Here is a 121,896-nt window from a genome sequence, read left to right on the forward strand (position 1 = left end):
TAGCACGGCCAATGCACCTAACCAGCATGTCTTTCAGACTGTGGGAGGAAACCAGAGCACCTGGAGGAAACCCATGGAGACACGGGGAGAACATACAGACTCTGCACAGGCAGAGACCTGAGCTGGGAATCGAAGCCGGTGCCCTGGTGCTGTGTGGCAGCAGCACTAAGCACTACCACCGTGCCAGATGGACTAGATGGGATAAATGTGTGGGGTTACAGAATAGGGCAGAGGGTGGAGCTGGGTTAGATGCTCTGTCAGAGAGTCGGTGCAGACTCGAAGGGCCGAATGACCTCCTTCTGTACCGTAGAGATTCTATGAAAATTAAGAAGGGATCAGCCATGAGGGACGGCACGGTGGCACAGTGGTTAGCACTGCAGCCTCACACCACCAGGGACCCAAGTTCGATTCCCGGCTTGGGTCACTATTTGTGTGGAGTTGGCACGTTCCCCCCGTGTCTGCGTGGGTTTCCTCTGGGTGCTCCGGTTTCCTCCCACAATCCAAAGATGTGCGGGTTAGGTGGATTGGCCATGTTAAATTGACCCGAGTGTCAGGGGGATTAGCAGGGTAAATGTGTGGGGTTACGGGAATAGGGCCTGGATGGAACATGGTCAGTGCAGGCAGAATGGGCCGAATGGCCTCCTTCTGTACTGTAGGGATTCTATGATTGGATTGAATGGGGTCGAACTGCCGAATCCTGCTCCTCGTTCTAAAGTTCTAATGTTCTTCTGAACAGAGGGTGCTGTTTATTCAGCGGAGTGCAGAGGAGAAGCAATTTAAGATGGATAGGGCAGAAGAAAGGCACCTGGTTGATGATATCTAGCCCCGGGTTCTGCTGCTGCAGTTGAGTTGGTGTCAATTGAAATATTGATTTATGTAAAGTGCGGCTGTAATGACGGTGAACAGTGAAACAAATTTCAATCACAAAGTGACGCAACTCCCAACACTAAGTTAATTTGCTGAAATTTAAACAGTAAATCGGGGTCAGCCAGTGCCTCGATCCACAACACTTCCAGGCCATCTCGGATTTATATTCTAAATCTCCCAGTCTTGCATACGGGTTTTCAATATAAATGCTAAGAAGCGGCGCTACAAATCAATAAGGCAGCTCCTTCCTTTGCTGCTTTCCACTTCATAAACTCTGCCACGGTTTCCTGGGGAAGTTTTCAGCCGGAATGAACATGAGAATCAGATTAGCAATGGTTGACGAAATTCCCGTGCTTCCCGTGAAAGTATCACTGACAGTCTTCAAGATAATTGTAACATCGCAAATAAAATACTATCCCATTCATTCGTGCACCTGATATCAACCCAAGGTCTCAACAAAGATTGCAAATCAATTGTTCTCCAGGCAGAACAGATGAAGTTGGGGACTGACTGGCGGCTCAATCCCTCTCTGTGTAAGATTCTGCTCACACGCGTTGGCATGGTGCTGGTGTGCCAGATTACAAAATGGGCTGCCAACTCACTATCATTGTTATGCACCATCGTACAAAATCACAATCTACCCCTCCGTGTGTTAGCATTAAGAGACGTCACTACTGTTTGTCAACATTCATAGAATCACAGAATCACACAGCGCAGAAGAGGCCCTTTGGCCCATCGAGCCTGCACCGACATATCAGAAACGCTTGAACTCCCACCTAGTCCCATCTGCCAACACTGGGCCCATCGCCCTGAATGTTACGACGTGCCAAGTACTCATCCAGATACTTTTTAAAGGATGTGAGGCAACCCGCCTCCGCCACCCTCCCAGGCAGCGCATTCCAGACCGTCACCACCCTCTGGGTAAAAAAGCTTTTTCCTCACATCCCCCCCCTACCCCTCACCTTGAACCTATGTCGCCTCGCGACTGACCCTTCAACTAAGGGGAACAGCTGCTCCTTATCCACTCTGTCCCTCATAATCTTGTACACCTCGATAATGTCGCCCCTCAGTCTTCTCCACGCCAACAAAAACAACCCAAGCCTATCCAACCGCTCACATTCTGAAAGTACTCTTGGGAGTAAACAGATTTAACACACTCATGCATAGAGCCTCTTTTCAGTTTAGTTTAAGGTTTATTTGTTAGTGCCACAAGTAGGCTTACATTAACACTGCAATGAAGTTACTGTGAAAATCCCCGAGTTGCCATATTCCAGGAGAATTTAGCATGGCCAATGCACCTTAACCAGCACGTCTTTCGGACTATGGAAGGAAACTGGAGCACCTGGAGGAAACCCACGCAGACACGGGGAGAATGTGCAAACTCCACACAGACAGTGACCCAAGCCGGGAATCGAACCCCGGTTCCCTGGTGCTGCTGTTCCCTGCCCCCATTGTCTTCTCCCCCTCTTGCTGTCTTTCCCTCGCCGCTGCCTCCCCCCTTGCCGTTGTTGCCTCCCCCACCCCGCCACTGATTTCCCCCCCCCCCCGCTGTCTACCTCTCTGCTGTTTTGCCCCCCCCCCCCACCCAGCCCCTGCTGTTAAAGAGATTGTTTTGTGCCTTGCGCAGTTTTTGGTGAGCTATGGAACAACTGCTCAGGGCGGCACTGATGCCTCACAGCGCCAGGGACCTGGGTTCAATTCCTGGCTCGGGTCACTGTCTGTGTGGAGTCTGCACGTTCTCCCCGTGTCTGCATGGGTTTCCTCTGGGTGCTCCGGTTTCCTCCCACAATCTGAAAGATGTGCGGGTTAGGGGCATTGGCCATGACAAAATGTCCCTTAGCGTCCCAAGATGTGCAGGTTAGGGGGGGGGGGGGGATGGGGGGGTGGGGGGATGCGGGGGGGGGGATGCCCTGAAGGGAAATAACAAATTAAAGAAGAATACTAGTGTGAACTGGTCTTGTATACTTTAAAATGGAACACCATTAAAACGGGGAAATACGAGTATTCGTCCAAACTGTTTTTTCCCTTCTGGGAGTGAGCCAATGTTGGTCAGTGAGCACAGGGACAATCAGAGAACAGGACAGAGTTCCTGCAAGTTAACACATGGGCTGGTGAGGCCACACCTGGAGTACTGTGGACAGTTTTGGTCTCCTTACTTGAGAAAGGATATACTGGCACTGGAGGGGGTGCAGAGGAGATTCACTAGGTTCATTCCGGAGTTGAGAGGGTTGGCTTATGAGGAGAGACTGAGTAGACTGGGGCTATACTCATTGGAATTCAGAAGAATGAGGGGAGAGCTTATAGAAACATATAAGATTATGAAGGGAATAGATAAGATGAAGTTGTCTCCACTGGCGGGTGAGACCAGAACTAGGGGGCATGGCCTCAAAATAAGGGGAAGCAGATTTAGGACTGAGTTGAGGAGGAAATTCTTCACCCAAAGGTTGTGAATCTGTGGAATTCCCTGCCCAGTGAAGCAGTTGAGGCTACCTCATTGAATGTTTTTAAGGCAAAGATAGATAGATTTTTGAACAGTAAAGGAGTTAATGGTTATGGTGAGTGGACGGGAAAGTGGAGCTGAGTCCATGAAAAGATCAGCCATGATCTTATTGAATGGCGGAGCAGGTTCGAGAGGCCAGATGGCCTACTCCTGCTCCTAGTTCTTGTGCAACAGAGTTCTGGATGACCTCAAGATACCCTCAAGAAGGTAAAATGTGGGAGTTGGCACGAGTATGCAGGAAGAGTTTAGTCATTTGATTTGAATTGATTTGATTTATTATTGTCACCTGTATTGGGATACAGTGAAAAGTATTGTTTGTTGCGCACTATACAGACAAAACATACCGTTCATAGAGTACATTGGGGAGAAGGAAAGGAGCGGGTGCAGAATGTAGTGTTACAGTCATAGCTGGGGAGTCGAGAAAGATCAGCTTAATATACGGGGAACAAAAGCATAGGTGAGGGTTTTAGCAGCTGATACAGGGGCAAAGTCGAGCAATGTTAAGGGGAGGGCGGGGAAATAGACATTAGGAAATAGCGATTATCTTTTGTAGTTTGCAGTGCTTAACCTTATGATGGCAGTAGAGGTTTTTATTCAGTCATAGTGACGAAAGTAATCGTAACTAATTTACCTCTGATATGTGACTTGCTTATTTTGCCAGTATGTGGAGATGCCGGCGTTGGACTGGGGTAAACACAGTAAGAAGTTTAACAACACCAGGTTAAAGTCCAACAGGTTTATTTGGTAGCAAAAGCCACAACAGAATTCCCACTCACCTGAAGAAGGGGCTCAGAGCCTCGAAAGCTTGTGTGGCTTTTGCTACCAAATAAACCTGTTGGACTTTAACCTGGTGTTGTTAAACTTCTTACTGTATTTTGCCAGTGTCAGGGAGGTGTTGTTAACACAACCCACTTGGGTTTCTCCTCTTAATTTCCTGCTGTTGGCTCAGGACGTCTTGTCTTATTGAATTGTTTATTGTCTCGTATGGATAAGTTTGCCCTTACGCAATGTAGGTGTTCATCGTGCATTTCTTCCCTCTTCACGGTCGATAGATTCTCGAGAGCGCTGGGACTTCTTTCCCGAGCTTGTGCTAAAAGCCTTATTTTTCACGATTATGAAATGTGCGCTGAACCTTCCCCTCACTTTGTTATGCATTTTACTGTCAGCCTGTGTCAGGTTGAGCGATGCACACCTATTATGTGCTTTATCACGCGTGCAGTGAGCCAGGCGGGTCGTCTTTCACTGCCTTTGCCTGGTACTAAGCGGGCTGCAATGGGCGCAAAAAGGGGACTAGAGGCTTTCATAGAATCCCTACAGTGCAGAAGGTGGCCATTCAGCTCATAAAGCCTGCACCACAATCCCACCCAGGCCCTATCCCCATATCCACCCCGTTAATCCCTCTAACCTACGCATCCCAGGACACTAAGGGGAAGTTTAGCATGGCCAATCCACCTAACCTGCACATCTTTGGACTGTGGGAGGAAACCAGAGCATCCAGAGGAAACCCACGCAGACATGGGGAGAATGTGTAGACTCCGCATAGACACTGACCCAAGCCAGGAATTGAACCCGGGTCCCTGGCGCTGTGAGGCAGCAGTGCTAACCGTTGTGCCACCGCGCCATCTTTCACTTAACAGTGGGAGATCCTGACTGGATCAGGCACCATTCTGGTGTCCCACCCTACCCCATTTTATTCTCACTGCGGTCGGCGGAGAATGAAATTAAAATGAAATACTGCAGATGCTGGACATCTCAAATCAAAACAGAAAGTTCTGGAAAGATCCAACAGGTCTGGCAGTGTCTGTGGAGAAAGAAATGGAGTCAACTGGTGAGGATTTCCAGCCTCGTCCACCCCGGGACTGGAAATACATGCCTGAGGTCAACAGACCTTTTGCCTGTCCATCCCATTGTCCATCCCATTGTCCATCCCATTGTCCATCCTGCCCGTGACGATTCCCACGGCAGGCAGTGCCGTAAGATTTAGGCCAACGTTTTGAGTCCAAGATGACTCTTCCTCGGAACAGTTTGAGGGAGAGACTGACTCGAAATGCTCAACCTGTTTTTCTCTCTGTAGATGCTGCCAGACCTGCTCATTGGAGAGTGATATTGGGGTGATGTTACACATTTACCCAATCCCCCTCCCCTCACCACCACACGGAAGGTGCCAGGCTTATGCACAGTAAAGGGAGTAGATCCCAAATGGGTAAAGCTCATGAATTACGATGAGTTAACTGGCACAAATCCCCGGCACAAGAGGATAATTTGATCACCTCCCTGGAGTGAGACGGTGTCGGCAAGAGCTGGAGGGGAACTCTCGACTGTAGGATTGGAAACACGGGGGCCCATCCGTAACATGCTCATCCTTCAGCAACAGGATTCAGTCATAGAATAGAATCATAGAATCCATACAGTGCAGAAGGAGGCCATTCAGCCCATCAAGCCTGCTACAACACTTCGACAGAGCAGCTAACCCAGGCCCCTTTCCCTCCCTATCCCCGTAACCACACATATTTATCCCGCTAATTCCCCTAACCTACACATCTTGGGATATTAAGGGGCAATTTAGCACGGCCAATCCACCTAACCTACACATCTTTGGACTGTGGGAGGAAACCAGAGCACCCGGAGGAAACCCATGCAGACACGGGAAAATAACAGCAGGTTAAAGTCCAACAGGTTTATTTGGAATCACGAGCTTTCAGAGCACTGCTGCTTCAGACTCACTGAAGCGCTATCAATTAGGCAAAAGACTACTTGTGTGCCAATACAACTTTAGGCTTTTATTCATTACAGAACTAGGAGCATATCCTAACAGATAACCGACCCGAACTGAACAAGGGGGAGGAAACAGCCACCTTTATACTAGGTGGCAAGGGGAGGAGCCGGCAGGGGATGTGTCCAGGCATGACAAACACAACAACGGTGGTCCAGACAGGACAAAGGCGCAACTGTAGTCCACCACACTCACCTCAAGAAGGAGCAGAGCTCTGAAAGCTGTGATTCCAAATAAACCTGTTGGACTTTAACCTGGCGTTGTGAGACTTCTTATTGTGCCCACCCCAGTCCAATGCTGGCACCTACACCTCAAGTGTAAATTCCACCAAGTTGAGAATTGAACCCGGGTCCCTGGCGCTGCGAGACAGCAGTGCGAACCACTGTGCCATAGTGCTGCTCAGAGTCGATTGGAGTGATTGGGTGGGATTTTATGGTCTCGCTTGAGCGGGACCAGAAATTCCTGCCCGAGGTCAACAAAGGTTTCCAATGTCAGACCCTCGCGCGCTCCGATTCCGTAGAGGGTGAGGTGGTAGAATTCCGGCCACTGAGTCAACGAATCCGGCTCCTTTACTTCATGCTGTAATCTTTGCCACTATCCACCATGAGCTGTTGTGGATTATTTACATACGTTCAGGCGATCACCCACTGGCTAGTTGACACCATTTGTGTGTGTTAAGAAAATGGGATCATTGGACTCGGAGCGGAGAAACAGAGATGTGGTAGAAGTGTTCAAAATGATGAGGGGTTTTGTTAAGAGTAGCTGGGGAGGAAATGTTTCCACTGATAGGAAGAAGGGTCAGTCGCCAGGAGACACAGCTTCGAGATAATTGGCAAAAGCAAAAACCCTGAGTTGACATGAGGTGAATTTTGATTTGTTGTGATCTGGAATGAGCTGGCTAAATAGGTGGTGGAAGCAGATTCAGTAGCAACTTTCAAAAGATAATTGGATTAGTGTTTGAAGAGGAAAGGTTTTTGCAGGGATAGTGGGGCAGAGGGACTAATTGGATAGCTCCATGATGTGCTGTTTGATTCTCAAACTCTAAAAATGCCTTAATAAGTGGGTTCAGCAGTAACCTCCCCACCACAATATGTGCCTTGTGACATTACCCTTTCAAAGGAGTGCCAACTGCAAAGGTTAAATTCTCTTCTAAACAAGGGCACCTAAAAATGAAACATTCAAATTCTTAGCAATGGTACTATCTCTAGATTTTGTTTTAATTTACTCATGTGGGTATCACTGGCTGGGCCAGCATTTATTACCCATCCTATAAGTTTAAAGTTTATTTTATTAGTTCACAAGTAGGCTTGCATTAACACTGCAATGAAGTTACTGTGAAAATCCCCGAGTTGCCATATTCCAGGAGAATTTAGCATGGCCAATGCACCCTAACCAGCACAACGTTCAGACTATGGAAGGAAACCGGAGCACCCGGAGGAAACCCACGCAAACACAGGGAGAACGTGCAAACTCCACACAGACAGTGACCCAAGCCGGGAATCGAACCCCGGTTCCCTGGTGCTGTTTCAATTTGATCACCTTTTAATCTTCCATACTCAAGAGAATATACACCTAGTCTATACAACCCGGACCCATAACATAACTATTTTCGCCTTGGTAACATAGAAGAAAAGAGCTGTGTTTAAAAGTTTAAAGTTTATTTATTAGTGTCACAAGTACGCTTATATTAACACTGCAATGAAGTTACTGTGAAAATCCCCTAGTCGCCACACTCCGGCGCCTGTTCGGGTACACTGAGGGAGAATTTAGCACCGCCAATGCACCTAACCAGCATATATATCGGACTGTGGGAGGAAACTGTAGCACCCGGAGGATTTGATTTTGGTTTGATTTGATTTATTATTGTCACATGAATTAGTATGCAGTGAAAAGTATGTTTTCTTGCACGCTATCCAAGGCATACCGTACATAGAGAAGGAAAGGAGAGAGTGCAGAATGTAGTATTACAGTCATAGCTAGAGTGTAGAGAAAGATCAACTTAATGTGAGATAAGTCCATTCAAAAGTCTGATGGCAGCAGGGAAGAAAGTGTTCTTGAGTCGGTTGGTACATGACCTCAGACTTTTGTATCTTTTTTCCGATGGAAGAGCGTGGAAGTGAGAATGTCCAGGGTGTGTGGGGTCCGTAATTATGCTGGATGCTTTCCGAGGCAGCAGGATGTGTAGACAGTGTCAATGAAGAACATGCGGACTCACCGGGAATCAAACCCTGGTCCCTGGCGCTATGAGGTAGCAGTGCTAACCACTGTGCCGCCCTTGAACTGGGTGGCTTGCTAGGCAACCACATTGCTGTGAATAAGTAGACCAGGTCAAACCAAGTAAGGACAACAGGTTTCCCTTCCTAAAGGGACATTGGTGCATCAGATTTTTACAGCAATCCTCTCATGGTCATCATTGGACTTTTAATTCCAGATTTTTATTGAATTTAAATTTCATGCCGTGATGGGATTCGATCCCAGGTCCCTCAAGCATTATCCTGGTCGTCTAGATTACTAGTCCAGCGACAATACCACTATACCACCACCTCCCCATGAAAGCACTGAAGAACTTAACAATTAAAATGACAATACTTGCTGGAAGACATGGGCTGAATAATCAGTGAAGGAACAGACTGGTTGATGCAAATTAATCATGGTGCCCTTAAGAAGCCAAGGATGTTCAAAAAGTTTTTCTGATTAATACAAAGCCCTGACTCTGAAAAGTTAATGTTATTTAATTTATTGATGGAATGCATTCCTTGTCTGATTCCAAACCCAAATAAGATTGAGTAATACTGGGGGCTTGTTGAGTGAATACTATATGATGAACGGTCACGATTGCTTGATTCGTTTTTGTTCGCACGGCTGCATTAAAATTCAGACTTTTTTTTTAGAAGCATGTGGTGTAGGTCCTGTTTCACAATGGCTAGGGCTATTTGTGGCCTAGCTAATCGTCTAGCAACGAGCCAATTATAGAGTCATAGAGGTTTACAGCCTGGAAACAGGCCCTTCGGCCCAACTTGTCCATGCCGCCCCTTTTTTTAAACCACTAAGCTAGTCCCAATTGCCCGCGTTTGGCCCATATCCCTCTACACCCATCTTATCCATGTAACTGTCTAAACGCTTTTTAAAAGACAACATTGTACCCGCCTCTACTACTACCTCTGGCAGCTCCGTGTGAAAAAATTGCCCCTCTAGACCCTTTTGTATCTCTCCCCCCTCACCTTAAACCTATGCCCTCTAGTTTTAGACTCCCCTACCTTTGGGAAAAGATGTTGACTATCTAGCTGACCTATGCCCCTCATTATTTTATAGACCTCAGTTGAATAAAATGTTCACCTGTTGGTCCCTTGGGTAAGTGGCAATGATGCAATGAGTGGTGATTAGAATGAAGGGTTACGTCTGAATGTTTAAATAACATAGGTTTAAGGTTTTGGGAAAGAAATGCCAGCGAAAGCAGGGAGGAAGAACCTTTCTTTAGGCAGCGGTGGTAATGGCCTGGAACTCAAGGCCTACGAGGTTGGTGGAAGTGGAGGCAACAAATGATTTCAAAAGGAAAATCCGGATAAATGTGAGGAGGTGCATTTTGGAGGGTCAAATTTAGGTGTGAATTAAACTGTAAATGGCAGAATCCTTAGGAACATTAACATACAGAGAGATCTGGGCATGCAGGTCCACAATTCCCTAAAGGTGGCAACACTTAAGAAACACGGCATGCTTGCCTTCATCGGCCGGGGTATTGAGTACAAGAGTTAGCAAAACATGTTGCAGCTATATAAAACCTTGGTTAGACCGCATTTGGAATATTGCATGTAGTTCTGGTCACCACACTACCAGAAGGACGTGGAAGCTTTGGAGAGGGTGCAAAGAATGTTCACCAGGATGTTGCCTGGTCTCGAGGGTGTTGACTATGAGGAGAGGTTGAATAAACTAGGATTGTTTTCACTGGAAAGATGGAGGCTGAGGGGAGACCTGATAGAGGTCCACAAAATTATGAGAGGAATAGACAGGGTGGTTAGTCAAAGGCTTTATCCTAGGGTGGAAGTGTCAATTACAAGGGGGCACAGGGTCAAGGTGAGAGGGGGCGTGAATGACCGAAGAATTCCTGCCAAAATGTCTGCATCACGCTTATCCCAGCTCAGCATCTTGTAACTTCGGTGGTGTCTGTTTATGTAACTCTGAGTCCACACCTTATCGGTCAAGAACAGTGAACATAGATCAATTTACCAGACTCACATAATGGGGAATTAGGCCAGATAGGCACTGGACAAGTATGAATTGTACTGGTCAAGCATCCTTTAGTATTTACAGTGCTATATTACAGAAAGGTACCGGCCAACACTAACTAGGAAAGGCTCATCAGCTCCATCAACAGGAATGTGGCGATGGTACAACGCTTGTTACACTGTATAGAATTACTTTGAATTCACGTCAATTTGCAATCTAATAAAGAACAAAGAACTGTACAGCACAGGAACAGGCCCTTCGGCCCTCCAAGCCTGCGCCAATCATGTTGTCCTATCCAGACCAACCGCTTATATCCCTCTATTCCCCGTTTGTTCATGTCTATCAAGATAAGTCTTAAATGTGGCTAATGTAACTTCCTCAACCACCTCACTTGGCAGCGCATTCAAGGCCCCCACCACCCTCTGTGCGAAAAACTTCCCCCCCCACATCTACACTGAACATTATTGCAATGGAGAGGGATAGGGCCATACGGCAGGGCAAGGTTTATAACTGGGGGAGTGGTAATTATGATGCGATTAGGCAAGAATTAGGGAGCATAAGATGGGACTGGAAACTGTCAGGGAAAGGCACAAATGAAAAGTGGAGCTTGTTCAAGGACCAAATACTGCGTGTCCTTGATAGGTATGTCCCTGTCAAGCAGGGAGGAAATGGCCGAGTGAGGGAACCATGGTTCACAAAAGAGGTTGAATGTCTTGTCAAGAGGAAAAAGGAAGCGTATGTAAGGAGAAAACAAGGTTCAGTTGGGTCGTTTGAGGGTTACAAAGTAGCAAGGAATGAGCTGAAAAAAGGGCTTAGGAGAGCTAGGAGGGGGCATGAGAAGTCCTTGGCGGGTTGGATCAAGGAAAACCCCAAGGCTTTTTACTCTTATGTGAGAAATAAAAGAATGACCAGGGTGAGATTAGGGCCGGTCAAGGATAGTAGTGGGAACTTGTGCATGGAGTCAGAAGAGATAGGCGAGGCGATGAATGAATACTTTTCTTCAGTGTTCACGAAGGAGAGGGGCCATGTTTTTGAGGATGAGAGTGTGATACAGACTGATAGGCTGGATGAGGTAGATGTTCTGAGGGAAGATGTACTAGCAATTTTGAAAACCTGAGGGTCAATAAGTCCCCTGGGCCAGCTGGGATTTATCCTAGGATTCTTTGGGAGGCAAGGGATGAGATTGCAGAGCCTTTGGCTTTGATCTTTCGGTCCTCACTGTCCACGGGGATAGTGCCAGAGGACTGGAGAGTGGCGAATGTTGTTCCTCTGTTCAAGATAGGAAATAGGAATGACCCTGGTAATTATAGGCCGGTTAGTCTTACTTCGGTGGTTGGTAAGGTAATGGAAAAGGTCCTGAGGGATAGGATTTAATGACCATTTGGAAAGATGCAGCTTAATCCGGGATAGTCAACACGGATTCGTGAAGGGTAAGTCTTGCCTCACAAATTTGATTGAATTCTTTGAGGAGGTAACTAAGTGTGTAGATGAAGGTAGAGCACTTGATGTTGTATACATGGATTTTAGTAAGGCGTTTGATAAGGTTCCCCATGGTCGGCTCATGAAGAAAGTAAGGAGGTGTGGGATAGAGGGAAATTTGGCCAATTGGATAAGTAATTGGCTATCTCATAGAAAGAAGTCTAACAACACCAGGTTAAAGTCCAACAGGTTTATTTGGTAGAAAAAGCCACGGGCTTTCGGAACAGGCTGTCCCTTCATCAGGTGGGTGGGAGTTCTGATTACAAACAAGACACAAAGACACAAACTCAATTTACATGAATAATGATTGGAATGTGAACCTTTACAGCTAATCAAGTCTTAAAGGTACAGACAATGTGAGTGGAGGGAGCATTAAGCACAGGTTAAAGAGATGTGTATTGTCTCCAGACAGGACAGCTAGTGAGATTGAGATTTTGCACATCCAGGCAGGTTGTGGGGGTTACAGATAGTGTGACATGAACCCAATATCCGGGTTGAGGCCGTCCTCATGTGTGCGGAACCTGGCTATCAGTTAGACTTCTAACTGGCTAAAAGTTAGACTGTTAGACTTCTCCCTGTGTTTACCCCAGTCCAACGCTGGCATCTCCACATCATATCTCATAGAAGACAGAGGGTGGTGGTGGATGGAAAATTTTCAGACTGGAGACCAGTTACCAGCGGTGTACCACAGGGATCAGTGCTGGGTCCTCTGCTATTTGTGATTTTTATCAATGACTTGGAGGAGGGGGCTGAAGGCTGGGTCAGTAACTTTGCTGATGACACCAAGATTGGTGGAGTAGTGGATGAGGTGAAGGGCTGTTGTAGGCTGCAAAGAGACATTGATAGGATGCAGAGCTGGGCCAAAAAATGGCAGATGGAGTTTAACCCTGATAAGTGCGAGGTGATTCATTTTGGTAGGACAAATTTGAATGCGGATTACAGGGTCAACGGCAGGATTCTGAGGAATGTGGAGGAACAGAGAGATCTTGGGGTTCATATCCACAGATCTATGAAGGTTGCCACTCAAGTGGATGGAGCCGTGAAGATGACCTATAGTGTGTTAACGTTTATTAACAGGGGGTTTGAGTTTAAGAGCCATGGGGTTATGCTGCAACTGTACAGGACGTTGATGAGACCACATTTGGAATATTGGGTGCAGTTCTGGTCACCTCACTATAAGAAGGATGTGGAAGCATTGGAGAGAGTGCAGAGGAGATTTACCAGAATGCTACCTGGTTTGGAGGGTAGGTCTTATGAGGAAAGGTTGAGGGAGCTAAGGCTTTTCTCTTTAGAGCAGAGGAGAATGAGAGGTGACTTAATAGAGGTTTATAAGATGATGAGGGGGATAGATAGAGTGGACATTCAGAGACTATTTCCTCGGGTGGATGTAGCTGTTACTAGGGGGCATAACTATGAGGTTCATGGTGGGAGATATAGGAGGGATGTCCGAGGTAGGTTCTTTACTCAGAGAATGGTTGGAATGTGGAATTGACTGCCTGCTGTGATAGTGGAGTCGGACACTTTAGGAACTTTCAAGCGGTTATTGGATAGACACATGGAGCACTCCAGAATGATAGGGAGTGGGATAGCTTGATCTTGGTTTCGGACAAAGCTCGGCACAACCTCGAGGACTGTGCTGTACTGTTCTATGTTGAACCTTCCCCCCTTATCTTGAACTTGTGCCCCTTTGTAATTGTCATTTGTGCTCTGGAAAAAAGCTTCCAACTGTTCCGCTTATCTATACTTCTCATAATTTTATAAATTTCTATCAGGTCGCCCCTCAGCCTCCGTCTTTCCAGGGAGAACAATCCCATTTATTCAATCTCTCCTCATAGCTAATATCCTCCATACCAGGCAACATCCTGGTGAACCTTTTCTGTACACTCTCCAAAGCCTCCACGTCCTTCTGGTAGTGTGGAGTCTGAAATACAATAGTTGAAAAATAGAACAGGGAACAATTTGCAAAAGTACTTACTGCAGGAAATAGAAAAGGAAGTCGGTAAGTAAGGACATAGCTTCCTACAAATCATTTATCTCACCTTTCACTTTCTACAATCGCTCACTTTACAGCCAGCGTAACTGAATATTAAGAAGTGTAACATAACCATTGCAGATTAGTAAAGGAATCATTAACCAAGATTGCTTGCAGAATCAGTGGAGATTAGTTGCAAACATGACCAGTATATCATTACACAGAGGCTTGTAGATGTCTTGGATGGATTACAAAGCATTAAGCGGATCAAAGGGGCTCAAATATCATCAACCGCGACCACAACATCCAGAAGATTATTCACTTGGTGTTTGAAATTGTCTTGAAATACTCAAAGACTGTATGTTTGTGATGTGATGTCCAAGAATGATCTCATTCGCTTATTGAGTTTATATTTTGCCAAAATCTGATGTCAGACAGAACACTCGGTATTCTTAATGTACTGAAGGATTAGCACCATTATGTAATCACTTCAACTCTTCTGGGAGATATTAAACAGCTAATAGTTTGAAAATAACAGAGCTGGTATATGTTAGAACTGACACAAAACAATAACAAATGTATACTTGTGCTAAATGATGGAGAAATGTTTCAAACTGCACTGTTTAACAACACAGTAAGAAGTTTAACAACACCAGGTTAAAGTCCAACAGGTTTATTTGGTAGCAAAAGCCAAGTTCCGCACACACGAGGACGGCCTCAACCGGGATATTGGGTTCATGTCACACTATTTGTAACCCCCACAGTTGCCTAGACCTGCAGAGTTTCACTGGCTGTCTTGTCTGGAGACAATACACATCTTTTTAGCCTGTCTTGATGCTCTCTCCACTCACATTGTTTTGTTTCTTAAAGACTTGATTAGTTGTAAGTATTCGCATTCCAACCATTATTCATGTAAATTGAGTTTGTGTCTTTATATGCTCTGTTTGTGAACAGAATTCCCACTCACCTGAAGAAGGGGCTTAGAGCTCCGAAAGCTTGTGTGGCTTTTGCTACCAAATAAACCTGTTGGACTTTAACCTGGTGTTGTTAAACTTCTTACTGTGTTTACCCCAGTCCAACGCCGGCATCTCCACATCTTGTTTAACAACCTCAGGCCAAGTCTAGAAGTGATGCTTTGCTAACTTTGATGTGCACGTTTGTCTGTGAATCTAAGCCATGAGTTTGTTACTTCTGGGCTTGACTTCTCTAACGCACTTCTGGATGGTCTCCCAAATTCAACCTTCTGTGAACTTGAGGTCATTTAAAACTCTACAGCCTGTGTCAAGTCCCGTTCATGCATCACCCCTGTGCTTGAAAATTAATTTATTAGTCACAAGTAGGCTTACATTAACACTGCAATGAAGTTACTGTGAAAACCCCTAGTCGCCACACTCCAACGCCTGTTCGGGTACACTGAGGGAGAATTTAGCACCGTCAATGCACCCAACCAGCACGTCTTTCGGACTGTGGGAGGAAACCGGAGCACCCGGAGGAAACCCACGCAGAGACGGGGAGAATGTGCAGATTCCACACCGTCACCCAAGCCGGGAATCAAACCCAGATCCCTGGCGCTGTGAGGCAGCAGTGCTAACCACTGTGCCACCTGGTCCCCATTTGTACAGGTGAGGTTAACCCTTCCGGACAACTTACCTGGGAACTTGCAAGAGGGATTCCCCAACGCATCATCGGGTACCCTCCCAAATCCAGTGCTGGGGAGCTAGGAAGTTATGGCTCATTGTGTCCAGTTCTTTAGGAAGGATGTGAAGGTATTAGAGAGGGTGTAGGCTAGATTCCATAGAACGGTTCCGAGGATAAGGAGGAACTTCAATTACACAAAAAGATTGGAAAAGTGGGGACTGTTTTCCTTGGAGAACAGATTGAGAGGGGATTTAATGGAGGATATTCAAAATGACGAGGGCTCTGAGCAGAGTAGATAGGGAGAATTTTTCCTATGGGTGGAAGGATTGAGAAGCAGAGGGCAGAGATAATTGGCAAAAAATGTAAATGTGAGCAAGAGGTAAAGCTATTTCATGCTGTTCCCATGCAGTAGCAACACGAGTGGTTTTCTCCAATAACAGGATGCTTTCTCCATGTCAAGAAGACTTTTTAAAACCTACCTCTTTGACCAGGCTTTTGGTAGTCTACCCTTGTACCTCCTCATGTGACTCAGTGTCAAATATTGTTTTCACTTTTATGTAGCATCTTCGGTCGGTATATTACATAAATATAAGTTGTTGTAACTCTATGTTACAATTGTGGTGATGATGCAGTTCCTTTTGTCATGTTTCTGTGCCGGATTTGTTTTTAATCACTAGACTGTTAATCCAGAAACTCAGCTAATGTTCTGGGGACCCGGATTCGAATCCCGCCAGGAATTAAGATGACCATCAAACCATTGTCGATTGTTGGAAAAACCCGTCTGGTTCACAACCCGCTTGGTTCTGGTTCTCTTTTGGTTTCTGGTTCACAATGTCCTTTCGGGAAGGAAATCTGCCATTCTTAGCCGGTCTGGCCTGCATATAAAGTTTATTTATTTATTAGTCACAAGTTGGTTTACATTAACACAGCAACTGCCATCTTAAATGGCCTAGCAAGCTCAGTTCAAGGGCAACTAGGGATGGGCAACAAATGCTGGCCAGCCAGCGACACCCAAGTCCCGGGAGTGAATAAGAGTCTTAAAAGTGCTCAAAACGTTGGAAAATGTGAATGTAAACCGATCACAGTAGAGAACAAACTGTAAGACCCCCACTTCCAAAGCTATAACATCTGATATTTCCCCTCTATTAACAGAAAATACAGGGAGGAACATCTTTTTTTGTAATCATTTGGCTTCTTTTTTCTGCGAAATTGAGCCTCACTGTTCCACACGATGCCTCCTTCCTGGCAGGTTAGTGCTCAAATCTGTCCCACTCTCTGCTAGTTCCACAATTAACAATGACCATTAGGAGTTGACATCCTAAACCCCGTTCTCCAATTTTTCTCCTCCCTGTTTGCGGGGAGACATCTGACCTGTGCTCAATGATGCCCTCTCAAAGACACAGCTGAGGATGTAGGTGTGGACCCCACCTTACCATCCCACAGCAGAATGGGCTTTTATTTCCGCAGTGTGATTTTGATTCCAAGGACTAAAACTCAGACTCCAAAGGAACAATTGAAGGGATTATCAGGAGAAGGTTAAACAAAAAAATCAATTCTGTAAGCCTACCCTGTTTTATTTGAGCTTATAAATGGTTGGCCTCTATATCATGTCTTAGATGTTCCAAATATAGCAATTAAATATGACGCAGTGCACACTCCCTCGGCAACAGCCATGATTGAGATAAAAAAAACCTGAGAATCTTGCACTCCCAACAAGCGGTGCTTTATTAAAATGGGAAGTAGGAAAGGCACGAGCCACTGTATAATATTATTTCAAGGCAGCAGTGAAGACATTTAGACTTGGTGTTCGGCACATCAAGGGTCGGTCAAGGAAAATATAATTTATTATTGTCACATAGAATAGAATCACTACAGTGCAGGAGGAAGCCATTCAGCCCATCGACTCTGCACCAACAACAATCCCACCCATGCCCTATCCCCGCAATCCCACATATTTAATCCTCTTGACACTAAGGGTTAATTTAATAGGGCCAATCAATCGAGCCTGCACATCTTTGGACAGTGGGAGGAAGCCAGAGTATCTGGAGGAAACCCACCAAGATACAGGGAGAATGTGCAAACTCCACACACACAGTCACCCGAAGCCGGAATTGAACCCCGGCTGTGAGTGCTAACCACTGTGCCACCATGCCAGCCAATCATGTATTGGTATTTGGTGAAAAGTATAGTTTTTCGCGTGCTACACAGACAAAGCATGCAGTTCATAGAGAAGGAAAGGAGAGGGTGCAGAATGTAGTGTTACAGTCATAGCTAGGGTGAAGAGAAAAATCAACTTAATATAGGGTAAGTAGCATTCATAGAATCCCACACTGCAGAAGCAGGCCATTCGGCCCATCAAGTCTGCACCGACCACAATCCCAGCCCTCTCCCCATAACCCTAGCTAATCCCCCTAATACTAAGGGGCAATTTAGCATGGCCAATCCACCTAACCCGCACATCTTTGGACTGTGGGAGGAAGCGGGAGCACCCGGAGGAAACCCATGCAGACACGGGGAGAATGTGCAGACTCCACACAGTGACCCAAGCCGGGAGTTGAACCCGGATGCCTGGCGCTGTGAGGCAGCAGTGCTAACCACTGTTATTGTTGGAGAGTTTAAAAGATTTAAGAGTAGAGTTTTAAAGCATAGAACAAGTGTAAAAGATAGAATTAAGTGGGCACGCTGGGGACAGCTCGCAAGAAGTCGCCACGCTCCAGCGCCATCTTGAACCCTTTTCAAGGTGACGATTCATTAGAATGATACTGAGGCTAAAAGGATTAAATAGTGAGAATGGATTACATAAACTTGATTTACATTCCCTTGAGCGTAAGCGGTTAAAGGACAATCCAATGGGGGTGTTTAAAATGATTGAGGGAGTAGGTGGGATAGATACAAATGAATTATTTCCTCTGGCAGGCGTGCCCAGATCAAGAGGCCATAATCATTAAAAACAGAATGAGCTCATTTAAAGGTGAAATTAAGAAGCACTTTTTCAATCTGGAACTTGCTCCCCCTAAAGTCTTTGGATGAAGGATCAATTGAGACTTTTGATACTGACATCAAAGCTTTTGATACTGCCATCTCAAAGTACCTAACAGCCAATGAAGTACTTCTTTGAAGAGTAGTTGCTGTAGTCATTTAGGAAACACAGCAGTAAATGTGCACACGGCAAACTCCCACACATAGCAATGTGGCAATGACTAGAAAACCTGTTTTTTTTTGTGGTGTTGAACACTGTAAGGGTGACCCCAAGCCGGGAATCAAACCTGGGTCCCTGACGCTGCGACGTAGCAGTGCCAACCACTATGCCACCCCATGGGATTGTTCTCTGCCTGGGCTTCCTCAAACCACGTTAGCAGAGCTTCTTCCATGTCAGATAGACAGCGATTCTGATCTTCTTCCTTGCTAGAGAAATGCCTGCTTGACAAACCATTCCAAGTGTGTGGTCTAACTCCATTCTAATTTGCATTTATCACTAGAATGGATTACCTGGTCTGTGGGACCTGGCTGCAGCTAAACGGGCTACTGCATTTCCCACATTACAACAGTGACTGTCCTCCAGAGATACTTGGTTGAGCGGAGTGCTGGGACATCCTAAGGTTATGAAGGTTCATGGGATTTGGGGGGGGGGGGGGGTGTGGTCAGTGGCTGGGCCAGCATTTATTGCCCATTGCTGGGGGGCATTTATTTGTCAACCACATTGCTGTGGGTCTGGAGTCACATGTAAGCCAGACCAGGTAAGAATGGCAGATTTTCTTCCCTAAAGGACATTAGGTGAACCAGATGGGTTTTTATGACAGTTGACCTTTGTCTCTATAGTACGCAAGGAACAATATTTTTCATTGTTCGTTAATACATGTTACAATAATAAATCAAATCAAATCAGATCAAATCAAGACAGTTGGGAGCCAGTGTGGCAACTAGGGGAATTTCACAGTAACTTCATTGCAGTATTAATGTAAGCCTTACTTGTGACTAATAAACAAACTTTAACTTTTATCAACGGTGCTATATGAATGCAAATTATTTTCTTTTCAGACATGATCAGTGGCATGTTTTTTTTTGAAAAAAAAGCAGATAAGCCTTGAAGTAGAGAGTTAACTCAGTTGATTAAGAGTTAATCCACTTAAAGAGGATAAATGAGGACAATGTGTGGGTCCAGCCCAGCCCAAATGAGGGGCAGCATGATGGCACAGTGGGTTAGCACTGCTGCCTCACAGCGCCAGGGACACAGGTTCAATTCCTGGCCTTGGGTCACTGTCTGTGCGGAGTTTGCACATTCTCCCCGTGTCTGCGTAGGTTTCCTCCGGGTGCTCTGGTTTCCTCCCACAGTCTGAAAGACGTGCTGGTTAGGGCGCATTGGCCGTGCTAAATTCTCCCTCAGTGTGCCCGAACAAGCGCCGGAGTGTGGCGGCTAGCGGATTTTCACGGTAACTTAATTGCAGTGTTAATCTAAGCCTACTTGTGACACGAATAAATAAACTTTAAAAAAGGAACTGCAATCCCTGAGGCTCCCGGACAATCCGGGAGGGTTGGCAACCGCTTCCCATCCTCTCCTTGTTTTAGTCGGGAGTCCATTAGGTGAACCTCCGCCCCGGGGAGGACGGGAAATTGTCGATCAGGAGCAGCCAGGGGAGTAAAACTGCACCTCCCTTCATCCCTCCCGAAGCCGCACTCCGCCCTCGACCCTCTCCGCCTGGAACCTTCCACAGAGTATTGGGGGGGAGCGGAACTAAAGTGCTGAGCCGGGGGAAGGGGTTCGCGGTGGCGCGCGCGCTTTCCGGTCCGTCGCGGTACTCGGTCCGTTCCGGTCTGGGAGCTTCCTGTCCAGAGCCAGGGTTAGTATTGGGGGGAGAGCACAAGCTTCTTTTCTAGAACCTTCCTCCATTCCCCAGACCCCCCCCCCCCCCCCCAATGGGTGAATTTAAATTCAGCTTCAGGGAACATTCTGGAAATAAGAAACTGGGATTGGTTAAAGTGACCAAGGAGATGAGGGTGAGATTATTGGATTTTCACAGTAACTTCATTGCAATGTTCATCTAAGCCTGGGTGTGACACAGATAAATAAACTTTAAAACTAATGGGCCAAGGGTTTTGAATTATTGCCTCATTTATTAGTGCACAGTGAAAAGTATTGTTCCTTGCGTGCTATGTTGACAAGACATACTGTTCATAGAGAAGGAAAGGAGAGAGTGCAGAATGTAGTGTTACAGTCATAGCTAGGGTGTAGAGAAAGATCGACTTAATATAAGGTAGGTAGCATTGTACAAGAGCTTATGAGAGAGTAGAGTTTTAAAAGCGTAGAACGAAAGCAAAGGATAGAATTAGAGGGTATGCTGGTCATAGCTTGCAAGAAGTCACGGGGGCCAACAATGGGCCAAGAGTGGGTATGAGGAGGGGGCACGCGGGGGCATCAGTAGGCCAAGGGGGGGGGGGGCATCAGTGGGTGGACAGTAATTTAGTTTATTCATTAGTGTCACATTAACACTACAATGAAGTTACTGTGAAAATCCCCTAGTCGCCACACTCCGGCGCCTGTTCGGGTACACTGAGGGAGAATTTAGCACGGCCAATGCACCCTAACCAGCACGTCTTTCGGACTGTGGAAGGAAACCGGAGCACCCGGAGGTAGGGCTCAGGGAAGGCATCAATGGGCCATGGGTGGGGGTGATGGAGAGCATCAATGGGCCAAGTGTCGCCATGGCAATCTTTCATGTTCATTCAGTCATATCTAAAACCAGGAAGTTATGTTAATGCTGCAGATGTGGAAGGGGGAGGTTCAAATCCCAGCACAGCAGCTTTATTGGAATTGAAATTCAATCAGTTATAAATAAATCTAGAATTGAAAGCTAGTCTCGGTAATGGCAACTGTAAAACCATCGTCATCGGTTTTGGTTAAAAAAAAACTAAATGTCCTTCAGGGAAGAGATTTTTTAATATATTCGTTGATGGGATGTGGGCACCCCTGGCTATTCCAGCATTTGTTACCCATTCCCAATTGAACTGAGTTGCTTGCTAGGCCAGCCCCAAGGCCATTTAAGAGCCAACCATATTATTGTGGATCTAGAGTAACGTGTAGGCAAAACCAGGTAAGGATGACAGATTTCCTTCCCTAGAGAACATTAGTGAACCAGATGTGTTTTTCCGACAATCGTTTCATGGTTATCAGACTTTAATTCCAGATATTTATCAAATTCATTTTCACTATCTGCTGTGGTGGGATTCGAACCCGGGTCCCCAGACCATTACTGTGGGTCTCTGGATTACTAGTCCAGTGATAATACCACCAAGCCATTGCAGTCCTAACCTGGTCTGACCAACATGTGATTTAGACTCTCAGCAATGTGGTTGACTCTTAACTGCCCCTCTGCTGAAATGGCCCAGCAAGCCCCCGGGGTGATTAGGGATGGGCAATAAGCTGCTGGCCTTGTCAGTGGCGCCCACATCTCATCAAAGAATTTTTAAAAATTCTACCTCGGGGGTACCTGTCCTGTATTCCAAGGGATTGTGCTGTATTTTGACTGTCACCTAAGCAATGATTTTTGTCCCCTATTTTAGGAGAGCCTGGGTGTCTCGGTTGTGTGATTGAACAGGACTGCGATTCTGAGTCAGCTGGCAGAGCAAAAGATGATAACGTTGTGATTCCATAATCTAATTTGTAAGTTAGACCACAAGACTGTAAGATATAGGAGCAGAATTAGGCCATTCGGCCCATCGAGTCTGCTCTGCCATTCAATCATGGCTGATATGATTCTCATCGTAAGAAGTTTAACAACACCAGGTTAAAGTCCAACAGGTTTATTTGGTAGCAAAAGCCACACAAGCTTTCGGAGCTGCAAGCCCCTTCTTCAGGTGAGTGGGAATTCTGTTCACAAACAGAGCATATAAAGACACAAACTCAATTTACATGAATAATGGTTGGAATGCGAATACTTACAACTAATCCAGTCTTTAAGAAACAAAACAACATGAGTGGAAAGAGCATCAAGACAGGCTAAAAAGATGTGTATTGTCTCCAGACAAGACAGCCTGTCTTGAGACAATACACATCTTTTTAGCCTGTCTTGATGCTCTCTCCACTCACGTTGTTTTGTTTCTTAAAGACTTGATTAGTTGTAAGTATTCGCATTCCAACCATTATTCATGTAAATTGAGTTTGTGTCTTTATATGCTCTGTTTGTGAACAGAATTCCCACTCACCTGAAGAAGGGGCTTGCAGCTCCGAAAGCTTGTGTGGCTTTTGCTACCAAATAAACCTGTTGGACTTTAACCTGGTGTTGTTAAACCTCTTACTGTGTTTACCCCAGTCCAACGCCGGCATCTCCACATCATGATTCTCATCCCCATTCTCCTGCCTTTTCTCCACAACCCCTGATCCCTTTATTGATCAAGAACCTATCTATCTCTGTCTTAAAGACACTCAATGACCTGGCCTCCACAGCCCTCTGTGGCAATGAGTTCCACAGATCCACCACCCCCTGGCTGGAGAAATTCCTCTTCAACTCAGTTTTAAAGGAGCGTCCCTTCATTCTGAAGTTGTGCCCTCGAGTTCGAGTCTCTCCCACTTGTGGAAACATCCTCCCCACGTCCACTCTATCCAGGCCTCTCAGTATTCTGTAAGTTTCAATTAGATCCCCCTTCATCCTTTTAAATACCGAGTATAGACCCAGACTCCTCAACCGCTTCTCATATGACAAACCCTTCAATCCTGGAATCATTCTTGTGAACCTTCTCTGGACCCCCTCCAAGGCCAGCACATCCTTCCTTAGGTATGGGGCCCAAAACTGCTGACAATACTCCAAATGGGATCTGACCAGAGCCTTATACAGCCTCAGAAGTACATCCCTGCTCTTGTATGCTTGTGGGAGGAAACCCACGCAGACACAGGGAGGATGTGTAAACTCCACACAGACAGTAACCCAAGGCCGGAATTGAACCTGGGTCCCTGGCACTGTGGCACACGCAAAAATTAAGGCTGACACTCCGGTGCAGTCCCAAGGGAGCAGTACAATGTTAAAGATGCTTTCTTTCAGGTGAGATGTTAAACCCCGGTCCCACCAGCCTGCTCAGGTGGATATAAAAGGTCCCCTGACACCATTTAGAGGAAGAGCAGGGGAGTTATCCCTGATGTCCTGGTTATTATCTATCCCTCAATCAACGTTACCTGGTCTTTGTCACATTGTTAACCGCCTCCATAAATGTTGGCGTAATATGGATGTTAGTCTGTGATGTCAACACAACCAAAGCAGGAGAAGAAGTGGGGAACTAAGCATGATTGCATTTTCAAAGAGCCAGTACAGGCGTGGATGGGCTGAATAGCCACTCTGTGCTATGAGTTTCTTTGATTCTAATTCCACAATTTGGTGCAATGTTGTGAGATCACTGACGCTCGATTCTTGATCTTCTGTTTGAGGCTTGGATCGGCGCACACATGCACACAACCATACTCTTACAACTCGCCTTGTCTGCTTTTTTAGGAATGGACCAGGATGACAGTGAAGGAGAAGCTGAGCTCAGGAAGCAGTCCATTGGCGGCTGGGGTTTACTGCAGATCGCTGGGTGCACAGGGTTAACTGCATACCTAGTATGGGCAGGAGCACTGATGCCTGGTTTCAGGAGGGTCCCTCTAAGGTTACAGGTGGGAGAAACATAACTATCTACAAAGTACTTTGTGTATACACTGTGCAGATCAGACAGCTTCATTTCAGGCGGCCATAGAGTTTTACAGCTCAAAAAGAAATCCTTCGGCCCATCTTGTCCGTACTGGCCATCAAGCATCTATTATTCAAGCATTTCTATTTATACAATTTTCCAGCAATTGGCTGCAGCCTTGCACGCTGTGGCGTTTCACAAGCTCATCTAAATGCTTCTTAAATGTTGTGACGGTTCCCGCCTCTACCACCCTTTCAGGCAGCGAGTTCCAGATTCGCACTACCTTCTGAAAATGTTTTTCTTCAAATCCCCTCTAAATCTCCTGCCCTGACCTTAAATCCGTCTTCCCTGGTTATTGACCCCTCTACTAAGGGGAAAAGTTCCTTCCCATCTACGTCCTTCGTAATTCTGCGCACCTCAATCAGGTCCCCCCTCAGCCTTCTTTACTGTAAGGAAAACTACCCCAGCCGAGCCAGCCCTAATTGGTTCTACTTTTCCTATTTATCTGCCAATGGAAGACTTTTAGGTCCCTTTTATGTTCGTATGTCAGTCTCTTTCCTTGCTCTGACTTTGTTTCTTTTATCTAGTATTTTCACTTCCCCCTCTGAACTACCTTGGCTGTATCACCCAGCTGACACCTATCATAAGCACACTTTTGTTCTTTGACACCCCAAAATTGGATTCATTATTGAATTTACAATCTGCCAGCTGCCGCGGTTGAATTTCAGTTGTTTCCCCAGGGCCTCCGCATCAAAATTAAAAATTTATCCCAGGATCTGCTATGTGACAAATGTCAGTTTAACATCGCAGTCTCCCTGTAGAATCTCCCTCTCTCGATAATCCCATATTGGACATTGTTCTACCTGTCTCCATGGTAAATTCAGCAGCTTCTCTTTTTAAAATTCCACGCCATCCACCGACTGCCTCACCTAAACCTCCGCTCTGATCGAAACCTGCTCCTTGCTGCTCCGTCCGCGTTATCTTTTCATTTGTTTTCTTGTTTCCCCCATGAATTTTTTGAGGAGGTAACTAAGTGTGTTGATGAAGGTAGGGCAGTTGATGTCATATACATGGATTTTAGTAAGGCGTTTGATAAGGTCCCCCATGGTCGGCTTATGATGAAGGTGAGGAGGTGTGGGATAGAGGGAAAGTTGGACGATTGGATAGGTAACTGGCTGTCTGATCGAAGACAGAGGGTGGTGGTGGATGGAAAATTTTCGGATTGGAGGCAGGTTGCTAGCGGAGTGCCGCAGGGATCGGTGCTCGGTCCCCTGCTCTTTGTGATTTTTATTAATGACTTAGAGGAGGGGGCTGAAGGGTGGGTCAGTAAATTTGCTGATGACACCAAGATTGGTGGAGTAGTGGATGAGGTGGAGGGCTGTTGTAGGCTGCAAAGAGACATAGATAGGATGCAAAGCTGGGCTGAAAAATGGCAAATGGAGTTTAACCCTGATAAATGTGAGGTGATTCATTTTGGTAGGACAAATTTAAATGTGGAATACAGGGTCAAAGGTAGGGTTCTGAAGACTGTGGAGGAACAGAGAGATCTTGGGGTCCATATCCACAGATCTCTAAAGGTTGCCACTCAAGTGGATAGAGCTGTGAAGAAGGCCTATCGTGTGTTAGCTTTTATGAACAGGGGGTTGGAGTTTAAGAGCCGTAGGGTTATGCTGCAGCTGTACAGGACCTTGGTGAGACCACATTTGGAATATTGTGTGCAGTTCTGGTCACCTCACTATAAGAAGGATGTGGAAGCGCTGGAAAGAGTGCAGAAGAGATTTACCAGGATGCTGCCTGGTTTGGAGGGTAGGTCTTATGAGGAAAGGTTGGGGGAGCTAGGGCTGTTCTCTCTGGAGCGGAGGAGGCTGAGGGGAGACTTAATAGAGGTTTATAAAATGTTGAAGGGGATAGATAGAGTGAACGTTCAAAGACTATTTCCTCGGGTGGATGGAGCTATTACAAGGGGGCATAACTATAGGGTTCATGGTGGGAGATATAGGAAGGATATCAGAGGTAGGTTCTTTACGCAGAGAGTGGTTGGGGTGTGGAATGGACTGCCTGCAGTGATAGTGGAGTCAGACACTTTAGGAACATTTAAGCGGTTGTTGGATGGGCACCTGGAGCACACCAGGATGATAGGGAGTGGGATAGCTTGATCTTGGTTTCAGATAAAGCTCGGCACAACATCGTGGGCCGAAGGGCCTGTTCTGTGCTGTACTGTTCTATGTTCTAACCTTCTGTGTTGCCACGGCTGCAGTAAAACAAAAGCAGAATACCCTGCAAGTGTGCAATACGTTTATCTGGTTGACCAGTGGCACAGTGGTTAGCACTGCTGCCTCACAGCGCCGGGGACCCGGATTCAATTCCGGCCTCGGGTGACTGTGCGGAGTTTGCACGTGCTCCCAGTGTCTGTGTGGATTTCCTCCCGGTGCTCCTGTTTCATCCTACAGCTCAAAGATGTGCGGGTTAGGCTAATTGGACGTGCTAAATTGCCCCTTAGCGTCAGAGGGATTAGCAGGGTAAATACGAGGGGTTATGGGGATAGGGCCTGGGTGGGATTGTTGTCGGTACAGACCCAATGGCAGAATGGCCTCCTTCTGCACTGTAGAGATTCTATGATTGAAGATATATTCATGTCAAGTGTCTCGTCCTCCCAAACACCCACACTCTTCAATTCTTTTCATTGTGTAGAATACAACATCAGTGTCATCAGACACGTGAACCTGTCCACTTTGACAGAAAGATTTGAAAAGCAGTGAACTGTTTAAACGGAGCGAGGTTACAGGACTCTGATATTCGTAGTATCTGGATGTCCTGGTACATGATTGCAAACTGTTAGTATACAGGGACAACAAGTGATCAGGAACGCAAATGTAATGCTGGTGTTTATTGCAAGGGGAATGGAATATAAAAGTAGGGAAGTTTTACTGCAGCTGTATGGGGCCTTGGTAAGACCACGTCTGGAATACTGTATACAGTTTCAATCTCATTATTTGAAATATACATGTAATGTTTGAAAGTTTATTCATGTCACAAGTAAGCTTCCATTAACACTGAAATGAAGTTACTGTGAAAATCCCCTAGTCGCCACACTCCGGCGCCTGTTCGGGTACACTGAGGGAGAATTTAGCATGGCCAACACACCCTAACCAGCACGTCTTTCAGACTGTGGGAGGAAACCGGAGCACCCGGAGGAAACCCTCACTGACAGAAATTGGGAAAGAGCAAGCGAGTGGGACTAGCTGGATCGCTCTTTGATAGATCTGACACATAATTGATGGGCCGAGTGGCCTCCGTCTATGCTGTACTGTTGTATTGCGCTTCCAATTTCCCAGGGTGATCACGAACTGGGAATGCTGTGCACAAACTGACTGAATACATGTCAGTAAGCAGGAAATTTCCAGTAATACTGAGGGAGAGTTCAAATTGCTCCTGTTCAGACGATATCAGTGATCAGGAATCACCAAGAGCCTGGCGACTGGGAGCTGTCGCACTGCACTGGTGATATCTTAACAGGATCAGAAAAATAAAAACATGTCTGGTCTTCAGAATTATTTAACGTAGGTGGTTTGCGTATGTTTCAGTTCTGAGGAAAGCCAGGCTGAGTACAATAAAGAGGTGTGATTATGCTTGAAGAAAAGTCATACAGACTCAAAATGTTCAATCTGTTTCTCTCTCCAAAGATGCCTGCTGAGGTTTATTTGAGCATTTTCTGTTTTAATTGTGATTTTCCTTTACCAGGTTCCGTACATACCTGCAAGCCGCAGACAGGTGCAGAATGTGATGGCCTTACTGGAAGGCCGGTCTGGCAAGGTGGTAGACTTGGGATCAGGTGATGGCAGAATTGTATGTAAACATTCGGACTAAAATGCAATGGATTTAATATAAAACAACTGTTACAAGCTAACTTGGATTTTAAAGTAAAGTTTTATTTATTAGTCACAAGTAAGGCTTACATTCACACTGCAATGAAGTTACTGTGAAAATACCCTGGTCGCCACACTCTGGCACCTGTTCGGGTACACTGAGGGAGAATTTAGCACGGCCAATGCATCTAACTACTACTCGGACTGTGGGAGGAAACCGGAGCACCCGGAGGAAACCCATGCAGACTCAGGGAGAACGTGCAAACTCCACAGACACAGTGACCCAAGCCGTGAATCGAATCCGGGTCCCTGGCGCTGTGAGGCAGCGGTGCTAACCACTGTGCCACCGAGCCCGCCCCACATTTCAGTGCATGTTTAATTATAAAGGTTATTTTTAGAAAACGAACCTGAATGATTGCCCTTATTTGTGGCAGCTACTTAACTGCCGAATCTGTTTAATTAAACAAAAAAATGAACTTTCTATTCTGCCTTTGGGTTTCCACAAAACGTTCCCACTCTGTAAACTGCCCACAACTTCGCTTCTGGCAATTCTGCTCTCAAAAAACCCATCCTCCAATGTCCATACTGATTGTCGGGACTTTTAAAATTTTGTTGGAGCAGTTGTATCACATTTTTCTTTGTTATGGTGAATTTTACCATTCTGCAGGCCCGCACGCTAAGAACGGCAACTCAAAAAGCGCTTTTAGCGTAATAAAATATAGTGCTGCTAGTCCTGAAAAAAATATTTAAAAAGGCAATGGAGAAATGTTCTTTGATGTAAGCCTTTTAAATAAGGATTGTGTTAGAATATTCCATTAAAATTGCTCTTCATGTTGAATGGCTCAGTCTTCACTTTTGTGGAGATATTGGTACATTTGGTTAACAATAGGTCTGATGTCTGAATGATAGTCAGATAAATGTCAATTTAAACAGTGTTGGACATCAGAAAACTCCGTTCTGCAGATTATCACTGACGTCACCGTTGGTTTAAGTATGACTGAATCACTACATTACAGTTTATGGATTACGCACAGGCTGATCATTTTTTGTTTTATTCATGGGATGTGGGCGTCGCTGGCTGGACCAGAATTTACTACCCTTGAGTGGCTTGCAAGGCCATTTCATTTCAGAGTTAAGGGGGCGGCACGGTAGCACAGTGGTTAGCACTGCTGCTTCACAGCTCCAGGGACCTGGGTTCGATTCCCGGCTCGGGTCACTGTCTGTGTGGAGTTTGCACATTCTCCTCGTGTCTGCGTGGGTTTCCTCCGGGTGCTCCGGTTTCCTCCCACAGTCCAAAGATGTGCGGGTTAGGTTGATTGGCCATGCTAAAATTGCCCTTAGTGTCCTGGGATGCGTAGGTTAGAGGGATTAGTGGGTAAATATGTAGGGATATGGGGGTAGGGCTGGGTGGGATTGTGGTCGGTGCAGACTCGATGGGCCGAATGGCCTCTTTCTGTGCTGTAGGGTTTCTAAGATTTCTTTCTAAGAGGTAACCACTTTGCTGTGGGTCAGGAGTCACATGTAGGCCAGACCCTGCAAGGATGGCAGATTTCCTTCCCCAGAGGACATTAGTGAATCAGTTTGGGTTTTTAACGACAATTGACAGTGGTTTAATGGTCATCCTTAGACATTTAATTCCAGATTTGAACCCAGGTCCGCAGGGCATTATCCTGGGGTCTCTGAATTATTAGTCAGTGACAATGCCACTACACCATTACCTCCCCTGTGTTAGAAGCTGTGGATGTGAATCTATGATGTGGAGATGCCGGCGTTGGACTGGGGTAAACACAGTAAGAAGTTTAACAACACCAGGTTAAAGTCCAACAGGTTTATTTGGTAGCAAAAGCCACACAAGCTTTCGAGGCTCTGAGCCCCTTCTTCAGGTGAGTGGGAATTCTGTTCACAAACAGAACTTATAAGACACAGACTCAATTTACATGAATAATGGTTGGAATGCGAATACTTACAACTAATCCAGTCTTTAAGAAACAAAACAATGGGAGTGGAGAGAGCATCAAGACAGGCTAAAAAGATGTGTATTGTCTCCAGACAAGACAGCCAGTGAAACTCTGCAGGTCCACGCAACTGTGGGAGTTACAAATAGTGTGACATAAATTCTGATTCTAGGATCGCATGATAAAGACTCAGGAGGAAAAAAGCAGAAATATTTATGTGAAATAGTGTGACATAAACCCAATATCCCGGTTGAGGCCGTCCTTGTGTGTGCGGAACCTGGCTATCAGTTTCTGCTCCGCGACTCTGCGCTGTCGTGTGTCGCGAAGGCCGCCTTGGAGAACGCTTACCCGAATATCAGAGGCCGAATGCCCGTGACCGCTGAAGTGCTCCCCAACAGGAAGAGAACAGTCTTGCCTGGTGATTGTCGAGCGGTGTTCATTCATCCGTTGTCGCAGCGTCTGCATAGTTTCCCCAATGTACCATGCCTCGGGACACCTCGGGATGTCCCGAGGTGTCCCGAGGCATGGTACATTGGGGAAACTATGCAGACGCTGCGACAACGGATGAATGAACACCGCTCGACAATCACCAGGCAAGACTGTTCTCTTCCTGTTGGGGAGCACTTCAGCGGTCACGGGCATTCGGCCTCTGATATTCGGGTAAGCGTTCTCCAAGGCGGCCTTCGCGACACACGACAGCGCAGAGTCGCGGAGCAGAAACTGATAGCCAGGTTCCGCACACACAAGGACGGCCTCAACCGGGATATTGGGTTTATGTCACACTATTTCACATAAATATTTCTGCTTTTTTCCTCCTGAGTCTTTATCATGCGATCCTAGAATCAGAATTTATGTCACACTATTTGTAACTCCCACAGTTGCGTGGACCTGCAGAGTTTCACTGGCTGTCTTGTCTGGAGACAATACACATCTTTTTAGCCTGTCTTGATGCTCTCTCCACTCCCATTGTTTTGTTTCTTAAAGACTGGATTAGTTGTAAGTATTCGCATTCCAACCATTATTCATGTAAATTGAGTCTGTGTCTTATAAGTTCTGTTTGTGAACAGAATTCCCACTCACCTGAAGAAGGGGCTCAGAGCCTCGAAAGCTTGTGTGGCTTTTGCTACCAAATAAACCTGTTGGACTTTAACCTGGTGTTGTTAAACTTCTTACGATGTGAATCTAGGCATGGTGGCACAGTGGTTATCACTGCTGCCTCAAAGTGCCAGGGACCCAGGTTCGATTCCTAGCGTGGGTCACTGTCTGTGTGGAGTCTGTACGTTCTCCCCGTGTCTGCGTGGGTTTCCTCCATAAGAAATAGAAGCAGGAGTAGGCCATTTAGCCCCTCGAGCCTGCCCTGCTATTCAATAAGATCATGGCTGATCTGAAGTGGATCATTTCCACTTACCCGTCTGATCCCCATAACCCCTAATTCCCTTACCGATCAGGAATCCATCTATCCGTGATTTAAACATATTCAACGAGGTAGCCTCCACCACTTCAGTGGGCAGAGAATTCCAGAAATTCACCAGCCTCAGAGAAGAAGTTCCTCCTCAGCTCTGTCCTAAACTGACCCCCCTTTATTTTGAAGGTGCTCTCGTTTTCCTCCTACAGTCTGAAAGACGTGCTGGTTAAGTGCATTGGCCGTGCTAAATTTTCCCTCCGTGTACCCAAACAGGGGCCGGAGTGTGGCGACTCGGGGATTTTCACAGTAACTTCATTGCAGTGTTAATGTAAGCCTACTTGTGACACTAATAAATAAACTTAAACTTCCCAATGCACCCGTTTAAATTTCTCTTGCTAGCTGCTCCCTGTGTGTACATGGCATAGTCTTTATGTATGATTCCGCACTCTTGAGGTCAAATCCTTGGAATGCCCTCTGAAATGTTGAGCAAGCCACTCAGTTCGAGGGCAATTAGGGATGGGCAACAAATGCTGGCCGTTCAGTGACACCCACATCCCTTGAAAGAATGAAGATATTTGCTGCACGCATGACCAGCCAGAAATTTTACCTCACTGAGGTAAAATTGACTTTTCCTTTCCCCGCTTGGCTTGATGACAGAGGGTGGTTGTAGAGGGTTGTTTTTCAAACTGGAGGCCTATGACCAGCGGTGTGCCTCAGGGATCGGTGCTGGGCCCACTGTTATTTGTCATTTATATTAATGATTTGAAATAGAATTTAGGAGGCACGGTTAGTAAGTTTGCAGATGACACCAAGATTGGTGGCATAGTGGACAGTGAAGAAGGTTATCTCCAATTGCAACGGGATCTTGATCAATTGGGTCAGTGGGCTGACGAATGGCAGATGGAGTTTAATTTATATCGAGGTGAAGTGATGTATTTTGGTAGATCATACCAGAGCAGGACTTACTCAGTTAATGGTAGGGCGTTGGGGAGACTTACAGAGCAAAGAGATCGAGGGGTACAGGTTCATAGCTCCTTGAAAGTGGAGTCACAGGTGGACAGGGTGGTGAAGAAGACATTCGGCATGCTTGGTTTCAGTGGTCAGAACATTGAATACAGGAGTTGGGACGTCTTGTTGAAGTTGTAAAAGAGATTGGTCAGGCCACAATTGTGTGCAATTCTGATCACCCTATTATAGAAAGGATATTATTAAACTAGAAAGAGTGCAGAAAAGATTTACTAGCATGCAACAGAGACTTGATTGAGTTATAAGGAGAGGCTGGATAGACTGGGACTTTTTTCCCTGGAGCGTAAAAGGCTGAGGGGTGATCTTATAGAGGTCTATAAAATAATTAGGGACATAGATAAGGTAGATAGTCAACATCTTTTCCCAAAGGTAGGGGAGTCAAAAACCAGAGGGCATAGGTTTAAGGTGAGAGGGGAGAGATACAAAAGTGTCCAGTGGGGTAATTTATTTTACACAGAGGGTGGTGAGTGCCTGGAACGAGCTGCCAGAGGTAGTAGTAGAGGTGGGTGCAATTTTGTCTTTTAAAAAGCATTTAGACAGTTACATGGGTAAGATGGGTATAGAGGGATATGAGCCAAATGCAGGCAATCGGGACAAGCTTAGTGGTAAAAACTGGGTGGCATGGACAAGTTGGGCTGAAGGGCCTGTTTCCTGCTGTAAACCTCTATGACTCTAAAGGAAATACCCCAACCTGCCACAGAGTGAGTGTTAAACCAAATGCCTAGATTTGATAGAGGTATTCAAAATCATGAGGGGGCTGGACAGAGTAGATAGGGAGAAACTATTCTTTATCATGAAAGGGTCACAAGTGAGAGAGCACAGACATAAATTAATTATCAACAGAAGTAACAACGACAGGGGACTTTTTCACAGTTAAGGTCTGAAATGCACTGCCTGAGAGTGTGATGGACTCAGATTCAGTCATTGAATTCCGACAATGCAGGAGGAAGTCATTCGGCCCATCGAGTCTGCACCGACCCTCTGAAGAGCGACCCACCCAGGCAACCCAACTCATCCACCTGGTTAATTACCTAACCTACACACTAGGGCAAATTTAGCATGGCCAATCCACCTTTACCTGCACAGCTTTGGAGTGTGGGAGGAAACCGGAGGACCCAGAGGAAATCCACACAGGCATGGGAAAAATGTGCAATCTCCACACAGACAGTGACCCGAAGCTGGAATTGAACCCTGGTCCCTCGAGCTGTGCTGCCCCAAATTGAAGCATTCGAAAGAGGATTAGATTGTTATCTGACAAAGGTGAACGTCCTAAGTTGCGGGGAGAAGAGGCGGGAAAGGCAGTAGGTAAATTGCTCATTCGGAGAGCCAGTGCAGAAGCAGTGGGCCAAATGGCCTTCTGTACAGTCACAATTCTGCAATGCACTGTAATTCTTGCCGGGCTAATTCCACAGCTTTGAAGGAAAGATGGAGAGTACATCATTCTTAAACATGTCTCGTAGCTGGTCACCTGTCAATTTTCAATCAGTTGAGGCCAGGAATAGAATAACATTGATGTGGTTGGTGATGTTTAGTCATAGGGTAATGACCACTATCACAGCACTGCAACACTCCTAACCAATAGAAACCCTTGAGTTTTAAAAATTACTTGAATGTTATAGAATCACATGATAGATTTATTCAGTATAGAAAGGAGGCCATAGAGCCCATTGTGCCTGTGTCAGCTCTGGTTTAGTTCCACTCCCCAGCTCTTTCCCCATAATCTTGCAAAGTTGTCCTCTTCGAGATATTGAAAACCCTACCAGGTAGTCTTCTCCCTGCTTGAAGTGGCATCCTAGAGATGGAATATATCATTCAGTGGCACAGTGGTTAGCACTGCTGCCTCATAGGGCCTGGGACCTGGGTTCGATTCCCGGCTTGTATCTGTGTGGAGTTTGCACATTCTACCCGTGTCTGCGTGGGTTTCCTCCCGGTGCTCTGGTTTCCTTCTACAGTCCAAAGATGTGCAGATTAGGTGGATTGACCATGCTAAATTGCCCCCTAGTGTCGGGGCACTAGCTAGGGTAAATACATGGGGTTATGGGAATAGGGCCTGGGTGGGATTGTGGTTGATGCAGACTCGATGGGCCGAATGGCTTTCTTCTGCACTGTAGGGATTCTATGATCATTAAAGGTTTGGAGACAATCCCCAAAAGATGTTTCACTCTGTCTCTTTCCTGACTGCGAGGATTAACCAAAAAACTGCTTACCTGGTGGCCATGACATAAGCGTTAAAAGTTTGGTAGAAAGAAGGCCCGAGTGAAGTACAGACAGTGGCACAGACTAGTCGGGCTGAATGACCTATTTCTGTGTTGTGCAGTCGGTGTAAAGAATAAAGAAAATTACAGCACAGGAACAGGCCCTTCGGCCCTCCAAACTTCACCGACCATGCTGCCCGACTGAACTAAAATCCCTTACCCTTCCGGGAACCATACCCCCTCCATTCCCATCCTATTCATGTATTTGTTAAGACGCCCCTTAAAAGTCACTTATCGTATCTGCTTCCACTACCTCCCCCGGCAGCGAGTTCCAGGCACCCACCACCCTCTGTGTAAAAAGAACCTTGCCTCGTACATCTAAGTTGTCGTTTTGTTTCCACGTCACACATTCTGTTGTAACTCCGCTTTTCACTGCGCCATTAAAAGTCACGGGATCCGTGTCATCCTCAGGTGCTAGAAGCCAGTAAGCGTGGCTTCCATCCAGCAGTTGGCTATGAACTGAACCCGTGGCTCATCAGGCTGTCAAAGTTCTACGCTTGGAGAGCAGGCTGTAACGGCCAGGTTTCTTACCTGAAGCAAGATTTGTGGAAGGTACAAACAATGTAATGCAAAGGGTGGTTGGGTGGGGGGGCGGGGGGGGGGGGGGGGGGGGGGGGGTGGGGGTGGCTCCATCATTTGATATTAATGGGTATTGTTCGCAAGCTTTCTCAGTCTTAAATATATGTTTTTTGAAAAGTTACATTTATTAAAAATCATATTTAAATGCTAATTTTCCTTGGCAGTCAAATTCCAATAAAATATAGACAAACATCGGTACAAACCAGGAACTAACTACTATCTTCTAGCCTCGGGGATCTGATTATCACAATCTCCGGTCAGCCCCAATTCCGTTTTCTGAACTACTTACACATTTGTTCAAGAAATGAACAGATTTCGGAGACACGGGTGCATCACGGGATTGCCTTCTCTATAAAAAGACCAACTATCGATAAGAAGCTTGATCCGATTGTTCCACACAAGACGAAGTAATCACGTAGGATGTAATATTGAAACTTTTCCACTGAGAACATTTCTGGTCTGAAACTATATATGAAGCATATAGATCAAGAGAAGATTGTTGATTGAAAGTTATTGTCTAGAATCTTAACAAAGTTGACCCATTACAGATGAAACAAGGAACAGCTCAGTTGCACTTAGCTATTAAAGGGGATTGTCACAGTAACTTCATTGCGGTGTTGATACAAGCCTACTTGTGACGCTAATAAATAAACAAATGTGTTAGTGCAGTATCATAGAATCCCTTGGGTTAAATGGCCATGCTAAATTGTCCCTTAGTGTCAGGGGGACTAGCAGGGTAAATACGTGGGGTTACAGTGAGGGGCCTGGGTAAGTATCGCTGCAGACTGGATGGGTCAAATGACCTCTTTCTGCTCTGTAGAATTCCTACAGTGTAGAAGGAGGCCATTCGGCCCATCGAGCCTTCACCGACAACAATCCCCACCCAGGCTCTATCCCCATAACCCCTTCAACGTGATAAAACATCCCAAGATGCTTCATGGGACCACCTAGGAACAGGGGCTGACCATTGGGCCCCTCGAACCTGAGGTCGATGTCACCTGCATGCTAGTATCTGCTCATTGAGCAACAGTGGCAAGGCCTTGGGGGAAGGGGATGTGTGAGATGGTAAAATAATGGACAGAACGCTAAACTCTCATTGTCAGGATTGTTGTATATGCTCTTAATGCAATGATTTTAAATATTGACAGGGCGCCGGTGTAAATTAGGAGCAAAACATTGATGGCGTGCACCTTTTTTGTTATTTTAGGTTGATTTGTCAGACTGTTCTAATGTTACAGTTTTCCTGGCTCCCAGTGTGGTAAGTAATAGGTGATCCTTTTCGCGCTGTCTCTTTCATGCACACATGCACACAAACATAATCTCTCTCAGTACATTCATATATCAAGCTTATTAATGTATTCTCAGTAATTCTACAATCACTGATTTCTGGTTCCTTTCATTTGTGGAATATACTTGCGTTATATTTTTAGCGTTTACCAGCTCGATAATTCCTTTGGTTCTCATAGAATTCCTACAGTGCAGAAGGAGACCATTCGGCCCATCGAGCCTGCGCCGACCACAATTCCACCCAGGCCTTATTCCCGTAACCCCACATATTTATCCTGCTAATCCCCTGACACTCGAGTCAATTTAGCTGTGGCAATCAACCTAACCCACACATCTTTGGACTGTGGGAGGAAACTGGAGCACCCGGAGGAAACCCACGCAAACACGGGGAGAACGTGCAAATTCCACACGGACAGTGACCCAAGGCCGAAATTGAACCCGGGTCCCTGGCACTGTGAGGCAGCAGTGCCAACCACTGTGCCAGCATGGTTTCAGTGTGTGTCACTGGTCACTCCTGTTAGGGTCCAGGTCAGAAATTTCAAGGTGTATTATGAAGTTAGCCTAGACCCTAACTTTTCCTTTTGATTTGGGCTAAAGTAGGTGAACTAAAGTACTGTGCTCCAGTTATGATTCAATTGACTCACTAGGGAACCTTTTATCAAAAAAAAACTTATATTTAAGAACACAGAATATAACCAAAAAAAGCATAACTTTTACCAATTAAAATATTTAAACATGACAAAGTATAATTCTTAACAATTAGCGATCTCTGTGGTTCCAATTTAAGCAACATGCCTCATAGACATAAATCGCCTCCTTGAATCAGCACGAAAAAAAAGCAAATACATGCACGTTGATGCTAGATTTCCAGCCGTTTAACACCTCTGGTCAGAGATCCAGACAGACACTTGTCTTCTGACTCTCATACAGCCACCTCCAGAGAAAGATCCACCCTCAAACAGCAGAATCTCAGAGAAAGAGATTTATTTCCTGACAGATTCCACACTCCAATTCCAGAGAGAGAAAGTGACTTTTCTCTAAAGATCCCAAACAGCAGACTTATAGAGAAATAAACCTAGTCTCTGGTAGATTCCATCTCCAGGCCTCAGAGAGAGAAAAGGCTACCCCTCCCTGCAGCTTCCGAGCAGCAACTGACTTGTTTTTCCTGTGTAAGCCTCGCTCCACCCAGTCACATGACCTTACTCGCTAATCAACCTACTCAAGCCCTACTCTACAAAACCCCAGGAGAAAACTCTAAAAATAAAACCCAGCATCAGTCCAGATTAAAACAAACATTGTAGCAGTTAAGATCAATTATGCTTTTGCATTAACAACAGGGGCTGCTGCCAAGTACAGACTAAACAGCACCGATACATAGAATTGCTAAAACAGATCCTGCACAAGTAAGATGACCCAAATACATTTTTTAAAGGCACAGTATCATCACACCTCCCCCCCCTTAAGAAAAAAATGAACCGTCAATATGCAAAGATGGTATCATTTTTCGAAACCTCTCGCTATACTCCCTAAGCCGACCTTATGTCCCCTGTGATTCAGGGTATGATGTTACTTGTCTAATATCTAGGTAAATGTAGTGAGACCCAAGGTTTGAACCGAGGTTCTCGTCACTGCCCTCTGGCGTACTGGAGTCTGTCACATGCAGCACGTAACTCCTCGTCTGTGGTAGGCAGAGCAATGACACTCCATCAGGTGCCTTAATTCATTAAGCCAACTTTATTGAACATTACGCAGGTTAGCAAACAGTGTTAAGCACAGTAAGATAGACAGTAAATTCAGGCTGCGCTATTCCCCTCAGAATCAAAGCAGGGAGAGTGCTTCCCTTGCAGTCCCGAGACCGGCCTTTGAAGCACAGTCTCTACTTTTTGCAAAGACGATCATGGCCGATATTTTACAACCTCGCTCAGGCAAGGCATGTAAAATCCCACCCGAGGCCAAGGGAGAACTCCGTTCTGCAAGCTGCGCCTGCCCTGATTCCAGGGCGGGCATGCTGGTAAAATTCCAGCACGTCTCCTGCTGGCATTAAACTGGCTGATCAAAAAAAAAACCCTACAATCGGAGGCCACTTGCTACAGAGCTACCAGTTGAAGGGTCAGAAGTCGTGGCCCTGCCTCTCTCAAAGACCTGGCTTCTCTCTCTACCTCAGAGCTGGATGCTGAGACTTAAAAAAAACAAGATTAAAACTTATTCATGGGATATTGGCGTCGCTGGCTGGGCCATCGTTTGTTGCCCTTGAAAATGAGGGGGTAAGTAGCCTTCTTGAACTGCTGCAATCCATGCGGTGTGGCTACTTCCACTGGGCTGTTAGGAAGGTTTAAAGTTTATTTATTAGTGTCACAAGTAGGCTTACATTAACGCCGCAATTAAGTCACTGTGAAAATCCCCTAGTCGCCACGCTCCGATGCCTGTTAGGATGCACTGAGGGAGAATTTAACATGGCCAATCCACTTAACCAGCATGTTTTCGGATTGTGGGAGGAAACCGGACCACCCGGAGGAAACCCACGCAGACACATGGAGAACGTGTAGACTCTGTACAGACAGTGACCCAAGCCGGGAATCGAACCCGGGTCCCTGGTGCTGTGAGGCAGCAGTGCTAACCATTGTGCCACTCTGCCGCCAAGAGTTCCAGGGAGTTTTGATCCAGTTACAGTGAAGGAACGGTGATGTATTCCAAGTTATGACAGTTGTTGTGGTTTGGAAGGGAACTTGCAGATGGTGGTCCTCCAATATATTTCCCGCCCTTGCCCTTCTAGATGATAAAGGTCACAGGTTTGAAAGGTCATGTTGAAAAGAGCCTTGGTGGAGTTGCTGCAGTGAATCCCAGTGGTCCATCATGTAGTATGTTTGAATTGAATGGAATGGCCCTCACATTGGTCTGTGCCAATGTGAAAGATCCTGTCTATGCTTAGCCCTGTTTGCTTCAGTCTATGCAAAGACTTCATTTATGCAAAGACTTCATTTTAAGATATTTCTGCCTATACAATTACATTTGAATGCTAGACTGTAGGGGTTAACCACCACTGCTAACTTGGCTACATTTTAAAATTTAGAAGGCTAAAGGTTAGCTAAATATTGACTGCATTCCTGAAGGGTACACAATGCAGGCAAACAACAGCAGCTGCAAGGCTTGTTTTTCTAGACAGAGACAGCCTGCGAAGGGCACTTACAATAATGAGATAAGGGTTGAGATATAGTGTGGATTTTAGTGTGTGTTTTCAGTTCAGTTTCAAGATCCTGTCCAGTACAGTACAGGGACTGACTTGCTTAAAAGCCAGTCTCCAAAGTTTACTTTTTCTTTTCGCTTCTGTCATGTTAATTTTCTTAAGTTCTGTTCAATAAAAGAAATTCATTTTAAAACCCCGTACCAGTGCTATCCCCTCGTCTGTTCAAAGGAATGAATGGACCCAACGCAATGTTAGAAAGGTCCCATTCAATTACAAAGGGAGCAGTCGAGTTTGCAACTGTATAACTTGAGGTGTGAATATCAGCTGGACCTCAATATAAATTCTGTGCACCCTGAAAAATCAGCTCATGGAGGTCACACAGAGCTTTATCCAGCACCTTCATTCTATTGAAATTGACATCCATTCCACGCTAATCTTCAACTCTGAACGATTCTTCCCCAGAACCACAAAACAATAGAATTCCAACCTCCTTCAGTCCTTCCTTTCCCCTACAATCTGCAGGCTTTCAAAACCAATATTTGGCATCCACTGGTTCATACTTTGTGAACCAACCAATCTTCTATACTTTTCAGTATTGGTGACTTCTCAGACTCTGGTACTTGGCCCTATCGCTTTAATAAAACTAAATAGTCCCTGTTCCCTGACAAAGGGTGACAGAGCAAGACTTAGTAAAAGTAAAATGAAACTTGCCAAGCTATCTATCTAATAGTCACAGGGGAATTGTAATAATTGCAGATTCATAATTTGCTGCTGAAATGTTTGTGTGCTTAAAATGGGCTTTCGTGAGATAAAGGGCTGAATTTTCCAGTCTTTCCCAGCCAGCGGGATCTTCCAGTCCCGCCACCGAAGGCAACCCCGTGTATCGGGTTCCCTGGCATAGAGGTCTATAAAATAATGAGGGGCATAGATCAGCTAGTCAACATCTTTTCCCAAAGGTAGGGGAGTCTAAAACTAGAGGGCATAGGTTTATGGTGAGAGCGGAGAGATACAAAAGGGTCCAGGGGGGCAATTTCTTCACTCAGAGGGTGGTGAGTGTCTGGAACGAGCTGCCAGAGGCAGTAGTAGAGGTGGGTTCAATTTTGTCTTTTAAAAAGCGTTCAGACAGTTACATGGGTAAGATTAGCATAGAGGGATATGGGCCAAACACAGGCAATTGGGACTAGCTTACTGGTAAAAACTGGGCAGCATGGACAAGTTGGGCCGAAGGGCCTGTTTCCATGCTGTAAACTTAATGACTCTGTAACTCGTTTCCCCCCTCCGTGTAGTTTGGTGTGCAATGGATGCAAGAAATACAAGTTATTTGATCCTACACTGCGTTAGTGAATGAAAATACTCTGATTCCTCTGCAGCTTTCTTTACTGGCAGTCAAATTGTTATCTGAACTTCCGGAAGATGCCTGGATTGTGGCTGGTCGATTCCCATTCCCGAACTGGAAACCGTGCTGCACTGTTGGGGAAGGGGTGGATAGAGCCTGGCGTTACAATGTCAAACAACTACGACAAGAAGACGCATCCCACATCACACAGGAAGGAACAGCCGTCTAACATCAGCTGCCAAACTGTTAACTGCAAACGGGCAACTTTACAGAAGAGAAGTTAAATTATTTGTTTATTTTAGGTTGCAAACCACAAACTGAAGATTTTTAAAGAACTACACGAGACTTTTTACAAAGCTATCAATTCTTCTGTTATAAATTAAACAAGGAATTAACTATAATAAGCAAAATACTGGAGTATCTCTTATTTCCTCAAGTCAACATTGCAATTTCTGCGAATGGAATGTTCTTGCCTTGTTAATTAGAGAGAGTTTGACAATCTCCGATTCCTGACTGAAAGGACTTTTTTAAGTTTACTTATTAGTCACAAGTAAGGCTTACATTAACATTGCAATGAAGTTACTGTGAAAATCCCCTAGTCGCCACAGTCCGGTGCCTGTTTGGGTCACTGCACCTAACCAACACGTCTTTCAGACTGTGGGAGGAAACCAGAGCACCCGGAGGAAACCCACACAGACATGAGGAGAATGTGCAAACTCCATGCAGACAGTGACCCAAGCCAGGAATCGAACCCGGGTCCCTGGCGTTGTGAGGCAGCAGTGCTAACCACTGTGCTGCTGTGTTTTACACCTGTTGTGCCTTGCTGTACAGTGTGTTTTTAACCCTTATACGGTGGATAAAGAACTGCAGGTCAACTTCTTATAAATGCAATAACGTTTATTCATTCACACAATTAATATTAGTTACGGCAGTTACTTTTACAGAACAATCAGAAGATTCAAACTTAACGTTGGACTTTGACTTAACTGTGAGTGACTGACAAGTACCCAGGCAGATATTGGCCTGTGTCCACGTGTTGGTCTCTGCAGTCTCCTCGGTATGGTCTGCTCTTTGGTCTGGTCTGATCCTCCTCTTCTGGGTCCGGTCTGTTCTTCCTTCTCCTCTGGATGGTCCAGGGTCGTCCTTCATGGTGGTTGGCCTCCAGAATCGCCGCTGCTGGTAGTGTGTTGCGTAGCACCTTTATCCTTGGATTATTTTGCGTCCCTTTAAGGCGGACCCTCGATCACTACCTATCAGTCGACCAGGGCTCGATCATCCTGATCAATGGAGTCCAATCGGTTGCTGCCACACCAATTTTGGGGTGTGCCTGTGGGTGCTGGAGGCACGTAGGTCACATACCTCCCTCCCAAATAAGAGGTTAAGGTGCCCCTTTGTCTGGTGAACAAGTATGTTTGACCAGAGAGTGTCCAGTGTCTTCGGGTGGCCTATTTCCTGTGTATTCCCGGTGTCTAAGGCTGCAGCCCGCTTGTCTCAGTCCAATATTCACTTAGGGCTGCAGCCTGTTTGTCTCAGTCTTTACACACACTTGGCCATTCTATCCCATCATGCTTTGCAATCGCCATTTTTTTTGTAGCCCATTTGGCCACACACCTTAACAGAACAGGAGATTTTAGATTGAGTTTTTCAGGAAGGTCGAAAGGAGAGAGGATGGGAGCTGGAGAATGTGTGGGGTGGGGGGGAATGGGTTGGAGTGGAGGAGAGAGCATCTGAGTGTGTCCATGGGGTGCAGAGAATGGCCAAGGGTGTGGTGAGGAAAAAGCAACCCTCAAGGACTTCATCTCAACTAATGGTGCTGCTGGGGTGAACCGTATCATGAAGTGGAGAGTATCAGAGTCCAACTCGCTTCTCGACTTATCCCAAATCCTCACATCCACATCACATGCGTTAGAACCAAAGGCCACTGGATCAATGCAGCCTCACCATTATTGGCCCTGACAACCCACAGGTGGACACGAACCAGCTGTGTGAGGATTTCTCTGATCAGTAATTCCTGCAATATCGGTCCGATCAAGTAGAACTCTCTCCTGCAACCACTTGCAACCACAGTAATTAACTTCTGAGACTGGTTCATGATCATAACCAGGCTCTGCAACCCATGTAACATTGAACTGGAGTGTCCTCAGGGGTAGGGGAAAGGGAGAAGACAGCAACACATCCCGAATTGTAGTGAATTGCATCGCGGTCAGTTTTCAGTGAAGACCTGGCCATGAAGGTTCCCGTGGAGAAGTTCAGTGTTACTGTAAGGTATGTGGAAAACCCAGGCTGCTGAGTGAGCGTTGTTACAGTCCAGCATGCTGATATAGCAACTGTACTGATAGAGTGAGTGCAACATACTGCTTTATGAAGTCTGAATCTCTGCTATCATCGGAGACAACCCTTGGCTTGTCTTTCTTGTTCACCTATTACAGGTATTCGCCCAGTGGGGTTGGGAAGAGGAGTTGCTGAATAAGTGAGTGGGAGAAGAGGAGTTTAGGAAGAGGTGTGGTGGGGGAGGAGGGCTGATTACAATGTGTGTATGTGTGTGTTTAAGGCATGGGTCGGGGGGGAAGTTTGGGAGAGAGGGTCTTCACTGAGTTTTCTGTCATCAGGAAACATAGAGAGCTTGACTGAAACCGACGTGTATGTGAAATAACATTTTACAAAGTACTTTAAAAACACAGATTTTCATATTTACACTATAATATGTGATCTATAATACATGAACTTTAACAATATATCACTACTGTTAGGGACCAGACCAGAAACCCCAAGGTATAATATGCAGTTAGTATAGACCCCAACTTTTGCATTTGATTTTGGTATTAGGGTGAGCAGAAGGTGTTTCACTCCAGGTTTGATTCAAGTGACCCACTAGGAAGCTTTTATCAAAATGAACTTTATTTAAGAACACAGAATATAACAAAAAGAATTAGAATAACTTTTACCAATTAAAATATTTAAACAAGACAAAGTTATAATTCTTGACAGCTAGCTATCTCTATTGTTCTAATTCAACAGTATCCCCCATTGACATAAATCCCTCCTTTAGAACCAGTTAGCACCAAAAGCAAATATGCCGACGTGGATGCTAGATTTCCAGCCTTTTAACACCTCTGGATGGAGATCCAGACAGCAGTTTCCAGAGAAGGATATATCATCGAACAGCAGATCTTCAGAGAAGTAAACCTAGTCTCTGGCAGCTTCCAGTCTCCAGACTTCAGAGACAGAAAGGGATATCTCTCTCCGCAGCTTCCAGGAAGCAACTCACATACAGCAGGCACTCAAAGAAAGATCCACTCCCAAACAGACAAATCTCAGCAAAAGATACTTACATCCTGGCAGATTCCAGTCTCCGACTTCAAAGAGGGAAAAAGAGAGACGCTGCTCTCTAGCAACTCAAAGCAGCATCTAAACAGCAACTAAGCTTGAATTATCTGTGTAAGCCTAGCTCCACCCAGTCATATGACCTTACCTGTGAATCAACCTAATCAAGCCCTACTCTGCAAAACCCCAGGGAAACTATTGAAAACAACAGAACAGCATTAGTCTAGATTCAAACAAACATTCTAGTAATTAGGAGCAATTATGCTGCTACAGTAACAATGCAGGGCTGCTGGATATAGGCAAAAGGGCATTGATAAATAAAAAAAACTGTTGAAACAAATCCTGCACAAGAAACATGACAAATACATTTCTTAAAGGCATAATATCGTCACACTTCAAAAAGCATTGGACTTATTTACCACAGGAAGGGGGGAAAAAGATGCTCAAAGACAATGCCAATATTATATTTATAAATGATTCAAATTGTAACTTATTCCACAGTCCTCAAAATTCTTTACATTTGAAGATCAGTTCCAGGAGTTTCCTTGCTGGGTTTCGTCAGTCAGTTGCCGTAACTCTTGTCAAATGATCAACGGTGTCTCTGGAGAAATGGCTTTAGTGGCTCTGTGCTATTTCCTTCCTGGCATTTCTCCGGTGTTTCCACCAATTGTTCACCAAAGTTACAGCAGAAGACGAGTGAAACCTTGTGAAAACACCCTCCACCATCCCTACCCCATCCATCAGGATTCACATTTGAATCTATTCTGTCAGTACCCGGCAGTGTTTGCTTTGGCAAGAAGATTGGTTTCAATGTTCTGAGCGTGGAAAATATTCACTGTTAAAAATGGGCATTGACGTCAGATTTTAAGTTTGAAGTTTATTTATTAGTGTCACAAGTAGACTTACATTAACACTGCAATGGAATTTACTGTGAAAATCCCCCAGTCACCGCACTCCGATGCCTGTTCGGGTACACTGAGGGAGAATTTAGCATGGCCAATGCACCTAACCAGCACGTCTTTCAGACTGTGGGAGGAGATCGGAACACCCGGAGGAAACCCACGCAGACATGGGAGAATGTGCAAACTCCACACATGATGTGGAGTTGCCGGCGTTGGACTGGGGTAAGCACAGTAAGTAGTCTCACAACACCAGGTTAAAGTCCAACAGGTTTATTTGGTCCCTGGTGCTGTGAGGCAGCAGTGCTAACCACTGTGCCACCGTGCCGCCCAGATATTATACTTCTGAGCTAAAGAAATGAAGACCATCACTTGTATCATCAGTGGGTCATTTGGAATTTAACAAAGGTAGCAGACTGTATAACTTGGGTAAGAGAAAGGAAAAGATTGCTTTGGATAATCTGACAGGAACAGAAAACTCAAGAGTTAACTAGCATAAAGGGTACAGTAAATTGCCCTTTAATATCCAAAGATGTGCAGGTTAGGTGGACTGGCCATGCTAAATTGCCCCTTGGTGTCCAAAGGTGTGCAGGTTAGGTGGATTAGCTGTGCTAAATTGCCCCTTAGTGTTTAAAGATGTGCAAGTTAGGTGGATTGGCCATGCTAAATTGCCCTTTAGTGTCCAAAGATGTGCAGGTTAGATGGATTTGCCATGCTAAATTGCCCCTTTGTCAAGGGAATTAACAGAGTAAATACGTGGGGTTAAGGGGATAGCACCTGAGTTGGATTGTTGTCAATGCAGACTCAATGGGCCAAATGGCCTCCTTTAGCACTGTCGGGTTTCTATGATTCTATGATACAATTAACATTGCTCCCCGGATACGCGAAGCTTTCATGAAAGCGGGTGAGTTGAAAAGACACACTGAGAGCTGGAAGGCAACAAGAGAATTTGCTAAATTGACTCATTAAACATTTTCAATCATATAATTAAATATTATTACAAATTGGAGAGACGCAAACCAATTTTCCCAATGCCTGAAATTTTCAGTAATTATAATCTATCAGAGGTTCCTATGCAATCAGCTAAAGGATGGTCCCTGTTCATTATCAGCAGCTTTGGAGCACGCAAGTGTTTGAAAGTAATCACCTCAGGTTTGAGCAATTCATCTTGAAGTAGGAAACAAGGGATAAAAGTGATTGGCTTTAATGTTTCTGCAGTTGGGAGGAAAGCTCAGCAAGACGTCTGATATAATTGCATTTCCCAGATATTAATTCCTCCGTGATGTATGTTTGGAAGTCTCCCTGTGGTCAATTATGGAATTACTTTGAGTATCCATAATTGCATCACAGTCAAAACTGAAGGATGACTGTTTGTGCTAGCTGCCACTGTCCATTTTACCACCAATCACTCGCAAAGGCAATGAAGTTAAAGTGGTCCCGAAGTTGCCTGAGTAATTCCATGGGTTATATAGCAGGGGAAAATAGCCTGATTTCAAGGCACCAGTTCCCCTTGCAGTTTACGATGTTATATGAATTTTTAAAAATCATTCGTTCATGGGATGTGGGCGTCGCTGACTAGCCAGCATTTGTTGTCCATCCCTGAGGGCATTTCAGAGTCATTTATTGAGTTGTAAGGAGAGGCTGGATAGACTGGGACTTTTTGCCCTACAGCGTAGGAGTCTTAGGTGTGATCTTATAGAGATCTACAAAGTAATGAGGAGCATAGATCAGTTAGACAGTCAACATCTTGTCCCAAAGGTAGGGGAGTCTCAAACTAGCAGGCATAGGTTTAAGGTGAGAGGGGAGAGATACAAAAGGATCCAAAGAGGCAATATTTTCACACAGAGGGTAGTGAGTGTCTAGAACAAGCTGGCAGAGGTAGTAGTAGAGGCGGGTACAATTTTGTCTTTTAAAAAGCATTTAGAGAGTTACATGGATAAGATGGGTATAGAGGGATATGGGCCAAACCCGGGAAATTGGGACTAGCTGAGTGGTTAAAAAAAGGGCGGCATGGACAAGTTGGGCCGAAGGGCCTATTTCCATGCTGGAAACCTCTATGATTCTATGACTCTAAGAGTCAACCACATTGCTGTGGATCTGGAGTCACATATCGGCCAGACCAGGTAAAGATGACAGATTTCCTTCCCTAAAGGACATTAGTGAACCAGATCGGTTTTATACCACTCAACAATGGTTTCAGGGTCATCAGTAGATTCTTAATTCCAGATTTTTTTTAAATTCAAATTTCATCATCTGTCATGATGGGATTTGAACCAGGTTCCCAGAACATTCCCCTGGGTCTCTGGATTACTCATCCAGCAACAATACCACTATGCCACCAAAACTTATAAAATTCTAACAGGGTTAGACAGGGTGGATTCAGAAAGAATGTTCGCGATGGTGGGGGAGTCCAGAACTAGGGGTCATAGTTTGAGGATAAGGGGTAAACCTTTTAGAACTGAGGTGAGGAGAAATTTCTTCCCCCAGAGGGTGGTGAATGTGTGGAATTCACTCCCACAGAAAGTAGTTGAGGCCAAAACGTTGTCTGATTTCAGGAAGAAATTAGATATAGCTCTTGGGGCTAAAGGGATCAAGGGATATGGGGGGAAGGTGGGTTCAGGATATTGAATTCAATGATCAGCCGTGATCAAAATGAATGGTGGAGCAGACTCAAAGGGCCGAATGGCCTACTCCTGCTTCTAGTTCCTATGTTAAACCAAGTCCCCTATTTGTCTGTTCAGGTGGAAGTATAAGATCCCATGGCAGTATATTGAAGAAGAATAGGGGAGTTATCTCTTGTCTCCTGGCCAATATTTATCCTTCAATCAACATCACAAAAAAACAGATTATCTGGTTATCATAGAGTCATAGGGGGGAATTTTCCCGTTCCAGGAAGGTGGGATCAGGATATTGAGTTAGATGATTTAGATGATCGTAGACCATTTAGGACATAGGTGAGGAGACATTTCTTCACCCAAAGAGTGGTGAGCCTGTGGAATTTATTACCACAAGAAGTAGTTGTTGCCAAAACATTGAATGTATTCAAGAGGTGGCTAGGTATAGCACTTGGGGCGAATGGGATCAAAGGTTATGGGGAGAAAGCAGGATTAGGCTGTTGAGTTGGATGATCAGCTATGATCGTAATGAATGGCGCAGCAGGCTGAAAGGGCCAAATGGCCTCCTCCTTCTCCTATCTTCTATGTTTCTATGATCAGCCATGATCGTAATAAATGGCGGAGCAGGCTCGAAGGGCCGAATGGCCTCCTCCTGCTTCTAGTTTCTATGAAGCACTCAGTGTGCTTGCTGCCTTGAAATCACATCCATTATTTCCATTATTCCGAGTACAAACTGGTTCGCAAACCAGAAAATGGGGAGTGACGCAGGAAATATATTTAAATTTAATCTAATAATGTCCTTCGGTCGGACATGATTTAATGATGAAAACCTAAAAAAGAGTCTATATATTATATTCACAGACACGTAGAACAGTTGCTGAATATAGCAAGGTTGAGACTGGATGCTGACTATAATTTTTAAATAGTTTATAAATAACTAATATTCACAAATATGATTAAATGCAATATGTTGAACATGAAGCAAGGATTCAGAGTTGGTAAGAGTCAGGCCTTTCGGGGCTGATGTTAGGAAGTGCTTCCTTACACAGAAAGCGAGTGGAAATCTGGAACTTTCTCTCCCGCCAAATGCTGTTGATCATCTGAAAACATCAAATCTGAGACTGTTTTTGTTTTTTTTATTCTTACATGGGATGTGGGCATTCCTAAGTGTCCCTAGGATTGAGTGGCTTAGCATTTCAGAGGGCAGTTAAGAGTCAACCACATTGCTGTGGCTCTGGAGTCACATGTCAGACCGGGTAAGGATGGCAGATTTCCTTCCCTCAGGGACATTAAGTGAACCAGATGGGGGTTTTTACGACAATGGCTTCATGGTTACTATTACTGAACTCAAATTTCACCATATGCCATGGTAGGATTCGAACCCAGGTCCCCAGAGCATTACCCTGGTTCTCTGGATCGCTATTCCAGTGACAATACCACTGCATCACTGCCTCCCTTTGTTGGGCAAGGATAAAAAGGGTTATGGTCCCAAGGCGAGCTATATGTAGGTCCTGATCGGCCATGATTTAACCAAATAGATATAAAGGGATGAATGGCCTCCTTTTTCTATTCATATGTGGGACATGGCGTCACTGGCTAGCCAGCATTTATTGCCCATCCCTAGTTGCCCTTGAAACTGAGTTTCTTGCTAGGCCATTTCAGAGGGCAGTTGAGAGTCAACCATATTGCTGTGGCTCTGAAGTCACATGGAGGTCAGATCGGGTAAGGACGGCAGATTTCTTTCCCAAAAGGACATTAGCGAACCAGGTGGGTTTTTCTAACAATGGTTTCATGGTCACCAGCAGATTCTTAATTCCAGATTATTTTTATTGAATTCAAATTCCACCAGCTGCCATGGCAGGATTCAAACGCCGGTCCCCAGAACATTAGCGGATTTTCTGGATTAATAGTCTAGCGATAATAAATGTTACATGTTCCAATGTACAGTCTAGACTCTAGTTCCTCATGGTAACACCCCATAATCTCTTATCCCGGGTCAGACCATCAGTAGTTAGTACTTTTAATACCTTTTATTTATGTTGCATAAGAGTGTCAGTAAAAGTGCCACTCTGTTATTTTACTAATCGTACTGCTCTCTTTCCAATTGCTTCAACTAACTGCTCGGGCGATTCCCGGTGACCTCAGGAGTGACTACATTCCAGAGTTGAGGCTCCTGTGTGATTGACAAGGAAGTTAGCGATGGAGAGCGTCAGCACTGGTTGCTCTCGGTATTTCAGTCCCAACGAGCTTACGGAGGCGAGTTATTTCCTGCTTGTACCTGCATTATTCAACAACATGGACAAATGGTAATGTAATTTAAAAATAAAGACTTGCATTTATATATAGCCTTCCACAACAACTGGACCACTTTACACTCAATGAAATATTTTTGAAGTGCTGTCACTGTTATCTTTTCGGAAGTACGTCAACCAATTTGCACACAGCAAACTCCCACAAACAGTATTCAGTCAGGGGATTGAGTATCGGAGTTGGGACATTATGTTACAACTGCATAAGTCATTGGCGAGGCCGCACTTGGAGTGTTGTATACAGTTCTGGTCGCCCTGTTAGAGGAAAGACATTGATAAACTGGAAAAAGTGCTAAGAAGATTTACGAGGATGTTGCCGGAACCAGTGGGCCTGAGTTATAGGGAGAGGTTGGCCAGGCTAGGACTTTATTCCATGGAATGTAGGTAAATGAGAGATGACCTTAATGAGGTGTATAAAATCATGAGGGACATAGATAGGATGAAAGCACAGAGTCTTTTTCCCAGGGTAGAGGAATTGAAAACTAGCATAGGTTAAAGGTGAGAGGGGAAAGATTTAAAAGAGACCTGAGGGGCAACTTCTTCACGCAGAGAGTGGTGCATGTATGGAATGAGCTGCCAGAGAGAGTGGTTGAGGCGGGTACAATTACAACATTTGAAAAGCATTTGGATAAGTACATGGATGGGGAAGGATTAGAGGGATATGGGCCGAAAGTGGGATTAGCTGGGAGGGCAGCATGATCGGCATGCACTGGATGGGCTGAATAGCCTGTTTCCGTCCTGTATTGCTCTATGACTCTACGGATGGGATTTTATGGCCACACTCGTCCCGAAACCGGAAAATCCCGCCCGAGGTCAACGGACCTTTCCATTTCCCGAGGTCAATGGAGATTTCCGTTGTCGGACCCTCGCCCGCTCCGATTCCGTGGCGGGCAAGGTGGCAGAGTTCTGGTCTATCGGTCTGTACTGGAATCATGAAAATACACATGCACCAAATCATTGTTAATCTACTGCAGTTGCGGTATTTATTTCACAATAGACAATGGGAGGCGACCTTACCAGAATTTGGCAAAGTGCCGGTTCCGGCGAGAAAAATGGAAAGAATCCCGCCGGTGTCCCTGGTGTCATTTCTGGCCGAATCTTGAGTGGGTGCTCGCGAATGATATGCTGATGTATTCAAATTAGGTTCCCACCCTTCCCTGGCATGTTCCACATCACCCCGCCAACAAGGTTCGTTCAGAATTGGAAAACCACGATCTCGCTGGCAAGAGTCACGCTTTTCCGAACTCTCCTCATTTCCCCGCAGACAGAGAAATCCCGCCCAAAATATCTGATTCTTTGAGTTTCAGTGTTTTAAGAATGAAAAATGTGAATCGAGTTAAACACGTGAGACAATTTTTACAATTACGTGAAATGGAATCTTGTCGCAGTAACAGTAATATATTTTTTGGCTCCCAAAATGATTAATTCCTCTTATTATTATGTGGATGGATCAGCAAAGCCGGGACGGCTGTCTCTAGAGAAGAGAAGGTTGAGAGGAGATTTAATTGAGATGTGAGGGGACTGGACATAGTAGAGAGGGAGAAACTGTTCCCACTGGGGGAAGGGTTGAGAACCTGATTTAAGACAATTGACAAAAGAACCTTAGTTGGGCCGGGTGCGGGGAGGTGGGATTAGAATGGTGTCCCTCAGGCTGGCATGGACAAGATGGGCCAAACAGCCTCCTTCTGTGCTGTAACTTTTCTCTGGTTCTATGACGCAATGGCAGCACTTTGTTACAGAGTGCATTGTTAGTAGCGAGAATGAGCGAGTTATTGAGAGCATGAGAATGTTTTGGAGGCAGATTCAAATGTGGTTTGAAATAGAGTTGAATAATTAACCCAGAAATACATTTTTTTACAGGGCTACCAGGGTAGTAGGGTTAAGTGAGTTGCTTGTACTAAGGGCCAGCATGGACATGACAGGCTGAATGGCCTCCTGCACTGTAACCATTCTATAATTCTATGAACATAGACATGAGCCACACATTTAACAAGCCTCTTCTTTCCCAGGTGTTGCCAAGTCAAGAACAAAAGAACAAAGAACAATACAGCACAGGAACAGGCCCTTCGGCCCTCCAAGCCCGCGCCGCTCCCTGGTCCAAACTAGACCATTCTTTTGTATCCCTCCATTCCCACTCCGTTCATATGGCTGTCTAGATAAGTCTTAAACGTTCCCAGTGTGTCCGCCTATTATATAAGAAACCTCCTCAAACCAAATTACTGATAGTAAATGTTACATTCAGATAACATAGTGAAGATAAAATATTCTAAATCTTCATACAATAAATATTAATTTCTAACACTTAACTTACAACGATTCATGTTCTCTGGTAGCAGAATGAGTAATGCACTCACCTAAAAATTATCTGTGCAATTTTAACATAATTATTAATCCACTTAAAACAACAGGTGGCTGGTATTTTCCGACCTCGCTGGGCAAGGCTCATAAAATCCCACCCGAGGCCAACGGAGAATTCCGTTCTACGAGCCGCGCCCGCCCCGGAGCGGTAAAATTCCGGCCTGTGTTAACTGACATGTAACAGGAATTTTGGACCATTGACTTTACTGGTAAAAAGGAGAAGGAATGAATTGTTTTGATTTGATTTGATTTGATTTATTATTGTCACATGTGTTAACATACAGTGAAAAGTATTGTTTCTTGCGCGCTATACAGACAAAGCATACCATTCATAGAGAAGGAAACGAAAGAGTGCAGAATGTAGTGTTACAGCCATAGCTAGGGTGTAGAGAAAGATCAAAGAGAATTTAAAAGAGTTAGATTGAAGTTTTAGAACGAGAGTAAAAGATAGAATTAGAAGGTATGCTGGGCACAGCTTGCAAGAGGTCACCTCGCTCCGGCCTCATCTCTTGCATTGGTTCGTTTTAAAACATATTTCTGGTGTGATAAGAGAGTTGATGAAGGTAGATACATTGGGAAAGTTTTTATGGAGGAATAGTGATTGGCATCAGTCAGAGACAGGGTATAAATAAAGAAAGCTGAATGTAGATTTGTGGTTTCATTCAATTGAAACCCCTCGATATATTGTGCAATCCGACTTTACCTGCCCAGGTGTTTGTCCACATATTCCTGCAGTTCAGCCAACTGCTCCTCCGCAACTGTAACTCGCGAGATTAACTGAATGCATTCACGTTCCAATTCCTCCTGGGGATAAAAGCCGTTAATATATTAACTGGCACTCAGACTCTCGACTGCCCACCAGGCACACCCAATCTATCCACACTCTAGAATGTCGAAGCCTGGAATTAGCGATGTAAATTTTTTTAATTTATCAGTGTCACAAGTAGGCTTACATTAACACTGCGATGAACTTACTGTGAAAATCCCCTAGTGGCCACACTCCGGCGCCTGTTTGGGACACACTGAGGGAGAATTTAGTATGGCCAATGCACCCTAACCAGCACGTCTTTCGGACTGTGGGAGGAAACCCACGCAGACACGAGGAGAACATGCAGACTGTGCACAGACAGTGACTCAAGCCGGGAATCGAACCCGGGTCCCTGGTGGAATGGAGTTCACATTCAGTTCTTCTCTTTGTTGCTGGTGCCATTTGGAAGACTAGATATTGTAGGGCTGCCCATAGACCATTCAGGGTGCCATTTCCTGAAATAAATCAAGGAGTTTAACTAGCTTGGCGAGGCCATTTCAGAGGACAGTTGAGAGTCAACCACATTACTGTGGCTCTGGAGTCACATGTAGGCCAGACCAGGTAGGGACAGCAGATTTCCTTCCCTAAATGACATTGGCAAACTAAACGGGTTTTTCTGACAATCAACAATGCTTTCATGGTGGCCATTAGCAGCCTTTCCCCTGGTTTCTGTGGCTATGACTCATCTTTCATTCCCTTTCCCTGCAGTATAAATATCTCCCACTTTCTCTGCCTTTTTAAGTTAAGTTAAGTAAGTTTATTTATTAGTCACAAGTAAGGCTTACATTAACACTGCAATGAAATTACTGTGAAAGTCCCCTAGTCGCCACACTCAGGCACCTGTTCAGGTCAATGCACCCTAACCAGCACGTCTTTCAGACTGTAGGAGGAAACCGGAGCAGCCGGAGGAAGCCCATGCAGACACGGGGAGAATGTACAAACTCCACACAGACAGCGACCCAAGCCGGGAATCGAACCCCGGTCCCTGGCGCGGTGAGGCAGCAGTACTAACCACTGTGCCACCGTGCCGCCCCTAGCGGTCAAAGCTTAGCTTTGACAAGGGGTCATCTGGACTCGAAACGTCAGCTCTTTTCTCTCCTGACAGATGCTGCCTGACCTGCTGAGATTTTCCAGCATTTTCTCTTTTGGTTTCACGGTCATCAGTAGATTCTAAAGTCCAGATATTTTTTATTGAATTTAAATTCCACCATCTGCCGTGGCGGGATTCGAACCCGGGTCCCCCCAGAACATCAGCTGAGTTTCTGGATTAATAGTCAAGTGATAATCCCACTAGGCTGTCGCCTATTCCAGATTCCAGCATCTGCTTTTATCCTGGTTTCTGTTTACTCCATTATGTTCTCTTTTTCCAGTTGATTCCATTATTTTACACCGGATGGAAGTGAGACTGATGGTTCTATAGTTAGTTACAGTTGGCACATGTACCAATGTTTTTATTCTTTACCCTTTTTAAATACTTGTCTGTTTATTATCAACGGGTACGCCAGTTTCCAGTGAATTCTTCGTAATGGGTTTCCATGTCCCAGGAATTTCTTCCCTTGTCTCTTCCATCAATGAGATAAATTAGGATATATCTTCCATTTGTTTAAAACCCTTTTAGCCTGGCTAGGATTTCTATCCCATTTATATCTGCTGTTGATTTTATTATGACTGTCTGAGAAGGACATGTATCTTGTGCCTTCCATTGTGAACACTTACGGCGAGTAGTCATTCAGAAAATTAGTTGTCTTGTGCATATCCTCCATTTTCATTTCATTTCTGCTTTACACTTTACGGTGTTTTAACTAGAAACTAAACTAGAAAGAGTGCAGAAGAGATTTACTAGGATGCTACCGGGACTTGATGGTTTGAGTTATAAGGAGAGGCTGGAGAGACTGGGACATTTTTCTCTGGAGCGTAGGAGGCTGAGGGGTGATCTTATAGAGGTCTATAAAATAACGAGGGGCACAGATCAGCTAGATAGTCAATATCTTTTCCCAAAGGTAGGGGAGTCTAAAACTAGAGGGCATAGGTTTAAGGTGAGAGGGGAGAGATACAAAAGTGTCCAGAGGGGCAATTTTTTCACACAGAGGATGGTGAGTGTCTGGAACGAGCTGCCAGAGGTAGTAGTAAAGGCGGGTACAATTTTATATTTTAAAAAGCACTTAGACAGTTACATGGGTACGATGGGTATAGAGGGATATGGGCCAAATGCGGGCAATTGGGATTAGCTCAGGGGTTTAAAAAAAAAGGGCAGCATGGACAAGTTGGGCCGAAGGGCCTGTTTCCATGCTGTAAACCTCTATCACTCTATGACCTCTCTAACTGTGTTATTATTACAGTACTGGATTATACTGTCCTGTTTATCCCTTAATACTATTCTCTTTTCCAGAGTGTGTCTTTGCTCCTTCTGATCATCCTTTTAACCGGTTTCTAGGGACAAAGCACGTAGGAGCAGGAGTTGGCCATTCGGCCCTTCAAGCCTGTTCCACCATTCAACAAGATCATGACTGATCTGGTTCTGATCTCAATTCCACTTCCCTGTCTGACACGCATAGCCCTCCATTCTTTTGTCTATTGTTGAGAAGTTGTATATATAAGGTTAAAAATGGGGTGTTTGACAAATGTAAATAGTGAAAAGGAATGTGAAGAAACCAAAAGAAATCATATAGCGTTGACTCTTGAAAAAGCATCTGTCTTCGTGCTGGGGATTTTAAACTGCAGAAAGTTGGCTACAGAAGCCAATTTTGTAACATTTGTGTCCAAAGCAGCAGCCAGAATCCCAGCAGAGCAAAACAGGTTTTTGAATTGGACCAATTATTTTAAAGCAAGCACTTAAAGACACAAAACCAATTGAACTCAAATTTGGGTGTTGTTGACAGCCTCAAGCCGCTCAAATTGCAGGAATACTGTGAGGTAATTCTAGGTATTTCAACCCGGACAGGGGGAAATAACGGTTAGAGCAACCTTGCCACCTCTTTAGATTGAAGGAGGGAGAGGCGAGTCTCTCATATGGAATCCTGCAGTAATATTTGCAGCTTCATCAAAGCACCATCTAAATCGGAAAAACCAACTCAGAAAGTATTCCAGACCGAAGCATCAGAAGGAAGTTCATACTTCCAACAGACGCCTGGTGTTATATTATTTGAGTGACTCTATTCTGTAATGGTTTATTTCATTATTCCTGAATGAGTCTTGTAATTGGAACAGCATTCTATTGGGGAGTTTATTCAGTTTGTTAATTGTTTTAATAAGGTTGTCCCCAGTTCTAAAAATAAAGACCTGTTAATTGCTCATGATAGAGAGTGTCCGGTTCTGCTTTAATTAAACAAAACCAGTCGCTTCCTACAATCTCACGCACGCTTACTTAAGATTACGAGGCACGGTATATCCCTTTGGGGGGTTCCAAAATCACGCAGAAGGAAACATCACCTCAGCGTCATAACACTATCAAAAATCTGTCCAATTCTGCCTTGAATAAATTCAATGACCCCAGCCTCCACCACCTTCTGGGGCAGAGAATTCCACATCACTCGTTGAGAAAAGAAATCTTCCCATCTCAGTCTTAAATAGAAGGCTCCTTATTCTTAAACCACGTCCCCTGGTTCTAGTCTCTCCCACAAGTGGAGACATCCTCCTGGTAGCTGCACTATCAAATCCTTTCTATGTTTCAGTAAGATCGTCTCTCATTCTTCTAAACTCCAATGGGTACAGGCCCAACCTGTTCAACCTTTCTTCATGAGATACGCCCCTCATCCTAGGAATGAGTTGTGTGAACCTTCTCTGAGCTGTTTCTAATGAAATGTCATCTTTTTGTCAAAAAAGAGAACAAAACTCCACACGGTATTCCAGATGTGGTCTCACCAATGCCTAGTACAGCTGCAGTAAAGCTTCCCTATTTTTAATATTGCATTCCCCTGGCAATAAATGCTGCCTACCTTCCTAATCACTCACTGTACCTGCATATTAGCTTTTACATAGAATCATAGAATGTCTACAGTGCAGAAGGAGGCCATTCAGCCCATCGGGTTTGCACCAACAACAATCCCACCCAGGCCCTATCCCCGTAACCCCACATATTTATCCCTCTAACCAAGCATCCTGTGACGCTAAGGAGCAATTTAGCATGGCCAATCCACCTAACCCACACATCTTTGGACTGTGGGAGGAAACCCGAGCACCCGGAGGAAACCCATGCGGACACGGGGAGAACGTGCAAACTCTACAAGACAATGACCCAAGCCGGGAATCGAACTCAGGTCCCTGGAGCTGCGAGGCAGCAGTGCTAACTGATTTAACCTTTGTACCCAGAGGGTGGTGACAGTCTGGAATGCACTGCCTGGGAGAGTGGTGGAGGCACCTGGTATTACATTATTTGAGAGTGACTATATTCTGTAATGGTTTAAAAAGTACCTGAATGAATACTTGGCATGCTGTAATATTCAAGGCTATGGACCAGGCGCTGGCAAGTGGGATTAGGTGGGCATTTCAGGGCCTTTCATGCATTGGGCAGATTCGATGGACCAAAGGGCCTCTTCTGCACTGTAGAATTCTGTGATATGTACCAGGACACCCAGATCCCTCCATACCGCCAAGTTCTGCAATCTGTTTCTGTCTTTACTTCTATTCAGCAAAATGAACTCTCATTTTTCTCTCGACCAGATTTGTACAGGTCAAGTTCCATAGGAACATAGGAAATAGGTGCAGAAGAAGGCCATTTGGCCCATCGAACCTGCCCTGCTGTTCAAACAGATCATGGCTCATCTACATCAATGCCATTTTTCGCCACTATCCCCTTGATGTCATTTGCATTCAGGAATCTATCGAGTTCTGTCTTGGACATGCTCGATGATTGAACTTCTGCAACCCTCCGGGGTAGAGAATTCCAAAGATTCACCACCCTCAATGAAAGAAATTCCTCATCATCTCAGTCTTAAATGGCCAGCCCCTTACTCTGAGACTGTCTCTCCTGGTTCTAGACCACAGCCATGGGAAACATCTTTTCCTGCATCCACCCTGTTGATTCCTGGAAAAGGTATATGTGTTTCAATGAGATCACCTCTCATTCTAAATGCCATAGAATACAGACCCAGTCTCCTCAATCCTTCTTCATAGGAAAATCTCACCAGCCCAGGAATCAGTCTGGTGAACTTTCGTTGCACTCCCTCTATGGCAAGTACACCTTTCCTTAGGTAAGGAGACCAAAATGGCTCTAACTCTGACTAAGAAGCTACAAACGGTTGTGAACATAGTCCAGTCCATCACGCAAACCAGCCTCCCATCCATTGACTCTGTCTGCACTTCCCGCTGCCTCGGAAAAGCAGCCAGCGTAATTAAGGACCCCACGGACTCCAGACATACTCTCTTCCACCTTCTTCCGTCGGGAAAAAGATACAAAAGTCTCAGTTTGTGTGCCTTATATTGAGTTGATCTTTCTCTACATCCTAGCTATGACTGTAATACTATATACTACACCCTCTCCTTTCCTTTTCCCCGTGTACTCTATGAACAGTATGCTTTGTCTGTTTGCACACAAGAGACAATACTTTTCACTGTATCCCATTGGATAGAATCATAGAAGCCCTACAGTGGAAAAGGAGACCATTCGGCCCATCAAGCCTGCACTGACACCAATCCCACCCAGGCCCTATCCCTGTATTTAACCCTTGTATTTACCCTGCTAATCCAACCAACACCAAGGGGAAATTTATCATGGCCAATCAACCTAATCCGCTTTTCTTTGGAGTATGGGAGGAAACTGGAGCACCTGGAGGAAACCCACGCAGACATGGTGAGAATGTGCAGACTCCACACAGACAGTGACCCGCGGCTGGAATTGAACCCAGGTCCCTGGTGCTGTGATGCAGCAGTGCTAATCACTGTGCCACCCAGAACTGGAAACAATGAAAGATGTAACAGGTTTTAAGCAAGTACAGAGGGGAGAGAAGAACATAAAGTCCATGGTTAGTTCTCCAATACAGATGCTTCAACTGAACACCTTTTTAATGAAATATGATTTTCTTTTTCTCCTGCTAACCACTGTGCCATCGTGCCGCCCATTTGACAATAATAAATCAAATCAAAACTACACAAAACTACAGTATGGTCTCACCAAGATCTATATCATTGTAGCAAGACATCTTTACTCCTGAACTCAAGTCTCCTAGGATTGAAGGCCAATGTACCAGCATAGTCAAGGATCCCACGCACCCCGGACATTCTCTCTTCCACCTTCTTTCGTCGGGAAAAAGATACAAAAGTCTGAGATCACGTACCAACCAATCAAGAACAGCTTCTTCCCTGCTGCTGTCAGACTTTTGAATATATTAAGTTGATCTTTCTCTACACCCTAGCGACAAAAGGTTGTGAATGTAGCTCAATCCATCACGCAAACCAGCCTCCCATCCATTGACTCTGTCTACACTTCCCGCCGTCTTGGAAAAGCAGCCAGCATAGTCAAGGATCCCACGCACCCCGTACATTCTCTCTTCCACCTTCTTCCATCGGGAAAAAGATACAAAAGTCTGAGATCACGTACCAACCGAATCAAGAATAGCTCCTAATTGTTTGCTCCACCTCTCTGCTAGATTTTAGTGATTCATGAAAAAGGCCACCCAGGTCCCTTTGTTCATCAATACTTTCCAACCTCTCAGCATTTAAGAAATACTCTGCATTTCTGTTTTTCCTATCAAAGTGAATAACTTCACACATTATGTTCCATCTGCCATGTTTGTGCCCATTCATTTAGTTTGTCTAAATTCCCTTGAAGCCTCTTTGCATCCTCCTCACAACTCACATTCCCGCCTTTTTTAAAAATTCATTGATGGGACACGGGCGTCGCTGGCTGGGCCAGCATTTATTGCCCATCTCTAGTTGCCCTTGAGAAGGTGGTGGTGAGCTGCCTTCTTAAACCGCTGCAGTCCACGTGCTGTGGGTTGACCCACAATGCATTTAGGGAGGGAATTCCAGGATTTTGACCCGGCAGCTGTGAAGGAACGGTGATATATTTCCAAGTCAGGATGGTGAGTGGCTTGGAGGGGAGCTTGCAGGTGGTGGTGTTCCCATGTATCTGCTACCCTTGTCCTTCTAGATGGAAGTGGTCGTGGGTTTGGAAGGTGCTGTCTAAGGATCTTTGGCTGAATCGCTGCAGTGCATGTTATAGATAGTACACACTGCTCCTACTGAGCATCGATGGTGGAGGGAATGGATAAAAGGTTATGGGGAGCAGACAGGAAAGTGGAGTTGAGACCAGGAATAAGATTAGCCAGGATCAGGTTGAATGGCAGAGTGGGTTCAAAGGGCTGAATTGCTTTCTCCCACTCCTATTTCCTATGTTCCTTCGACCTGAGGAGGGTTAAAATGAGCAGACATGATGACACAAACTCCACCATCGCATTTAAATCAATTAGCAACCACTATGTTAGTCATCACAAACTATTGGACAGTTACATTTTTAGTCTAGGGGGAGAACATTCTCTAATGTAATGTAAAATGGGTTCTGTCAAATTCTATCATCAGGAACATGTTACAGACCTGTGTAGTAAATGTAAACTCTCTCAGTTGTTTCCTTAGTTCACTCCAGCTTTCATTATCAACTTTCCCACCAGTCTCTGCGCTGAAATGATTCAAAACAGTAAATTAGGACATTCTCGCTGTATAAGTTTCAAGACAATCACAGGAGGTCACAGTAGAGAGGGGACCACTCTTGATGAGAAGAATCCAAACCAATCCTACTGCCCAGCATTCATCCCAAAACCCTGTATCCTCCTCTGCTTCAAGTGTCCATCTGCTCCTTCTTATTATCATTGAATCCCTACAGTGCAGGAGGAGGCCATTGGGCCCATCGAGTCTGCACTGACTCTCCAACAGAGCATCTTACCTGGCCCCTTTCCCCATAAGCCCACCTAGTTACCCCGCTAATTCCCCTAACCTGCACATCTTTTGACACTAAGGTGTTATTTAGCATGGCCAATCCACCTAACCCGCACATCTTTGGAGTGTGGGAGGAAACGGGAGCACCCGAAGGAAACCCACGCAGACACGGAGAGAACGTGCAAACTCCACACAGACAATGACCCGAGACCAGAATTGAACCCTGGTCCCTGGTGCTGTGAGGCAACAGTGCTAACCACTGTGCCACCGTGCCATAAATGGTGCCTGCCTCAATATCTCCCTGTAACAAAGCATTCCAGACACTAAAAACCCTTGAAAGGATTTTCCCAGAACGTAAAAGCAGTTCAGACCAAAATTCTTATTTCCTCATTTTACTGTTTTTTCTCTTCCGAGTCTAGGCTCCGTCCTCACTTTCTGGTGACAATTTTACTTTGATGACATTTGTCATTAATTCCCTCGCGAGAGGAACTTGCCTTTCACCCATCACCTTATCAAAACCCTTCTTAATTTAAATAAAGCTCGGCTGACTTCCACTTGACCTTCTCTGATCCAAGTGAAATGACCAAGTGGTCAAAATGTCTCCTCTTCCCTGTGGTTTCTCATTCCCGTGATTTCAGAGAACAAAGAACCCAGAACAGTACAGCAGAGGAACAGGCCCTTCGGCCCACGATGTTGTGCTGAACATGACACCAAATTAAACTAATCCCTTCTGCCTGCCCTTGGTCCATATCCCTTTATGCCTTACATATTCATGTGCTTATCTAAAAGCCCCTTAAACGCTCCTATGGTATCTGCCTTCACCACCACCACCCATTAAAAAAAAGTTTAAAGTTTATTTATTATTGTCACAAGTAAGGCTTACATTAACACTGCAATGAAGTTACTGTGAAATTCCCCTAGTCGCCACACTCCGGCGCCTGTTCGGGTAAATGCACCCTAACCAGCAGGTCTTTCGGACTGTGGGAGGAAATCGGAGCCCCCGGAGGAAACCCAGGCAGACGCAGGGAGAACGTGCAAACTCCGCACAGACAGTGACCCAAGCCGGGAATCGAACCTGGGTCCCTGGCGCTGTGAGGCAGCAGCGCTAACCACTGTGCCACCCTGGCACCCTGGCAGTGCATTTCAGACATCTACCACTCTCTGTGTAAAAAAACATGCCCCTCACATTTCCTTTAAACTTTCCACCGCTCATTTTAAGTGCGAGCCCCCGAGTATTGGACATTTCAACTCTGGGAAAAAGATGCTGACTGTCAACCCTATCGATGCCTCTCATAATTTTAGAGACTTCTATTAAGTTTCCCCTCAGCCTCCGCTGCTCCAGAGAAAACAACACTAATGGACACTTTCAACACCTTCTCAGCTTCCTGCCGGCTCGTTTACATTCCCTTTGTCCAATTCCACCACCCCTCCCTACCCTGATAGTATAAATCTCCACTGACTGTCTTTCCTCGCAGCTCTGACAAAGTCATCCAGACTCGGAACGTTAGCTCTATTCTCTCCTCACAGATGCTGTCAGACCTGCTGAGATTTTCCAGCATTTTTCTCTTTTTGTTTCAGATTCCAGCATCCGCAGTATTTAATGAACATACCAGTTTGTCCAGACTCTCCTTACAGCTCATGCCCTCTAATCCAGGCAGCATCCTTGACTCGAGTCTCCATTTCCCAGTGCAATGCCCAAAACTATGTACAGTACGCTATCGCTTCTCGGCCTTTTGGCTAAGGTCAAGTGTAGTATGGACAGGCTGCGCTTGGTTGAGGTCATTAGGTTACATTTAAGCTTCATTTGAAGCAATTTTTAAAAGCGGCATCTCGGCCTTTTGGCTAAGATGCAAATGAGATCAAGCCTTGGAGGAGGTGAGTCTGCACCTACTCCAATCAGCTTGGCTCATGTAGATCAGGCCCAAGACAGGAGTGGAGGCCCTGTCTTGTCAGCTTGGATCGGAAATGTCTCAACTTGTTGAGACTCTGAATTGGACTTGATTTGATTGAATTGGAAAAGTATTTTAAAAAATTGAGGCATTCCTTTTCGCTATCATCAAGTGTAGTTTTTGATCCTGTACTTGATAGAAGTTAATGAGGTTACACTGAGGCTTCATTTGAAATAATGTTTTAAAACAGCATCTAGGCCTTTTGGCTAAGATGCCAATGAGATCAAGCACTGGAGGGGGTGCAATGCCTGCTCCTATCAGCTTGGATCATGTAGATCAAGCCCAAGACAGGAAGAGGGCAACCTGTCTTGTCAGCTTGGACCTGTAATGTCTCTCTGGTAGAGACTTTGATTGGATTTTGATTGGATATAACTAAAAAAAACGGAAGTGTTCTCTACACATCTGTGGACAGTAGACATTTCACCCTGTCTGGATGGATTAGAGAAGGAAAGAGGGGGCAGGCACCTGGTGCCAGTCTAATGTACCTACAAACAGCAACGCGCACGGTGGAAGCAGCCTGGGACCACAGCCTGTTCACTTCCTTAGAAGGAGATCAGTGCTCGAAAAGATAATTAAATGCTGCTGTGCTGGTCAAAGAGATTTACAGCAATACTCACAGCGAGGAAGACATGACTGGTCCAGAGCTCCGACCCAGTCTAACCTGGAAAAAGAAATGCAAATTAATGAGACGCACTTACAATGAAATATATTTTGAAGGAATGGGCTCTACTTTCTCAGAAGACGAAGGAAATTTGGCATGCCCGCTACGACACTCACCAACTTTTACAGATGCACCACAGAAAGCATTCTTTCTGGTTGTATCACAGCTCCTGCTCTGACCAAGACTACGAGAAACTACAAAGGGTCGTGAACAAAGCCCAGTCCATCACGCAAACCAGCCTCCCATCCATTGACTCTGTCTACACTTCCCGCTGCCTCGGAAAAGCAACCAGCATAATTAAGGACCCCACATACCCTCTTCCACTTTCTTCTATTGGGAAATAGATACAGAAGTCCGAGGTCACATACCAACCGACTCAAGAACAGCTTCTTCCCTGCTGCCATCAGACTTTTGAATGAACCTACCTCGCACTAAGTTGATCTTTCTCTACACCCTAGCTATAACTGTAACACTACATTCTGCACCCTCTCCTTTCCTTCTCTATGAACGGTATGCTTTATCTGTATAGCACGCAAGAAACAATACCTTTCACTGTATACTAATACATGTGACAATAATAAATCAAATCAAAATCACTTCTGAGCTCAATAGTTAACAAGCAAAGCAGGTCCCAAATGTATAGTTAGTGCACTACTAAGTGCCAGTAATGAACCAGTCAATTTGTGAACTATCCTATATGATTCCATTCATTATGGCTGCTGAATGAATAAATGTCACTTTTTACCATGCCGACATATCACTTAGTAACCATTTTGAGTTGGATTGTCACCCTATGTTTATTGGTGTTGTCTATTTACAGCTACATTTTCTTTTATTCATTTATGGGATGTGGACGTCGCTGGCTAGGCCAGTCTTTATTGTCCATGCCTGATTGCCCACTTGAGAAGGTGGTGGTGAGCTGCCTTCTTGAAGCACTGCAGTCCCTGTGATGTAGGTACACCCAGAGTGCTGTTAGGGAGAGAATTCCAGGATTTTGACCCAACGACAACGAGGGGATAGCGATACGTTTCCAAGTCTGGCAAGTGGCTTGGAGGGGAACTTGCAAGGTGGTGGCATTCCCATGTGTTTACTACCATTGAGATCATAAGGCCATAAGATATAGGAGCAGAATTAGGCCATTCGGCCCATTGAGTTTGCTCTGCCGTTCAATCATGGCTGATAAGTTTCTCAATCCCATTCTTCCACTTTTTCCCCATAACCCTTGATCCCTTTACCAAGCAAGAACCTATCTATCTCAGTCTTAAATATACTCAATGATCTGGCCTCCACAGCCTTCTGTGGCAATGAATTCCATATATTCACCACCCTATGTCTGAAGAAATTCCTCTTCACCTCGGTTCTAAAGGGTCTTCCCTTTGCTCTGAGGTTGTGTCCTCGGATTCTAGTCCCTCCCACTAACAGAAACATCTTCTCCACATCCACTCTATCCAGGTCTTTCAGTATTCTGTAAGTTTCAATGAGATCCCCCCTTATCCTTCTAAACTCCATCGAGTACAGACCCAGTGCCCTCAAATACCCCTCACACGTCAAGCTTTTCACTCCTGGGATCATTCTCGTGAACCTCCTTTGGACCCTCTCCAAGGCCAGCACATCCTTCCTTCGATACTGGGCCCAAAATTGCTCACAATACTCCAAATGTGGTCTGACCAGAGCCTTATAAATACTCAGTAGTACATTCCTGCTCTTGTATCTAGCCCTCTCAAAGTGAATGCTAACATTGCATTTGCCTTCCTAACTACCCACTCAACCTGCAAGTTAGCCTTAAGAGAATTCTGAACTCGGACTCCCAAGTCCCTTTCCGCTTCCAATTTCTGTATTCTCACCCCATTTAGAAAATAGTCAACGCCTCTATTCTTCCGACCAAAGTCCATATCCTCACACTTTCCAACTGCCACTTTTTTACCCACTCTCAAACAGCAAAGAACAAAGAAAAATACAGCTCAGGAACAGGCCTTTCGGCCCTCCAAGTCAGTGCTGATCATGATGCCCGAACTAAACACAAAAAAATCTTCTGCTCTTATTCGATCCGTATCCTGGTAAGGACAGCAGATTTATTTCCATAAAGGGCATTAGTGAACCAGATGGGTTTTTCCCCGACAATGGTCATCAGTAGATTCTTAATTCTTGCTACTTTTTTTTATTGAATCCACATTCTACCATCTGCTGTGGCGGGATTCGAACCCGGATCCCCAGAACTTTAGCTGAGTTTCTGGATTAACAGTCCAGCAATAATACCATTGGCCACCGCCTCCCAAATGTATATAGCTCTTGATTGAAACACATGACTTGCATTCCCTTTGCTCGCCATTGGAGAAGATAGAATGTTAGGAAGCCATTTTGCCAGAAGAATCTAAGGTGTGAATTTAATAACATCATGGTTCCTGCAAAGACGCACTTATCCTTCATGACTCTGATAATTTTATTTATTCTGTTACCTAATTCAGGATGATGCATTTCTTTTCCCTGAAGAAAGAATGCTAAAGGTTGCCCACATTCAAACTCTGAGGTCACACCTCAGCCACTTCCATTCCTGAGGGTTTCAACTTGCTGTGAACCATAATAACTCATCCTTCCCGCGCAAGGTCCCTTGGGTTCCATTAGAATCCACCCATCCATTCACAAAGCCAATGCTTATTGCTCACCTTCTCTTGAAGGTCTTGGAGTTTTGTTTCCAGGTGGGCCTTGTCCTCCCGCAGGCGGTTCAGTTCCTGGCTCTGACTGGACAGCAGCTCACTGTCAGTAATCGCAAAGTGTATTTCTGAAGGGCCAGGGTCCAAGTCCTTGTTGCCCAAGGAAAGAATCTGTTCCCGTTGCATTCTGCACCAAGCAAAAACATGCACATGCTCAAGACATGTTATTCCACGGATGCATCTACACTTGCACCAGCAATCATGGGAATATGATTCCTTCCATTGCCGTCCATCCTCCCCCAGCCCTGGCTCACGTGGAACGGCCGTTACCCCCAGCATTGGGTACCACTTCCGGGAAGGTGAGACAATCAAAACTTTTAGGGCGGGACTTTACAGCCTCGCTCGTGTGAGACTGGAAATTCCCGCCCGAGGTCAATGGAAATTTCCATCGTCAGACCTTTGCTCGCTCCGATTCTGTAGCGGGCAAGGTGGTGGAGTTCCGGCCTAAATATCCTACTGGTGTAAGCAGACAGAAGGACAGTCATATGGCCAACATAGAATTCCTACGGTGCAGAAAGAGGCCATTTGGCCCATTGAACCTGCACTGATAACCATCCCGTCCAGGCCCTATCCCCATAACCTTGTGCGTTTACCCTGCTAACCTATCTCCCTGACACTAAGGGTCAATTTAGCATGGCCAATCAGCCTAATCCATAATTCTTTGGAGCGTGGGAGGAAACCGGAGCACCCGGAGGAAACCCACGCAGACACAGGGAGAACGTGCAAACTCCACACAGACAATTACCCAAGGCCGGAATTGAACCCAGATCCCTGGCACTGTGAGGCAGCAGTGCTAACCACTGTGTCACCATGTCACCCTACTGTGAGACATACTCTGAGACTTGCCTATGCTGATGGCACCGTAAGAGAGGCTGGCGGGCAGAGAGGTGAAGATATGTGGGAAAATCAGAGTGGAAAACAGTGAACAATGGAATAACAAGGGGTTTGAGTATTTGGACATGGATCCCTCAGCCTCTGATTGGAGAAGATGGAATGTTAGGAAGTAATTCTGCCAAAAGAATCTAAGGTGTGAATTTAATAACATCATGGTTCCTGCAAAGACACACTTGTCCCTCATGACTCTGATCATTTTGTTTATTCTGCCATCTAATTCAGGATGACGCATTTCTTTTCCCTGAAGAAAGAAGGCCAAAGGTTGCCCACATTCAACCCTGAGGTCACCCCTCAGCCACTTCCATACCTGAGAGTTTCAACTTGCTGTGAACCATAATAAGTCATCTTTCCCCTGCAAGGTTCCATGGGTTCCATTAGAATCCACCCATCCATTCACAAAGCCAATGTAATATTGTGTGAAAAGGGTTAAAAAAGGTTAAAATTGAATTGGCTCTCAGCTTATTCCACATAGAATCATGGAATCCCTACAAAACAGAAAAAGGCCATTCAGCCCATCGGGTCTGCACCAACAACCATCCCAATCAGGCCCTATCCCCATAGCCCCATGTATTTACCCTGCTGATCCCCCTGACACTATGGGGCAATTTAGCATGGCCAATCCACCTAACCCGCACATCTTTGGACTTTGAGAGGAAACCGGAGCACTCAGAGGAAACCCACACAGACACGGGGAGAACATGCAAACTCCACACAGACAGTGACCCAAGCCGGGAATTGAACCCAGGTCCCTGGTGCTGTGAGGCAGCGGTGTTAACCACCGTGCCACCCCAAAAGTGTTAGGCAAAAGTGCTGGGGCACACGGTTTCCAGTTACACTGGTTACTTGAGACCCCTTTGACTGTTTAAGGAAAGATGCCATCTTCCCTAACTTACCCACAGAGTATGTTGCTAACTTACCCACAGAGTATGTTGCTAACTTACCCACAGAGTATGTTGCTAACTTACCCACTGAGTCTCCAAAATCCATATAATTTCAGATCTATGAATCAAGAATTCCCTACAATGACATTGAAACACAAGGAATAGGAACAGGAGTAGACCATTTGGCCCATCAAACCTGCTCCACAATTCACTACAATTCTGACCTACACGCTATATCCTTTAATTCCCTGAGAGACCAAAATTCTATCTATCCCAGCCTGGCAGCATGGTGGCACAATGGTTAGCACTGCTGCCTCACAGTGCCAAGGACCCGGGTTTGATTACCGGCTTGGGTGACTGTCTGTGCAGAGTTTGCACATTCTCCCCGTGTCTGCATGGGTTTCCTCCGGATGTTCCGGTTTCCTCCCACAGTCCGAAAGACCTGCTGGTTAGGTGCATTGGCCATGCTAAATTCTCCCTCAGTGTGACCCGAACAAGTGCCGGAGTGTGGCGACTAGGGGATTTTCACAGTAACTTCATTGCAGTGTTAATGTAAGCCTACTTGTGACAATAATAAATAAACTTAAACCTATTCAATAATGGAGCATCACAAACCTCTGGGGTAAAGAATTCCAAAGATTCACAACCCTTTGAGTGAAGTAATTTGCCCTCATCTCAGTCCTGAATGACTGACCCCTCTTCCTGAGACTGGTTTAACTTCCACAAGCAACAGAAACAATCTCTCAGCGTCTGCTCTATCAAGCTCCTTCAGAATTCTGTAGGTTTGAATGAAATCACCTCTCATTCTTTTAAACTCTAGAGAATATAAACCCAATTTACTTCACTTCTCATCATTGGACAACCCCTTCATCGCACAGACCAATTGAGTGAATCTTTACTGTACCACCTCCAATGCAAGTGTATCTTTTCTTAAACGGGGAGTCCAAAACTGTGCACAATATTCTAGATGTGGTTTCAATGGTAGCAAGACTTCATAGAATCATAGAATCCCTACAGTACAGAAAAAGGCCATTCAGCCCATCGAGCCTGTACCAACAACAAGCCCTATCCCCGTAACCCCACATATTTACCCTACTAATCCCCCTGACACTAAGGGGCAATTTAGCATGGCCAATCAACCTAACCCACACATCTTTGGACTGTGGGAGGAAACCGGCAAACCCACGCAGACATGGAGAGAACGTGCAAACTCCAAACAGACAGTAACCCGAGGCCGGAATCTGTGAGGCAGTAGTGCTAACCACTGTGCCGCCCCTTCTTTATTCTTATACTGCAACTTTCTTGCAATAAAGGCCAACATCCTTGTTGCGTTCTTAATTGCTTGCTATACCTGCATGTTAACTTTCTGCGTTCCTCGTACAAGCACACTCAAGTCTCTTTGAGCATAAACACTTAGCAGTTTTGCACCTTTTAAAAGATATTCTGCTTTTCTGTTTTCACAATCAAGATGCATAACTTCACAATTCCCTAAACTATACTCCATCTGCCGCCTTGCTGCCTACACAAGGATTTCTTAACTAATCATTAGTCAGCAATCATTCCACACATCTCTACCTTTCTACACCCCTGCTAGGTTCACATTAGCAGCAGTCACAACTCAATCATCTCTGAACAACTGTTTTGCATGATCACAGTGCTCGGTCAATGGTCTGAGAAATAGAGTTTCTATGATATGCCTTGAACATTAAAAAAAACCCTCCTGTACCTGGAATCAGGATTACGGAGGGTTAAAAATCTATCATCTTTCCTGCTGTTAATATTTCATACTTATTTCATCGATTCTGCTCTGCCATTCAATCATGGCTGATATGATTCTCATACTTATCCAAAGGTAATGGGATTTATTTCTTGAATGTAGCTGGAAAATTATTCCCATTTCTAGTGAGGGGCGATGGCAAAATGAAGTCAGTCACACAACCTCTCTCCACTTAGAGGTCAATGATGTTGTCATGAAATAACCTGATGATATGTAGACAATAGAGGCAATGGGTGTCCAGATCATCAACAATCTGTCCTGGTCCCCCCCTCCCCATGCCAACACTATATTTAAGAAAGCCCACCAATGCCTCTACTTTCTCAGGAGACTAAGGAAATTTGGCATGTCAGCTATGACTCTCACCATCTTTTACAGATGCACCATAGAAAGCATTCTTTCTGATTGTATCACAGCTTGGTATGGCTCTGCTCCACCCAAGACCGCAATAAACTACAAAGTGTTGTGAATGTAGCCCAATCCATCAAACAAACCAGCTTCCCATGCACTGACTCTGTCTACACTTCCCGCTGCCTCAGAAAAGCAACCAGCATAGTCAAGGACCCCACACACCTCGGACATTCTCTCTTCCACCTTCTTCCTTCGGGAAAAAGATACAAAAGTCTGAGGTCACGTACCAACCGACTCAAAAACGGCTTCTTCCCTGCTGCTATCAGACTTTTGAATGGACCTACCTCGCATTAAGTTGAACTTTCTCTACACCCTAGCTATGGCTGTAACACTACATTCTGCACTCTCTCCTTTCCTTCTCTATGAACGGTATGTTTTGTCTGTATAGCACGCAAGAAACAATACTTTTCACTGTATGTTAATACATGTGACAATGATAAATCAAATCAAATCAAATCAAAATCAAATCAGCACAATGGCACAGTGGTTAGCACTGCTACCTCACAGCACCATTGACCTGCATTTGATTCCAGCCTTGGGTGACTGTCTGTGCGGAATTTGCACATTCTCCCCTTATCTGCTTGGGTTTCCTCCGGGTGTTCAGGTTTCCTCCCACACTCCAAAGGATGTGTAGGTTAGATGGATTGGCCATGGTAATTGTGTGGGGTTACGGGGATGGGGCAGGGGAGGGGGGCTGGGTGAGATGCTCTGTCAGAGAGTTGGTGCAGACTCGATGGACCAAATGACCTCCGTCTGCAGTGTAGGGATTCTATGGTAGATGGTAAGATCAGAGTTGGCTACAATGATTTGCACAGCTCAACAGTCTGCTGACAGTCTAGACTAATGTATGCTGGATGTGGGGATGGGCAGTACCTGTGTCCATTATCATTGCAACATGATAGGGTGGCACGGTGGCACAGCGGTTAGCACTGCTGCCTCACAGTGCCAGGGACCCGGGTTCAATTCCGGCTTTGGTTCACTGTCTGTGTGAAGTTTGCACATTCTCCCCATGTCTGAGTGGGTTTCCTCTGGGTCCTCCAGTTTCCTCCCACAGTCCAAAGATGTGCGGGTTAGGTGGATTGGCCTTGATAAATTGCCAGGGGGATTAGCAGGGTGAATAAGTGCGATTACAGGGATAGGGCCTGGGTGGAAGTGCTGTTGGTGCAGACTCGATGGGCCGAATCCTGCACTGTAGGGATTCTATGGTGGTAGGAGGAAGGAGACTGGGGGAAGAAAATGTGTGTTGCATCACAATCCCCAACAATAATGTACACCCTCGAAATCAATCATTGGAGCAACCAGTCACAGCAAATTATTTCTCAAGCCCTTAAGCATTAGCCATAAGGCCATAAGATATAGAAGCAGAATTAGGCCATTCGGCCCATCGATTCTGCTCTGCCATTCAATCATGGCTGATATGATTCTCAGCCCCATTCTGCTGCCTTCCCACCTTAACCCTTGATCCCCTTATTAATCAAGAACATATCTATCTCTGTCTTAGACTTGAACCTTGGACACGTAATTCAAACCAACTACATAAGAACTAATGTTCTTTTTTTTAAATTCATTCGTGGGACATGGGCGTCACTGGCTGGCCAGCATTTATTGCCCATCCCTAGTTGACCCAGGGTAGCTGAGAGTCAACCACATTGCTGTGGCTCTGGAGTCACATGTAGGCCAGACCGGGTAAGGACGGCAGATTTCCTTCCTTAAAGGGAGATTAGTGAACCAGATGCTAATATAGTTGTGGTGATAATGTCCCGGTTAGTTCTTAACCTGTATGCGATCAAAAGGTGCTCATGCTTCTTGTAGACGTTCTGCATCCTTTTCTTGTAATTTCGGGCTGCTGTCGCTAATTGTTCTTCCCGTGATCTGTACGCGGATCGAATGTCCTTCAGCATGCTGTCCACAAATCTCTTCAGATAAGGATGGTCAGCTGAGGACTTGGTGTTGCCATTGCTGGATTTCACAGTGTTATCCACATAGTCCTTACACAGAACAATGAAACGCAACATTAATTTACCTTTTAAAACAAACTTTGCTCAGATCTGCGGGCCCACTAGCTTGGAACAAACAAAGAACAGCACAGCCACAGGAACAGGCCCTTCGGCCCATCAGGCCTGCACTTGACGCCTTTCTAAACCTTTTGCCTCCATGCGGTCCATACCTCTGTATTCCCAGCCTATTGGTGTATCTGTCAAGATGCCTCTTAAACATTGGTCTTGTATCTGCTTCTACCACCTCCTCTGGCAGCGCATCCCAGGCACTTACCACCCTCTGTGTAAAAAACTTAGCCTCTCACGCCTCCTTTAAACTTTCCCCCTTTTACCTTAAACCTCTGTCCCCGAGTAACTGACATTTCTATAGGAAAAAGAAAAATACAGCAGATGCTGGAATCTGAAACAAAAACAGAAAACGCTGGAAAATCTCAGCAGGTCTGACAGCATCTGCTGAGAGAGAATAGAACCAAACTTCCGAGTCTGCTCTGCCGAAGGGTCATCCAGACTCGAAAACATTGGCTCTATTCTCTCTCCGCGGATGCTGTCAGACCTGCTGAGATTTTCCAGCATTTTCTGTTTTTAAGTTTTTAAGTTAAGTTTATTTGTTAGTGTCACAAGTAGGTTTACATTAACGCTGCAATGAAGTTCTGTGAAAATCCCCTAGTCGCCACACTCTGGCGCCTGTTCGGGTACAGTGGGGGAGAATTTAGCATGGCCAATGCGCCTAACCAACACGTCTTTCAGACTGTGGGAGGAAACCGGAGCACCCGGAGGAAACCCACGCAGACACGAGGAGAACATGCAGAGTCCACATAGACAGTGCCCGAACCTGAGTCCCTGGCGCTGTGAAGCAGCAGTGCTAACCACTGTGCCACCGTGCCATCCTATTTTGTTTGTGAATTGACATTTCTGCCCTGGAAAAAAAGACTCTCGGCGCAAACCTGCCGGCAGTTCACGCCACCCACCTGCTGCAACGAAGTAGGAGAATTTGGCAGCCGGCCAAATCTCTGTTCACTGCAGCGAGATGGGAAAATCCTGTCGCAGTGAATGGTGATAAGAATCCGGCCTCCGACTATCCATGCCTCTCATAATTTTGTAAACTTCTATCAGCTCACCCCCTCGGCCTCCGACGTTTAGGCCTGACTATTTCGTTCAGCGCACTCTAAATTTCTGAAGTTGCGTTTACTTGTGGACCATTCACTCACGGTGACATCTTCAATGTAGCGGACAAGTCGCAAGCGATATTCCTCGTTCAGCTCTTTTAGATGGAGTTGCAACTGCGAGTTCTCAGCTTCAACCTCCTTTAGCTGACTCTGTGAACCCAGCAGCGCCTATTGAGGAGGATTGCAAAACAGAAAGGTCTTAGTAAGTGCTCTCGGTTTTAAAGAATCATAGAATCCTACAAGGCTAAAGGAGGCCATTCGGCCCATCGAGTCTGCACTGATCGCAATCCCACCAAGGCCCTATCCCATAACCCCGTGCATTTACCCTGGCTAATCCCTCTGGCACTAAGGGGCAATTTAGCATGGCCAATCCACCTAACCCTCACTTCTTTGGATTGTGGGATGAAACCGGAGCATCCGGAAGAAACCCACGCAGACATGGGAAGAATGTGCAAACTCCACACAAACAGTGACCCAAGACGGGAATCGAACCCGGGTCCGTGGTGCTGTGAGGCAGCAGTGGTAATCACTGTGCCACCATGCTGTCCCTAAGACATTACTAGGTGAAAGTTGTCTTCAGAGTTTGAACGTTTTTAAGAACTATATGAATCGATGCCTCACTAACCTGGTGGTGTTTTTTGAAGAAGTGACCAAAATGGTTGACGAAGGAAGGGCCGTGGATGTTGTCTATATGGACTTTAGTAAAGCGTTTGACAAAGTCCCTCATGGTAGGCTAGTGAAAAAGGTTGGATCCCATGGGATAAAGGGGGAGGTGGCTAGATGGGTGGAGAACTGGCTTGGTCATAGAAGACAGAGGGTGGTAGTGGAAGGGTCTTTTTCCGGCTGGAGGCCTGTGACTAGTGGTGTACCGCAGGGCTCTGTATTGGGACCTCTGCTGTTTGTGATTTATATAAATGATCTGGAAGAAGGAGTAACTGGGGTGATCAGTAAGTTTGCGGACGACACAAAACTGGCAGGACTTGCAGATAGTGAGGAACATTGTCAGAGGCTACAGAAGGATATAGATAGGCTGGAAATTTGGGCAAGGAAATGGCAGATGGAGTTCAATCCTGATAAATGCGAAGTGATGCATTTTGGTGGGAATAATGTAGGGAGGAGCTACACGATAAATGGAAGAACCATAAAGGGTGTAGAGACGCAGAGGGACCTGGGTGTGCAAGTCCACAGATCTTTGAAGGTGACGTCACAGGTGGAGAAGGTGGTGAAGAAGGCATATGGCATGCTTGCCTTTATAGGACGGGGCATAGAGTATAAGAGTTGGGGTCTGATGTTGCAGATGTATAGAACGTTGGTTCGGCCGCATTTGGAATACTGCGTCCAGTTCTGGTCGCCACACTACCAGAAGGACGTGGAGGCTTTGGAGAGAGTACAGAGGAGGTTTACCAGGATGTTGCCTGGTATGGAGGGGCTTGGTTATGAGGAGAGATTGGGGAAACTGGGGTTGTTCTCCTTGGAAAGACGGAGGATGAGGGTAGACTTAATAGAGGTGTATAAAATTATGAAAGGCATAGATAGGGAGAACGGTGGGAAGCTTTTCCCCGGGTCGGTGGTGACGTTCACGAGGGGTCATAGGTTCAAGGTGAAGGGGGGGAGGTTTAACACAGATATCAGAAGGACATATTTCACGCAGAGGGTCGTGGGGGCCTGGAATGTGTTGCCGGGCAAGGTGGTGGAGGCGGACACACTGGGAACGTTTAAGACTTATCTAGACAGCTATATGAACGGAGTGGGAATGGAGGGATACAAAAGAGTGGTCTAGTCTGGACCAGGGAGCGGCGCGGGCTAATTGTTCCTTGTTTCTCGTTTCAAGGCTTCATTCTATGATCATCTTGCTGGTGCCAGTACAGAGCGAGACTGCGGATAGTTGGGAACCTGTCTTGGGGGCAGGGAATTCATATGGTGTTCGTGGAAGTGGAAATGACTAGGGTTGGGAAGCATTTCCCGATCAGGGCCATTGTGATCTCCTGGACTCGTTTCGATCGCCTCAGGTGGTCGGAGAGGAATTTCCCAGATTTTTTTTCCCCATATTGGCCCTGGGGTTTTTCACTCTGGGTTTTCGCCTCTTCCTGGAGATCACATGGTCTGGAATGGGGGGGGTGGGGGTGAGTTAATAGGTTGTAATGAACAAAGCATCGTAGCTGTGAGGGACAGCTCGGTGGATAGGATATTGGTATGTAGATAGGCTGGAAAATTGGGCGGGGATCCTGGATTCAGGATTCAATCCTGGACCGGGGAGCGGCGCGGGCTTGGAGGGCCGAAGGGCCTGTTCCTGTGCTGTATTGTTCTTTGTTCTTGTTCTTTGATGGGGAAGAGACTCCACAGGATTTACTCATTGTAAAAACAGTCACTCACGAATGGATAGACAAATGAGAAGGGGCGGCACGGTGGCACAGCGATTAGCACTGCTGCCTCACAGCACCAGGGACCCGGGTTCAATTCCAGGCTTGGGTCACTGTCTGTGTGTAGTTTGCACATTTTTAAAAATTCATTTATGGGACAGGGGCGTAGCTGGCTGGCCAGCATTTATTGCCCATCTCTAGTTGCCCGAGGGCAGTTGAGAGTCAACCACATTGCTGTGGATCTGGAGTCACATGTGGGCCAGACCAGGCAAGGACGGCAGATTTCCTTCCCCAAAGGACATTAGTGAATCAGATGGGTTTTCCCGACAATGGACAATAGTCATCAGTAGATTCCTAATTCCAGATTTTTTTTATTTGCATTCAAATTCCACAATCTGCCGTGGCGGGATTCGAACCCGGGTCCCCAGAACATTAGCTGAGTTTCTGGATTAATATTCTAGAGATAATGATTGGTCAGAACATTGAATACAGGAGTTGGGACGTCTTGCTGAAGTTGTACAAGACATTGGTAAGGCCACACTTGGAACACTGTGTGCAATTCTGGTCACCCTATTATAGAAAGGATATTATTAAACTAGAAAGAGTGCAGAAAAGATTTACTAGGATGCTACCGGGACTTGATAGATTGAATTATAAGGAGAGGCTGAATAGACTGGGACTTTTTACTCTGGAGCGTAGGAGGCTGAGGGGTGACCTTATAGAGGTCTATAAAATAATGAGGGGCATAGACCTCATGGTAGATAGTCAATATCTTTTCCCAGAGGTAGGGGAGTCTAAAACTAGAGGGCATAGGTTTAAGGTGAGAGGGGAGAGATACAGAAGTGTCCAGAGGGGCAATTTTTTCACACAGAGGGTGGTGAGTGTCTGGAACAAGCTGCCAGAGGTAGTAGTAGAGGCAGGTACAATTTTACCTTTTAAAAAGCATTTAGATAGTTACATGGGTATGATGGGTACAGAGGGATATGGGCCAAATGCGGGCAACTGGGATTAGCTTACGGGTTTAAAAAAAAAATAAGGGCGGCATAGACAAGTTGGGCCGAAGGGCCTGTTTCTATGCTGTAAACCTCTATGACTCTTTGACTCTATAATACCACTGGGCCATCATTCTCCCCGTGTCTGCATGGGTTTCCTCTGGGTACTCTGGTTTCCTCTGGGTACTCCCACAGTCCAAAAATGTGCGAGTTAGGTTGATTGGCCATGCTAAATTGCTTCTTACTGTCAGGGGGATTAGTAGGGTAAGCATGTGGGGTTACAGGGATAGGGCCTGGGTGGGATTGTTGTCGGTGAAGGCTCGATGGACCAAATGGTCACTTTCTGCACTGTAGAGATTCAATTCTATGAAAACAATAAAATCCTTCTTAGCTGTAATATTTAGAAGGTTTTGGCTTCAATAAAAGGGCAGGATTCTGAATTGGATCTCAGTTGACAATTAGAGTCGGGGTTCATCTCAGAGTGAGTTTCCCAGCAGGAGTTGGGCTGTTTGTAAACAGGGGGGATAGAATTTTACAGCATAGAATTAGGCTGTTCATCCCAACCAAGATGATGCTGGGATGAATGTTCCACACGCCAGCCCTTCCCACCTTACTCCATCTGACCCGACCAACTTAACCTGCTTCCTTTCTCACTCATGTCCTTATCCAACTTCCCCTTAAATGCAGCCATATTAATAAACTCAACCGCACCCTGTGGTAGCAAGTTCCGCATTCTCACCACTCCAAGCAAAGAAGTTTCTCCCGAATTCCTCGTTGGGGAGGTGATGGCTCAGTGGCATTATCGCTAGACTATTAATCCAGAAACTTAGCTAATGTTCCTGGGTTCAATTCCCGGCTTGGGTCAATGACTGTGTGGAGTTTGCACATTCTCCCCGTGTCTTGTGGGTTTCCTCCCACAGTCCAAAAATGTGAAGGTTAGGTTAATTGGCCATGCTAAATTGCCCCTTAATGTCCTGGGATATGTAGGTTAGAGGGATTAGCGGGGTAAATATGTGGAGTTATGGGGAAAGGGCCTGGGTGGGATTGTCGTCGGTGCAGACTTGATGGGCCGAATGGCCTCCTTCTGCACTGTAGGGTTTCTATGATTTTATGATTCTGGGGACCCGGTCGAATCCCGCCACAGCAGATGGTGGAATTTGAATTCATTAAAAATTATCCGGAATTAAGAACCTACCAGTGACCATGAAACCATTGTTGGAAAAACCCATCTGGTTCACTTGTGTCCTTTAGGGAAGGAAATCTGCCATCCATACCTGGTCTGGCCTACATATGACCCCAAAGCCACAGCTTTGTGGTTGACTCTTAACTGCCCTCAGGCAACTAGGGATGGACAATAAATGTTGGCCAGCCAGCGACGCCCATGTCCCACAAATGAATAAAAAATAAATTATCAATGGGAGTGGCTAATTTACATTTAATGGCCTCTAGGTTTGGACTCCGCAAGTGAAACAGTTTCCTCTACGAACATTGTACAGTTCAAGGGCAATTATGGAAGGTTAGTAAATATTGGCCTTGGCAGCAATATAGTCCCATCCCAGGAACAATTTTAAAGAATTCTTTTTTAACTGTACATGGCCAATATTTGTTGGAATGACATTCTTGTCAGTCACGGAGATACCCATTGGCTAGATGGTTATGGATAATAGCACAATGTAAACTGGGGGAAATAGAATGTGGATATGACCTGGTGACGGTGAGTTATTTATGTTAGTCTCGGATACATGGTCAGCTTCGACTTGCACTGTGTTCCATGCATTGAGTATGACAGCATCCAGAAACGGATAGACGTTTCCAAAAGGTTAACTGGACAGGTGACCGTCCCGCCCCTTCCCACCGACATATTTTCAGAAAAGCCACATTTAACTATAGTATTGTCGAGTAATCTCACTTCTTACCACTGTTTGCTCTGCTAGTTTGTGTTGAGTGTTTCGAATAGCTCTTTTGGCCTCTTGAAGTTCTTTGCCCATCTTTACTCTAAAGTAGAGGTTTTAGACAGTAGTTATTACCAACTTATAGTGAAGTTATCATTTGCAACTAGTTCTAAAGCAGTGAACTAACAAAATCCTTCAGGGTTGGGTCACTGTCTGTGCGGAATCTGCACGTTCTCCCCATGTTTGCGTGGGTTTCCTCCCACAGTCCGAAAGACGTGCTGGTTAGGTGCACTGGACATGCTAAATTCTCCCTCGGTGTACCCGAACAGGCGCCGGAGTGTGGCAACTAGGGGATTTTCACAGTAACTTCATTGTAGTGTTAATGTAAGCCTACTTGTGACACTAATAAATAAACTTTAATTTTAACTTCATTCAGTGCTATGTAGTAGCACTTCTGGTGTCATCAAGACACTTCAGCCTTAATTGGGAACAAAAGGTATTTATTGATAAAGAGAAACTATCGACAGGGACTCGCAGCCTTAGGCTGCCTCGGAGCAGCCTGCCTGGGCTGCTCCAGTCCTTACATGCTTACTACGTGGCTACCAGATGTATTCTGCCCCAGAGAGGCTTCCACCCTCTGGGGTGATCACTCACTCCCAGTTCCCCTTGGTCCCTCAAGCCAGGTGACCCTCTTCTGCTGTGCTGTCTTAAAGAGACAGTCCCCACCATCGGTGTCTCTAAGTTTGAATGGAGTAATATCAAAACCAAGCTCAACCATACCATGAGATAATAATGGCACCACATTATAAAAAGATGAAGCAATAGCAGTCACAAGAACCATGGATGGCACTGCCATCTCACAGTGCCAGGGACCCGGGTTCAATTCTGGCCTTGGGAGACCTGTGTGGAGTCTGCACATTCTCCCTGTATCTCCATGGGTTTCCTCAGGGTGCTCTGGTTTCCTCCCACAGTCCAAAGGTCTGCAGGTTAGGTGGATTGACCATGTTAAATTGTGCTTTAGTGTCCAATGATGTGTCAGTTAGGTGGATTGGCAATGGTAAATTGTCCCTTAGTGTCCAAAGATGTGCAGGTTAGGTGGATTGACCATGCTAAATTGCCCCTTAGTGTCCCAAATGTGTAGGTTAGGAGGATTAACCATGGTAAATTGCTCCTTAGTGTCCAAAGGCGTGTAGGTTAGGTGCATAACCATGGTAAATTGCCCCTGAGTATCCAAAGGTGTGTAGGTTAGGTGGATCAGCCATGGTAAATTCATGGGGTACGGGGATGGGACGGAGGGGCTGGGCCGTAATCCCACATATTTACCCTGCTAATCCCCCTGACACGAAGGGACAATTTAAGCATGGCCAATCAACCTAACCCGCACATCTTTGGAGAGATCAAATCTACACCACAAATAACATGAGACTAACTGACCAATGTGTAAATAGACTGATCTCCACAGATCAGAAATGGATATAATAGCGGAATCCCCGTCAGTCTGAACGTGAGGCCATCATGGCTGCGCACTTACATTCGTCCCTCCATTGCAGTTTGCTGTTTTTCGTGGTTTTGCTTCATTAATTCGATTTGTTCCTTGATCTGATCCTGGTTACCTAGCAACTGAGACAAAAGCATCAATCTTCAACGAGATCCCAATTCCCACGCCAACATTTCAACAGATATTTTTCACCGTTTTCGAAAACAAAATGCTCCTCGTTTCTGTAAAACCTAACAGTCCCAGCGAAAATCCTGCTCTTATATTCCATGGGGGCGATTTTACCATTTTTTGTCTAAGTGCTGGGAGAGTTTCCGATCCATCTTTTGGGTGTGCTTTCAGGCCCCGCCATACTCTCCCTGCCAAATTCTGAGCAAGCCTGTTGCTCGCTGCAGAAGCCTATGTATGGGCGGGGCTTAATGCACCCGAAAGCCTGCAGAGGGAGCTAGTGCGCATGTGCAGGCCGCTGATGTTGCACATGCACATTAGCAGTAGTAGGGGTCTGACAGACGAAGAGAGGGCTGTCAGGCCCCTGCTACTGCAGGTAGCCTGAAGCAGCTCCCCCACTGCAATCGCAGAGGCCCGGGGCCCAAGATTGATTCCCCGCCGACTACCCCCGCCGCCCAGATCGATCACGGACCCCCTCCCTCCCTCCCTCATTCATCGATCGCGGCCCCGCTGCCCTCCGCCCACCGATCGCTGCACAGTGGCAGCGGGCCCCCTTTGCCCATTAGCCCCTCCCCCACTGGCCCCACCCCCACTGGCCCCTCCCCATTGGCCCCACCCCCCGGCACTGCCCGATGGGCATAGCGCAGTTGCCAGACGGACATTGTCCAGGTGCCAGGGTGGCACGGCCAGTCTGGCACTGCCCAAGGGGCACCCCCCCTTGCCCTCAGCCTCCCCGGGGGGGAGGGGGGGCGTGGGGGGAGGGTCTCAATGGCCTCCGGTTCCACTGGCGAGGCCAAGTTGATTTGCTCCCTGTTCATGGGGAGCGTGTCTATTCCCCACCGGTGAGAACCTTTCCCAGCGAGGTCATAAAGAAGGGGGGGGGGTTTGCGAATGATTGAGCTCCGGGCTCACTCAGCAGATGTCAGACACCATTTAAATAAATTTAAATACATTAACCTGCCTCTCGCCCATTTCCAGCGAGAGGCTGACCGTGCAGGAAATCCGGTGCTCGTAAAGTGGTCGTGAAAACCGGTGCCAATCACGCTAATCGCTTTACACCCCACTTTACCACCGCATCGCGCCCGCGATAGTGAAATTGCCTCCATGTCTTGGTTAATAAAGGCCAGTATCCCAGATGCCTTTTTAGCCACTTTAGCTACCCGTCCTGCTACCTTTAGGGACCTATGTATGTCTTTTGATTTGATTTGATTTATTATTGTCACATGTATACTGTGAAAAGTATTGTTTTTCGCACGGTACACAGACGGTACGTAGAGAAGGAAAGAAGAGGATGCAGTGTTATAGTCACAGTGTTGTAGTGTTACAGTCATAGCTACATTGTAGAGAAAGATCAACTTAATGCCACAACTTAAATCGGACGTTCATACAAAATTGGGACAAAGAAGAAGAAAAAATTCCACATCTTAACACCTTTCGATTAACACTTACATTTCTCTCAAATGTGCCACGGTCGGATTCTGAAAGAAACGCCTCTTCAGGCTTGATATAAACATAAAGACAAAATGATTAATGCGACTACAAAGTGTATTTCTTCAAAGCCCACTGACTGGCCTTGAATAATAACACTGAGGCATAACTGGGGGAGACGCGGGGTGCAGTGATAATGGCCCAGGCTGATGTCCTGGGAGCAAGGACTCAAATCCCACCATGGCCGCTGGAGGAATCTAAGCGCAATTAATAACATGTGGAATTAAAAGGCTTGTCTCAGCAGACCATGAAACCATTGTCGATTGTTGCAAAAAAATAACTATCTGGTTCACTAATATTCTTTAGGGAAGGAAATCTGCCATTCTTATTTGGTCAGGCCTACATGTGATTCCAAACCCACAACAATGTGGTTGACTCTTAAAAGCCCTCTGAAATGGAATGCAAGCCTCTCAATTCAAGGGCAATTAGAAATGGGCAACAAATTCTGGCACAAATTGCAAAAGGCTTTGGCTGAAATACAGAATCATACAGTGCAGAAGGAGGCCATACGGCCCAGCAAGTCTGCAACAACCACAATCCCACCCTGGCCCTATCCCCATAACCCCATGCATTTACCCTAGACTGTCCCTCTGACACTAAGGGGCAATTTAGCATGGCCAATCCACCTAACCCGTGGACAGAGAGAGGAAACCGAAGCACACGGAGGAAACACACGCAGACACGGGGAGAATGTGCAAACTCCACACAGTCACCCAAGCCGGGAATTGAACCCTGGTCCCCAGCAGTGCTAACCACTGTGTCACCGTGCCGCCCAATAGCTCATGTGGAACGTAACCGAATTGGAATTTTTGCAATCTTGCTGACAACAATTGATCAACATCACAATTGTGAACAATTCCGTTCTCCATATTATAAAAAACACAGAGGCAATGGAGGAGGTGCAATAACGATTCACCAGAATGATCCCAGAAGTGAGATGCTACACCTATCAGGAAAGATTGAACAGGCTTGGGCTCTTTTGTCTAGAAAAAAAGGCCAAGGGATGACCTGGACAGGGTCTTTAAGATTATGAAGGGCTACCACAATCACTAGCCTCAGTAGACCATCGCTAATCACTAGTAACCTGGTGTTGTGAGACTTCTTACTAGTATTGAAAATCATAGAAGTATTTTAGGGAATGCTGGGTGAGGGAGAAAGGAATAGGATATATGATTAAGGATAGATGGGGAAAGGTGGACAATGCTCAATGCGGTTAGCACTGCTGCCTCACAGCGCCAGGGACCCCGGTTCAATTCCGGCCTCGGGTCACTGTCTGTGTGGAGTTTACACGTTCTCCCTGTGTCTGTGTGGGTTTCCTTCGGGTACTCTGGTTTCCTCCCACACAATGTGTGGGTAAGGTTAATTAGACATGTTAAATTGCCCTTTAGTGTCAGGGGGATTAGCAGGGTAAATATGTGGGGATACGGGAATGGGGCCTGGGTGGGATTGTTGTCAGTGCAGGCTCGATGGGTCGAATGGCCTCCTTCTGTACTATAGGGATTCTATGCTCATATGAAGCAGTCTGGATAATGGCCCACTTCCACGTTGCAAATACTTTGTAATATTCATTTCCATACAATCATTGAATCCCTACAGTGCAGAAGGAGGTCATTCAGCCCATCGAGCCCGCACTGACAACAATCCCACACAGGGATTTACCCTGTCAATCCCCCGGCACTCAGGGGCAAATTTGCATGGCCAATCAACCTAATCCGCACATCTTTGGACTGTGGAAGGAAACCGGAGCACCCGGAGGAAACCCACGCAGACACGGGGAGAACATGCAGACTCCACACTGACAGTGACCCCAGGCCGGAATTGAACCCAGGACCTTGGTGCTGTGAGGCAGCAGTGCTAACCACTGTGCCAGCGTGCCGCCCAATGAGATTGAAACTTGCATAAAAACCTAGATCATTAGTTTAATAGCAATTGCTGTGTACGAGGCACTATTTTTGCAGTTGGGAAATAAAACAACAAAGGAAGGTAGTTCACAGCCAGAGGACACGTCAGCAGCCTAAGACAGGAGCAGGGTAACAGGGTCTCAAGATGCGGTCTGGAACCATGGGAGATGCATTGGCCATGCTAAATTCTCCCTCAGCATACCCGAACAAGTGCCAGAGTGTGGCAACTAAGGAAGGTTAGGTGGATTGGCAAAGCTAAATTTCCCCTTAATGTCCCAAGATGTGTAGATGAGATGGATTAGCCATGGTAAATACGTGGAGTTACAGGGATAAGGCGTGGAGAAAGTTTAAAATTTATTTATTAGTGTCACAAGTAGGTTTATATTAATACTGCAATGAAGTTACTGTGAAAATCCGCTAGCCAACACACTCCGGCGCCTGTTTGGGTACACGGAGGGAGAATTTAGCATGGTCAATGCACCTAACCAGGACATCTTTCGCACTGTGGAAAGAAACCGGACCACCCGGAGGAAACCCAGGCAGACACGGGGAGAACATGCGGACTCAACATAGACAGTGAGCCAAGCTGGGAATCGAACCCAGGTTCCTGGCGCTGTGAGGCAGCAGTGCTAACCACTGTGCCAAATGAGGAATGAGCTATAAATGCTGGCCTTGCCTGTGAAGCCCACATCCTGCAAATCAATAAATGGTGAGATAAAAGCAAAATACTGCGGATGCTGGAATCTGAAACAAAAACAGAAAATGCTGGAAAATCTCAGCAGGTCTGACAGCATCTGTGGAGAGAGAATAGAGCCAACGTTTCGAGTCTGGATGACCCTTCGTCAGATCTGAACTTCGTCAAGGAAAAGTCTCTGTGAGGGTTTCCTCCAGGTGCTCCGGTTTCCTCCCACAGTCCGAAAAATGTGGAGACATGAGTGCCGGAATCGGAGTGGACAAGGGGCGGACAATGGAAATGTCCACTGACCTCGGGCGGGAATTTCCGGTCTCGTTCGAGCGCGGCCTTAAGATCCCGCCCGAGCGCCCCGACGTCAATGGAGAGATTACCTTCACATTCTGGCAGCTGAGTCGGGCTACAAGATCCTTCACTCTGTTTAACTCAGTCGTGGCTTCATCATAAATCGCTCGGGACTTTGCATATTCATCCTGCTTCCTGCTCAGCGAGTTCTTAGAGTTGGCCAAATTCAGGAGTTCCAGACTCAGCTCATCATTCTTTGAAATCTGCCACAATATATGTATAAGAAAATAATCAGCCACATGACAGAGGGGTGGGGGGGGGGGGGGGGGGGGGAGAGAACAGAAGGTGTGGAAATGCAGCTGTAATGCCAGCTATGGCCAAATACTTAATTCACTTTGTTCTAAGAGATTAAGGATGCTCAGTTCAAATAAAGCAATACATCCAGTGAAACTCTAGTTAAAAGCAGTTAAAAACTGCAGAAGCTGGTATAGAAAAACTCAAGTTACAACAATTGTGGAAATTAAGTTGTGGCAAACAACTCTGTCAAGTAATGGAAAATGATTATTAGCCAAACAAGGCCTTCAGTCTGGCCTTCAGTGAGGCAAATGCTTACGCACTCAGGATAAGTGACTAAATCTAAAACCTTGTTCCATAAACACTGCATTCCAGGCTAGAATGAGTTACCATGACAATTACCAAATAGCAAGATATGGGGACATATTATGCTAATGAACGATAGGCAGGAGACAATTTTCTATTGGATGAGAAAGGGCAAAAGGCTATGCTATGATTGGTGGATGTGTATGCAAATGAAGGAAGAGAGAGTTGCTCATTTTTCATTGACTGTAATTAACTATAACGATTGTGTTTTTCTGTATGAATCAGCAGAACACTCTGCAATGCTTTACTCTGCTTTGTCATAGAAATCATAGAAACCGTATAGTGCAGAAGGAGGCCATTCGGCCCATTGAGTCTGCACCGACCACAATCCCACTCAGGCACTATTCCCGTAACCCAACATATTTACCCTGCTAATCCCCCTGACACTAAGGGTCAATTTAGCATGGCCAATCAACCTAACCCACACATCTTTCAGACTGTGGGAGGAAACCAGAGCACCCAGAGGAAATCCACGCAGACATGGGGGAGAATGTGCAGACTCTGCACACAGTGACCCAAGGCCGGAATTGAACCCGGGTCCCTGGTGCTGTAAAGGAGCAGTGCTAACCACTGTGCCACCGTGCCGCCCTGTGTGTTCTCATTTGTGCACAAGTTATTAAAGCTTGGAATTTGAGTACGCTGGGTTTAAGTGTTGTCTGTACCCAAGTAAAGTTTATTTATTAGTCACAAGTAGGCTAACATTAACACTGCAATGAAGTTACTGTGAAAATCCCCTAGCTGCCACACTCTGGCGCCTGTTCGGGTACACTGAGGGAGAATTTAGCATGGCCAATGCGCCTAACCAGCACGTCTTTCAGACTGTGGGAGGAAACCAGAGCACCCGGAGGAAACCCACGCAGACACTGCACACAGTGACCCAAGCCGGGAATCGAACCTGGGTCCCTGGCGCTGTGAGGCAGCAGTGCTAACCACTGTGGCACCGTGCCACCCCAAGTTGACTGCAGTTCAAGTGTTGTCTGTACCCAAAGTCTATGACAAAGGTCACACTCTCTATATCATCAAAACTTGCTTGTGATGAATCTTAATATGCATTTCAAAACAAAGATTGATTTTAAACTTGGATTGCCCAACTTTTGGATTTTTATCACATGTAATATTTTAAATACAGTAATTCTTTTAGAAGTTTATTTCTGCTATTTTTGGCCCTTTGCTCTCATTTAATATTTAAACTTTTTTGGACTTTAATTGAACTTTTCAACCTGCTTAATATTTTAACTGATGTTTTATAATTGCCCTATATTTTAGAACTTTCGCTCAGGTTTAAATATTTAAATAATATTTTTTAAATTCCCACTGGCCTATATCTGGACCTTTCCTCCTGTTTAATATTTAAACAAGTCCCTCCCCCATTCTCACGCCTCTTTATTGCCACTCCAGGGTCTGTCCTGAGTTTCCGACCATTTTTACGCCACTGATAGCGCCGGAGCCTCGGCCACAGATCCGACCTTGACCCGAGGCATGTGGTCGCCGGAGAATCGCCGGAACCAGAAGCTGCAGTCGCTTCTCCGCATCGTCTGGCTCTCCCGAAGGCGCATCCAGTCCAAGTCCCGGCGCAAGTGAGGCGGAAAGCGCAGCTCACTGTGCAACAGCAGCAGCCGGAGCAGTGCTTATCTGGGGAGCCCCCTGACCAAACAAGGAGATTACTCAATAATGAGCAACATGAACCACATTGCCTCAATATCTGATATGCCTGGGATCTTGTCTCTGTGCACTTGTACACTAGATTAGTCACTGCTCTGAAGGGAAATAATTCTTAACATCAAATCAACGCTGGGAACCTCTCAACAAGTTAAATAAAGTCTTTGATTTGATTTATTATTGTCAGATGTATTAGTATACAGTGAAAAGTATTCTTTCTTGTGCGCTATATAGACAAATACAGGCACGGTGGCACAGTGGTTAGCACTGCTGCCTCACAGAGCCAGGACCTGGGTCAATTCTAGCCTTGGTTCACTGTCTGTGTGGAGTCTGCACGTTCTCCCCGTGTCTGCGTGGGTTTCCTCCGGGTGCTCCGGTTTCCTCCCACAGTCCAAAGATGTGCGGGTTCGGTTGATTGGCTGTGCTAAATTGCCCCATAGTGTCAGGTGGATTAGCAGGGTAAATAATAAGTGGGGTTAAGGGGATAGGACCTGGGTGGGGGATTGTGGTCGGAGCAGACTCAATGGGCCAAATGGCCCCTTTCTGCACTGTAGGGATTCTATATGGACAAAGCATACTGTATATTTGATTTGATTTATTATTGTCACATGTATACAGTCAAAAGTATTGTTTCTTGTGCGCTATACAGACAAAACAGATACAGTGCGCTATACAGACAAAACAATACAGTCCAAAGATGTGCGGGTTAGGTTGATTGGCCAGGTTAAAAAATTGCCCCTTAGAGTCTTGGGATGTGTAGGTTAGAGGGATTAGTGGGTAAAATATGTGGGGGTAGGGCCTGGGTGGGATTGTGGTCGGTGCAGGCTCGATGGGCCGAATGGCCTCACTCTGCACTGTAGGGTTTCTATGATTTCTATGATTTCTAAAACATACCATTCGTAGAGGAGGAAACAAGAGAGTGCAGAATGTATCATGTGTACGGGGATGGCACAGTGGTTAGCACTGCTGCTTCATAGCGCCAGGGACCTGGGTTTGATTCATGGCTTGGGTCACTGTCTGTGTGGCGTTTGCACGTTCTCCCTATTTCTACATTGGTTTCCTCCGGGTGCTCCAGTTTCCTCCCACAGTCCAAAGATGTGCGGGTTAGGTGCATTGGCCATGCTAAATTGCCTCTTAGTGTTCTGGGATGCGTAAGTTAGAGGGATTAGTGGGATAAATATGTGGGGTTACGGGGATAAGGCCGAGGTGGAATTGTTGTTGATGCAGACGTGGTGGGCCAAATGGCCTCCTTCTGCACTGTAGGATTTCTATGATTCTATAGAGAAGGAAAGGAGAGAGTGCAGAATGCAGTCATAGAGGTTTACAGCTATGGAAACAGGCCCTTCAGCCCAACTTGTCCATGCCGTTTTTTTTTTTAAACCCCTGGATGAGAGGGGTGTGGAGGGATATGGTCCAAGTGCAGGTCAGTGGGACTAGGCAAAAAATGGTTCGGCACAGACAAGAAGTGCCAAAAGGCCTGTTTCTGAGCTGTAATTTTCTATGGTTCTATGGTTCTATAGTTCTAATCCCAATTGCCCGCATTTGGCCCATATCCCTCTATACCTATCGTACCCATGTAACTATCTAAATGCTTTTTAAAACACAAAATTGTATCAGCCTTTACTACTACCTCTGGCAGCTTGTTCCAGACACTCACCACCCTCTGTGTGAAAAAATTGCCCCTCTGGACACTTTTGTATCTCTCCCCTCTCACCTTAAACCTATGCCCTCTAGTTTTAGACTCCCCTACCTTTGGGAAAAGATATTGACTATCTACCTTGTCTATGCCCCTCATTATTTTATAGACCTCTATAAGGTCACCCCTCAGCCTCCTACGCTCCAGAGAAAAAAGTCCCAGTCTATCCAGCCTCTCCTTATAACTCAATCCACCAAGTCCCGGTAGCATCCTAGTAAATCTTTACTGCACTCTTTCTAGTTTAATAATATCCTTTCTATAATAGGGTGATCAGAATTGTACACAGTATTCCAAGTGTGGCCTTACCAATGTCTTGCACAACTTCAACAAGACGTCCCAACTCCTGTATTCAATGTTCTGACCGATGAAACCAAGCATGCCGAATGCCTTCTTCACCACTCTGTCCACCTGTGACTCCGCTTTCAAGAAGCTGTGAACATGCATCCCTAGATCTCTTTGTTCTGTAACTCTCCCCAATGCCCTACCATTAACTGGTTCAATCTACCAAAACGCATCACTTCGCATTTGTCTAAATTAAACTCCATCTGCCATTCGTCAGCCCACTGGCCCAATTGATCAAGATCCCATTGCAATTGGAGATAACTTTCTTCACTGTCCACTATGCCACCAATCTTGGTGTCATCTGCACACTTACTAACCATGCCCCCTATATTCTCATCCAAATCATTAATATAAATGACAAATAACAGTGGGCCCAGCACTGATCCCTGAGGCACACCGCTGGTCACAGGCCTCCAGTTTGAAAAACAACTCTCTACAACCACCCTCTGGCTTCTGTCAAGAAGCCAATTTTGTATCCATTTAGATACCTCGCCCTGGATCCCGTGAGATTTAACTTCATGCAACAACCTACCATGCGGTACCTTGTCAAAGGCCTTGCTAAAGTTCATATGACGTAATCGGGACAGCTGACCAGGCCTCTCCCACAATTCAGTGGGGCCCAGCCGCCATGTCTCCCAGTGTGACAGGTTACATTCAATCCAGCCCCCTATCTATTAATATAAAAATCCAGGTGGCAGCCCAGGGAACAAGCACAATGTTTTCTCACAGACTAACACAAGGTTATCCAGTTAATTCAATTATAGTGCACTCAACTAAAAATGATTTATCAAGTTCACCTGATGCAACAACACACAATAACAGCTCCACATTAACTTTATAATACTGGGGAATTCACAAGATGAACTAGTAGCACCGAGCAGCAGTGAACTGAGTGACCGTTCATTTTTTTTCTTTGAAACACTGCATAAAATGAAAGATTGATTCAGATGAAATTAGATTTAAGATCAGCACATTTTCTGCTAACACCATCAACATCTTGGGGGTTACCATTGACCAGGAACTGAACTGGACCAGCCATATAAATACTGTGGCTACAGGAGCAGGTCAGAGGCTGGGAATTCTGCAGTGAGGAACTCACCTCCTGACTCCCGAAAGCCTGTCCACAAAACACAACTCAGGAATGTGATGGAATTTTCACTTGGTGCCTGAATGAGTACAGTTCCAACAACACTCGTGAAACTGGGCACCATCTAAGACAAAGCAGCTTCTTGAATGGTACAGTGTGCACGTAACACCTTAAAAATTCACTCCCTTCACCGCCAATACACAGTGGTAGAAGTGTGTACTATACAGAGGATGCACTGGGGCAATCGGCAAGGCTCCTCCAACAGCACCTTCCAAACCTGCAACCTCTACCACTTAGTAGGACAGACAAGTGAAGCAGGCACATGGGAACGCCACCTCACACTCCCCCCTCCACCCCCGTCGCCCACTCTGCCGCTATCCGCCACCACCCCCACCCACCACCTGCAAGTTCGTCTCCAAGGAGCAGCTATTCCCCTTCGTTAAAAGGTCAGTCACGAGGGGACGCAGGTTCAAAGTGAGGGGCAGGAGGTTTTGGGGACGGGGGGGTGGAGGTGATGTGAGGAACTGACTTTGAATTAAATCGCCATTCTTCTGCTGTCGTTGGGTCAAGATTGTGGAACTCTCCCACAGCACTGTGGGGGTGCCTACACCACATGGACACTGCAATGGTTCAGGAAGGTAGTTCGTCCCCACCTTTGCAAGGATAGGTAGGGATGGGCAATAGATGTCACCTTCGTGAGCAATGCCCACATCCGAAGAGCAAACAAAACAATGCTAATTAATTTATAGAATGCTTTACTAGAATCACAGAATCATATAGCGCAGAAGAGGCCCTTCAGCCCATTGAGTCCGCACCGACACATTACAAACACATGAACTCCCACCTAATCCCATCTGCCAGCACTTGGCCCATAGCCCTGAATGTTCTGATGTGCCAAGTGCTCATCCAGGTACTTTTTAAAGGATGTGAGGCAGCCCGCCTCCACCACCCTCCCAGGCAGCACATTCTAGACCATCACCAACCTCTGGGTAAGAATATTTTTCCCCACTGTCCCCCCCACTTAAACCTCCTACCTCTCACCTTGAACCTATGTCCCCCTGTGACTGACCCTTCAACTAAGGGGAACGGCTGTTTCCTATTCACTTTGTCCATGTCTCCCGTAATCCGGTACACCTCGATCAGGTCGCCCCCTCAGTCTTCTCTGCTCCAACGAAAACACCCCAAGCCTATGCAACCTCTCTTCAATAACTTAAATGTTCCATCCCAGGCAACATCCTGGTGAATCTACTATATAAATAAGAAGCTGCCCAACCTGGGGAAGGACATATTGAAGATTATCAGAGGGGCTTTTGGTCTCTCTGAACCCAAACAGAATCTCTTGTTAACTTTACACCTCTCACCTCATCTTCGTGCTGTTTACTCAGGGTCATATAATTGCTCTTCAGGACAATGTATTCATCTGCCAACTCCTTACGGTTTTTCTCCACCGCCCTCAGACGATCCTTAGCCATCTGATATTCGTGCATGCATTTGTCCTTCTGCAGTTCGAGCTCCACTGTTCTGTTCTCCAGGAATAAAATCTGCAGCAAATAAAAGTGCAGCATGAGTGAAACTGAAAGAAAGGTGGGCAAGTCCTCCAGGGACCTCTTGAGTGGCACAATGGCGCAGTGGGAGGAGGCGCCCCTCAAGCTATAAGGCCCTGGTGACAGACTAGAGACCTGTTCCAGGAATTACTAGTTAGGGAAACAGATAAAAGTCCGCCTTAGTGTGCCGCTGGGTGTGGGAAGAGAATTGGAATTGGACACTGGACCATTACAAGTATTCACAAGTTTCACCAACACTTGAAAGGGTTTCTCATAGAATCCCTACAGTGCAGAAGGAGGCCATTTGGCCCATCGAATCTACATCGACCACAATCCCACCCAGGCTCTGTCCCCTTTGACCCCATCTATTTACCCTGCTAGTCCCCCTGACATGAAGGGACAATTTATCATGGCCAATCAACCTAACCCACACATCTTTGGACCGAGGGAGGAAACCAGAGCACCCAGAGGAAACCCACGCAGACACGGGGAGAATGTGCAGACCTCGCACAGACGGTGACCTGAGGTCGGAATTGAACCCGGGTCCCTGGTGCTGTGAGGCAGTGTATTCCAGACCATCACTACCTCTGGGTAAAAAGGTTTTCACATGGACATTTTTCTTCTCCCTTGGTTATGTATGTTCATAATTTTACACTCAATTTCCTGGTACAGTTACTCTGTTTGATGTTTATCCTTGGAACAAATTGATTTCCATTTCATTGGAAAGAATTCATTCGATAGCCAATTGTTTTCAGTATATTTTCCCTTCCATTTGCTGTACGTACATGATGAAAGAGCTCTGGCTGCCTATTCTCTCAACCATAAACCCCGGGAGAGAATTCCAGAGGGACTATTCATTAGCGGCCATGACTGGCGCTGAAAGTCGTAGGCCCCAAGCCTACTCTCATCAGAAAAACTAACACAAAGGCCGGATTTTTAACGGCACGCCTGCCCCGGAATTGGGGCGGGCGAGGCTCGTAGAACAGCATTCTCCCTTGGCCTCAGGCGGGATCTTACGAGCCTCGGGTGGGTGAGGTGGTAAAATTCCGGCAAAAGTCTCCATGGCAGGGGCTGCACACCTTGTTGCTAAGCAACAGGGAGAATTTCTTTCCTCCCACAGACTGTAGGCAAGGACCTCGAAGAAGGTGTTCAAACCTTTTATGAGTCAGTATTCAAGGAAACCTGGCTCGGGGATTTGTGAAGTTTATAATGTTTGTGTGAGTCAGAATTCTCAGTGACGTGGTTTTACTTCTTTTAAGAAGAAGGCTTACATTTCTATCGGGCCTTCACTACCTCAGGAGGGTGGCACAGAGGTTAGCACTGCTGCCTCACAGCGCCAGGGGCCCGGGTTCAATTCCCGGCTTGGGTCACTGTCTGTGTGGAGTCTGCACGTTCTCCCCGTGTCTGCGTGGGTTTCCTCCGGGTGCTCGGGTTTTCTCCCACATTCCGAAAGACGTGCTGGCTAGGTGCATTGGCCATGCTAAGTTCTCCCTCAGTGTACCCGAACAGGCGCCGGAGTGTGACAACTAGGGGATTCTCACAGTAACTTAATTGCCTACTTGTGACACTAATAAATAAATTTCCCAGAAAGCTCACAGCGAAATACTTTCCAAGTGCAGTGACTGTCAAGATGCAGCCGCCATTTTGCACAACCAGCAATGAAATGGTTAGTTAGTTATTCATTAGTGAACTCATTAACCTGATGCCTCATTGTGAAATAAATTCTCAAGGTTGAGAAAAAGCTGTGGATGTTCTGGAGCAGTACTATTCCCCTCACAAGCACTCCAGCTAAGATTTCTACTGGTAACAGTATGGTACCTTTAATAACAAAGGCTGCTCGGTCTTTTGGCTAAGATTAAGTGTGTCGGATTGAGCCCAAGATGAGGTGCAATGGCTTATTAGCACTGCTACCTCACAGAGCCAGGAACCCGGGTTCAATTCCAGCCTCGGGTCACTGTCTGTGTGGAGTTTGCACATTCTCCCCGCGTCTGCGTGGGTTTCCTCCGGGTGCTCCGGTTTCCTCCCACACTCCAAAGGTGTGTGGGTTAGGTTGATTGGCCATGATAAATTGCCCCGAGTGTCAGGGGGATTAGCAGGGTAAATGAAGGTTACAGGAATAGGGCCTGGGTGGGATTGTGGTCAGTACAGACTCGATGGGCTGAATGGCCTCCTTCTGCACTGTAGGGATTCTATGTTCTTGTCAGCTTGCATCTTGTTTGTCTCTCTTGTGAGGATCATGAATTAGATTCAATTGGAATTGGTTTTTGGAGCAAGCAAGGAGATGGATTAAGGCTCTGCCCAATCCACTGGCATGACTTTGTAACTTTAAAAACGGAGTGAGAACTTTTTTAAAAAAACAAGACTCGATTATGTTGTATTTCCCACAGCCTTGCATCTGGTCATCCTTGTTTCAATTCATTAGCTCCGTCTTTGATCACGTTGAACATTTTTAGGTTAAGAATTAAATATTAAACCCACTCAGTTCAGCCACTCATTTTATATAATCATAGAACATCCACAGTGCAGAAGGAGGCCATTCGGTCCATCAAGTTTGCACCGGCTCTTTGACAGAGCATCCCACCCAGGCCCTATTCCTGTAACTCCACACATTTACCCCGCTAATTCCCCTAACCTACACTTCTTGGGACACTTTGGGTCAATTTAGCACGGCCAACCCTCTAACCTGCACACTTTTGGAAACCGGAGCACCCAGAGGAAACCCACACAGAGACGGGGAGAATGTGCAGACTCCGCACAGACAGTGACCTAAGGCCGGAATTGAACCCAGGTCCCTGGCGCTGTGAGGCGGCAGTGCTAACCACCGTGCCACCCAAACATTTGGTTCCATTTGTTTTTTTCTCAGCTCACGTCTGTGCTTCTTCTCACCTCCTGAAGGCGTCGGTGCAGACTCGATGGACCGAATGGCCTCCTTCTGCACCATAGATATTCTATGGTTCTATGAAATGAACGGCTGTACTGAATGGGTTTAATGGCCTGTTTGATTCTTGACCTAACAGCAAACTCCGCACAGACAGTGACCCAAGGCCGGAATCGAACCCAGGTCCCTGGCGCCATGAAGCAGCGGTGCTAACCCCTGTGCTACCGTGCCGCCCCAGGCAAAACCAATGTTTGAGAAAGCTTCATCGTAACTTCTTTCCTCTGTATTCTGTTTAGAAAACTCAGAGGCTGGAATTTTACCGGCACGTGTGCCCCGATTCCGGGGCGAGGCTCGGAGAACCGCATTCTCCTTTGGCCTTGGGCGGGACCGTACGAACCTCGGGCGGACATGCCGGTAAAATTCCGCCCAATGTTTATTAAGTAATGCATTTATTATGTAATAAGCCTCAGCACTGCGTTCACAGTTTACATTTTTATCATCACACACCACTAATTACAAGTGTTAAAATAACAACCACACGGCTTGTGTTAAAGGCACGTACCTTATTCTTAAGCTCAAAGTTCTCCGCTTCATATTGTTCTCTGATCTTATTGGTCTGAATTTGCAGATCAATCAGGTCCTTAGAAATCTGAAATGTATAAGAGGTTTCTCTGAGGAAGAATCAACGAATTCATCTTAAAGTGGCAGGATGCCACAGTAAACAAAAATGCATCTTGAGTTTGTTTGCAAACTCCTGTGGCATTATCACTACACCAGCATCTCCCCATGGCTCTCCTTAGAACCTACCTGTTCAACCAAAGTTTTAGTCCTCTGACTTAACATCCTCTTCTGAGGCTCGGACAGATCAAACCCTGTTTGGTAACGCTCCTGTGGCACCTTGCGACATTTTGTTATGTTCGAGACGCTCTATAAATGTAGTTTGTTGTTGCGCTGAATCTCACCTTTAACTTTTCTTCCTCGCTGAACACTAGTTTGGAGGAGAGGTCGGTTTTCGAGCCCGCCATCTGTCCCATCTTTCCCTGCAGTTCCCCCAGTTTGGTGTACAGGCGTTCATTCTTATCCCGCAGCTGCACCTATAGGAATAGCGATGATACATCAAAGCATTGCAGTGAACACCAATTTCTGGTAAAGTACCATCCTGTCAGTAACTTAATACCACGCGGTGAAGGGCCTGAAAGCTGGTTTATTTGGGGAGGCGATGGCCTAGTGGTATTATCGCCAGACTGTTAATCCAGAAACTCAGCTCATGTTCTGGGGACCCGGGTTCGAATCCCACCACGGCAGATGGTGGAATTTGAATTCAACAAAAAAGATCTGGAATTAAGAATCTACTGATGACCATGAAACCATTGTCGATTGTTGGAAACACCCATCTGGTTCACTAATGTCCTTTAGGGAAGGAAATCTGCCGTCCTTACCTGGTCTGGCCTACATGTGACTCCAGAGCCAGAGCAATGTGGTTGACTCTCAGCTGCCCTCTGAACAAGGGCAACTAGGGATGGGCAATAAATGCTGACCAGCCTGTGACGCCCATGTCCCATGAATGAATAAAAATAAATTTGTCCACAGGTCACTTACTGTTTCTTAGTTCAGCATTTTTAGGATTTGCTAAAGCGGCATAGCAGCCATTTTGATGAATTCCCAAATGCTCTGTGCAAAATGTCACCCTGTTGGCTGTTGGGATTAGGTTCCATTGCTGGATTAAAAGCTGTTCCAAACAAAGGATTTAATGTTTTTGGCTAAGAGTTTGGCACAACCTCATATCCAATCTTGTTCACCGAGAGTAATGGCCCATCTCCACACCATGCTGACAAAAACCCTTTGGGTGCGATCTTAGTGGCTGGCCATGCCAGTCATAGAAATGATAGAAATCATAGAAACCCTACAGTGCAGAAAGAGGCCATTGGGCCCATCAAGTCTGCACCGACCACAATCCCACCCAGGCCCTACCCCCATATCCCTACACATTTAACCACTAATCCCTCTAACCTACGCATCTCAGGACACTAAGGGGCAACTTTAGCATGGCCAATCGACCTAACCCGCACATCTTTGGACTGTGAGAGGAAACCGGAGCACCCGGAGGAAACCCACGCAGATACGGGAAGAATGTGCAAACTCCACACAGACAGTGACTCAAGGCGGGAATCGAACCCAGGTCCCTGGAGCTGTGAAGCAGCAGTGCTAACCACTGTGCTACCGTGCCGCGATTGGCGTGCCAAGAGCGGGCGAGAAGCGGAAAACTGGGTCCGCGCCTTGTTTCTCGTCTCTCGGGATGTTGCCGGCCCTATTAGACCAGCATAGTCAGCCCCGTGGCCTTCCCGGGCATGAGGCTGATTTAAGTATTTATTACCTTTTTTAATATTATTAGTGAGCCCGAGATGCAATTGTTCAGAGTCTCTTGCCTTGCCACCTCACCGGTGATGGCCCTCACTGGGGAGGAGCTCGCATGGTCCCTGCGAATGAAGACCTGACATGATGGCCTTGCCAGTGGGACCAGAGACCATTGAAGCCCCCCAGCCGGTCGGCAGCAGGGGCGGGCTGTGCCCCTGGGGCAGTGCCAGCCTGGCACCCTGGCACTGCCCATCAGGCATTCTGGCACTGCTCACCAGGTACCCTAGCACTGCTCAGCGGGCACCTGGCAGTGCTGAGGGGGTGGGGCTTAAGAGGAGGTGGCAGCCTTGAAAGGGCAGCACAATGATGAGGGTGGGGCCATGATGTGGCAGGGCCAAGATGGGGAGGCAGGGGGTGTACTCTGCATCGGGGATCGGACGGGGCAGCAAGCGGCCGGTTGGGGGGGGTGGGGGGGGGGGCGGTGGATGGCGGGCAGAGGATCAGGACTAGTGACCAGCTGAGGGGGGTGGATCGGGGCAGTGATTGGTTGGGAGAGGTGGTATTGAGGCTCGCGATTGGCCGGGGAGGGGATTGGGGTCAGCAATCTGTTGGAGGGGGGTATCAGGGGCAGCTATTGGCCAGGGGGATGGAATCGGGGCCACACCCGGCTGGGATGCCGGGGGGGAGGGGCAATCAGGAGGGTGTGGGGAGTGATGTCCGAGGGGCAATTGGATGGTGGGGGGGGTGATGTCCAGTGGTGTCAGAAAGTGACAGATCTCTGCATCGGGGATCAGCCGGGGCACGATTGGCTGGGGTGGGGGGCAGGGGATCAGGACCAGCGATCATCCAGGAGGGGGGGTGGTATTGGGGCCAGTGCAATCAGAGCACATGAACAATAGCGCCTCGATAGCTCAGTAGCCAGCTTCCTGGTGTGAATAGGCTCTGCCCACTCCCCCTACTGGCGAGAATCACATTTTGCCTCATTTGTTTATTCTAACTGCCAGAAAATAGCGTCTGGGAGCTCACCCAAAAAATGGGTGCAATTCTCTCCCATTTCCATGCTCGTTTGGCACTTTTTTTTGGTAAGATTGCCCCCTTTGTATATTCAATACCAAGACAGCTCTTGGTAATTATAAAAACACACAAAAAGCATTCTACCCTGAGTGCTTTTCGTTTCTATATATCACTCTCATTCTCAATTCCTCCATGAGAGGAAACACCCTCTCGACATCCATCCTATCAATTGTATAAACAACGTTGGTTGGGGGGGGTGAACATTTGCCCAGATACTGGGGCACGGGGCGGGGGGAGAGTAGTGGGGGGAGAAGTTTGTTCCTCTTCAAAAATAATGTCATATGATCTCTTACATCCGAGACAACTTTGGATCTGGATTCATCGGCCGTTTACACCACACTTGGCGGCCAGCCAAACCTCCGTTCGCTGCAGCGGGATGGGAAAATCCCACCGGTGTGAATGGTGGTAAGATTCCGGCCATTGTATCCATTCCTCAGGTGTCAAGTGGGAAAAGGGTGGGATAGACATAACAACCAGCCAGAGGGAAACTAAACACAGGACCAAAGTCCACCACTACATTGTCTTTGAATATAGCTTCAAAATAGAATAAAAACAACTCCATTCTGACATGACTGAAATAAAACCCCCTTTTAAACATTTATTTAAAAACTCAAATACAAATTTGCATTTTCAAAAAAAATTTAGAAGTATGTTTTTTGATATTAATTTGGATAAATGTCACGGTTAGTTGGTGCAGGGATGTGCAGTCAAACCTGCTCCAATTCCTTGCACTCCACTGAAATATACATCCATTGACTCTGTCTACACTTCCCGCTGCCTCGGCAAAGCAGCCAGCATAATTAAGGGCACCACACACCCCGGACATTCTCTCTTCCACCTTCTTCCTTCGGGAAAAAGATACAAAAGTCTGAGGTCACAGACCAACCGACTCAAGAACAGCTTCTTTCCTGCTGCTGTCAGACTTTTGAATGGACCTACCTCGCATTAAGTTGATCTTTCTCTACACCCTAGCTATGACTGTAACACTACATTCTGCACTCTCTCCTTTCCTTCTCTATGAACGGTATGTTTTGTCTGTATAGCGCGCAAGAAACAATACTTTTCACTGTAAGTTAATACACGTGACAATAATAAATCAAATCAAATCAATATTCAAACCTCGGGCTCATCTCCACAATTTATTCGCTTACGTTCTCATTGTTGAGTCGCCGGATCTGATCCTTGAGCACGCTGACTTTCTCGCTGCCGCCCTTGGTGCCCATTCCCTCGGTAGGCGGGTGCTGCAGTGCCAGGATCCGCGCTCGGTACTGGATCACCAGCGACTGGAGTCAATGGGAAGACAGAGTCAGAGCAAGTCCCACACGCTCCCCCCACCCCCAACCACCCCCCCCCCCCACCCCCCACCCTCAGCACTGCAGGGTAAAGTTAGCTTGCAGCTTACAGGTGTGTTCTGAGTGTTGAGTAGCTGTGTTGCTATAAACAGTTTGTTGCTATTATTTCTCTGGTTGCTCTCTGTCCGACTGCCGGCAAACCATTCAAACTGATACAAACAGGGAGGTGGAGCTGACAGAATGGACGCAAAAGCTCTCGGTTACCATTGAGCAGCTGCCAGATAAATCTTGTGCGACCCAAACTGGATGTGGCTTAACTCTTTAATCAAATATTAAGGAGGAATTAGCAGTCAGTTGGGGGTCTGTTGCAAGGCTGTGTTAAGACCCAGGCCAAAGACACCAAGGTGTTTTGTGAAGTTAGCCTAGACCCTAAGGTTTTACATTAGTTTTTGGCATTAGGGTGAATATAAGGTGTTTCAATCCGGGTATGATTCAAGTGACCCACTAGGGAGCTTTTATCAAACAATGTTTATTTAAGAACACAGTTAGAATATAACATAGGAGACTGTTAAATGCCCATGGTGTTAAGAGTAAGATCCTAGCACGGAGAGAGGATTGGCTGACTGGCAGAAGGCAGAGAGTGGGGATAAAGGGGTCTTTTTCAGGATGGCAGCCGGTGACTAGTGGTGTGCCTCAGGGGTCAGTGCTGGGACCATAACTTTTCACGATATACATTAACGATTTGGAGGAAGGAACTGAAGGCACTGTTGCTAAGTTTGCAGATGATGCAAAAATATGTAGAGGGACAGGTAGTATTGAGGAAGCAGGGGGGCTGCAGAAGGACTTGGACAGGTTCGGAGAGTGGGCAAAGAAGTAGCAGATGGAATACAATGTGGAAAAGTGTGAGGTTGTGCACTTTGGAAGGAGGAATGGAGGCATAGACTATTTTCGAAATGGGAAAATGCTTAGGAAATCAGAAACACAAAGGGACCTTGGGAGCCATTGTTCGAGATTCTCTTAAGGTTAACGTGCAGGTTAGTCGGCAGTTAGGAAGGCAAATGCAAGGTTAGCATTCATGTCGAGAGGGCTAGAATACAAGAGCAGGAGTGTACTTCTGAGGCTGTATAAGGCGCTGGTCAGACCCCATTTGGAGTATTGTGAGCAGTTTTGGACCCCATATCTAAGGAAGGGTGTGCTGGCCTTGGAAAGGGTCCAGAGGAGGTTCACAAGAATGATCCCTGGAATGAAGAGCTTGTCGTATGAGGAATGGTTGAGGACTCTGGGTCTGTACTCGTTGGAGTTTGGAAGGTTGAGGGGGGATCTTATTGAAACTTACGGGATACTGCGAGGCCTGGATAAGTGGACGTGGAGATGATGTTTCCACTAGTAGGGAAATCTAGAACCAGAGGGCACAGCCTCAGGCTAAAGGGATGATCCTTTAGAACAGAGATGAGGAGGAATTCTTCAGCCAGAGAGCGGTGAATCTGTGGAACTCTTTGCCGCAGAGGGCTGTGGAGGCCAGGTCATTGAGTGTCTTTAAGACAGAGATAGATATGTTCTTGATTAATAAGGGATCAGCGGTTATGGGGAAAAGGCAGAAGAATGGGAATGAGAAAAAAATCAGCCATGATTGAATGGCGGAGCAGACTCGATGGGCCGAGTGGCCTAATTCTGCTCCTATGTCTTATGGCCTTAAGGTCTAATAACAAAAAGAATTGGCACAACTTTTATCAATTACAGGACTTAAACATGACACGGTATAACTCCTTATTGAAACACATTGGAATTCAGACGATTGTGGGGAGATCTTATAGAAACATATAAGATTATGAAGGGAATAGATAAGAAAGAAGCAGGGAGGTTGTTTCCACTGGCGGGTGAAACTAGAACTAGGGGGCATGGCCTCAAATCTGAGGGGAGCAGATTTAGGACTGAGTTGAGGAGGAACTTCTTCACCCAAAGGATTGTGAACCTGTGGAATTCCCAGCCCAGTGAAGCAGTTGAGGCTACCTCATTGAATGTTTTTAAGGCAAGGATAGATAAATTTTTGAACAGTAAAGGGATTAAGGGTTATGGTGAGTGAGCGGGTAAGTGGAGCTGAGTCCACAAAAAGATAAGCCATGATCTTGATCGTGATCATGATCACTGGCACAGTGGCACAGTAGTTAGCCCTGCTACCTCACAGCGCCAGGGACCCGGCTTGGGTCACTGTCTGTGTGGAGTCTGCACGTTCTCCCCATGTCTGCGTGGGTTTCCTCCGGGTGCTCCGGTTTCCTCCCAGAGGTTTCCTCCCACAGTTAGGTGCATTGACCCGAAAAGGCGCCATAGTGTGGCGACTAGGGGAATTTCACAGTAACTTCATTGAAATGCTAACGTAAGCCTTATTTGTAACTAATAAATAAACTTTATTGAATGGCAGAGCAGGCTCGAGGGACCAGATTACCTACTCCTGCTCCCTAGTTCTTATGTTCTGCCAGCTAGCTATCTCTGTTGTTCCACATTAAACACCATCCCACAGATGTACACCGTTCCTCAGACTTAGCACAAAAGGCAAGTATGCTCACGTGATGTTGGATTTTCAGCTTTGTAACACCTATGGATAGAAATCCAGGCCAGCTGGTTGCTGAGAAGGATATAGGAGATGACATCTGTGGGACAAAAACAATACGACCGGACCTAATGGTCCAATTGGGTGCTGCAAGTACTATATAATTAGGCATCGGAGTATTCTCTTTACACATTTGAGATATTTCTGAAAAAAGCCACCTGCTATCGAAGTTTTTCACCCTGCACTCATCAGGACACATCACAAGAAATTACCAACAGTAAAAGCCGCAACAATTCATACCGCATGAGAAGAGAGTGCTGATTGGTTGGCAAGTGGGCTCTGATTGGTGGGGAGGGGGGTTTGCTATGGGAATTCCTTCTCTATGGCAATGCCTTGGCCAATTAGAATTCTGATTTGAATTCAACAGTTTCCTGCTGCATTCCCATGGTGACGCCCCTGCCAATCAGAGTCCACCTGCCAACCAACCACTCTCTTTTCATGCGGTATAAATTGTTGTTGCCTTTACTGTTGGCATTTTCCTGCCAGCACTCCTGATGAGTGCAAGATGAAAAGCTTCAACAGCAGGTGTCTTTTGTTTCCAGAAGTATCTCAGATGTGTAAAGAGAATACTCCCAGCGCGTTATTATGTAGTATTCACAGCACACAATCAGGCCATTAGATCCAGTAGTATTGTTTATGGTCCCAGAAGCCACCTACTATCCGACTTGGTGAGGCAATGGCCTAGTAGTATAATCGCTAGACTATTAATCCAGAAACTCTGATAATCATAGAAACCCTACAGTACAGAAAGAGGCCATTCGGCCCATCGAGTCTGCACCGACCACAATCCCACCCATGCCCTATCCCCATATCCCTACATATTTTACCCGCTAATCCCTCTAATCTACGCATCCCAGGACACTAAGGGGCAATTTTAGCATGGCCAATCAACCTAACCCGCACATCTTTGGACTGTGGGAGGAAACCGGAGCACCCGGAGGAAACCCACGTAGACACGAGGAGAATGTGCAAACTCCATACAGACAGTGACCCCAGCCTGGAATCGAACCCAGGTCCCTGGAGCTGTGAAGCAGCAGTGCTAACCACTGTGCTACCGTGCTGCGTGTTCTGGGGACCCGGGTTCGAATCCCGCCACGGCAGATGGTGGAATTCGAATTCAATAAAAAATATATATCTGGAATTAAGAATCTACTGATGACCACGAAACCTTTGCCAATTGTCTAAAAAACCCATCTGGTTCACTAATGTCCTTTAGGGAAGGAAATCTGCCGTCCTTACCTGGTCTGGCCTACATGTGACTCCAGAGCCACAACAATGTGGTTGACTCTCAACTGCCCTCTGAACAAGGGCAACTAGGGATAGACAATAAATGCTGGCCAGCCAGAGACACCCATGTCCCACGAATGAATTTTTAAAATTTCATCGACCCCTACCCATACCCTGGTCATAGAAGACAGAGGGTGGTAGTGGAAGGGTCTTTTTCCGGCTGGAGGCCTGTGACTAGTGGTGTACCGCAGGGCTCTGTATTGGGACCTCTGCTGTTTGTGATTTATATAAATGATCTGGAAGAAGGAGTAACTGGGGTGATCAGTAAGTTTGCGGACGACACAAAACTGGCAGGACTTGCAGACAGTGAGGAACATAGTCAGAGGCTACAGAAGGATATAGATAGGCTGGAAATTTGGGCAAGGAAATGGCAGATGGAGTTCAATCCTGATAAATGCGAAGTGATGCATTTTGGTGGGAATAATGTAGGGAGGAGCTACACGATAAATGGAAGAACCATAAAGGGTGTAGAGACGCAGAGGGACCTGGGTGTGCAAGTCCACAGATCTTTGAAGGTGACGTCACAGGTGGAGAAGGTGGTGAAGAAGGCATATGGCATGCTTGCCTTTATAGGACGGGGCATAGAGTATAAAAGTTGGGGTCTGATGTTGCAGATGTATAGAACGTTGGTTCGGCCGCATTTGGAATACTGCGTCCAGTTCTGGTCGCCACACTACCAGAAGGACGTGGAGGCTTTGGAGAGAGTACAGAGGAGGTTTACCAGGATGTTGCCTGGTATGGAGGGGCTTGGTTATGAGGAGAGATTGGGGAAACTGGGGTTGTTCTCCTTGGAAAGACGGAGGATGAGGGGAGACTTAATAGAGGTGTATAAAATTATGAAAGGCGTGGATAGGGTGAACGGTGGGAAGCTTTTCCCTGGGTCGGTGGTGACGTTCACGAGGGGTCATAGGTTCAAGGTGAAGGGGGAGAGGTTTAACACAGATATCAGAAGGACATATTTCACACAGAGGGTCGTGGGGGCCTGGAATGTGTTGCCGGGCAAGGTGGTGGAGGCGGACACACTGGGAACGTTTAAGACTTATCTAGACAGCTATATGAACGGAGTGGGAATGGAGGGATACAAAAGAGTGGTCTAGTTTGGACCAGGGAGCGGCGCGGGCTAATTGTTCCTTGTTTCTCGTTTCAAGGCTTCATTCTATGATCATCTTGCTGGTGTCAGTACAGAGCGAGACTGCGGATAGTTGGGAACCTGTCTCGGGGGCAGGGAATTCATATGGTGTTCGTGGAAGTGGAAATGACTAGGGTTGGGAAGCATTTTCCGATCAGGGCCATTGTGATCTCCTGGACTCGTTTCGATCGCCTCAGGGGGTCGGAGAGGAATTTCCCAGATTTTCTTTTCCCCATATTGGCCCTGGGGTTTTTCACTCTGGGTTTTCGCCTCTCCCTGGAGATCACATGGTCTGGAATGGGGGGGTGGGGGTGAGTTAATAGGTTGTAATGAACAAAGCATCGTAGCTGTGAGGGACAGCTCGGTGGATAGGATATTGGTATGTAGATAGGCTGGAAAATTGGGCGGGGATCCTGGATTCAGGATTCAATCCTGGACCGGGGAGCGGCGCGGGCTTGGAGGGCCGAAGGGCCTGTTCCTGTGCTGTATTGTTCTTTGTTCTTTGTACCCACATAACCTTCTTTTCTCCCCTCTCACATGCGCTTATGTGGCTTCCCCTTGAATGCGATCATACTATTTACTTTAACTACTCCTCATCACAGCGAGTTCCACTTTCCAGCCACTCTCACGGTGAAACAAAGATTTTCCTGAATTCCACATTGGATTTATTCATGACTAATTCATATTCATGATGTCTAGTTTTGGAGTCCCCACAATTACAAACAACTTCTCTGGGACGGCACGGTGGCACAGTGGTCAGCACTGCTGCCTCATAGCACCAGGGACCCGGGTTCAATTCTGGCCTCGGATGACTGTCTGTGTGGAGTTTGCATGTTCTCCCCGCATCTGCGTGGGTTTCCTTCGGGTGCTCCAGTTTCCTCCCACAGTCCAAAAATGTGTAGGTTAAATAAGTTTGCCATGCTAAATAACCCCTTCGTGTCCCAAGATGTGCATGTTAGGTAGATTGACCATACCAAATTGCCCCATAATGTCCCAAGATGTGCAGATTTGGTAGATTGACCATGCTAAGTTACTCCTAAGTGACCAAAGGTGAGCAGGTTAGGTACATTGGCCATGCTAAATTACCCCTTAGTGTCTAAAGATGTGCATGTTAGGTAGATTGACCACACTAAATTGCCCCATAATGTCCCAAGATGTGCATGTTAGGTAGATTGACCATACTAAATTGCCCCATAATATCCCAAGATGTGCAGGTTAGGTGGATTGGCCATGCTAAATTACCCATTAAGGTCAGGGGGATAGGACCTGGGTGGGACTGTTGGTACAGACTCGATGGGCTGAATGGCCTCCTTTTGCACTGTTGGGATTCTATGATTTATCCTTTCAAACACTTCCATAATTTCAAAGATCTCCCCTTCAGCCTTCTCGAGAAAAGATCCCTAGCCTGTTCATTCTCTGGTGTTAATTATAACCTCGCAGTTCTGGTCTCACCCTTGTAAATCTTTTTCAGAGGCCTTCTCCAGTGCCTCTAAATCCTTCCTTGAGTAGGAAAACCAGAATTGGTCACAGCACTGTTTGTGTGGTAAATTGCTTCACCGTTCCTGACCTTTCTGCTCTGAGCCTTGAGGGAGGAGGTTGTAACTTTAACTGCAAGACAGCAGGCAAACTAACCTGAATTTATAAACCAGTAACAATTAAATCAATGTTCACGCTCTCAGTCGACACAATTGCAATTGAAGCGCTCAATACTAATTTCATTCTGAAGTGTAAGCACATCAGAAGGTGGTTAAAAATATTGAAAGGCATCGCAGGGTGCTAAGCTGAACATAGTGCATTGTAATGTACAGCGAGATCTGTATACACACAGAAACACTTTAAGGATGGCACAGTGGCACAGAGGTTAGCACTGCTGGCTCACAGCGCCAGGGACAGGGGTTCAATTCCCTGCTTGGGTCACTGTCTGTGCAGAGTCCACACGTTGTCTGCGTGGGTTTCTACACAGCGCCAGGGACCCAGTTTCGACTCCCACTTGGGTCACTGTCTGTGTGGAGTTTGCAAGTTCTCCCCCCGTGTCTGCGTGGGTTTCCTCCGGGTGCTCCGGTTTCCTCCCGCAGTCCAAAGATGTGCAGGGTATGTGGATTGGCCACAGTCAATGCACGGGGTTAAAAGGTTAGGGCGGGGATTGGATCTGGGTCAGGTGCTCTTTCAGAGGGTCAATGCAGACCCGATGGGACGAATGGCCTCTCCTGCATTGTAGGGATTCTATGATTCTATGATTTGGGTGGCACGCTGGCACAGTGGTTAGCACTGCTGCCTCACAGCGCCAGGGACCCTGATTCGATTCCCGGCTTGGGTCTGTGTGGAGTTTGCACATTCTCCCCATGTCTGCATGGGTTTCCTCCAGGTGCTCCAGTCTCCTCCCGCAGTCTGAAAGACGTGCTGGTTAGGGTGCATTGGCCGTGCTAAATTCTCCCTCAGTGTACCCGAACAGGCGCCGGAGTGTGGCGACTAGGGGATTTTCACAGTAACTTCATTGCAGTGTTAATGTAAAACTACTTATGACACTAATAAGCTTTAAACTTTGCCACTTTTTAAAGAGGTTTACATACTGCAATGCACTTATGTTTCTTGGTAAATAGGCATGATTTAGTGGATGGCAGCATTGTGTGGTGTATTCACCATGGAGATACTAGAATCAGTGCACTCGCTTTGGGTCGAGCAATGGCCTCCATTTTAAAACACGCATCCTTGATTTCAAATCCTTAATGGCCTCACCTCTCTCTCCAACTGAACATTGGACTGCTCCACCATTCAATACGTTTAAGTTAAAGTTTATTTATTAGTGTCACAAGTAGGCTTACATTAACATTCCAATGACGTTACTGTGAAAATCCCCTAGTTGTCACACTCCGGCGCCTGTTCAGGTTACTGAGGGAGAATTTAGCATGGCCAATGCACCCAACCAGCACGCCTTTCGGACTGTGGGAGGAAACCGGAGCACCCGGAGGAAACCCACGCAGACACGGGGAGAACGTGCAGATTCCACACAGACAGTGACCCAAGCCAGGAATCGAACCCAGGTCCCTGATGTCTTGGGGCAGCAGTGCTAACCACTTTCCACAATGTCACCCAAATCATAGAATCTCTACAATGCATGAGAGGCCATTCGTCCCATCGGGTCTGCATCGACCCTGTGAAAGAGCACCCTACCCAGACCCAATACCCTGCCCTAACCCTGTAACCCCACGCATTGATCATGGCCAATCCACCTACCCTGCACATTTTTGGACAAAGGGAGGAAATGGGAACACCCGGAGGAAACCCATGCAGACACGGGGAGAACGTGCAGACTCCGCACAGACAGTGACCCAAGCCGGGAATCGAACCCGGGTCCCTGGCGTTGTGAGGCAGCAGTGTTAACCATTGTGCCACTGTGCCACCAACTACGAATGATCTGGCTGTGGTCACAACTCAATTTCTCTGTCTACCACCAGCACCTCCCCCCCCCTCACACCCCTCCACCCAACAATAACCCTTGACTCCATTGTCTGTCACAAATCTAACTCAGCCTTGAATGAATTCAATGACCCAGCCTCCACTGCGTTCCAGGGAAGAGAATTCCACAAACTAATGACCTGCTGAGAGAATAAAAGTTCTCCTCATTTGCCATCTCAAAAGGTAGATCAGTGATCGTTAAACTGTGTCCCATGGATCTAGTCTCCCCCACAAGAGGAAACATCCTCCTGATCCGCCACCATATCATTCCCCCCAGAATAATCTCCTTCAGCTCCAAAATCATCCATTTCCCAACACTTGTTTATCCCCGATTTTAATCCCCCACCACTGGCGGCCATGCCTTCAGTTGCCGAGGCCCCGGAACTCCGGAATTCCTCCTTAAACATTCCCACTTCTCCACCTCACTTTCATCCTTGAGGATGTTCAAAGCCAACCTCTTTGACCAAGCCTTCGACCATCTGCCCTGCTACCTCCTGAGGAGGCTCAGTGTCACATTTTGTTTGCTAATCGTTCCTGCGAGGCACCTTGAGACATTTTACAACATTAAGAGTGCGATTGAAATGTGAGTTGTTGTTGTCAATTATGATAATCATAGAATCATAGGATCCCTACATTTTAAAGGAGGCCATTTGGCCCATCGAGTCTGCACTGACAACAATCCCCAACCAGGCCCTATCCCCCAAACCCCACGTATTTATTTACTCTGCCGATCCCCTGACACTAAGGGGCAATTTTAGCATGGCCAATCCACCTAACCTGCACATCTTTGGACTGCGGGAGGAAACCGGAGCACCCGGAGGAAACCCACGCAGACACAGGGAGAACATGCAAACTCCACACAGACAGTGACCTGAAGCCGGAATTGAACCCGGGTCCCTGGCGCTGTGAGGCAGCAGTGTTAACCACTGTGCCGCCCAATAATGAGGCTGAGGCTTCAGGGCTGAATGTGGACAGGTCAGTCCCCAGTAACTTCTTGTTTGGAAAATGCTTTGGGGGCAGCCATTGAGAGAAAACAGGAATAAAGTTTATTTACCAGTGTCACAAGTAGGCTTACACTAACACTGCAAAGAAGTTATTGTGAAAATCCCCTAGTCACTACACTCCGGCGCCTGTTCGGGTACACTGAGGGAGAATTTAGCACGGCCAATACACCCTAACCAGCACGTCTTTCGGACTGTGGGAGGAAACCGGAGCATCCAGAGGAAAACCGCGCAGACACGAGGAGAATGTGCAGACTCCATACAGAGTGTCCCAAGCCGGGCATCGAACCCGGGTGAGGCAGCAGTGCTAACCACTGTGCCAAATAGATTCCGCTGCAATTAGTACCTCAGCAATAATCTTTCCTTTCATGGTCAGATTCCCTTCTTGATCCAGAATCAGCCCTACTCCTCCTTTACTATCTTTTTATTAAGTATTTATACGGCTGCAGAAGATCTTTGGATTCACTTTTATCTGCCGGCCCCTTCTCACACTCTCTCCTCTCCCCTCATATTTCCTTTTGCATTGCCCCTCTGAACTTTCTATCTTCAGCCTGGTTCCCACTCCCTTTTCCTGCTTCATCCTGCTCTCCATCTCTTTTCTCACCCAGGGAATCCTGCCTTTGTTTTCCTGACCTTACCCCCATCGTGGGATAAAGCTCAATAACTCCCTCCTCTCTATTGCCTCCCTCAGCCTACATGGTGGCACGTGGCAACATCCTCCCTTTCTCATTGTGAAAGGCTTTACCCCCCCCCCCCCCCCCCCCCGCCCACCGCCCTTTGTTGTTCCCTTGCAGCCTCACGTCAACACTGCTCTGTTCTCACAGTGGGGCACTTTCCTCCTTCAATGGAAATAACAACTGGGAAAGGTTTAAAACATGCGGCACAGTGGCTGCCATGCTAAATTGCCCCTTACAGTGGTCAGCACTGCTGCCTTACAGCGCCAGGGACCCGGGTTCAATTCCACCCTCGGGTCACTGTCTGTGCGGAGTTTGCACATTCTCCCCGTGTCTGTGTGGGTTTCCTCCGGGTGCTCCGGTTTCCTCCCACAGTCCCAAAGATGTGCGGGTTAGGTTGATTGGCCGTGCTAAATTGCCCCTAAGTGTCGCAAGATGTGTAGGTTAGGGGGTTTAGTGGGATAAAGACTTGGGGTTACGGGGACAGGTCTGGGTGGGATTGCCCCTTAGTGTCAGGGAGATTACGTGAGGCTACCAGGATAGGGCCTGGGTGGGATTGTTGTCGGTGCAGACTCGATGGGCCGAATGGCCTCCTTCTGCACTGTAGGGATTCCATGCTGCCAATTCGATATCACTCATTTTGTGCTATCGCACAAAATCAAATCAGCCCCACTGTCATTGGAAACCTTTCTGTAATGAACTGCAGTCCACACAGAGAAGAAAAATGGCGGTGACGAATGGGTCAATAAAAGTGATTCAGTACATGGTTAAACGCTGCCACCTCCTGGATATTACAGAGTATTACATGATATGGAAAAGAACAGTTTGATCACTCATTGAGTCCAATTGGGGCCTGTAATTCCCCCACTCCCTGGCTAAAACATTGAAGGGAGCCCACTTCTGATAACAAAGACTGCTCCACATCCACTTGCACTGCTAGTTACATTAAAGTGGCTCCTCTCAGGTGGAAGTCCCAAACCACCACCCCAACCCCTCCTTCCCCACCACCCCACCCTCCCCCCCACCGCTTGGTGAGCTGTGAATCTGTACTCCCAGCAGCACCACTGGGTGAGAACTACAAGTAGGTCCATCACACCAAGGAGTCCAGATAAGTCCAGGGTCTGGACTCTCACTGGGCTCCAGCTAGTCGGGGAACGGAGGGTGGGGGGCTACAGTGAGGGCAGTGAGATCCAGGTTTGAGAGGCTGGGGGGGAGGCTAACGTGGTGGGGGGGGGGGGGGGGTGGGGGAAATGATCTTGGGAGGTTCAGGTGCCTCTGATGGGTCCAGGAACCCTGCTAAGGGCGGCAAGGTGGCACAGTGGTTCGCACTGCTGCCTCACAGCGCCAGGGACTCGGGTTCGATTCCAGCCTTGGGTGACTGTCTGTGCTGGGCTGACACACCGCTCCAACCCTCACCCCCACTGTGTATCTGCAGCTGGCTCCGTAGTTTGGACTGCGGCCTTACGACTGGCACAGGGTCACTGGCCTTGATGGAAGCACAAATCAGAGAGCCATAGAGTACGGGAGACAGTGGCACAGTGGCATTGTCGCTGGACTAGTAATCCAGAGACCCAAGGTAATGCTCTGGAGACCCAGGTTCGAATCCCAACCACAGCAGATGGTGAAATCCAATTTCAATAAAAATCTGGAATGAAAAGTCTAATGGTGACAACAAAACCATTGTCGATTGTCGTAAAAACTCATCTGGTTCACTAATGTCCTTTAGGGAAGGAAATCTACCGTCCTTGTCTGGCCTACATGTGACTCCAGACCCAGAGCAATGGGGTTGACTCTTAAATGCCCCCTGAAATGGAGGGCAGTTAGGGATGGGCAATAAATACACGCCCGGCCCTGGGTGCTGCCCACATCCCATTAATGAATAAAAATAAAGGACAGCATAGAAGGAGACCATTCGGCCCATCAAGACTGTGGTCGCTCAGTCAAAGACAAACCCAGCCAGTCCCCATTCCCCAATTCCAATTCTGTTCCCCCACCTAAGGAAGTCTTACCCCTGTTTCCATAGCGAGTTATCCTGGGGACAGGTTGCCAGATTCCCCAATATCCCAGCCACTTTTCTTCAAGTTTCTAAGTGTCCAGATCATCAACAACCTGTCCTGGTCCCCCCATGCCGACGCCATAGTTAAGAAAGCCCACCAACGCCTCTATTTTCTCAGGAGGCTAAGGAAATTCGGAATGTCCACTACAACCCTCACCAACATTTACTGATGCACCATAGAAAGCATCCTTTCTGGCTGTATCACAGCTTGGTATAGCTCCTGCTTTGTCCAAGACCGCAAGAAACTACACAGGTTTGTGAACATAGCCCAATCTATCACACAAGCCAGCCTCCCATCCATTGACTCTGTCTAGACTTCCCGCTGCCTCGGCAAAGCAGCCAGCATAATTAAGGACCCCACGCACCCCGGACATTTCTCTCTTCCACCTTCTTCTGTCGGGAAAAAGATACAAAAGTCTGAGGTCACGCACCAACCGACTCAAGAACAGCTTCTTCCCTGCTGCCGTCAGACTTTTGAATGGACCTACCTTGCGTTAAGTTGATCTTTCTCTACACCCTAGCTATGACAGTAACACTATATTCTGCACTCTCTCACTTCCTTCTCTATGAACGGTATGCTTTGTCAGTAGAGCACGCAAGAAACAATACTTTTCACTGTATACCAATACATGTGACAATAATAAATCGAATCAAATCAAGGCGGCAGGAACTGGACATTTAAGTGCAGTAATGAAAGTTCCTGCCACTGCTCCCCACTGCGTACCTCAACAAAGTAGTCATTTAATACGGGGAAGTTTTTCACTTGTGAGAGGGTGCAGCAAGTTCTCAGGACAGCAGCAAGGCGCTGGCTTTCTGGCTTTGGAGACAGGCAACAAATAACGCGAGTTTTACAGTTTCCCCCGAAAGCCTCTTGTGTCAGCTGTGTCAGCTTAGATTCACTGCAAAGTAAAAACACAGAATTAACACCAACGTTTGAATGAAAGAGTCACATTGAGTCTCACATCTCGGTTCCAGCTCGCAGCCAGATGAACACTGATGCAGCATACAACATCGCTGTCAAAAGGTAGCTAAGTTAGGTTTATTTATTAGTGTCACGAGTAAGCTTACATTAACACCGCAATGAAGCTGTCGTGAAAATCTGCGAGTCGCCACACTCCGGCGCCTGTTCGGGTACACTGAGGGAGAATTTAGCACGGCCAATCCACGTAACCACCCCTTTCGCACTTTGGGAGGGAACCGGAGCACCCGGAGGAAACCCACGCAGACACGGGGAGAACGTGCAGACTCCGCACAGACAGTGACCCAAGCTGGGAATCGAACCCGGGTCCCTGGATGGATGGCCTTACTGCCCTTAGATCAATTGAAACCCTGAAGTGACCAATGATGAGCCACTTACAGACATCTTTCCCCACCAAGGTGGGCACTTCGCCACACGGGGAAACTGCCAGATATACTCTTATACTCTGACAGCTTCTTCCTTACAGGCTCAGGGTGGGGCCCCGTCTGATCAGGCAAACTAGGGCCCACAGAGGATCTCCCCCGCCCCCCCCCCCCCCCCACCTCTGCCCACCCCACGCATACACGAATGGTCCTCGTCAGCCCAATTGCCCTTCTCTTGGGTCTGGGGCCTCCTCCATCGCGTTGCTGCTGCCAGCTTGCAGTCCCAGCAGTGACCACCAATCCAAGTGGCGCTATTGGGATTGAACACCTGCCAGTGCGCCAATTGGTCGGGAGCTCTTGGAGGCAGGCTCTAATCCATTAATGGATGGAAGCCCCAACTGCAGACAACCAATTGCCTGAGGCTTGCAAAATGCAGATAAGGCTCCCAGCAGCAACCGAGGCAGATTTTCCCCCGAGTCTCTGGTCAGTGGAGGGGGCAACTGCAGGCCTGTAAATTCCAGGCCAAGAAATTATCATCCAAGCATTCTTCACAATTGCTTTGTAGGCAGATGTGGCAGCTATTTTGTACTCAGTACAGAGGTGGACAGATGTGGCAGCCATTTTATACTCAGTATATAGGTGGGCAGATGTGGCAGCCATTTTGCACTCAGTATCTAGGTGGGCAGACGTGGCAGCCATTTTGTACTCAGTACAGAGGCGGACAGATGTGGCAGCCATTTTATACTCAGTATATAGGTGGGCAGATGTGGCAGCTATTTTGTACTCTGTATATAGGTGGGCAAACGTGGCAGCCATTTTGTACTCAGTGCATACATGGTTCATGTTGTGGGAGAGGTAATACATTTTTCATAGTTAAGTAACTGTTAGTGGTTGTAACGTTAGTAGAAGAAAATAAGTAAAGCTAATGTCAGCAATGTTTAAATTTAACCATCTGGTAAAATATTAAGCAGCTTTTATATGCTGCATGAAGACATGGCAACAACAATACCCCTCATTTCGCTACCATTTTATAAGTGTATCCTATCATATCTTTGTTCATCTCGATAAGTCCTACACTAATATTTTTAGCACCACCCCGCCCTTACCTGTAGTCAATAACTCTGTCCGGATAGGGGGAGCTCGCCAGGTTACTCATTACCTGAGCAAACACAAGAAGCGACTTGTTGAGCAGGGAGCCTTCCTGAAAGTGTAAAGTGTTCTTGTCGTCTGCGAGCTTTTCCGCTCCCGGGAGGTCAATGATCTGCAGGCTTGACTTGGTAGGATGCATCTCATTACGATCCTGCTGCAGTGTTTATCACCAAATACACAACAAAAGAGCCAGTCAAAAGAGTGGCAACACCAATTCTGTGGTGAGACAATGTCTATGAGGAGCTTTCCTAGGAAGGGAGGGGGATTAAACCAATTTCGCAGGGAAATGCGCGGAATGGTTAATTGAATGAAAAGCTCCCCGAACATGTCCTGAAATTCCTTTTTCCTTCATGCACACATTATTTTTCGAAGTTTATTTATTAGTGTCACAAGTAAGCTTACATTCACACCGCAATGAAGTTGCTGTGAAAATCCCCTAGTTGCTACATTCTGGCGTCTGTTTGGGTACACTGAGGGAGAATTTAGCATGGCCAATGCACCTAACCAGCACGTCTTTCGGACTGTGGGAGGAAACCGGAGCACCCGGAGGAAACCCACGCAGACACGGGGAGAACGTGCAAACTCCACACAGACAGTGGCCCAAACCGGGAATCGAACCCAGAACCCTGGCGCTGTGAGGCAAAAGTGCTAACCACTGTGCCACCGTGCCGCCCACTACACATTGCTCCATACGTCTGCTCAAAAGAGCAGGTTAATATCAGGACATGGCAGCAAAGCAGCAGGAATGGAGGGCGTTAAGTTTAGCTTCATTTTAACTGGGGACGTCGCTGAAAAGAGAGACAAGCTGTTGAGGTTGTTCATCTTGAGGCGGCACGGTGGCACAGTGGTTAGCACTGCTGCCTCACAGCGCTAGGGACCAGGGTTCAATTCCCAGCTTGCACCACTGTCTGGGCGGAGTTTGCACGTTCTCCCCATGTCTGCGTGGGTTTCCTCCGAGTGCTCTGATTTCCTCCCACAGTCTAAAGGTGTGCAGCTTAGGTGGGTTGGCCATGCTAAATTGCCCCTTACTATCAGAGGGATTAGCAGGGTAAATATATGGGGTTACGGGGATAGGGCTTGGGTGGGATTGTTGTTGGTGTAGGCTTGATAGGCTGAATGGCCTCTCCCTGCACTATAGGATTCTATGATTCTATTCTATGATCTTGCACTCATCAGGACAAATGCAAGAATGTCAAATTTCATACAATCACAACAATCTATACTACAGGAGAAAAGGTGGCTGATAGGTTTACAAGTTGACTCTGAATGGCTGAGGTTTTTCCACTGAGGAAGCAATGGGGAACTCTAACCTCCTCAAGCTCCCTGGAAACCCAAAAAAGCTACAGGGCTTCTGTTTGCAAAGAAGAGGCTCCTCTGTATGACTGCTACTTCTGGCAAGCATCAGTGAGCCACTGTATGAGCTTAAACGATTATTTAAATCAGCTGTTTGTGCAGATATTGGCGCACTCAGGGATGTTGCAAAAGTGCTGCCCCCTCGCAGAGTCACATCTAGCAGGTTTTCAATGTGGGTTTTGTAAGTGTGGGCTGGCTGAGCGCGGTCTGTACTCTGTCAACAACTGAGGGAACATGCCCTTTGATCCAATCAGCCAATCGCTGGGAAGATGGAGACCATATCCGGGAAATAGGAGAATAAAACTTCCGCTGATGGCCAAGGCATCAAGGAGAAATGTGAGGGAAATGGTTGAGCCCTGAGTTCTATTCATTCCAGTAGTATTATATATAAGATTGCTTATCAGTCCAGTTTTGACAGGAAGATTTCCTCCCAGGTTTGAAGATGAGTGAGGCAACTATTTTTCTTCCATCATTTCCCCACAGGCAAATGGACAACTGACCTTTTCCCACTGATTCACCAATAGGATGGCAGTACCGTTGCTCTATCTAACATTAGGACGGTTTCTTCAACTTACTTATTGCATAGAAACATGGAAATTAGGAGCAGGAGGAGGCCATTCGGCCCTTCGAGCCTGCTCCATCATTCATTATGATCATGGCTGATCATCCAACTCAATAGCCTGATCCCACCTACCTTCCATATCCTTTGATCCCCTTCGCCCCACGAGCTATATCTAACTCCTTTAAAACATAGTGGGGGCAATCTTACCATTACGCCCCGCAGGCCAATGGGTGGGGTGGGGTCACCTTTCCCGATCTTACCGGCACTGGATATCCGGCAACTTCAGCCTCCTGCCCAGAAAGGGTACGAGACTGAATATATTATTTAAATTTATTTAAATGCTAATTTAAATAGAATTAGCGAGCCCAGGACCAAATTGTCCAGGCTCACTTGTCTGTGTGGCCTCGCCAGTGAAGGTCCTCTCTGGAGATGACCACGTTTGGTCCCCCATCAACAGGCATCAGATATTATGGCCTCACGGGTGGAACCAGAAGCCATTGAGACCCTCTGCAAGGTCAGGGGCAAAGGGGGGGCTGCCCCTTGGGCAGTGCCAGCCTGGCACCCTGGCACTGCCAGCAGTGTTCGCTGGTCAACGGACAGTGCCAAGGGGATGGGGCATGAGGGCGGGGCCTACTGGCATTCAGGGCCAGACTGGGGTGGGCAGTTCAGTGGGGGAGAACCGCCTGTTAGGATTTCATAGAATCTGCACAGCGATTGGTGAGGGGGAGAGGGGGATCGCTACCACTCTGCAGTAGCAATCGCTGGGGGGTGGGGGGGAGTTGCTGTTGCCCTACAATAGCGATTGATGCGGAGAGGGAGGGTGGCGATTGTTCCGGGTGGCGGGGGGTGTAGGGGGTGGGTTAGTGATCGTTCCGGGTGTGGGGACTCGCGATTGGCCACGGGTCCCTGCGGTATTGGGGGTGGTGCTGGGCCACGGATGTCTGCGACTGGCACAAGAGGTAGCGACAGGTCTCTGCTGCTCTCAGAGCACAGAAACGTGCGCATGTGCAATGGTGCCCTCTGCTGCCATCAGCCGGCTTTCAGGCAATTTAGGACCCGCCCACTCCCCCTGCTGACGACTTTCAAGTTTGTCAAGATATTTTTGCCAGAGTCAGGGAAGATTCAATTTTTAAGTTGCCCAAAAAACAATGCGACTTTCTCCCATCTTCATGCTCATTTGGCACAGAATATTTTTGGCAAGATCGTTTCCACAATATTCGGGCCTCAACTGCTTTCTGTGGTAGTGCGTTCCACCGGCTTGCCACTCTCTGGGTGAAGAAATTTCATAGAATCATAGAATCCCTATAGTGCAGAAGGAGGCCATTTGGCCCATCAAGTCTGTACTGACTCTCTGACAGAGTGTCTTACCCAGGCCCTCTCCCCCACCCTATTCCCATAACCTCGCACATTTCCCATAATCCGCCTAACCTCCACATCTTGGGACAATTTAGCATGGTCAATCAACCTAACCTGCATATCCTCGGAGTGTGGGGGGAAACCGGAGCACCCGGAGGAAACCCACGCAGACACCGGAAGAATATGCAAACTCCACACAGACAGTCACCCAAGGCTGGAATCGAGCCTGGCATTGTGAGGCAGCAGTGCTAACCATTGTACCACTGTGCCACCCAACCTCAATTTCTCCTCACCTCATCCCTAAATGATTTACCCTGTATCCTTAGATTGTAACCCCTGGTTCTGGAATCCCCACCAGCGGGAGTGTCCTTCCTGCATCTATCTTGTCTAGCCTGTTAGAATTTCATATGTTTCTATGAGATCCCCTCCATTCTTCTGAACTCCAGTGAATATAATCCTGCTCTGCCCAAGACCGCAAGGAACTACAAAGGGTCGTGAATGTAGGCCAATCTATCATGCAAACCAGCCTCCCATCCATTGACTCTGCCTCGGGAAAGCAGCCAGCATACTTAAGGACCCCACACACCCCGGACATACTCAGGGCGGCACAGTAGCAGCATGGTTAGCACTATAGCTTCACAGCGCCAGGGACCTGGGTTCGACTCCTGGCTTGGGTCACTGTCTGTGTGGAGTCTGCACATTCTCCCCGTGTCTGCGTGGGTTTCCTCCGGGTGCTCCAGTTTTCTCCCACATTCTGAAAGGCGTGATGGTTGGACCTGAACAGGCGCCGGACTATAATGACTTGGGGAATTTCACAGTAACTTCATTGGTAGTGTTAATGTAAGCATGACTTGCGACTAATAAATAAACTAAACTAAACTTCCATCTTCTTCCGTCGGGAAAAAGATACAAATGTCTGAGGACACGTCCCAAGAAGCTTCTTCCCTGCTGCCATCAGACTTTTGAATGGACCTACCTCGCATTAAGTCGATCTTTCTCTGCACCCTAGCTATGACTGTAACACTACATTCTGCACCCTCTCCTTTCCTTCTCTATGAATGGTAAGCTTTGTATAGCGCGCAAGAAACAATACTTTTCACTGTATGTTAATACATGTGACAATAATAAATCAAATCAAATTAAATCAAGCTTATTGAAGGCAGTATAGTTCTGCGGACTCACCACCAGCAGGTTCAGCTGAGTGATGACGGTAGCGTGGCTCTCGGCGGGTCCGAAGTCCGTGTTCGCCCCTGTGCGGCGCGCCCAACCTTGGCGGAAGGTAGACGTCGCGTCAGCTGCTGAGGAGACGGTGACACGGTTTAATCCCTGAAAACCGACATAGGGCAACATTCAGTAGTGTGTCCCCGGCTTAAGCGCAATTAAATCTGTACCAGGCCACTGGAGGGGGAGAGGAAAATGGTCGCGCCCAACCTTTCGATGTGTCACATCTCAATAGTCATATCAAAGTGGCTCACCAAGTACAGTTCCATGAGCTTAGTGCTTTATGTGTTAAATCCATTAATTTTATACATCTCTGAACTTGCAAGAGGAGTTTTTTATATACATTTTACATTGTGTTTGGATACATTCAATATCCATAACCCTTAAGTACTATCAGGTCACCGAGATGTTATATTTAATAATGTGCCAACTGCTGGTAAAATCAACACTATTTCTAATTACTGTTGGATCATCAAACATTGTAAAAAATTTGTAAGATCTGTTTACGTATAAAATAAGCCATTCTTGCATCCGTAGGTCTATCTTAAGGATGTTGGAATGTATGCCAGATGGTACTCAGTTTAACATAGAAACTAGAAGCAGGAGTAGGCCATTCGGCCCTTTGAGCCTGCTCCGCCATTCATTTTGATCATGGCTGATCATTGAATTCAATATCCTGATTCCCCCCCTTCCCCCCTCATATCCCTTGGTCCCTTTAGCCCCAAGAGCTATATTTAATTTCTTCTTGAAATCAGACAACGTTTTGGCCTCAACTACATTCTGAGGTAGTGAATTCCACACATTCACCACCCTCTGGGTGAAGAAATTTCTCCCCACCTCAGTTCTAAAAGGTTTACCCCTTATCCTCAAACTATGACCCCTAGTTCTGGACTCCCCCACCATCGGGAACATTCTTTCTGAATTCAGCCTGTCTAACCCTGTTAGAATTTTCTATGCGGTCCCCTCTCACTCTTCCAAACTCCAATTAATATGATTCGAAGCTAATACTACAGAAGCATAAAAAAATACAAATGCAACAACAAACTCCACCTTCCAGCTCGTAGCTGTAAGCAACAATGACTCAACACATTCATTTGGCACTAAAAATTATTGTCGCTTGGTTTGACACATTCAGAGGATGCTCCTTTATTATTTCATAATGGGTGATCACTTTAGTTTAAGTATCAAAGAACTGTGGCACAAAAAAATTCAACATTCATCCACGAATTTTGAGTTATAAGGAGAGGCTGGATAGACTGGGCCTTTTTTCTCTGGAGCGTAGGAGGCTTAGGGGTGATCTTATAGAGGTCTATAAAATAATGAGGGGCACAGATCAGCGAGATAATCAATATCTTTTCCCAAAGGTAGGGGAGTCTAAACTGGAGGGCATAGGTTTAAGGTGAGAGGGGAGAGATACAAAAGGGTCCAGAGGGGTAATTTTTTCACGTAGAGGGTGGTGAGTGTCTGGAACAAGCTGCCAGAGGTAGTAGCAGAGGCGGGTACAATTTTATCTTTTAAAAAGCGTTTAGACAGTTACATGGGTAAGATGGATATAGAGGGATATGGGCCAAATGCGGGCAATTGGGACTAGCTTCGGGGGTTTAAAAAAATGGGCAGCATGGACAAATTGGGCCAAAGGGCCTGTTTCCATGCTGTAAATCTCTATGACTCTATGACTCTAATATCAACAACAATAATGTCAGGACTTTTACATATGTAACCAAAACAGCAAGTGTTGGGAATACTCAGTAGGTCTGATAGCATCTGTGCAGAGAGAGAGAGAGACAGAGAGAGAGATGGTGTTCTAGAATTATTGCCAAGAACTGCCAACCAAAATAACAAACGAACAACTAAATCAGCAACAAATAATGATGGAAAACCTCAGAAGGTCTGACAACATCTGTGACATACCTAAATGTTTTCCAGTTCTGATGAAAGGTCATCCACCTGAAATATTACCTCTATCTTTCTCTCTCCGCAGATGCTGCTGGACCTGCTGGGCTTTTCCAGCACTTTCTGCATTGATTACAGATTTCCAGCATCCGCAGTATTGCACTTTTCTGTATGAAGAGCTTCAGTGTGGCACCATGTGCCAGCTACACAACAACAGAACCACTCGGAGTCCATTTAAAGACACTATCGAGGTAACGCTACAGCTGGGATTTTCCAGTCCCACCGTGGTGGGACTCGCTGTGGGGGATGTTTCCCCCTCGGGGGAAAACTGCATTCAAAGAGACACAGTGCGGGATTTTCCAGCCGTGCTCTTCCCAAGACCAGAAAATCCCGCCCCAGGTCAACGGACGTTTGTCTGGTCCATTTCCCGCCTGCTACGATTCCCGTGGCAGGTGGGACGGGAAAATTCTGCCCACAAAGCGTCGTCTATTGTAGCTTCATTTCTCTTTGAGCACAGCTCCTTGCTGGAACCCCGAGACAATGGAATTCCTTCTTGCAGGTAATGCTTGGTAACTCCCCTACATAGAAACATAGAAGATAGGAGCAGGAGGAGGCCATTCGGCCCTTCGAGCCTGCTCCGCCATTCATCACGATCATGGCTGATTGTCCAACTCAATAGCCTAATCCTGCTTTCTCCCCATAACCTTTGATCCCATTCGCCCCAAGTGCTATATCCAGCCGCCTCTTGAATACATTCAATGTTTTGGCATCAACTACTTGCTGTGTTAATGAATTCCACAGGCTCACCACTCTTTGGGTGAAAAAATGTCTCCTCACCTCCATCCTAAATGGTCTACCCCAAATTCTCAGACTGTGACCCTTGGTTCTGGACACTCCCACCATCAGGAACATCCTCCCTGCATCTACACTGTCTAGTCCTGTTAGAATTGTACAAGTCTCTGTGCGGTCCCCCGCCTATCCTCGTCTTTCCTCCACTTGATGCTCTGCGTCATTGCGAATGTTACCTTTATGAATGTACCGTCGCGGGCATTGCATGTCATCTTTAAATGGGCAGGGTCCATTCCACTGGAATCCAACAAATCCTTCAGCACCTCGGAGTAAATCTCATACATGGATATGGAAAGAGACCACATCGCAGTGGCCTGCAAGTTCTGCAGGTACGGGGCACCTGATAACACAACACAGAAGATGCAGCAATTTAATTAAAAGCTGCAACCAATTATAGGAATATCAGGGGCATAATCAAATACCGTTATATATCCCTGTGGTCACCTCACTTGTGCAGCAAGACAAAAGGACGAAAAGG

At 46.4% G+C, this 121,896-nt stretch overlaps 2 protein-coding genes across 3 annotated transcripts; one reads left to right on the plus strand and one right to left on the minus strand.

Annotated features, from left to right (window-relative positions):
* Positions 1 to 20,222: 20,222 nt before the first annotated feature.
* On the plus strand, positions 20,223 to 41,879 carry antkmt (adenine nucleotide translocase lysine methyltransferase). 2 transcript variants are annotated; one of them, XM_078240776.1, is made up of 7 exons: positions 20,223 to 20,291; positions 22,012 to 22,111; positions 23,931 to 24,091; positions 27,847 to 27,951; positions 35,024 to 35,164; positions 36,399 to 36,449; positions 41,033 to 41,879. In XM_078240776.1, exons 3-7 carry the CDS (start codon positions 23,933 to 23,935, stop codon positions 41,225 to 41,227), a joined length of 651 nt encoding a protein of 216 aa, XP_078096902.1. In that variant the 5' UTR covers positions 20,223 to 20,291; positions 22,012 to 22,111; positions 23,931 to 23,932; the 3' UTR covers positions 41,228 to 41,879. The 2 variants fall into 2 exon arrangements, with proteins under 2 accessions (XP_078096902.1, XP_078096903.1); XM_078240777.1 differs by having other exon boundaries at positions 20,268 to 21,081; positions 41,033 to 41,878.
* Positions 41,880 to 49,718: 7,839 nt separating this feature from the next.
* On the minus strand, positions 49,719 to 121,669 carry ccdc78 (coiled-coil domain containing 78). The gene is made up of 19 exons (XM_078240759.1): positions 121,595 to 121,669; positions 118,638 to 118,781; positions 114,142 to 114,338; positions 112,419 to 112,593; positions 99,343 to 99,474; positions 95,725 to 95,856; positions 95,325 to 95,411; positions 91,702 to 91,881; positions 84,986 to 85,159; positions 81,981 to 82,031; positions 80,400 to 80,488; positions 78,893 to 78,971; positions 73,667 to 73,792; positions 72,238 to 72,449; positions 66,454 to 66,628; positions 63,747 to 63,790; positions 60,842 to 60,923; positions 53,207 to 53,307; positions 49,719 to 50,114 (listed from the first exon to the last, which is right to left on the minus strand). Exons 1-19 carry the CDS (start codon positions 121,649 to 121,651, stop codon positions 50,030 to 50,032), a joined length of 2,322 nt encoding a protein of 773 aa, XP_078096885.1. The 5' UTR covers positions 121,652 to 121,669; the 3' UTR covers positions 49,719 to 50,029.
* Between the last annotated feature and the right edge of the window lie 227 nt (positions 121,670 to 121,896).

Source organism: Mustelus asterias, chromosome 23 (assembly GCF_964213995.1).
Source record: "Mustelus asterias chromosome 23, sMusAst1.hap1.1, whole genome shotgun sequence".
Taxonomy (NCBI): Eukaryota; Metazoa; Chordata; class Chondrichthyes; order Carcharhiniformes; family Triakidae; genus Mustelus; species Mustelus asterias.

What these genes read in the sequence shown, in the direction of transcription:
- antkmt (XM_078240776.1), top strand. Translation starts at nt 23,933, where the DNA reads ATGGACCAGGATGACAGTGAAGGAGAAGCTGAGCTCAGGAAGCAGTCC. An exon ending in TGAAGCAAGATTTGTGGAAG is followed by an intron (nt 35,165 to 36,398) that starts GTACAAACAATG and finishes TTGTTATTTTAG; the next exon opens with GTTGATTTGTCAGACTGTTC. An exon ending in TTTTCCTGGCTCCCAGTGTG is followed by an intron (nt 36,450 to 41,032) that starts GTAAGTAATAGG and finishes ATTCCTCTGCAG; the next exon opens with CTTTCTTTACTGGCAGTCAA.
- ccdc78 (XM_078240759.1), bottom strand. Translation starts at nt 121,651, where the DNA reads ATGGACCCTGCCCATTTAAAGATGACATGCAATGCCCGCGACGGTACA. An exon ending in GCGACGGTACATTCATAAAG is followed by an intron (nt 118,782 to 121,594) that starts GTAACATTCGCA and finishes GTCGGTTTTCAG; the next exon opens with GGATTAAACCGTGTCACCGT. An exon ending in CTCAGCTGAACCTGCTGGTG is followed by an intron (nt 114,339 to 118,637) that starts GTGAGTCCGCAG and finishes TAAACACTGCAG; the next exon opens with CAGGATCGTAATGAGATGCA.